This window comes from Heptranchias perlo, chromosome 5 (genome assembly GCF_035084215.1).
Source record: "Heptranchias perlo isolate sHepPer1 chromosome 5, sHepPer1.hap1, whole genome shotgun sequence".
NCBI lineage: Eukaryota > Metazoa > Chordata > Chondrichthyes > Hexanchiformes > Hexanchidae > Heptranchias > Heptranchias perlo.
This window is the reverse complement of record NC_090329.1, coordinates 59833617-59977795: the sequence shown is the minus strand read 5'-3', so window position 1 is coordinate 59977795 and position 144179 is coordinate 59833617. Positions and strand designations below refer to the sequence as shown.

Sequence of the window (144179 nt, the reverse complement as noted above, 5' to 3'; positions counted from 1 at the left end):
TTCAAAAAGGCGGCTCACCACCACCTTCTCGAGGGCAATTAGGGATGGGCAATAAATGCTGGCCTCACCAGCGACGCCCACATCCCATGAATGAATTAAAAAAAAGTTAGTGAGGGAAGTGAGACAAGTCAGATCCTTAAGGGTCTAGTGACAAATTAGCATTCAATCTCTAAACAATGATTTGTATCTATTTTTTGTACTAACAATTTGTGGAAGAAAATTGATTGCTGTTCTCCATTGAGGTACAATGTATGATATTTTAGCTTTATTCTCCGAGTGTACACTAACATCAGTCTGTTTACATTACTGCAGCTGAATGGCAGCCAATGTGTGAGTGGGCAGGGCTGTATTCTCCACTTTCTATTGCATGAGCTGTAGGGGTGGTGGTACAGAGCATTGCTGTTCATGAGTAGTAGCCAAAACATTCTGTGTTTTCCACATTACAGCTTAATTTAGAACGATAAGGTTTCATAGCTACACAAGGCATTTGCTAGTTCAGATAAAAGATATCTACGTTTACAACACTGACATTATATTTTGTTTGTGTGCTTCGATAGACTAGTTATTTTTATCTAGGAAAGATCAACGATAAGGAAATTAATACAATTTGGTTTTCTGCCTTATGAAAGTCCCCAGTAATGGATTTATGTGGACTCTCATATCAGATTGAAGATAGATTGAATAGCTGAAGGTCAGAGACAGTGCGCACATAATTCAGTATTGCTATTCAGTAACACCAGTGAATCATCCCATCATTCCTGACAAATCCGGAGCAATATTTACCTCAACAAAACAACCAACCATTGCTAAATAATTGCCAATGATGTCAGCAGTGGTTCACTGGAGTCATATGCTTCAGGATAAACTATTGCTATAAATGGAACAGAATGGTACATTACGTGTGGGCCTACATAACTGACGACTTAAAAATCAATACATACATAAGTAACAGACGCAAATATACATACGTTTAACATCCAGGCTCCAGCTAATAATATCAACACCCATACAGACTGTTTAATATGTCACAATATGTGACACTTTGGGCTGATAATGCCCACTATCTAGTGCTGAAGCCTGAGGCCTGCTAGGCTCCTAATGCACACTTTGTGGTACAATACGGTGGGGAAGGACCTGAGGCACTCGGGATCAGTGCACCAGGTGTGTACAAGTCTCATTAAAGCTCCCAAAAATATGTAATAAGGTCACGGCCCCATAATGCAGTCAGCACCTGAACAGCACTGCTAGAGCTTAGCGCCCATTTAAAATGGGCACTGTACATTTGTCCCGTTCAGCCATGTTGGTTTCTTTCCTTAAAAGGGAATCTGCTAAGTAGTAACAAAAGTATCTGCATATTGGCTCATGGATTTCATCTTTTATATCATGCTGTCATTGGGTTTCCTTACTGCAGCTACTCATACCTTCTTCAAGCATGGGATGCATGTACATTTAGAAAGTAGGTGAATCGGCAGCAGCTCCAGAGTAAACGTACCAGATTTGCTTAGGCTGATAGTCAGAAAAAAAATCAGTTGTCCCAGCAGCCAGCATTGGTAAATCAGGCAAGTTTACTCTGGAGTTGTAAGCGGCTGCCTGAGATCTATATATCGGGAGTCGGCAACCGTATCACCCCACTAAGTGTAATGTAAAAGCAGCTTTTGTCTAAGTCAGAAGGTGCAGGGTTCGAACATTGCTCCACACAGTCCAGCAAGTGGAGATCCCAGGTCCAACTCTGAATTTTGGGTTAACATCCAGCTGGGACAATTGCATCTGGTGGGTGTGGGTATCGGTGCCCCCTCCCCCCCCAATCTTATGGGTTGTATAGAACTAACTACCCTACCGGCTGTAGAGTATGAAGATATGGAAAGAAATCATTAAAGTAGTATGTGAGTAAAACACTGCAATTTAATCTCTGAATTCATAAAATGTCCATTAACTACCGGAGATTTGCCTTTATGATTTTTGCTGTTACCTGAATCCTTAGAGAAAAATAACCTTCATATTACACACTCACAGCCAAACGAGAACTCTGTTCTTCAAAGAGCAGATTTCACAAAATAAACTGACAGTAATGGAACATAAAAACTGTATTAATTTTAAATGCCATCAGATCACAGCTGTGTGTGTGTCAAATTGATGAGTACTCTGACAACAGATTTGTTTTCAGTTTTTTTTTAGCATTATGTTGCTTTTCCTACATAATAAATTTATGTTCAAATTTTTGTTTATTATTTTATTGCTGTTCTGAATGTATAATACAACCTACGAGGAACCTATGGAAAGCACAATTGCTCTGTTTCTCTTCCAATCATGATTAAATTATACAGAGAACATTATGCTACTTTTCCTGTAGATGCTCCTGACCATGATGAGTCAGCATAGCTTTAATTTAACATTCAGATCTCATTCCAAGAACATCACTTCCTACTGCCAGCTGTATCTTACTGTCAAATGAAAACAACCAGTTGTTACACAAGATTCGGGCTCATGGGATTGGGAGTAATATATTGAGGATTGGTTAATGGACAGAAAACAGAGAGTAGGAATAAACGGGTCATTTTTGGGTTGGCAGGTTGTAACTAGTGGAGTGCCTCAAGGATCAATGCTTGGGCCTCAGCTGTTTACAATCTATATCAATGACTTAGATGAGGGGACCAAATGTAATGATTCCAAGTTTGCTGATGATACAAAGCTAGGTGGGAATGTAAGCTGTGAGAGGGACGCAAAGAGATATAGACAGGTTGAGTGAGAAGGTGGCAGATGGTGTATAATGTGGGGAAATGTGAAATTATGCACTTTGGTAGGAAGAATAGAAAAGCAGAATATTTTTTAAAAGGTGAGACACTAAGAAATGTTGTTATTCAGAGGGATTTGGGCGTGCTTGTGCACGAATCACAGAATGTTAATGTGCTGGTACAACAAGCAATTAAGAAGGCAAATGGTATGTTAGCCTTTATTGCAAGGGAGTTGGAATATAAGAGTAAGGAGGTCTTGCTACAATTATATAGGGCTCTGGTGAGACCACACCTGGATTACTGTGTACAGTTTTGGTCTCCTTACCTAAGGAAGGATATACTTGCATTTAAAGGGGGTGCAACGAAGGTTCACTAGATTGACTCCTGGTATGAGAGGGTTGTCTTATGAGAAGAGATTGAGTAGAATGGGCCTATATTCTCTGGAGTTTAGAAGAATGAGAGGTGATCTCATTGAAATGTATAAAATTCTTAGAGGTCTTTACAGGCTAAACAAAATTTACAATCAAAATGGAAAAAGTAAAATAAAAACTACCAACTAGGAAGTATGATTCTGCATGAACATTCTGTGGAGCAAACTTCCAGCATGTTTCAGAATGATTGTCTACAAGCGATCTCTCCAGTACTTGAAGTATAAAGAAAGAGAGGCTATAGCAATGGTTGTAAATTTGTTTCTCCTAAAGATTCGAAAACAAGGTAAGGTATGAACTTTGGAAATTTTTTACATGCAAAGAGACAAAAACAGAGTCAAACGGATAGGGGTTGCACCCATAATGACTTTCAACTCAGGAAAATGGGTTGGGATTACAGTGGGATTGGAGGGACAGATGGAAATTCTGCCTCACCGTTACGACGACACTACAGGAAAAATCCAGCTCATGTTTTTTATTCGTTCATGGGATGTGAGTGTCGCTGGCAAGGCCAGCATTTATTGCCCATTCCTAATTGCCCTTGAGAAGGTGGTGGTGAGCCGCCTTCTTGAACCGCTGCAGTCCGTGTGGTGAAGGTTCTCCCACAGTGCTGTTAGGAAGGGAGTTCCAGGATTTTGACCCAGCGACGATTAAGGAATGGCGATATATTTCCAAGTTGTGATGGGGTGTGACTTGGAGGGGAATGTGTAGGTGGTGTTGTTCCCATGTGCCTGCTGCCCTTGTCCTTCTAGGTGGTAGAGGTCGCGGGTTTGGGAGGTGCTGTCGAAGAAGCCTTGAAGAGTTGCTGCAGTGCATCCTGTAGATGGTACACGCTGCAGCCACGGTGGGCCGGTGGTGAAGGGAGTGAATGTTTAGGGTGGTGGATGGGGTGCCAAACAAGCGGGCTGCTTTGTCCTGGATGGTGTTGAGCTTCTTGAGTGTTGTTGGAACTGCACTCATCCAGGCAAGTGGAGGGTATTGCACCACATTTCTGACTTGTGCCTTGTAGATGGTGGAAAGGCTTTGGGGAGTCAGGAGCTGAGTCACTCGCCACAGAATACCCAGCCTCTGACCTGCACTTGCAGCCACAGTATTTATGTGGCTGGTCCAGTTAAGTTTCTAGTCAATGGTGACCCCCCAGGACGTTGACGGCGGGGGATTTGGCGATGGTAATGCCGTTGAATGTCAAAGGGAGGTGGTTAGACCCTCTCTTGTTGGAGATGGTCATTGCTTGGCACTTGTCTGGCGCGCATTTTACTTACCACTTACGAGCCCAAGCCTGGATGTTGTCCAGGTCTTGCTGCATGCGAGCACGGACTGCTTCATTATCTGAGGGGTTGCGAATGGGACTGAACAGTGTGCAATCATCAGTGAACATCCCCATTTCTGACCTTATGATGGAGGGAAGGTCATTGATGAAGCAGCTGAAGACGGTTGGGCCTAGGACACTGCCCTGAGGAACTCCTGCAGCAATGTCCTGGGGCTGAGATGATTGCCTCCAACAATCACTACCATCTTCCTTTGTTCTAGGTATGACCCCAGCCACTGGAGAGTTTTCCCTCTGATTCCCATTGACATCAATTTTACTAGGACTCCTTGGTGCCACACTCCGTCAAATGCTGCCTTGATGTCAAGGGCAGTCACTCTCCCCTCACCTCTGGAATTCAGCTCTTTCGTCCATGTTTGGACCAAGGCTGTAACGAGGTCTGGAGCCGAGTGGTCCTGGCGGAACCCAAACTGAGCATCGGTGAGCAGGTTATTGGTGAGTAGGTGCCGCTTGATAGCACTGTCGACGACACCTTCCATCACTTTGCTGTTGATTGAGAGTAGACTGATGGGGTGGTAATTGGCTGGATTGGAATTGTCCTGCTTTTTGTGGACAGGACATACCTGGGCAATTTTCCACATTGTTGGGTAGATGCCAGTGTTATAGCTGTACTGGAACAGTTTGGCTAGAGGCGCGGCTAGTTCTGCAGCATAAGTCTTCAGCACTACAGCCAGGATGTTGTCGGGGCCCATTGCTTTTGTTGTATAATTAGATTTAGCTGACAGCAGAAATGCCTGTAACAGAATAAGGAAATCTACATTTGAAAGTCTCTAACTGCTTTGCTAACAATTCACAATTCATACTACATTAAGAGAGCCTTCAAACTAAGTGTAAATGTAGAGGGAAGAATCTCCCACTGGAAATAACTGAGATACCGAGACTCTTGCAATGTAAAATATCAGATACCAGGCGGTGAGTTCAAAGTAGAAATACAATCCTGGGCGTATTTACTCACATGATGTTTGACGTTGTTGCATATTACACTTAAAACAGACAAAATTGCTATCGAAGTGTGAAAAATGTCATCTGACAGACAAGTTTTGACATTGTAGAATGATCAGCTAAATTCCAAAACACCACATCCACTTTAATCCAGACAGGAGAGAGAAAAAAAAAAGGTTTACAGAGAAATATTTTACAGCTTGTCAGCTACCTTCACATTAAGTTTAAAAGTATATTTCTCAAGATGTAGGTCATGTTCTTCCTCTCCAGAATATGAAATAGGCTGTTTAGCAGCTTAAAACTCCAGTAAGAGCATTAGTTTACAAAACAGACTGGAAACCTAACATTATACTCATAATACAGCACTCCTTTATTCATATAATGCAAACCATGTCAGTTTTATTATAACCTGTCGCATTCCATAACAAAATCTTCTTTGCACAATGTACAGTTATTGCAATATAATTGTGAAACATTACAATCCACCACATGCCACTGACATGTGAGTGAAGGACCCACAGGATGAAAGCAGGCCATATGGGTCAGATGATTTCAGAAGTGCTTCAATAACCACAACCAGATTGCACTGCCAACTTGGGACTCATCTGTAACTTTTGGGTAAAACATGAATTAAAAGCAGGCAAGGCCAAGACAAAGAAACCGATACAAAAACATTCTTCCCAATTGCACAGAAAGCCTGTGGTAAGTTTTTTAAAAAATCATCTTATATACTGATTAAAAGTTAGATGAAGTTGCATTCACTGCCTAACTTTTAATCATGACACATATAAATATATAATAGTTTTTGGGTGCTGTAAAATGCTTTAAGGTGCTAAAGCCATTCAACATATAGTAGTGTACCATTAATCTTTGAAAATATGAGCTGTATAACATTAATTTTTGGAGGTAGAGCGCTAATATACGAAAATTCTCTTTAAATCAAACAGTTTACATCTGATTTTTCTATAGATATTACACATCACTATCTATAAAGCTTTGGAAGGAACCCTCAATGGAACTACCCTCCACAGCATGGAGGGTAGTAATGGCCATAGTGCACCAAGTGCTGTCCTATCAGTTACCCTTACCATGTCATTCAGGACACTCTGGGGGATTGTATGGTGACACCTTAGTAAAGAGGACTGGAGGAGTCTCACCAGTGTACATATTTCATTAGCCAAACTTACGACAATGTGGAAAAAACTGACCGTATACTATTGTAAAATGTTTTGCAAGGTACTTATGTCTTTAAACAAGCGGGTATACTCAAATTCCAGTGTCCACAAACGTGTCTAACCTCTAACATATGAAACTAAGTTCTCTTTCCTATGTACTCTGGGACTGCAGGGGAAGAGATGAAGGAACACCACCTGTTCACTCTGGTTGATATGTTAATCTGACCTGTACATTGGGGCCGATAAATCTGCTGTATCCCCAGGGGTAGGTGGGGTTTTGTCTTCACCACCTGGCTGGTGATCTGGTGAAGCAGACCGTCCACATGTTATAGAACCTGCCTGATATCAATGGAATGAAGATGTGTTCTATAACAGGCGGGCGATCTGCTCCCCTAGATTACCGCCTGGTGGTGTAGATGAAAATCTACCCCATGGTATTTATCCCACATGGAGAGACTAGAGAGGAAATTTGCGACGCACTCACAATCATTCTGACTCACTAGACGTTGGAGAAGTACAGGCAAATGTGGTGCCTATATTCAAAATCTGACAAAACAGACACATAACTACATTAGTTTTACTTCAATTCCAGATAAAATAATGGACGATTATCAGGTGTAAACTAGAGGATGATCTATAAAACAATACCTAGTAAACAACAGTTAACAAGGCTTTAGAAAAAAAAAAGATCCTGCCAGACCAACCTCCTAGACTTCTCTGAGAAAGTGACGGCCCAAGTGGACTGTGAGAAACTCTACGACTGGTGTACCACGACTTACAAACGGCATTTGACAAAGTTCCGCAAGAACGGCTACTAGGTACGTTCAAAGCAGTAGGGATTTAGGGTAAATCTTGGGAATGGATAAGAAACTGACTGAAGGGTGCTTGCAGAGGAGTTATGTCAAGGTGGGGGAAAGTATTAAGTGAGGTGCCCCAGGGAAGGGTACTCGGGTTATTATTGTTTCTAATTTACATCAATGACTTGGACTCAGAAACTCAATACGAATTAGTCAAATTAGCAGATGATACCAAATTAGACAGGCAGTGGAATCGAAGGAAGCGGCTCAAAAGTTACAGAATGAATCAGACAAAATATGTAAGTGGGTGGAGCAATGTCAGAAGAAATTTAATGCCGACAAGTCTAAAGTATTGAACTAAAAATAGGCAACTTCTGCATTCCTGGAATGGTATTGAAATAGCTAAGGAGGAAGTTGAAAGAGACCTAAGAGTCTTAGTAGACTTGGTGCTCAACATGTTCAGCCAATGCAAAGCAGCAATCAATAAAGCCAATAGAATGTTGAACTACATAGACAAACTAGCAGAATATAAGTCAGATGACATCATGACCAAACTGTACAGTGCTCTAGTCAAACCACACTTTGAGTATTATGTTCAGTTTTGATCACTAAGGAACAAAAGATACATTCAAACGTTGTAGGCAGTGCAAAAAAGAGACACAAGTTGATCCCTAGTGTCAGAGCACTGAGTTATGAGGAAAGACAAAAAACTTGGGCTTTTCCACCAGGAAAGGTGTCCTTTTAGGCATATATAAGATAGTTAAGGAATGGAAAAGGTAAATCTGGAATATTAATTTAAATTAAATTGCAAGGGAACACAGGTTCAAACTAATAAAATTAAGACTGATGTCAGGAAGCAATTTTTCACAAAAGTGATAAACACGTGGAGTGGATTTCCCGATAGAGTAGTGGAGGCAAAACCCCTGGAACTATTTAAGGAAAGGACTCGCATTTATATGGCACCTTTCATGACCTCAGGACATCCCAAAGCACGTTAAAAACAAAAGTACTTAATTGGTAGTAAGTGTAGACACTGTTGTAGTAGGAAACATGGCAGCCAATTTGTGCACAGCAAGGTTCCACAAAAAGCAATGACATTCATGACCAGGTAATCTGTTTTTTTTAAGTGATGGTTGATTTAATTTATGAAATAATTAGCTTCTGAAATTGGAAGACTGTAAGGTCTTTCTGTGTGGATGTATTAAGATGGGTCGAATGGCTTCCTCATCCATATTATCTTGTAATAGATGTCAGAAAACTACTTTAACTCTCTTCAAAAACAAAATGTTTTCAATCATGCTGTTTTAGTCAAATTAGGTATGCAGAACTCTCCATTACCAACTAGTATGTGTTTACGTTAACAACTTTTAGAAGACACGCAAAACAATTATTTGCAATTTAAATATTTTGAACCTGTGGTGCCCCTGTTTAAAATATTTTCATCGATGTATATCATATGACACTACTACGGAATCGGCCAATTAGCAGTTAGTCGGATTGATTAATTTTTAATATTGTGTAAATGATAAAAAGGTTAATTTGATATGCCCAGAAACCCTCATCACTAACAATATATTTAATTATTGCATAAGCAGCAGTTATTTGCACAGGCCAGTATCCGTATCTGTGAAGTGCAGTGCGCTGGCGATATACTGCTAAATGCGCATCTATCCAGGTCGTAATATGCCACAAAGACAAACTGCACATGCTCGCTTGGATACATGCTCGCTTGGCTTCCCAGGCTGCTAATTTTTAATGTCAAGACAGTGCAGGTGGTAGTGTTTGCTCTTGTCACAACATTAAAAACACTTCAAAGTTTTAAAATTCCTAGGTGGTCCAATGAACACTTTTAAAATGCAACTTCACACTGGCCTGGAGTTTTACCATAGCCAATGCAAACTCAAATTCATGTAAGATGGTCTCCTGGTGAGGGTCTCATACTAGCTGGTTTTAGAGCACTCGGATGTTAGATTAGAAAGAAAGAAAGATTTGCATTTATATAGCGCCTTTCACAACCTCAGGAGTCCCAGAGTGCTTTACAACCTATTAAGTACTTTTTAAAGTGTTGTCACTGTTGTAATGTAGGAAACGCGGCAACCAATTTGCACACAGCAAGCTCCCACAAATAGCAATGAGATAATGATCAGATAATCTGTTTTTAGTGATGTTGGTTGAGGGATAAATATTGGCCAGGACACCAGGAGAACTCTCCTGCTCTTCTTTGAAATAGTTCATGGGATCTTTTACATCCACCTGAGAGGGCAGACAGGGTCTCAGTTTAACCTCTCATCCGAAAGATGGCACCTCCCGACAGTGCAGCACTCCCTCAGTATTGCACTGAAGTGTCAGTCTGGATTATATGCTCAAGAGTGGGGTTTGGATCTGATGCTCCCGTTACACTTCCACTTTCATGGGGTTCCTGAAAACATTTTAGTTTAGATTTTCCACTGGCCCCTGCACGATTCTGTGATTCTGATCAGGCAGGTGCCAGTAGGGAATGGGACAGGATCCACAGCATCAGTAAGTCTGCTGTCATTTCTGGCACCACTGGGAAGTGCCCACCCATTTCTGGATGGACACATACAGACGAGGCGGAAATGAAGGTTTTCTACAATGTGCGGCCGAAATTCTGATACGTGCCACTGGCGGGTGAAGTTCCCCTGCTAGCCCACTGAATTCATGTAAAAGGTCAAGTTTCAGTTCATAGAAGGCTCTGGCTTGTCTATAGACACTGACTTTCCAACGAGCACAAGTACAGAATATTGAGAAGTAGCCTGAATCATCATAACCATGGGATCAGGTTTCTGCTTTGAGAAATTGCGCAATCCCCAGCCTGTGATTTTCAGTCCATTATGGTGGAGCTGGGAACTCACTGGAGGAAAACTTTCCCTCATATCATAGGGACATAGGAACAGGAGTAGGCCATTCAGCCTCTTGAGCCTGATCCTCACCATGAATTCACACAGGACAATTCTGACAAATTGGATTTGATCTTTGAACTGATGGACTAATGAACATCAATAAAGAAGAAACTATTTCATTTAATCTTTCACTATATTTGAAATACATTTGGTCATAAATTCTTAGTTAAATTCTTCAGAAAGAAAATGGTTATTTAATATACTGAGTCTTTCAGATTATAGACTGTAATCATGGTTAAATGAATTAAAGCTATTTAAAGTCAGACAAGAAAAAGATTATATGCCCTGAAATTTAATTCTGTGGGAGTTCTACCAGTCTCCCAATGTAACTTTGGGGACACCCTCAGGGAAACGGTGTAAATGGCTGTTTACACCATTTCCTGTTGGAGTTCTGGTGGGGACCAGCGGAGCCCCCAGGGAATTTCAACCCCAATGATTTCAGGAGGGCAAAATTTGGGCTATGAAAAGATTTTTAAGCACAACTGAATGACAAGTGGAACTAGAAAATGAAAATACAGAAGGATAATGGAACTTTTAAAAGGACTATTTCAAGGGATGTTGAAAAGATGTACACACCATGGGGGAAAATTTAGGAACACTACCAAAGTGGCTTAATAAAGAAGCCAAAAAAGCCATTCTGTGTAGGCAAGTGGTATACCTGCATCTTAGAGAGGCTACAACTGGAGCAAATCTGTATTATCCGGAATAGCCATTGTTGACACCATTCAGACTTTGGATTTTAGTGCTTATTCCTACTCCTGGTAAATCTTTATCCATAGTGCACTGGTACTAGATCTTTATAAAATTACAGTACAGACTTAAAACAATGTAAGTCCCATGGTGAGATCAAAAAGAAAAATTTAACGTGAGAAATCAGAAATAAAGAGAGAAAATGCAGCTTAGTCAACATTTGAAAGAGAAAGATGGGTTAAAGGTTCAGGTGGGACCCTTCCCCAGGCCCGGCATGGTCAGGTAGTAGAAGCTTCTTTATACCACTGGCCAAAATAAAATGAAATAGGGAGAAAAACAGGTAGAGGTCAAAAGATAGATTTCTGCCCCGTGCAGACTTCAGGGAGCCAGCGGGCAGACCACTCCTGCTGACTGCTCAATAGTCCTACTGGGAAGCCCGGTCTGTTTTGAGGGCTGGGCCTCATCGGCATTTGGCCAGTGATCTGCAGGCACATAATCAGCACCTTGGACAGCCCGCTGGGTCTGGGCCGCTGCAATATTGGGCAGCCCAGCCTGGCCCGGAGAGGGGAGGGTCCAATCTAGAGGAGAGGGTTTGCTTGGAAGGGCAGCAGTCGAGATTGGTTTCATGGAACCCGGAGGAGCACTCCTGATACGCCCAGCCACACAAAAATTATGAGGGGCCACCCAGATAGAGTAGACAGGAAGTACCTGTTTCCCCTAGCGGAGAGTTCAAGAACTAGAGGACATAGATTTAAGCTGATTGGCGGAAGGATTAGAGGGGACATGAGGAAAAACTTTTTTACCCAGAGGGTGGTGGGTGTATGGAATTCACTGCCCAAATTGGTGGTAGAGGCAGGGACCCTCAACTCTTTTTAAAAAGTACCTGGACCTGCACCTAAAGTGCTGTAAGCTGTAGGGCTACGGACCGGGTGCTGGAAGGTGGGATTAGAATGGGCACCTGGTTGTTCATCAAGCCAGCGCGGACACGATGGGCCAAATGGCCCCCTTCTGTACTGTATCTTTTCTATGGTTCTACAGTCAAACTTACCCGTGGTCTCCTCGTCGGCTGGACTGCCAGCTGATACCAGCGATCGAGCTGCCAGCCATCTCACAGCTTCTTGCCATTGGGCTTGCACTAAGAAGCAGTACTAGAATTGGAAGTCGAGCACAGCATACGCCAACTATTAGGAAGGGCAAGCACTATGGTGGCAGGCAGTAGGAACGGAGACGCTACTTTATCTTTTTATTAACAAATTTTTGGCTGGTAGGTTCCTTGGAGCTGCTCCTGCTCCGGTCCCCATAACTTCACCAGAATTGTGGCAGATGTGAAGGGGACGTTGTTGTTTTTCCTTGTCTGCCTCCAAATAAGCCACATTGCTAAAATGGTGGGGCGAGGTGTGGGTGCACAATACTGAAGATTGCCTCAATCACTAAGGGCTCAATTTTCGCACCCGCAATCGGGTGCGTTCGTGGCGGGGGAGGGGCTGCGAAAATCGGGGATTCCCGGGGCGGGTCTGGAGTCCGGCTCCAACCCGCCCACTTCTGGGTTTCCCCACTGACACGTTGACATGCGCGTGCAGCCCCCGCATGTGGGACTCCCGCCGGCAATTAAAGCTGGTGGGGTGCCACTTAAAGTACTTGAACAGGTACTTCAGGTTGTTTACAGACCTGATTTACCTGGGGTTTTTTTTAGCAGGGATCGGATTTTGCAACTGACTGAGACTGTTTCCCATACTGGGGGAAGCACTCCCAGTTCAAATGTACGTGTTGCAGCCATCAGCCTGTGGCAGCTGCAAAGGTCCATTTGACAGGTGGCGGGGGTGGGGGGTGGGGGGTGGGGGGGTGGGAGACCCTCACTCATTGCAGGAGGCCGCTCTGTCACTTTGGACAAAGTTTGGCCTCCACCACCCTGCTCCTAACAACAAAATTCACCAACTTGCACACTTACCCCGAGGTCCAGACACATGTACCTACCTTGCGGACCCCCTCAGATGTACATCTTGTGGATGGGGGCCGCCGTAGCTGCAGTCATGACCTCCTCGGAGGGCAAACAGCATCACCAGCCTCGCCGGCCACACCGTCCACCTCTGACACGTGGAGCTCCACAACACAGTGCTGTGACACATCCACCTGCACAGCAGAAGGGAGGGCAACCGCAGAGAGAGATGCGTCGCAGAGGGCACTACCCTCGCCACAGGGTCCACAGACAGAGGCTCAGCTTCCTGGACCTCTCTGAGCAGCAGTGCACATGGAGGCTCAGAGTCACTCGACATGTAGCCGTGGACATCTGTAGCCTCCTTCATGCCGAGCTGCTCCCAACTGGCCCGAGCACCATCTTCTTACCTGTCGCTGTCAAAGTCACCACTGCCCTCAACAACTTCTCCTCTGCATCCTTTCAGGGTGCTACCGGGGACATCACCGACGTCTCTGTCGTCTGCACAAAAGAGCCCTGCAAATACACCTACACCCACTCTGCAGTGACACAATGGGTGGCATCAGTTGTGGGTCTTCATTGTGATCCTCAGGAAAGGGCATTATTGCACAAACCAGACAAGATTCGCAAAGACGTGGCATTAGTGGTGCCAATATAATATGTAATGTGAGTTGGTCAGAAATTCAATATAAGCAACAACCATGACAAACCCTCAAACACCCTTGTGCATCCCCTTCGTGCTCATGACACGTTTGCCTTACGCTGCCTACTGCACATATGTGATGCATGCCCTGTGGCTGCAGCACAGGTAATGGCAGGTTGAGTGAGGCTGACCGTGAAAGAGATGCACGAGAGGGTGAGTATGAGAGAGCCATGAGATTGTATGAGGATTGGGTTGAGTGGTAGTGGCGGGATGAGTACTGGCGAGGTGAGTAGGTGCAGGTAAGATGAGGATGAGGTTTGAGTGGGTATGAGGGGTGATGTGACAGAGTAGTTTTGGCAGTGCAGAAGATGTAGGGTGGGGGGCGGTGATGTGGCAGACGGAGTGTAGGGGAAAGAGTAAGTGTACTCACTTTGGCAGACCTACTGAGGTCATTGGAGCGCCTCCTGCACTGTATGCAGGTGGGCGATATGTTGGTGGTGCAGGTGACCTCCTCTGCCACCTCGAGCCAGGCCTTCCTGGTGGCAGAGGCAGGCCGCTTCCTCCCGCCCGCCGGGGGGAAGATCTCTGTCCTCCCCCTCCTCCTCACCCCATGTATTGATACCTGGAGTGAGGCATCATTAAACTGGGAGCAGCCTTCCCCCTGGGCTGCTCCATGCTGTAATTTTTGCTATTTGTTGCAGCATCTGTCAGTGGAGGACTGCCCCTTTAAATAGAGCGCCTCCAGCTGACAGATCTTACTGCGCATGCGCAGCCCGCCCGACGCGCAGATCAGCAGCGGGGAACCCGGAGGACAAGGTAAGTGGATCCAATTGGGCTACGATCGCGCGGGTGGCAGACTGATTTCACCGGGCGTGTTACCCACGCGCCCGACAGCCCCCCCGCCGAGAACCCGCAGCCCTGGTAACATCGGGCCCTTCATGTCCAAAGTGCCCAAATAGTAGCCCAAGAAGCGGTAGTGCCTGTTTTTGTTTACAGGGGCAGTGTTTTCCTGATCTGTACCTGCCGCTTTCAGAAGGAAATGTGTGTGTGGAGACATCAATTTAAACATAATTTACATAGTTGGACCCTTTTCAGGCTCATTTAGGGGCAGACACCAGGAAGGCCATAGAAGTGGTTCTTGGACGCTATTTGGGAGAAGGACAAAGGAAAAACCTACCCTACTGTTTCATAAGGAAGTATGCCCTATCATGTTATCTCCTTCAACTTTCTTTGTGTCCCCTTCCTATAAAGTTCAACTCTGAGGATATATTTATATTTTGTTATTAGATCTCTCCTTTAACCATAGACTTCCCTGTATTTTACATATTGGATGTAGGAAGGCTGAATCAACTGATTTTGGAGCTCCTTTGTAGTTCCAAAATGGACACAGTCTGTTTCCAGAATTTATAATGCTGGCACTGCTGCCAAAACAGAATCAATCTGCTTGGCAAAAAGCTGGGGGAGTGGGGGGAGATGGGGAGGGAAGAATAGCTGCACCTCAAGCTAGTTAAGAGATCTATGTGTTGAAACATGTGACAGTTTAACCACATGGAGCACATACACGGTAAATGTACTCTGTACGAGTACAGGGAAATCTTGACACATATAATCCGAAGTATCAGTCTTACGATCTCCAATACTAACCACATCGAGAATTTGATTTCCTATTTTATTGATGTGTATGTGGGGAAGGGGTGGGAAGTGGGAAGTGGGAGGGGGGAGGGAAGGGGGTGGACGGAGAGTCAGATTTAGAAGTAGAAGAAAAAAAAATGAACTTGCATTTATATACCATCTTATCATATCCTCAGGACATTCCAAAGCAGTTCAGAGCCAAGGCATTACTTATTTAAGTGCAGTCACCATTATGTGGGTAAACACAGCAGACAATTTTGTACACAGTGAGATCTCATGAACATAGAAACATAGAAAATAGGAGGAGTAGGCTATTCGGCCCTTTGAGCCTGCTCCGCCATTCAATATGATCATGGCTGATCCTCTATCTCAATACCATATTCCTGCTCTCTCCCCATACCTCTTGATCCCTTATGTGTCTAGAAATCTATCTATCTCCTTCTTTAATATATTCAGTGACTTGGCCTCCACAGCCTTCTGTGGTAGAGAATTCCACAGGTTCACCATCCTCTGAGTGAAGAAATTTCTCCTCATCTCAGTCCTAAATGTCCTACCCTGTATCCAGAGACTGTGACCACTCGTTCTGGACCCCCCCAGCCAGGGGAAACATCCTCCCTTCATCCAGTCTGTCTAGCCCTGTCAGAATTTTATACGTTTCAATGAGATCCCCTCTCATTCTTCTAAACTCGAGTGAATACAAGCCTGGTCGACCCAATCTCTCCTCATAGGATAGTCCTGCCATCCCAGGAATCAGTCTGGTGAACCTTTGCTGCACTCCCTCTTTGGCAAGTATATCCTTTCTTAGGTAAGGAGACCAAAACTGCACACAATACCCAAGGTGTGGTCTCACCAAGGCCCTGTATAACTGCAGTAAGACATCCTTGCTCCTGTACTCAAATCCTCTTGCAATGAAGGCCAACATACCATTTACCTTCCTAACTGCTTGCTGCACCTGCATGTTTGCTTTCAGTGACTGATGTACAAGGACATCCAGGTCCCTTTGTACATCAACATTTCCCAATCTATCACCATTTAAATAATACTCTGCCTTTCTGTTTTTCCTTTCGAAGTAGATAACTTCACATTTACCCACGTTAAACTGCATCTGCCATGTATTTGCCCACTCTCTCAATTTGTCTAAATCACCTTGAAGCCTCTCTGCATCCTCCTCACAACTCACAATCCCACCTAGTTTTGTGTCGTCAGCAAACTTGGAAATATTACATTTGGTTTCCTCATCCAAATCATTGATATATATTGTGAATAGCTGGGGCCCAAGCTATCCCTGCAGTACCCCACTAGTCACTGCCTGCCACCCCGAAAAAGACCCATTTATTCCTACTCTCTGTTTCCTGTCTGTTAACCAATTTTCAATCCATGCCAGTATATTACCCCCAATCCCATGTGCTTTAATTTTGCACACTAACCTCTTATGCGGGACTTTATCAAAGGCCTTCTCAAAATCCAAATACACCACATCCACTAGTTCTCCCTTATCTATTCTACCAGTTACATCCTCAAAACTCCAGTAGGTTTGTCAAACACCATTTCCCTTTCATAGATCCATGTTGACTTTGTCTAATCCCGTTGATATTTTCTGAGTGTCCTGTTATCACATCCTTTATAATAGACTCTAGTATTTTCCCTACTACTGATGTTAGGCTAACCGGTCTGTAGTTCCCTGTTTTCTCTCCTTTTTTAAATAGTGGGGTTACATTTGCCACCCTCCAATCTACAGGAACTGTTCCACAATCTGTAGAATTTTGGAAGATGACAACTAATGCATCCACTATTTCCATGGCTACCTCTTTTAGTACTCTGGGATGCAGATTATCAGGCCCTGGGGATTTATCAGCTTTCAGTCCCATTAATTTCTCCAGCTTAAAAACAAAAAGGGGGCAAGCACTTTGATGGGAGTGTACTATAGGCCCCCAAACAGTCAGGGGGAGATAGAGGAACAGATATGTAGGCAAATCTCAGAAAATTGCGCAAATAATAGGGTAATAATAGTGGGGGATTTCAACTTCCCCAATATTAACTGGGATACTCAGAGTGTAAAAGGCTTAGAGGGTACAAAATTCTTAACGTGCATCCAGGAGAGCTTTTTGAGCCAGCATGTAGAAAGTCCTACAAGAGAGGGGGCGGTACTGGACCTAATTCTAGGGAATGTGGCCGGCCAAGTGGAAGAAGTGCTAGTAGGTGAGCACTTTGGTGACAGTGACCATAATTTGGTGAGATTTAAGGTGGTCATGGAAAAGGACAGGGAGGGGCCGGAAATAAAGGTTCTAAATTGGGGGAAGGCCGATTTTAATAGGATAAGGCAGGATCTGGCCAAAATGGACTGGGATCAGCTGCTTGTAGGAAAATCCGCATCGGAGCAATGGGAGTCTTTCAGAAGGGAGATTGAGACCATACAATGGCAACATGTTCCCGTAAAGGTCAAGGGTGGTTCCAAGAACTCCAGGGAACCTTGGATGTCAGGGGATATACGAGAATGGATTAGGAAAAAAAGGAGGGCTTTTGGCAGATACAAAAGGTTAAAGACGGAGGAAGCCCTAGAGGAGTACAAAAAGTGCAGGGGGATACTTAAAAAAGAAATTAGGAGATCAAGGAGGGGCCATGAAATAACACTGGCGAGCAAAATAAAGGAAAATCCTAAGATGTTCTATAAGTATATTAAGGGTAAGAGGATGACTAGGGAAAAAATAGGGCCCATTAGGGACAAAAATGGCAATGTGTGTGTGGAGCCGGCAGATGTAGGAGGGGTTCTAAATGAATTTTTTGCATCTGTTTTCACTATGGAGAAGGACGATGTAGACATAGAAATACGGCAGGGGGACTGTGATATACTCGAACATATTAACATCGAGCGGGAGGAGGTATTGGCGGTTTTAGCAGGCCTAAAAATGGATAAATCCCCAGGCCCGGACGAAATGTATCCCAGGCTAATGTGTGAGGCAAAGGAGGAGATTGCGGGGGCTCTGACACATATATTCAGAACCTTTCTGGCCATAGGGGATGTGCCAGAGGACTGGAGAACCGCTAATGTAATACCATTATTCAAGAAGGGGAGTAGGGAAAAACCGGGGAACTACAGGCCAGTGAGCCTAACATCAGTGGTAGGAAAATTATTGGAAAAAATTCTGAAGGACAAAATTAGTCTCCACTTGGAGAAGCAAGGATTAATCAGGGATAGTCAACATGGCTTTGTCAAGGGAAGATCATGTCTGACTAATTTGATTGAATTTTTTGAGGGGGTGACTAGGCGTGTGGATGAGGGTAACGCAGTGGATGTGGTATACATGGATTTCAGTAAGGCCTTCGATAAAGTCCCCCACAGGAGACTGGTCAAGAAGGTACGAGCCCATGGAATCCAGGGTGCCTTGGCACTTTGGATACAAAACTGGCTTAGTGGCAGAAGGCAGAGGGTGATGGTCGAAGGTTGTTTTTGTGACTGGAAGCCTGTGGCCAGTGGGGTACCACAGGGATCGGTGCTGGGTCCCTTGCTGTTTGTGGTCTACATTAATGACTTGGATATGAATGTAAAAGGTATGATCAGTAAGTTCGCTGATGATACAAAAATTGGTAGGGTGGTAAATAGCGAGGAGGATAGCCTCAGTCTGCAGGACGATATAGATGGGTTGGTCAGATGGGCGGAACAGTGGCAAATGGAATTTAACCCGGAAAAGTGCGAGGTGATGCACTTTGGAGGGACTAACAAGGCAAGGGAATACACAATGAATGGGAGGACCCTAGGCAAGACAGAGGGTCAGAGGGATCTTGGTGTGCAAGTTCACAGATCCCTGAAGGCGGCGGAACAGGTAGATAAGGTGGTAAAGAAGGCATATGGGATACTTGCCTTTATTAGCCGAGGCATAGAATATAAGAGCAAGGAGGTTATGATGGAGCTGTATAAAACACTGGTTAGGCCACAGCTGGAGTACTGTGTGCAGTTCTGGTCGCCACACTACAGGAAGGATGTGATCGCTTTGGAGAGGGTGCAGAGGAGATTCACCAGGATGTTACCAGGGCTGGAGCGCTTCAGCTATGAAGAGAGACTGGGAAGATTGGGTTTGTTTTCCTTGGAGCAGAGGAGGCTGAGGGGGGACATGATTGAGGTGTACAAAATTATGAGGGGCACAGATAGGATGGATACTAAGGAGCTATTTCCCTTCGTTGAGGGTTCTATAACAAGGGGACATAGATTCAAGGTAAAAGGCGGGAGGTTTAGAGGGGATTTGAGAAAGAACTTTTTCACCCAGAGGGTGGTTGGAGTCTGGAACTCACTGCCTGAAAGGGTTGTGGAGGCAGGAACCCTCACAACATTCAAGAAGCATTTGGATGAGCACTTGAAATGCCATAGCATACAAGGCTACGGACCAAATGCTGGAATATGGGATTAGAGTAGACAGGGCTGATGGCCGGCGCGGACACGATGGGCCGAAGGGCCTCTATCCGTGCTGTATGACTCTATGACTATTTTTTTACTAATACTAATTTCCTTTAATTCCTCCTTCTCACCAGACCCTTGGTTCCCTAGCATTTCTGGGAAGTTATTTGTATCCTCTTCTGCGAAAACAGAACCAAAGTATTTGTTTAATTGCTCTGCTATTTCCTTGTTCCCCATCATAAAGTCTCCTGTTTCTGTCTGTAAGGGACCTACATTTGTCTTCACTAATCTTTTTCTTTTTACATACTTGTAGAAGCAATGAGAAACAGCAATGAGATGAATGAACAGTTAACTGTATCTGGGCATTTTGGTTGAGGAAGGAATGTTGGCTGGGCACCAGGAGAATTCCCTGATCATATTCAAATAGTAATGGGATCTCTAACGTCCATCTGAACAGGCAGACAGGGCCAAATGGGACCTTGGAGTGACAGTTTGCAATCTGAGACACAAAGTTGCATTTATTTTTCAGTGCTGTATGCACCAACATTTTAAACTATATAATATATATAATAAATGAATGTTTGTCACTCTTAACAAGGGAGATCTCAGGCCTGATTGACTGGATATCATCAATATGCTTGGGAAAAAAATTGCAAAAGAGCTCAGTTGCCATCTACCAGTAATTTGGTGCTACTACAACATGTAGTAAATAAAATAAATTGCCTTTAAAGCCAAGAACCTTCCCTGTACTGGCTAACAAAAAGAGCGCACTAGAGGCTACAATACGACTAATTGGAAGAAATACTTTGGATGACCTTCACAAGGATCAATTCAAAAAAACCATATTTAAAAAGCAAAACTGTGACAGTGATTACTTCAGTTAGTATAATTTGAAGAGTTAAGAGAAGAGAGTGATTAGAAGAGATCGCAGACGTGATGGACGATGTTATGGTCAAGTACCTGATTGTAGGGAAGGCAGTCTTGCTTTTCTTGAAAATAGCTGTACTTAGGCTATGCAGTTGGCTCCTCTTCTGGGGCGAGATGAATAACCCATATTCTTCTCCCATGTGATCAGTGGAGTGTGGGTGAATTATTCCAAATAAAGGCATTAAATAAGTGTACAGGGAAAAATTTAGTTAGCTAGTGCAATGGAATTTGAAATGTTCTTGATAGGTGAAGAGGATATCAATATTAAATTAAAAATATTATGTTAGATCTGCCAGTGGGTTAGCAAGACTATTGAATGAATAGCTGAGCCACAACAGACCAAAAAATCCCAGATTTAATTCTCAATCAGTGGTGAGATTGCTGATCTCAGTGGCATTATAATTGGCCTCAGGCCCTTACGTTAGGGAGGGGAAAACTCAATCAAGAATCCTCCTCCTGATTGCCATCTAGTGACTCTTGCTGGAAGTGCGCGTATATGGATTTTGGATGAGGTCATGGTCTGGCTGGGTTACAATGGAACTCATGATTGAATAGTCAGCTGCCACATAAATAAAGGGCATTTCTTTACTGAGTCGGTATTTTTTACCTTTCAAAAACACAAAATCATGGAACAAGATAGCACCATTATGTACCAGTTCAAAATTGGGTATTGAGGCCAGACAGGAAAAGGCTGAGGCTGTCTGACTGTGACTGTAACAAGTTTATATGAGCCAGTAATTGGCAGATGGAGCCTGACCTGGTTGGGATTGAGAAACACTGGAGTCTGGCTTGTGGGAAATGGTGGACGTAAAAAATCCCAGGGGACTATTCGAAGACGAGCAGGGGAGTTCCCCTCCAGAGCCCTGGCCAATATATTTATCCCTCAACCAACAGCACTAAAACAAATTATCTGGTCATTATCTCATTGCTGTTTGTGGGACCTTGCTGTGTGCAAAGTTAGCTGTCGTGTTTACAACAGTGACTACACTTAAAAAAAGTGCTTAATTGGTTGTAAAGAGCTTTGGGATATCCTGAGGCTGTGAAAGGCGCTATATCAATGCAAATTCTTTCTTTCTTTCTTTCTTTCTTAACAGCTCTCCCAGACTACCATGCACCCCACCCTACAGGCTGACTTTATTTCATGGCTCACTTCGGCATTGCGGAAAACGCTGATAAATACTTCATCACAACTCACCTGTTCCTGCAGCCCATCCTGCTTGTTCACCTGGCTGCCAGCACCTCCGTCTGGCCGCCTCTCCTATGGGGCAGCTCACCCTCCTACCACCACCCCCCGCCTCCATGCTCAATTGAGTGACCTCCCAGGATGAGCCCCCAAAATGGTCTGCAAGTTAGGCATGGGCAGACACTGGCAGCGGCCCAGAATGGACCCTGAAAGCGAGCCTCAAGACCAGTGAGGGTAGGTGGCCAACAAGGAGCAGCAGCAAACAGGTTGTAAGACTGGCGAGCGCATGAGATTAGGCGGTGAGAAGCAGTATTAATAAAATTGCCCGGCGAAAAGTGACAATGGCCCAGTGAACCCAGCTGGGTGGGGAAAGGGAATGAGTGGAGCTGAAAACATCGTGGGAAAAGAAAGTCAGTGGGGTGGGGGAGAGGAGAAATACAGAAGTGCTGTAAATATTTTTTTTAACTCTTACATTTACTTTTAAAAATACCTCCTTCACTTACCTACGCCAACATGGCTGCTGGCTGAGAAAGATAGGCTGCTCCACAGCAACACTCAGTGGCCAGAGATTGGACATGCCTGCACACTCGACCAGTTTTTAAAAAATTTAATACCTCACAGTATATTATATAACTGATATTGTTCTAGCAGTTAACATTACATCTCATTTAACAGGTAGAGGGGGTACTGGATGGGCTAAAAATTGATAGGAAAGGCTGGCTGTACTTAAAGTAGATAAGTCCAGATGGGATGCATCTTAGGTTGCTGAGGGAAGTAAGGGTGGAAATTGCAGAGGTACTCGCCATAATCTTACAAACATCCTTAGATACGGGGGTGGTGCCAGAGGACTGGAGAATTGCAAATATTACACCCTTGTTCAAAAACGGGTGTAAGGATAAACCAAGCAACTATAGGCTAGTCAGTTTAACCTTGGTGGTGGGGAAACTTTTAGAAACAATAATCTGGGACAAAATTAACAGTCACTTGGACAAGTGTGGATTAATTAAGGAAAACCAGCACGGATTTGTTAAAGGCAAATCGTCTTTAACTAACCTGATAGAGTTTTTTGATGAGGTAACAGAGAGGGTTGATGACAGCAATGCGGTTGATGTGGTGTATATCGACTTTCAAAAGGCAGTTGATAAAGTGCCACATAATGGACTTGTCAGCTAATTTGTAGCCCATGGAATAAAAGGGGCAGTGGCAACATGGATACAAAATTGGCTGTGACAGGAAACAGGGAGTAGTGGTGAACGGTTGTTTTTCGGACTGGAGGAAGGTGTACAGTGGTGTTCCCCGGGGGTCAGTACTAGGACCACTGCTTTTCTTGATATGTGTTAATGACTTGGGTGTACAGGGCACAATTTCAAAATTTGCAGATGACACAAAACCTGGAAGTGTAGTGAACAGTTAGGAAGATAGTGATAGACTTCAAGAGGACATAGATAGGCTGGAGGAATGGACGGACACGTGGCAGATGAAATTTAATGCAGAGAAGTGCGAAGTGATACATTTTGATAGGAAGAATGAGGAGAGGTGATGTCAACTGAAGGGTACAATTCTAAAGGGGGTGCAGGAACAGACAGACCTGGAGGTATATGTGCACAAATCACTGAAGGTGGCAGGGCAGGTTGAGAAAGCGGTTAAAAAAGCATATGGGATCCTGGGCCTTATAAATAGAGGCATAGAGTACAAAAGCAAGGAAGTTATGATGAACCTTCATAAAACACTGGTTCGGCCACAACTGGAGTATTGTGTCTAATTCAGGGCACCGCACTTTCGGAAGGATGTGAAGGCCTTAGAGAAGGTGCAGAAAAGATTTACTAGAATGGTTCCAGGATGAGGGACATCAGTTATGTGGATAGACTGGAGAAGCTGGGGTTGTTCTTAGGGCAGAGAAGGTTGAGAGGAGATTTGATAGAGGTGTTAAAAATCATGAGGGGTCTAGACAGAGTAGAGAGAAATTGTTCCTATTGGCAGAAGGATTGAGAACCAGAGGACACAGATTTAACGTGATTGGCAAAAGAACCAAAGGCGACATGAGGAAAAACTTTTTTTACGCAGCGAGTGGTTATGATCTGGAATGCACTGCCTGAGGGGATGGTGGAGGTGGATTCAATCATGGCTTTCAAAAGGGAATTGGATATGTACTTAAAGGGAAAAAAATTTGCAGGGCTATGGAGAAAAGGCAGGGGAATGGGACTAGCTGGATTGCTCTTGCAGCAAGCCGGCACGGGCTCAATGGGCCGAATGGACTCCTTCTGTCCTTTAACCATTCTATGATTCTGTCTCTAATGTTGAAAAGTCCTTATCACATCGCCACCTACAGGCATAACAGGTACTGCAGGTAAAGGTTGACACTCATAGATTTTGGCATATATGGAGCCTGACATAGAAGCTTTTAATGCATTTTGAACTCAATGTTGCATCCGCTTGGCATTTTTACATATAATGGATATACACATAAATTTGTTATCTCAAATTAACAAATTAAATTTACTGAAACTTCAATAAATGAGTTTTGTGAAAGACAGGGGTAAATCATTCTAATGAGAGATTTTAAACACACCTGATTGATATCTTGGCATACTGTAACAAAAATAAAACACTGCAGATGCTGGAAATCTGAAATAAAGACAGAAAATGCTGGAAAACACTCATCTTTGGAGAGAGAAACTGCGTTCTGATGAAAGGTCATCAGCCTGAAACATTAACTCTGTTTCTCTCTCCACAGATGCTACCTGACCTGCTGAGTGTTTTCCAGTATTTTCTGTTTTTATCTCTTCACACTGTATTCTCTTCAGAATTTTCCTACAACAGTGTCAGCACTTTAAAAAGTACCTCATTGGCTGTAAAGTGCTTTGGGACTTCCTGAGGTCATGAAAGGCACTATATAAGTGCTGGTTCATTCTTTACTTGTAGAAAGTACAGTGGGGGTGTATATGTTCCCCAAATAAAACTATCAGTAGTACTTTGATATTTATAATGTTGGTATCTCTGATCATGAATTTAGATAGTTATCATAATAATCTAACAAATGTGTAATTGAGTTGCAGATGGAGAGATTGAATCAACTCCCTCTACCTATTGCACCATCTTCCTCAAACACACCCCTCTCTTTACCCAGAAAGAAGCAGCAGCTTCGAGCATGCGCACACGCGACAATTTCGCACTGACCATGCGCAGTCGCATCGTTCCTTCCACGTCTAACATTAATTTCGATTTTGAGGCCCACGAAATGGAGATCCCAAACTTGTTGAATGCGAAAATCTGCAAACCAGCGTATTTCCACTAAACCCATTTTAGTCGACAAAAAAATCGGGGTGTGCCTTTTCTTTCCGGACCCCACCGGCCTGTATCGCGGAGTTAGTTTAGGACCCCCGGCATGGCGATGCTGGCGGAGCGTGAGTATAAACCGGGCACGTGCGGCTGGTGTAGAACGTCCCCGGAGCGCGAGTATAAACCGGGCACGTGCGGCTGGTGTAGAACGTCCCCGGAGCGCGAGGTGTCGGCAAGTTCGCCGCTCGCTCATAGAAGTTTGCGGCGATGCACTGCACTGCACTTCTGAAGGCCATTCATTAAAACGTTTCAGACATCTCTGTTGTAAATGAATCTTAATCATTGGTACAGGTGAAACCTTTAACCGTATTATCACGACGTGTCCTAATGATTAAGTCGAAGGTGCTGTACGGTTTGAGCTATCCTTGGGAGTGTTGCACTATGCTAAATCATCGGAGGTACGTTGGATCCCCCAAGTGATTGTGAGCCATTCACTAAAACACTTCACTAAGGGATTACACGTTACATATGTTTTATGTTAAAGTAACTTCCTCCGCCATCCCCCCCCATGGAAATGCTATCAAAAGAAAAGTGGGTACGGCCTAAACTAATAACTATAAATGGGCTTGTCATGATAAAAGTTAAAACTTGCGTGTGGAGTGAAGTGCCCAAAGTGTTTTCCGCAGTTTCCACCGGTTGCTGAAACCTTTCAATGGGTTTCTATGTATTGGTTGAGGTGTAAGTATAAAATCATTCCAGTTTAGTAACTGCAATCTTTATAGTGCGGTTCATTTATTGACCTTTATGGTTCAATTGCACCACGTTTTTAAACGTGCAGTTTCTGCATCAGTTTGCACTATCTCGGGAGTGAAGTTGTAAAACCGACTGCATTGAAGTGGCACAAGACCAGACCAAGGAGGCAGTCTTGCACTGCTTTGGGATTATGTTGATCTGCAACTGTTGCTGGTGTGGTCAACTTCTTAAACTTCCATTTTTAAACTTAATGTGCCAAATCTTGCTGGAACGGGGCATCTTTTTCCTGCACCCTTCCTTCAGCTCAAACATAATTTGTGCATAACTTGTTGGAAGTGCGAGCTTATAACTGGCAACAGGACATCAGCGACCTTAGTGAACGACTGGACCAACAGCGTATCTCCCACTTCCAACTCCATAACATCGCCTGTCTCCACCCCTACCTCAGCTCATCTGTTGCTGAAACCCACATCCATGCCTTTTGTTACCTCTAGACTTGACTATTCCAATGCTCTCCTGGCTGGCCTCCCATCTTCAATGCTTCATAAACTTAAGCTCATCCAAAACTCTGCTGCCCGTTTCCTAACTCGCACCAAGTCCCATTCACCCATCACCACTGTGCTCGCTGACCTACTTTGGCTCCCTGTCCGGCAACACCTCGATTTTAAAATTCTCATCCTTGTTTTTATATCCCTGCATTGCTTCGCCCCTCCCTATCTCTGTAACCTCTTCCAGTCCTACAACCCTCTGAGATCTCTGCATTCCTCTAATTCTTGCCTCTTGCGCATCCCCAATTTTAATCGCTCCACTATTGGCAGCTCTGCCTTCAGCTGCCTAGGCCCTAAGCTCTGGAATTCCCTCCCTAAACCTCTCTGCCTCGCTCTTCTTTAAGATGCTCCATAAAACCTACCTCTTTGACCAAGCTTTTAGTCACCTCTCCTAATATCTCCTTATGTAGTTCGGGGTCAAATTTTGTTTGATCGTTCCTGTGAAGTGCCTTGGGATGTTTTACTACGTTAAAGGCACTATGTAGATGCAAGTTGTTGTTGATGATTTAATGATTGAGAGAGAAACAGGAACGACGGAGAAGGAAGTTGAATTAGAATTGGTGAATTAGTCAAATCAGGTACAGAAAGAGAAATAAAGAGAGGGAAAGAAAGATTGGATTAAGAGAGAGGAAAAACACAGGGAAAAAGAAGAAAAAATGTTGAATCAAAATTTGAAATTTTTAAAATATCTAAATTTACTACATGCATGAATGCAACTCACCCGTTTAAATTGTTCCCTTTCTTGTCTGGAGAGATTGATTGGCATTGTATTAACAATTATCACATAGTTAAAAGGTACTTATGCTGTTAATTATGAGCCCTTACTTTCTGCAGTGAGTTTAATGGACAATTAAAGTGCAAATTATGCAAGTTCTTAAAAATAACTGGAAGGCTAAGGGCGAGATGCAGTTTGTGCGAAGCAAAGGGCGGAGTGGCGTAATTCGACCAGCAAGTTCTGGATATTAGCAATTCGTGATGTATCTCCTCTTCCCCTGAACTTGCTGGCCGATTTGCGCATTAATAATGGTGTGCGTCGTGAACTCACCGTTATTTTTCCAGGAAGATTTGGCCCATAATGTTAGTAAAGAACTAAGCTCTTTACAAACATTAAATACTTAACTGGCATTTCGATATCAGCGAGCAGAGCTCTGCCTATCTGCCCAGAGAGTGTTGCAGAACCACCTGTATAAGTCTCTGCTGCCAATTCTGTAACACTGTTCATTCTTTCACTGTTCAGTACAGCTGAGATAAAAGAAGAAATATGAAATAAAAACAGAAAATACTGGAAACCTACAACAGGCCTGTCAACATTTGAAGAGAGAAATGTACATTGAGATGTGCAAAATAATTTGCCACTGCTATCCTCTTCTTTCTAACCTCTGTCTCCTCTTCCTCTTTCTAACCTCTGTCTTTCTGCTTTTCTCTCTCTTCTCTTCTCCCCACTTCCCTGTCTGTGTCCACTGATACCCTGCTTGACTTGCAGTTGGTCTTGACTCCCTGTATGCAATGCCACAGGGGGAGGACTAGTGTCTCTGATGTAAGTCTGTATGCATTTGCCATCACTTGTGTGTGAAATAATGCGTCTAGAGCATATCAGCTATTTATTAAGAGGGTAGCAGCAGGGAATATAGAAAATAGGAGCAGGAGTTAGGCCATTCGGCCCTTCGAGCCTGCTCCGCCATTCAATATGATCATGGCTGATCCTCTATCTCAATACCATATTCCTGCTCTCTCCCCATACCCCTTGAATATGATTCAACATACCAGATGATTTTGTTAATTGTTTTCTTGGTAGCTCGTAGAAAGCAGAAGTGGTCTGTGGATCCAAGGAACAACACCTGGAGCAAGGATGAATCCAAATTTGGGCAGAAGATGTTGGAAAAAATGGGGTGGTCAAAAGGAAAGGTGAATATTTTACAGCTAACAGAGATTGAGATATTGTCTGAATTATTGATGAGTAACTTGTCTGATTTTAATTACTGTAGATAAAAAAAATTGGGTTGTAATTTTCCTCCATCTCAGATACACACCACAAAGGCCCCAGTTGCGATTCCTGGCCTGTGCTGAGTTAGCTGATCTTAGCTCGGGCAGTGGTATGGGTGCTGCGTTGTCCAGGAGTTAGGGAGGGGAAAATCAGCCAACTTATGTTCTCCTGATCACTATTTAGCAACTGTTGCTAGAAATGCATATGTTAAGTGGGAACAACAATAAGCTCGATTGTTTGTTGTTGGTGGTTGGGAGAAGGGGGAAGGGGGGGGAAGGGGGAAGGGGGGGAAAGAGTTGTGGAAGCAGTGAAAATGCTAGCGATGTCGAATATTAAACTATTGCTAAAATAACCTTCCCTGAAGTGTACTTTGGTTCCAGTGGACCTAAATTTTATTCTATTCTAATCATTTCCTATGAGAGGCCATCAACTGTTAGTTGGAATGTGGGGCGACTGCACCACCACCTGTGCCATAAGTCTGACAAGAAAAATCACGGCTATGGTTACAGCTTTGTTCACTGCCCACAGTGACTGCATTTCAAAAATAATCCATTGATTGTACTTTGGGACGTCTGAGGACATGATATGGTTCTACATAAATGCCAGTTCGTTACTTTTTTATTCTTACTTTCTTCCTCCTAACTAAGTGGTTTACAGACCATTAGTGTGTCAGGATTGTCAGAAGCTGCTGTGTCAGTGAGAAATGAAATGTTGGCCAAATGGCCACCATTATATGTGTAACATCTTGTCAATGTATGCACCTACTAGATTGTATGACCAGACAACATGATAGTCCTTTTTTCAAATGACTGAAATATAGGGATTCTTTGTTTACACCTTTTTAAAAAAAAAATTGTTTTTCATTTTTAAATTATTAAAATAATTAACCTTGATGAAAATCATAAGGACAAAAAAATATATGCTTCATTTTCTGGGAGAAAATGGGAGTAAACAGTGCAAATAAACTGTTCTTCTTACTGGCTATAGTTGTAAAGAAAAAAAAATCTAGTTTTATTTAGATTTTAAAATAAGTTTGCATTTTTGGATGGTGAATTAGAGAACAAAATATCACATATCACACCTTTGTGTTCATTTAATACACAAAACTAAATCGGTCAACCCTGAAAAATCACTTTGTAGTGAAAGCCAGTTAAAAATTGAATGGCAACAATTTTAAAATTTGATAATTTATTGTAAAAATTTGTTAAAACTGAAAATGAATAAAATACTGTACACAAAAAACTAAGGGCATCAACATTGGAATTTTGTATTACAAGATTTTAAAAATTGTTTTTGAGAGTAATTAAATAATTTTGCAGATGTTTGAAGTCATTCTAGCACTCTGAAAACCTCACTTATCTGAAGTGTATAGAACACTTCGATTGCTGTGTATTTCAGCTATGGTGATATAATCTTGTGACAAATTAATGTTGGGTGTGAATAATATTTACTTGTTTCAGTTGTGTAAGCTAAATAAAATGATAATTAATTGGTGCTGGAAATAGTAGGAGAATGCTTTTTGTGTTGGAGTCTGGTGTTCTTGACTTGCTAATTTAGGAAGAAGGCAAAATTTAAAAACTACCAAGAGATAGATGTTTTACTGGGGGAAATATCTTAAATCTTATTAGCAAATTTATATCTCCATTACCAGTTGAAATATTTCATGTATCTAATGTAAGGTAATACCAAAGGCAGACGAGTACAGCCAGATACGGGCTTTTGATAGATTTGTGTCCCTAACTTACACAAAACATTGATTTTTTTTTCCTAGGGTCTTGGGGCTCGTGAGCAGGGGTCAACAGAAAACATTAAAGTCCAGATGAAGAATAACACAGTGGGTCTGGGAGCAGCCAAGAATCATGAGGTAAGTTCTGTAGCAGTATACAAATTACTAAGTATGGACCTTAAATGCATGAAATTTATGGTTGCCATGATTCTAGTATGTTGGACTATTTAAAACCCATAATGGTCTTGAATGTATTCCATTATTTGATGCACTTTATCTCCCAGGACCATCCAAAATTTAAAAAAATTGGAATTCTGTAGCTTTCAGCAGCTGATGCTACTGACGGGGCTTGCTGACAAATCGAATCCCAGTTTTGTACAAGGCTTCAGCATAAGAACTTGAATTTTTAAATGCTTGCAATTACTTCAACTTATTTAAACTTTTTAAGTTGCAACTTTTAAGTGGTTAGTTATTTCCATGTACTTTTTCAGTTTTTTGGTATGGAATAGTGATGGTGCTTTCAGTATTTGTTGTGGAATATGACCGTGGGATAAGATTGGTCCATGATAACCATGTGAATGATAACAAGGTTTGCACAGAAAGCAAGAAGACTACACTCATAGACTCATATAGGCAGAAAAATGTCACTATGTATATGACCATGCATTTCTCAAACTTGTCCAAGTGGCTGCTGGTGTTGGAGGTGCATTAGATCAACCAGGGGGAGTGGCCCTCGGTTTCTTGACTTCACTTGGTTTCTGCCCACTGGCACAATTGAGTTGGATAGAGCAAAGCTGTGGTACTTTTATTTTATTCAGATGTGAAATTTTCCTGATAATTTTGGGGAAACTAAGAAAATGAAGGCTATAGTTATGCAGTGTTCAGGGTGGATCTGATTTTAAAATGTACATTCTAGAAGTGGAGTGGAGAAATTAATTTTCCGGCTCTATTGAAACAAAATAGTTTAACATTTCAGAAAAAAATGACCGGATTTCAGGTCCAAATTCTGATTCTTGAACTATTGTCTGTTTTCATTAAAAATTACAACTTGGGAACTGTTGTGTATTTGGGAAGTACTCTGTCTACAGGGAAGTGTCCATTGAAGTAGTTTTCTTTCTCTTCCCCCCCCCCCCCCCCCACCAATAGTACATTCGAACATGCTGTAATTCAGCATGTGAGTTGCAATGCAAAGAGAAATACATTTTTATGCAAATAGAACTTCTGTCATAAGCATCAAAATTTAAAGTTGTACATGAACTGAGTCAAAAAACGCCAGAGAATAAAAAACAAAAAACGCTGGAAATAAATAATCAGCATCTGAAAGAAAAAGAATGATTAAGGTTTCAGCTTTTGATCCAGGTTTTGATGATATATCCCATCTGAAATGTTAACCATCTTTTCCCTTTCGGGTGATGATTAAGCTGCTTTGAACTTCCAGTGCGTTTTTTTTGTTTCAGACTCTTACTATTGTTTATATGTACTTCTACCAGTAAAAGTCTTACTGTTTAACTGGTGACCTGTTGTTTTTTTTTGATTAGGACAACTGGATTGCACATCAAGATGAGTTTAACCAACTTTTATCTAAACTGAATAACTGCCACGGACAGAATGGCAAGTACAGTAGTATTGAGTTTGGTAACAACATTTTTCCTTTCTGTTCAATCTGCTGGCATTTGTAGAAGTTGAAGAGCAGGAGAAATTAAACAGAGTTGCTGCATATGGTAGCCTGTATGGCAATTATGCAATTTGTATGTCAGCATCCAAGTACAAATCTCTCCAACAACCACCAGGCTCAGTTTCAGGAAGCACCTGTCCTTATCATTCCCTGTTATACCACCTAATATACTACCAAGTAAAAGTCATTGGGTAACATTATTGCTACAGTGAGGTACAGAGATCACCATTCTGGGCTCGTGAGTAACACTGATTGAGGCAAAGGTTTGTATATCTGGTCATACTGGGTACTCAGAATAGATATCTGTCTTGTGGCTTTTGAACGGAGCTGTTGACAAAAGTGCCTCGACAGTACTCAGCCTTTGTTGCCACAGAAACAGATGATAGTTTTTATCCTGGAATGGAAAATTGGTTTATCCCAAATAACACTAAAGAAATGTAAAGGTACAGTGCTATTCCACTATCCAAAATTCAACATGTTGCATGTTGTTTATTATTTTCATTATCCTTTAAATTAAATTTGTGCAAGTTCTCAAATTCACACATTTATCTTTCTGTAACCCCTGCAAACCATGCATCCAAACCCCAATACTCTGCTCCGAATTATCCGAGACTCCTGGGTCACCCTCCCACTCCCCAGTACTGCTACACACAATTCTGACAGCCTACCTTCTATCTACCTGCAACCTGGAATGTTTTCCCTACTATTTTCCTCTGTATCCTGAGCTTTAAGAAAAAATAACTCATGTCCTTTAGGGAAGGAAAGCTGCCGTCCTTACCTGGTCTGGCCTACATGTGACTCCAGTCCCACACCAATGTGGTTGCCTCATAACTGCCCTCTGAATTGGCCTCTCAGTTGTCTCAAACAGCTACAAAGAATAACTTGCAGCGGTTCAAGAAAAAGGCCCACCACCACCACCGTCTCAGGGCAAATAGGGATGGGCAATAAATGCCAGCTTTGCCAACAATGCCCACATCACAAGAATGAATTTTAAAAAAATAAAATTAACCACATAGTTAGATGAACATTTAATAGTAATGAAGGCCACAGATTTACAGTTTCCCTGCAAGTTTGCACTTAATCATAGAATTCGCGCCCAAGAGTATCAGTAACTCACCTACAATACTCCAATAACACAATTTGGCTTACTCAATCACCATAAATCAGCGGCCCTGATATATTGTGTTACATGATGCAAAAGTGTTTCCTGCTATGGGATATATATTTTGTGATTTGAGTGTTTTTCTGTTGTTTGATCAGGTCCACCTGTTGTATAAAACGAATGTACAAATGACCCGGAATTACGTGTTTTATGATGTTATCCAGGTGTTACTGGTTTTGATTTTACAAGTGTTACTGATTTTGATTTTACAAAGTGCCAATTTGGATTATGTTCTCCATGTAGAAAAACCTTATTTAATTTTTTAAGTTGAAGAATTGGTGAATCAGTTTCCTAGCCTTTGTCTAGTCATTCTCCAGGTCACATAGAATGGAAGTTGAGGACTTGTGCCAAAATTGGGAGAGCTGTCCCACAGACTAGTCAAGCAACAGCCTGACATAGCCATACTCACAGAATCATACCTTTCAGCCAACATCCCAGACTCTTCCATCACCATCCCTGGGTATATCCTGTCCCACCGGCAGGACAGACCCACCAGAGGTGGCGGTACAGTGATATACAGTCAGGAGGGAGTGGCCCTGGAAGTCCTCAACATTGACTCTGGACCCCATGAAATCTCATGGCATCAGATCAAACATGGGCAAGGAAACCTCCTGCTGATTACCACTTACCACCTTCCCTCAGCTGATGAATCAGTCCTCCTCCATGTTGAGCACCACTTGGAGGAAGCACTGAGGGTAGCAAGGGCACAGAATGTACTCTGGGTGGGGGACTTCGATGTCTATCACCAAGAGTGGCTCGGTAGCACCACTACTAGCCGAGCCCTGAAGGACATAGCTGCCGGACTGGGCCTGCGGCAGGTGGTGAGCGAACCAACATGAGGGAAAAACCTACTTGACCTCGTCCTCACCAATCTACCTGTCGCAGATGCATCTGTCCATGACAATATTTTTAGGAGTGACCACTGCACAGTCCTCGTGGAGACGAAATCCCGTCTTCGTACTGAGGACACCATCCAACATATTGTGTGGCACTATCACCGTGCTAATTGGGATTGATTCAGAACAGATCTAGCAGCTCAAAACTGGGCATCCATGAGGCGCTGTTGGACATCAGCAGCAGCAGAATTGTATTCCAGCACAATCTGTAACCTCATGGCCCGGCATATTCCTCACTCTACCATTACCAACAAGCCAAGGGAGTGTAGAAGAGCATGCCAGGAGCAGCACCAGGTGTACCTAAAAATGAGATGCCAACTCAGGACTACATGCATGTTAAACAGCGGAAGCAACATGCTATAGACAGAGCTAAGCAATTCCACAACCAACAGATCAGATCAAAGCTCTGCAGTCCTGCCACATCCAGTCGTGAATGGTGATGGAAAATTAAACAACTAACGGGAGGAGGAGGCTCTGTAAACATCCCCATCCTCAATGATGGCAGAGTCCAGCACGTGAGTGCAAAAGGCAAGGCTGAAGCGTTTGCAACCATCTTCAGCCAGAAGTGCCGAGTGGATGATGCATTTCGGCCTCCTCCCGATATCCCCACCATCACAGAAGCCAGTTTTCAGCCAATTCGATTCACTCCACGTGATATCAAGAAATGGCTGAGTGCACTGGATACGGCAAAGGCTATGGGCCCGACAACATCGCGGCAGTAGCGCTGAAGACTTGTCCTCCAGAACGAGCCATGCCTCTAGCCAAACTGTTCCAGTTCAGCTACAACACTAGCATCTACCCGACAATGTGGAAAATTGCCCAGATATGTCCTGTCCACAAAAAGCAGGACAAATCCAATCCGACCAATTACTGCCCCATCAGTCTACTCTCAATCATCAGCAAAGTGATGGAAGGTGTCATCGACAGTGCTATCAAGCGGCACTTACTCACCAATAACCTGCTCACAGATGCTCAGTTTGGGTTCCGCCAGGACCACTCGGCTCCAGACCTCATTACAGCCTTGGTCCAAACATGGACAAAACAGCTGAATTCCAGAGGTGAGATGAGAGTGACTGCTCTTGACATCAAGGCAGCATTTGACCGAGTGTGGCACCAAGGAGTCCTAGTAAAATTGAAGTCAATGGGAATCAGGGGGAAAACTCTTCAATGGCTGGAGTCATACCTAGCACAAAGGAAGATGGTAGTGATTGTTGGAGGCCAATTATCTCAGCCCCAGGACATTGCTGCAAGAGTTCCTCAGGGCAGTATCCTAGGCCCAACCATCTTCAGCTGCTTCATCAATGACCTTCCCTCCATCATAAGGTCAGAAATGGGGATGTTCGCTGATGATTTCACAGTGTTCAGTTCCATTCGCAACCCATCAGATAATGAAGCAGCCCGTACCCGCATGCAGCAAGACCTGGACAAAATCCAGTCCTGGGCTGATAAGTGGCAAGCAACATTCGCGCCAGGCAATGACCATCTCCAACAAGAGAGAGTCTAACCACCTCCCCGTGACATTCAACGGCATTACCATCGCTGAATCCCCCACCATCAACATCCTGGGGGGTCACCATTGACCAGAAACTTAACTGGACCAGCCATATAAATACTGTGGCTACAAGAGCAGGTCAGAGGCTGGGTATTCTGCGGCAAGTGACTCACTTCCTGACTCACCAAAACCTTTCCACCATCTACAAGGCACAAGTCAGGAGTGTGATGGAATACTCTCCACTTGCCTGGATGAGTGCAGCTCCAACACTCAAGAAGCTTGACACCATCCAGGACAAAGCAGCCCACTTGATTGGCACCCCATCCACCACCCTAAATGTTCACTCCCTTCATCACCGGCCTACTGTGGCTGCAATGTGTACCATCCACAGGATGCAGTGCAGCAACTCGCCAAGGCTTCTTCGACAGCACTTCCCAAACCCACGACCTCTACCACCTAGAAGGACGAGAGCAGCAGGCATGTGGGAACAACACCACCTGCACATTCCCCTCCAAGTCACACACCATATTGCCATTCCTTCATCGTCGCTGGGTCAAAATCCTGGAACTCCCTTCCTAACAGCACTGTGGGTGAACCTTCACCACATGGACTGCAGCGGTTCAAGAAGGCGGCTCACCACCATCTTCTCAAGGGCAATTAGGGATGGGCAATAAATGCTGGCCTCGCCAGCGACGCCCACATCCCATGAGCGAATAATAAAAAAATAGAATGACAGATGCAATAATAAGTTCCTCATGTTTACAATGTACCACAGTTTATTGGGGAAGTGGAGCTAAAGTGCAGGGGGATGAGATTATGAACCAATCCCAATTCACTCTGCCTGTTCTTCAGACTCTAGCCTACTATGTGTCCCTCCCTCTCTCAGCTCCACTACTGAACACAAACTTCATCCATCATCACATCTCTGGGACTCCCTTCCCAAACTTCTTCCGTTACCCACACCTCTCCCCACTTTCCATAGCCTCCTCAAAACCTGCCTTCTCGACTACGTGTTTAGTCATTTCCATTAGCCTACTTTCAAAGTGCCTTGTCACCTTTCATTAAGTTAAAGGTGCTATATAAATGTAAGCTGTTAAGTTACTGTAAATTGATTAGTAATGATTACTGGGGGGAGAAAATATTGTCTTTATTCCATTCATTTAGCAGGTTGTCGGTTCAACTGTAGCATTAAGTATAAGCATTGCCAAATTAAGCTTCTTCGTAGTGATTTTTAAAAATCTATTTAAAGTTAAATGTTCACAAAATTTAATGATGAAAGTGAAAGCATCTACGTATTTCTGAATTCTGTAGCTTCAAATATGTGCATTACGATTGCTGCACAGCAGTGACTACCTCGCCACTGATTGGTATAAGGTACTTGTCACTAGAGGGTACTGTCGTCTAACTTTTTATTGCTTTCAGTGAATAAACGAACCACAGTTTTTAGAATGTTTGAGAAAGTGGGGACTGTGTAGGATTGTGATACTTCAGGTTAAGCAGTTTTATTATACCTAGTCCTTGTAGTGAGACTTTTTAATTTTATGAGGTTGCAGGTGAAGTGCTATTTGTGCATTTTTGTTGCTGTAATGCCCCAAAATTAAATGTAATGACAGTCACTCCTATTGTACACAAAGATGATTTAAATGTAATTTATTTTGGTTTGTTACTTTTTATTTTTAGGGTTTAACTGCTAGTATTTCTTCGCCTTCACTAAGCTTCCTTTGTTCACCAAAAATACATCTACCTGGAAGTAAGATTTTTTTTGTTTGCTGAGAGCCTGGCCTCCTGCAGGTTAATGAATTAAAATGCTACTTAGTATTTTCAATGTAACTTACTTTTGACATTTCATTCAGAAAAATGAGTAAGTGATGAAAAGCTTGTCTCATTTGGCTAAGATGGTGCCACAGATTCAAGCAATTCTGGTGTTTTCAGAAACCCGCAGCTCCACGTTAAATAGAGGTAGTGAGTCGGCTTGTCACACGGGTACATTTTTGTTAACTTGTTGGTTTGTGCAGTTTTATAAGCAATACAGTTTTGGGACATTTATGACTCTTAGCATCTAGCTTTGACCCGAAAGGACAGCATTGTGTAATTTTTGCCCACTTGCTCTTGCTCTGGTGAAGGGAGTTTCGTGCACAATATAGCCTTGCCGTAATCACGTCAATCAATATTTAAATTGTAATGTACTGTATATGCTGACAGTTGCCTAATCCTGTTGCAACACAATAACTGAAAATGTGCGAATGCCCAGCAGGGTCAGCATGAAGAAACGTAGTGTAAAGAATCCACCTCCTCTTTTCCCCCCCTCCCCTTTCCTTCACCAGTGCCATCTATGGCATATGCTAAAGAATTAGTATTAATTTTAGAAATATTAAAACAACCTCTCCTGAGAGTAAGGGCCAGAAAAATGCTGTTATAATGAAGTGTGATTCACCTGAGGGAGTGACCCAGTGCCGAGACACTTAAGGAGTGTCGTTATTTTGCAATTCACAACTACACCACATATATTTTATTACCATAATTTCTATGAATGAGTTTCTCTTTTATAGATATAATGTTTAATTAACCTATTCTGAAACTCCATATTATTCTGTCATATAAACTAGAATTGAAACCAGAATGTAGAGAAGCAAATAGTATGTTAGTTTCCAGTACTCTGTATAAAGGGATATAATAACAACCACTTGCATTTATATAGCGCCTTTAATGAACACAGGTGTGATGGGTGAACATGTTGGAAGGAAAAATGGGCAACACATGTACTCCAAGATTGGAGTTGAATTAGCTAACAATGATGTTGACAAAAATCTATGAGTCTTTGTAGATTCAACATGTAACATACAACTAACTTAAAAGAATGTTGAATTATATAGTCAAAACAGTAGGATACAAGTCAGAGGAAGTTATGATCAAACCGTATAGTTCTCGTCACCTAGACAAGGGTGATGCCCGGTGTTAGAGGTGTGAGTTATGAGGAAAGACTGGAGAAATTTGGTCTTTTCGTTCTTGAAAGGAGAGATGATCTTATGGAGGTATATAAGAATCCAGAAAATTAATTGCGAGAGTAGGACAAAGACCACAGGTTCAAACTAGTAGAAGGAAAATTAGGATTGATATTGGGAAGTACTTAGCACAAAGAGTGATCAGTAAGCGGAACGATATATGGAATGCCTTCTGGATAGAGCAGTGGAGGCAAATCCTCTGGAATCATTTAAGAACCAATTGGACGCTGCAGTGGGGCATTTTAAGGTCATTTTGTAATTGGATGAACTAAGATGGGCAGAATGGCCTTCCTCATTGATAATTATCTGATAACAGTGTCTTTTTATTTGGATTGAACATGGGCTTTCTCATCCTTAGTTATCTGATATTCCCCCTCTATAGCGGTGTCTACTTTTTGGCCAGTGTCACTGCGCACTTTTTAAATGAGGGCTGTGTGCAGCTGCTTCAATGAGAAGTCGCTCCCAGTTGTACCAAGATTGTCTTGCCTGATCCCAATTGAACTTTAGATCTTGTTACTGGTAGATGTGTAGTACCTTACTGCTTGAGAATTTCCAATTTGGCTGATCATATGGCCAAGATATGGCCTTGGTGTTTTACATTGATTTCAAGATATAAGGTGAGTTTGCTTGGATGGAAACCAGCTGGTGGTCAGATGTGCCTATTGGTGTTTTCTAAATGTATTTTGGTGACTGGGAGAGTCTGTCAGTGTTGTCAAGTGCACATTATTTCAGATAACAAACCATCTGGGTGAGGCTATCGATGACTTGGAGTGTATAGGATTTGTTTTCTCCAAGCTAGTCATTGTGATGCCACTTTAGGTTGATCAGAAGAATAGTGCACGTAGGGGTAGTTAATCAAGTCCTGTTGACAGTATCGGATAGCTGGGCAAAATTGAATCCTTAATAGCTATGAACTATAGACTGTTACGATCGTGACCTTGGGGCAGGGCGGGGCACGCTACAAATGCCTGTTCACGTGGTCTCATGGACCATGTGCAATTGGTGCTGGGATCTCATTAATAATGATTCAGGTATACAGCCAGTGCTACCTGCACTGTTCATTTGCTGCAGACCCAGGCTACTGATGAACATACACCAGGAAATGCTCAGTGCACTGGGCAGCCTACCTGCGAGCTGGCGTGCATTGGCTCAGAGCCATTGGAGGAGTCCTGCTCCAACTTGTGTTTGGTCTCCATGCCCTGCACGAAGCCCCTTCAGTCCAATATGAGCCAAGTGGTCAGCTCCATGAACACAACAGTGGTGCCCACCATGATGGAGCCTCTGGTGACAAATCTGATAGCTTCCACAACAGCGCACACTGTTGTCATGGAAGCCCAGAAGGCTGCCAAATTGTATAGGACACTTATTTAAAGGTGCGTGTCCTGGACGCCTATAGAAGCCCTATTCAATATGCTGAGCGAAGCACCTACCGGCGCAGGACAGGCAGTGCACGTGCCCCCACCACTTTGGATGCCTGTAAAACCGATGCGGCGCCACCAAATTTCTAGTCCCCTTTCTCTCCCTGACAACTAGAAGTCAAAAAGACTTCAAAGATCCTTGGTTCACAGTTTTGCCCGCAGCTGGCTGCCAACATTTACTTGGAATAAAGGGCGAATCGACTACGCACCCCATCATTCTCTTGAATAGAAGTCCTAGCTGGGCCCGCTAATGAAGATTCATAGACAACTTGTTAATTGATACTGTTTCAACTACAGCAAAAGATTGAGTTGGGTCAAAGGGCAAAAATATTTGTGTAATGTAAACTTATTATCCATATGCACAAACAGATGTTAGTTGCCAACAGACATAGCCACCCATGGCTTAAGCCACATCCTGGATTAGGTACCGTGGATGGGTTGGACCTAGTCCAATTACATTCAGAATTGATCCTGTTCCTTTACAACTGGTTATGCTGGAAATCACACGTTTGTGTCCATAAACAAACTATCCACTGGGAACTGGAACAGCCTTAGGAAATGTACTACAAAGCTGTACAGGATCCTAGTAATTAAATGGTACGTTCAAAAAAAAGAAGTTACTTCAGAAGACAGGAAAACGTCTGGTTTGTCAGTGTTCTCGTTATTCTTGAGGAATAAACCGGTTTCTGTCTTTAGAAGTCATCTTTTTTAGTAGACCCTTTCAGCACTTGCCATGCTCCAATACACATCGTTCGACATCGTTCACCTGAGGAAGGAGGAAGCCTCCGAAAGCTTGTGAATTTAAAATAAAATTGCTGGACTATAACTTGGTGTTGTAAAATTGTTTACAATTGTCAACCCCAGTCCATCACCGGCATCTCCACACCAATACACATGGGAATTCCTGGATGTCTTCACTGTCTGGAAGCATTAAAGAATACTTAGAGTGTAACATCTTGTTTGTGTTCTGTCTTCCATTTTCAGTGATGTGGAGATGTCGGTGATGGACTGGGGTTGACAATTGTAAACAATTTTACAACACCAAGTTATAGTCCAACGATTTTATTTTTAATCCCACAAGCTTTCGGGGGCTTTCCCCTCTCCGATACTGTCAACAGGACTTGATTAACTACCCCTACGTGCACTATTCTTCTGATCAACCTAAAGTGGCATCACAATGACTAGCTTGGAGAAAACAAATCCTATACACTCCAAGTCATCGATAGCCTCACCCAGATGGTTTGTTATCTGAAATAATGTGCACTTGACAACACTGACAGACTCTCCCAGTCACCAAAATACATTTAGAAAACACCAATAGGCACATCTGACCACCAGCTGGTTTCCATCCAAGCAACCTCACCTTATATCTTGAAATCAATGTAAAACACCAAGGCCATATCTTGGCCATATGATCAGCCAAATTGGAAATTCTCAAGCAGTAAGGTACTACACATCTACCAGTAACAAGATCTAAAGTTCAATTGGGATCAGGCAAGACAATCTTGGTACAACTGGGAGCGACTTCTCATTTACAATTCCATTTTCAGTAGCACAGAACACTTGGGATAAGTTTCTTATTGACGTTTGGATTCATGCCATCTGTACTGCATCCAAACTTAAACTTTGGATGCAGTGGGAAAATGAGCTGACACTGTTTATTAGAGGGGTCTGACGTGTCCTTGGGTTAGAATGAGTTTTTCTTCATGCTGACTGAAACACAAGATCCTAGGGAAATGTATTATGATTTTTCTAGGAGGAAGTGGAACGCAAAGTGGAAATGGAAATATCTCCTATAGATTTCATATTGCAGCCAGTTTGAGGTCAACATGAGTGATGTTACCCTTAGAGTGGAATGTCGGCAGGTGGATTCTAGGAAGTGAATGACAATATGCTTGTATTATTTGGTTTTTAACATCTCACACCAGTCAGCAAAGTCAACAGTACCCATGGCATAATTGTACAGTACGCTGTGTTTATTTGTAAAAAGGCAGAAAAGTGTTAATGAAGTTTACAACATAATGAACTGTAGGTGCGTGGGACCTTAACTTTTATCATCCAATGTTAGTATTGCCATCTCTCCACTGCACTTGGCTTTCACCAGCCTTTTTTTGTTATCTATGCCAGTTCTGTAATGCAGCTTAGGTCAATGCGACATAACTCCGGAGTGAATTTAGCTACATCATGTTATGGCAAGTGGTGTGACGTAGCTCGAAGATGCTCCCGTACTTCTTTGGCATTGCACCGGATGAAACAACAACAACTTGCATTTATGTAGCGCCTTTAGCATAGTAAAACATCTCAAGGTGCTTCACAGGAGCCTTATCGAACAAAACGTGACAAAATTTAACAAAAAGATGCAGTATAACTACAACCAGTGAAAAGCAAACTAAAAAGTTGATTGGTTCACTGGAGAACTTTTCAAACTTCCATTTGTAAACTGTTGAATGGAGGCTGTCCCATCAACATTACTAATTAGCTGGCATTTGGGCACTTGGCTGAAATTGGTACACATAGTATAACCGCACCATAAGTTTTATATTGGTTACTTCTTTGGGTAAACCTCGGAATGCAGTTTCCAATTCTCTAGTGAGTCTCTAACAATTGAAATAGATGGGCACTGTGCAATAAATATTGCCCTAATCTGAAGCTTTTCAAACAGGACAAATAGGCTGATTCTCAATGATTAATCCAGGCATGTTGTTCTTTCTTGTAAGTGGGATTAAATGTCATCTGAATCACATAGATACAATAAATCTAGACTGCAAATTTGAAATGCTTGGGCTTTGTAGATGAAATTAGTTGCTTCCTCCAAAGGATAAAATCATCTTTGTAAAGTTCCTGTCCTGGCACATGTACAGACTGAAATTTTGTAGTCAGCATTTCTACCTGGATTTTAGTGCTTTTTTTAAGAAAGCATAACATTTTTTAAATCCTGTATTGCTTTCTCATTTGACTCGATTCTAAAACCCTTTTTAGAATCGAGTCAAGACACTAAGAACCAGCTACCACCAACCCCCCCCCCCCCCCATAATTACTGTTAAATTGGTAAAAGTAATATCTTCATTTTTGTTTTGTGGCCGTTTTCTATTATGTACCGCAGGTTTAAAAACAATTGTTTGAGTTACTTTAGTGTTACTGTGCCTCAGCACTTTAGTCAAATCTCTTGAGGTGCAACCATCGTTCATGAACTACCACTGAGGTGCTGAGGTGCTTGTTTGCAAAGTTTTTCATTGACTATCTTCCACTTGTTTTCCAGTTTTAGTATCCAGTGAGTGTAGGCTGTAACCTTTAGTATCTAATTTTGAATTTGGAAATATTCCAGACTTCAAAATACAACCAGGTTTTACTCAATCACCTTTCCTATTAAGATCTTCTGAATATCCATTTATTATTTGTTTAAGTTAACTTTAGTACAATTTTAGTAGTCAGTATGTGTATCCAATGAAGTTGGGTGCTATGGATTATGTCTTTTTTTAACCCTTACAAAAGACTTGTAAACAGTTGCAAATCTGATGAGCTATCTCACCTTTGACATTGAAAGGGTCCTTAATTTGTTTTTTTAAAAAAAACTCAAGTTTAAATTGGAGAATGGAAATTTATGATTGGTAACGAAGAATGGGCATTGGAAAGCAAGAATAGTTTAAAAAAGGATGAAAGATGGCACAGAGGGACTTCTAATGAACTGAACAGAAAATCAACATCAAAAAATCCAGTGCGATTATTGTCCATTTTTGAGATTTTTTTCACAGCTTACAAAAGCCTTGCTTGGGTATCTCGCTCTTACTAAGGTTAAAGATTAAATATTAAGTCTGTATTCCTCATTTTATTTTATTATTAACAAGTATGGATAGTACCATTGCACTTTTTCTACACTGATGATTAGAATGCCGATGAAGAGGAAAATGACATCGGATGCTGAACCGAGGACTGACTGAAAGTAAAATTATATTAATAATGTACAAAAGAACTGCCTACTGGGAGGGTAGCATTCTGTTGCAAAACCGTTTTAATTAGGCTTAGTGGTTGGCTTGGGACTGAAGTAAGGAGGTAGTTGGACTTAGTAACTCACACTATTTGCGTATCACCCTGTGTCTTTCCAACCACCATAGCTGGATAATTGATTCACAAGTAGGAATTCTCTGAGCCTTCCCTTTAGTATTCCTTCAATGAATTAGTACAGTTTTGGTATCAATCAACTCTAGTAATAGACAATCTTATTACTGACTAAATGTTATGGGCTTTTGTTTTTAACAGTCTCACCAGTGGCTGAGGATAAAGCTACATTTAGCCTGGAAGAGAAATCTAAATCTTCCAAGAAAAGAGTCCACTACCAGAAATTCACCAAAGGTGAGGTCTACTACTTAGAATAGGGAACAGAATGCAGTTCTGTATAATTAATTTAAATATTTGTAAAAATTTTGACAATTGATATTTAAACTTTGATATCTATAAAGTACTTATGTATTATACTCATACAGTAATATTTTCTAATTAAGCAGAGGATTTGTAGCTTGTGTGTAGTGTGATTATGTATCAGTGCAACATGTGGAAATGTTATGGTTATTTGCATTTGCTGTAGGAAATATGTTTAATATGGCAACAGGTAGTAGTTATTAATTACAGAATACTTAGGAAAACCTCTTTGTAGAGCTCCTCGCCCCTTGTGCCTAATCATCATTGAAAGGGTGCAACTTTATGGAGATTTTGTTGAATATTTTACAGGTGACTTGGAGAGCCCTCTGTGATTTCAAAATTAAAGGAACACTTCAGGATAAGGCTTTAAAATAACAAATTTTGCTAACAAAGGTTAATTAACAATTTAATTTTTGAAAAAATTGCTTTTCCATATTGGGTAGATGGCAATTACAGCAAATGGCAAAAAATACAAGACAAATTTATACCTAACTGTAAATGTTTACATTATTTGGAATTTTAGTTTTATGAATCTAGTTTTTAGTTAAATCCTGTGTAGAAAAATTATTTTATTCATCATAGACCCCTCCCCCTGCCAAAAGTCATGTTCTTGAAAGGTGGATGTTATATTGTCAGTCTTGCAACAGATTTGAATTCCCAGGAAATATGAAACATTAGAAGCTCTTCTGCTAAAGATATTTTTCTGGAACAATTAATTTTCTTCAGAAGTGTATAGTATGATTCTTTAGTTTACAGGAGGAAGCAAATAAATTGAAATTTATTTCAACACACGATGGATTAAATAAATATACGATTTGGTATGAGAATGGTTGATGTAGTTTTGGAAGAAGCTACTGTGTTATTTCTGCTTCTTGAGATCTTGGTTAAATTTTTACCTTTCAGACTACCTTTGGTCTCAGCTCACTGTTGTGTGCTCATATGTGATCTCAATGAGAAAAAGGGAATGAATTTAGCAAAGTTGTTCATTCAGCCCAGAAAAGAAGTTAAAGCTTCATAGTACGGCTATATAGATGGGGAGCCATATCTCCAGCGTCCCTTAAGGGATCTTATTCAACAATGGCTGAGTCAGCGCTAGAAAAATTAACTTGAAGCTGGAGCGTGCCTACAGTGCACTCGGTAATATAACTAGATTGATGTAACATTAGTTTTCCACTGCTCCACACAAGTTAGGTTAAGATGAAGAAGATGCTTCGGCCTTCTTGATCTCATTGATCCACAATAGTCGCTCTATGTACTATGTAGGTGTTTTTTAAATGAGTCCATTGTCCTGGTTGTTTGCTAACTCTGTTTAAGCTAATGCAGCCCATAGTGAAAACATTTTTAGAATTAGGCATAACTGAGCCAGAGTCCTTTTTTTTGCCTAATGTCCGCACGTACGCCCTTTCAAGCTGTGGTCATTGTATAAACGATCATGAGTAGGAAGCTTGGCTGACTTGCCTCCCCTCTCCTCATCCCTTTTTTTCTAACCTGTGAGCACCAAGACTAATTATAACACCAACAGTGCTGCCCTAGCTGGGATCAAACATTGGACCATTTTGGCCTTAACTATACTGGGTATGTACTTTTCCCCTGAGCAATCAAGGGATCCCTTCGAAAAATACATCTTGATTGGAAGAAAATAATTGACTAGTTTTGTTGTCACACAAACTGGCAAGGATATATATTCCAGTACTCACTCCATTTCAAGTAGATTTTTTTCCCCTCCTTTCAGGTGAGACAGTAACTGGATAAACAACATGTACTTCGTGTTAGCTAAACAGTTGATAGGTGGCAGTTTAAAAAAAAATCCAATATTTAAAAAAAACAATATTTAACAACTTCCTCATACCACATGATCAATTTTAAGTTTATTCTGACTGTACTAGATATCTAGTAATAAGTTATTTAGGTTTGTGGTGACTATTCTGATAAGAAAGATGGTCAAGTAACTGCTGACAGAGGATTCCTAATACTGTGTGCATTATAACTGACAGGTATTATGGGACTGATCTAGAGGTTGTGAGTGCATGATGCACTATGCCAGGTTGTGAAATCGAAATCAATAAATCTATTTATTTGTGCACTGACATCAGAAAAAAATTGACTGGAAGTTGTTGGATTGTTTTAAAAAAAGACAACTGATTCATTAATGTCTGTCAGGGAAGGGAACCTGTCTCTCCTACAATATGTGGTTAACTCTTGATGCCCTCTGAAGTGGCCCAGTGACCACAAGTGGTTCAAGAAGAAGACCACCATCACCCTCTTGGGGCCACTAGGGATTGGCAATAAAAGCTAGCTTGCCAGTGTTGCCCACATCGAAAGCACAAAATTTTAAAAAGTTATTGTGTAGTATTTTTCAGCATGTAAAATTCAGTTGCAACTTTTTTAAATTTCCCATTAATAAGGCACTGTACACTTCTGTTTGCTTGATTACACAGCTCTTTAAATTGTATCACAAAATATGCAGGTTGATTGTAGTGTGCAGTTAGTAAATGATGCATCTGTAGTAAACGGGCACTATTTCAAAGCATTAATTAGCTTACTCTTATGTGGCAGTGTTTTCTACAAAGGTATTGCTGTGATTGATAAAATGATGGGAGATGGGATATCTGAGCAAGTTTTTGAACTTTTGTAGAAAACCCTCAGGATTCCTTTTGTTTTTCTTTCTGACATAGATGAGTCCTTAACTTTCACATATAATATCACTATAGCAGTGATCTCCAGCTTCTTCAGTTTAGGAATAAAAGGGGACTGTTGTCCTTTGTTACTTTTGCTAGGACACTATCAGTTGGTCTTCTTTGTTGCCCCTCAATCTGAGAGAAAAATCACAAAAGATGATCATCTGGAATGTTATGCTGTTCAGCATGAGGTGGTCATATATGGTCAAAGGAGGATTTAAAAAAGTTTTAATTGCAGTGTATTTTATTTTTGCAATTTTATTTATTTACTGCCTTTTGGTGCCTTTATACTGTCCGTGAGCTGTGATTGTATTGGCTGCACTGCACATCTCCATCACTGATATAAATAGCGCTTATCCAGAAATGCTTGTTTTGGGATGAAATCCCTTTCCTTTTCCCAAGTTGCTTCATTCAGCAGCTTGTCAAGAAGCAGTGAAACTCACTTGCAGAAGATGGCCTGGTTTTGTGATAGTCAAGAGTAGCATTGGAATTCTGATGCTTTTGAATGCAAGTACAACACTATCTCTTTGACTGTTTACTATTAATAGTTAGAAACGTTTATACCTCATAGTGACGACAGCAAGAGTTTATAGATCTAGTGTATTTTTGTCTGTCTTTTGCCACACTGCTAAGCTCCCTGTCGTTGATGAGCTTGCTCCCATATCAATGCTTTGTGCAACCCTTTAGGAGATACAGCACAGTGGCCTTCTAATCATCTCCTCTCCCCACCCCATTAGCAGGAACAGGAACTCCATATCATGGAGAAAATTGTGTCTTGTTGCCATGCATTGGCGATCCAGCACATCGTGTTGCATGTTAGGCGTATGGTGCGGCCTTTTATAACTTGTTGTATAATTTCATAACTCCGATATGCAACAAGAATTTCCAAATGGTTAACTTAACCAAATGTAGAAATGATTATTTTTGTAGCTAAGCATTTGACAATTAAGTGTGTTGAATGAAGCCCATATGTTGTTTAAATCTAGGATTATGTTTGAACCTAACATGGTCAGATGGAATGATGACTATTGTCTGACTCAGAAGTATCCTGGCTTGATATGAGTTTGAGCAGCTTATGTATAATTCCTAGTGAGCATTGACACTTTATAAATACTTATATTACAATTGGATTATAGGAAAGGACCTCTCTTCTCGAAGTGCTGCTGACCTTGCTTGCATTTTTGGAAAACGTAGCGAACGGGTCAAAGAATCCAGAGATAACAAAGAGCAAGCGGAGGTAAGATGTTTTACTTTGTTATATTCATTGATGTACTAACAGTATATTTGTTTACTTCCCTTTCTCCATCACTTTTTATTTACATCTATATATGTTATTGAGGGAGCTCTTTACTTGCTGAAAAAAAAACATCCGTCTTGAAGTGCATGTTGTGGAATGACCTCACAGTTCTTCTCCTTCCACCCTTTATCTAGAGACATGACTAAGAACAAATTAAACTCCCCTCTAAAAGATAATCTGGTTTGTATGATGTTCACACTAGTATTGGAATTCAGGTACTTTTGATTGACAGTCCCAATATGATTACGACTGTATATCCCGTAAATAAAAACTGGTCTTTGATTATACTTTAAAAAAGGCACAATCTTATATTTTAATCGGGTAGTATTTTTAACACCCTTTTTCTGTGCATTATACACAAAGTGTGGGGCTGGCTGTCAGTGTATCCTGTGGATTTTGTAGTTCTAGATGTCTTTGCTACTTAGAGCTAGATGTCTTCGTGTCAGATAACAAGCAAATGTGGGTTTTTTTTTCATCTATCTTTTTTAAAGTTAAGTCATTCCACCAACTTCGTAGTTCACTTCGTAGTTCACTCTGTGCATTTTTTATTTAGTTCTTCTCCTTCAGCAGAATCTTGAAAGTGACCTGTTGTTGAGTGCAGAATATTTGGTGGAAGATGTAATAAAATATGGCAGATGCAAAGACATATTTAGAATTGTTATTCCTTTAAATTCAATTTAGACATTTAAAAAAAAATAGTTTTAGAACTATCATTTAATACATTTTATTAGATCAAATGTTTTATTCACTTTCTCTCATGGTAGTTCATAACCAGAATTCACATCTCTCAATGTTGACAAGAAGCTAAAGGGAATTTTCATTATTATGTGACTTAATTACAGTAGTACCTAGGCAGAATATTTAAGAGGGTGAGTAAATGTGATATTCTAAGATGACAGTTTTCATTTGTAAGTTGTTTTACAGTGTTATATATGATCTCATTGGAATTAGTTTCCTTTCTACCACTCAACTGAAGCTTCATCCACTAGAGGTCATTTTTTTAGTTACCCCAAGAATAACATTGTGACTTCTGCCTTCACCCATACAGCTTTTTGCAGTTCAGAATCCCCTACATATGTATAATTACAGTATGCAGAATCCTCATTATTAACCATTTTAATATTTGATAATTGAGCTCTGAAAGGTTTAGTGTTATCATTGAACAGTAACTCCCCTCTAAAATACATTTTTTCCAAAAATTTTTGAATATTAGCAATTATAACATGATAGTCAAACACCACTGAAAATAAATTGAAGCTGGTTCATTTTACTTTGAGGAGCATTAAATTATCCATACTAAAATAAAATGAAGAAACCTCTAATATTTAAATTTTCCAACCCAAATTGAATGCTCAGTACGCAACTCTGGAATGTGACCAAAAAAAACTGCTGAACTCCAGAATGGTGAAAGGAATAGAAGAATATGTGCATGAAACAAGATTAGGACCCCTACAAGTCTAACTCATCACCAACTACAAGAAATAAAAACACTGATGACAACGAGTAAATTGGTTATTACTATTTACACATGACCGCTTAGCTATTTGTGCAATGAGCATTGTGTCTTATAAGCGTGCCTATGGTGCAAAGGAACAATCTGGGATTAGGACTGAACGTCCCTAAGTCAGAATCCACCCTGAACAGCAAGATATCCTAGTGCTGTGGATCACTAGTTTGCTTGGGATAGACAATTATGATCAATGTGGAGTATTGTTTCTGTTGGGTTTGGGGTATGGACTGACGGCACCTTTCTCATTAACACACTGAAAAATCGTGGCGGAATTGGTACTAAATCCTTTGTAAATGCACTGATTTTATGTTAACCTTGCTAGATGTGGGAGTTTCTGAATGGTTGGGGCATCTAGAGCAAACACACCAGGAAGTGTCTCCAACTGCGTTCATTCAAGCTCAAAGTTACTGGGCTTGAGGGGCAGCAGGAGACTCTCCAATAAGCACAGGAAGTGGAGGAGCCTTTGGAACACATGTTCCAAGAAGTGGTTACCCCACAGGCAGACAGAGTAGGTGGATATTGGAATTGTAGAACCACGAGAGGTTTGTGTAGAACAGTTAGTGAAGGTTATTTTTTTAAAGAAAAATGATACTAAAGAAATTACTTCATTGTAATACTGAGAGAGTGCTTCATTGTGAAAATTGCCGCCTTACAGATGAGGCTTTAAACCGAAGCCCTGTTTGCCTGTTCAGGTGAACATATAAGATCATGCGGTGCTATTCAAAGGAAAGAAGGGAGCTGTCACCGTGTACTGGCCGTCATTCCTTACTCCACCAATGCCACTGCAAATACGTTATCTAATCATGTTTGTAGGACCATACTGTGTTTCAAATTGACTGTCACGTTTACACACATAAGTGACTGCACTTCAGATGTGATCTGTTAATTGTAAGGTGTTTTGCGATATTATGAGGATGTAATACCGCACTTTATAAATCCAAGCATTTCATTTTTTGTCACTTTCATAGAATCATAGAAGTTACAACATGGAAACAGGCCCTTCGGCCCAACATGTCCATGTCGCCCAGTTTATACCACTAAGCTAGTCCCAATTGCCTGCACTTGGCCCATATCCCTCGATACCCATCTTCCCCATGTAACTGTCCAAATGCTTTTTAAAAGACAAAATTGTACCCGCCTCTACTACTGCCTCTGGCAGCTCGTTCCAGACACTCACCACCCTTTGAGTGAAAAAATTGCCCCTCTGGATCCTTTTGTATCTCTCCCCTCTCACCTTAAATCTGTGCCCCCTCGTTATAGACTCCCCTACCTTTGGGAAAAGATTTTGACTATCGACCTTATCTATGCCCCTCATTATTTTATAGACTTCTATAAGATCACCCCTTAACCTCCTACTCTCCAGGGAATAAAGTCCCAGTCTGTCTAACCTCTCCCTGTAAGTCAAACCATCAAGTCCCGGTAGCATCCTAGTAAATCTTTTCTGCACTCTTTCTAGTTTAATAATATCCTTTCTATAATAGGGTGACCAGAACTGTACACAGTACTCCAAGTGTGGCCTCACCAATGCCCTGTACAACTTCAACAAGACATCCCAACTCCTGCATTCAATGTTCTGACCAATGAAACCAAGCATGCTGAATGCCTTCTTCACCACCCTATCCACCTGTGACTCCACTTTCAAGGAGCTATGAATCTGTACTCCTAGATCTCTTTGTTCTATAACTCTCCCCAACGCCCTACCATTAACGGAGTAGGTCCTGGCCCGATTCGATCTACCAAAATGCATCACCTCACATTTATCTAAATTAAACTCCATCTGCCATTCATCGGCCCACTGGCCCAATTTATCAAGATCCCGTTGCAATCCTAGATAACCTTCTTCACTGTCCACAATGCCACCAATCTTGGTGTCATCTGCAAACTTACTAACCATGCCTCCTAAATTCTCATCCAAATCATTAAGGTGAACAAATCACTGGAGCCTGATGGTTTACACCTGAGGATCCTGAAAACTAAGAAATAAATAGCAAAGGGTTTCACTATAATTTCCTAACATTATGTGGAAAGGAAAATTGTGTTGGGGGACTGGAGGGTAGCAAATATGGCAACCATCTTCAAAAAGGGAGACAAATATAAGCCAGGAATATACACTACTTAATCTGACTTTAGTTGGTAAATTACTAGAGTTTATAATATGGGCTGGCATTACTAAACAGTTAGAGAAACATGAGTTAATTAAGGCCAGTCAGCTCAGAATAAAGAAAGAAAATGCACTGTCTGTGGTAAGATTTTAAGTGGAGTAGAGGGAGCAGGGGGACCATGGTGTGCAGATATGCAGCTCATTAAAGGTGGACGTAGATAAGGCCATAAAAAAGGCAAATAGAATCCTTGGTTTTGCATTTAGAGGTAAAGAATACAAAAGCAAAGAGTTAATGTTGAAATTGAACAAGAATTTTGTTGGGCACAATTGGAGTATTGTGTGCTGTTTTGGGCACTTCATTGTAGGGAGGATATTAAAGCAAATGGAAAAAGTGCAGCCTAGATTCATTAGTGTTACCAGGGGTGGGGGGTCACAGTTATGAAGTGACTTTAGAAGTTGGAGTTTTTCTCACTGGAGCTCAGAAGATTAAGCGATGACCTGATTGAGGTTTTCAAGATTTATAAAGAGTTATGATCAGGTAAATTGGGTATTCTGTGGGGAGTGACTCACCTCCTGACTCCCCAAAGCCTTTCCACCATCTACAAGGCACAAGTCAGGAGTGTGATGTAATACTCTCCACTTGCCTGCGTGAGTGCAGCTCCAACAACACTTAAGAAGCTCGACATGATCCAGGACAAAGCAGCCCACTTGATTGGCACCCCATACACCACCCTAAATATTCACTCCTTTCACCACCGGCACACTGTGTCTGCAGTGTGTACCATCCACAGAATGCACTGAAGCAACTCGCCAAGGCTTCTTCGACAGCACTTCCCAAACCCGCGACCTCTACCACCTAGAAGGACAAGGGCAGCAGGCACATGGGAACAACACCACCTGCACCCCTCCAAGTCACACACCATCCCGAGTTGGAAATATATCGCCATCGTCGCTGGGTCAAAATCCTGGAACTCCCTTCCTAACAGCACTGTGGGAGAACCTTCACCACACGGACTGCAGCGGCTCAAGAAGGCGGCAATTAGGGATGAGCAATAAATGCTGGCCTTGCCAGCGACGCCCACATCCCATGAACGAATGAAAATAAAATTGTGATAGATTGTTTCCACTGGTTGGCAAGATAATAACGAAAGGACACAAATTTAAGATAATAAAAAGAATTAAAGGGCAATTTAGAAGAAAAAATATATTTGCAGGGAGGATGGTTAAGATGTGGAATTCTGTTACAAAATGTTGCATTAATTCTGTTAGAGAATTAGATTGTTGCTTGAGAGAGCAATATTAAAGGGTAAGGGGAGCAAGAAAAGTGTGGAATTAGACTAGCCGGCTTATGTGGAGGAAAAACACTTATGCAGACTCGATGGGCTGAATGGCCTGTTTCTGTGCTGTGCTGTAACATTCAGTGGACAATGTGCTATTTTCCTTTTTAGAAAATGTAACTGTTATTTTATGGAAGTAATCTTGGTGCTCATCTAAGCAAAGCATATTTTTATTTGTACTGAAGATAAATAGGATCTGTGTAGTTTAAATAAGCTTCACAACTGCATCAATTGATTCATTAAATCAAAAATGGAAGCATTTGCAATTTTCTCAAAGCCGATAAAAAGATCGAAAATATTGAATTGAAATTACACTCGTGCCTCCTGAGACACGCAATGTCTGGATCTGTGTGCAATTTTCCAGGTTTTTATTTTTTGCTTGCTGCTCACATATTCGAATAGAATGAGAAAATACAAAGTACAGCTTCCATCGGTTCCTATCAAACCGAACTTCCTGAAACCCATAGTTTTTTTTCCTCTTGGTTCAGACACCATTTCCTTCCTCTTCCAGCTGTGTTTCCTGATGTGGCCTTATCACTGGAGAAAATGATGTAGGGTAGACAGGAGTTTGGCATTGACCAGTCACAAGCTTTATAACTAAACAATATGTCCCTGAAAGAAAATTGAGACTGGGGAGGGAATCTCCTGTCGGATTTAGGTACACTGAGTCCTTACAATTCAAAATATTTCTCTGTGATGTCTTGGTGTAACTTAAGACATACAGTGCATCTTATCGCGCTGGACCATATGACATTTTGAGGAATTCAACCAACCTTATTTAATGCTCAGCTGAGAAAAGCTTAAAAAAACAAACAGGAGCGTAATAATTCCGCCTTTATCTGGTTCCGTTGTTTTGCTGCAATGGCACAGTTATTGTTGAAATGAAACACTGTTAGTAGTGGATATTTGTGCACTAATTGCATTTTAACTAACAATTAGATCTAGCTGCATAACACAGGGGAGCGGAACGAGCTGGATTGCTCTTGCAGAGAGCTGGTGCAGGCTTGATGGGCCGAATGGTGGCCTCCTGTGCCGTAACCATTCTATGAGTGACAAAGTGGTATGTTAGCTCTGGCCAGCTGTTAAAGTATGGTGTCATACTAGGACCTACGTTGTATTCCGTTTATACATTACCCAACGTGGTTAGAATTTCAACAACCAAGTAAGATCACCTTGTGGCAGAGGAGAAAATTATGATCCAGTGTAAAAGATTCCAAAGGGCTACATTTATTCTAGGGTTTTCTCCATATATTATGTAATGGCACTGTAGGTTTTATTTTGCCCTCCTCCATGATCATTCATAAATCTGTGTAATCATGAAAAAGGGGCTTAACTGGAAAAGTAGTTTATTTAGATAAAATATAAAAATTTGTATTTGAATGCTTCTGGTTTTAGGCATAGGGTACAGTAGCATAGTGGTTATGTTACTGGACTAGTAATCCAGAGGCCTGGACTAATAATCCGGAGTCATGAGTTCAAATCCCGCCACGGCAGCTGGGGAATTTAAATTCAATTAATTAAATTCAATTAAATAAAATCTGGAATAAAAAAAACTAGTATCAGTAATGGTGGCCATGAAACTACTGGATTGTCGTAAAAACCCATCTGGTTCACTAATGTCCTTTAGGGAAGGAAACCTGCTGTCCTTACCCAGTCTGGCCTATATGTGACTCCAGACCCACAGCAATGTGATTGATTCTTAATCAACCTCTGAAATGGCCTAGCAAGCCACTCAGTTCAAGAAGGCGGCTTACCACCACCTTCTCAACGGCAGTTAGGGATGGGCAATAAATGCTGGCCTTGCCAGCGACGCCCACATCCCATGAACGAATAAAAAAAAATTCTTTCTCTAATATGATATGCGAAAGTATGATTCAACAGGTGCTAACGTAGGGTTCATCAGGTGCTAGGGGCCTTGTCCAAGGAGCTACTCAACATTTGTGAGTTTGAAGAATTGGCACGCTGTTCACTTGTGGAAGCATCACAGCTGAGTGTAAACCTGTCCTCACCTGAACAACATGTGTACATACTTTCTCACAAAAGTCATCAGATAGAAATCGGAATGTTTTTTTTTCTTTCCATCTGTTCCCTTCCTCCTTTGTCACCCAGACTATGATTAGCTAACTGAACACCGATCAGAAATGAAATTAATGGTGGGAAACATGGAGATGGCAAAAATGCTGAACAAATATTTTGTTTCAGTCTTTACAGTAGAGGACACTAAGAATATCCCAACACTGGACAAACAGGGGACTCTCGGGGGGGAGGAGCTAAATACGATTAAAATCACTCAGGAGATGGTACTCAGTAAAATAATGGGACTCAAGGCGGATAAATCCCCTGGACCTGATGGCTTCCATCCTAGGGTCTTGAGGGAAGTGGCAGTAGGGATTGTGGATGCTTTGGTGATAGTTTTCCAAAATTCCCTGGACTCAGGAGAGGTCCCGGCAGATTGGAAAACTGCTAATGTAACACCGTTATTTAAAAAGGGTAGTAGGCAGAAGGCTGGAAATTATAGGCCAGTTAGCTTAACATCTGTGGTGGGTAAAATTTTGGAGTCTATTATTAAGGAGACAGTAACGGAACATTTAGATAAGCATAATTTAATAGGACAAAGTCAGCATGGCTTCATGAAGGGGAAGTCATGTCTGACAAATTTGCTTGAGTTCTTCGAGGATATAACGTATAGGGTGGATAAAGGGGAACCAGTGGACGTAGTGTATTTAGACTTCCAGAAGGCATTCGACAAGGTGCCACATGAAAGATTATTACTTAAGATAAAAAATCACGGGATTGGGGGTAATATTCTGGCATGGGTGGAGGATTGGTTATCAAACAGGAAGCAGAGAGTTGGGATAAATGGTTCATTTTCGGACTGGCAACCAGTAACCAGTGGTGTTCCACAGGGGTCGGTGCTGGGTCCCCAACTCTTTACAATCTATATTAACGATTTGGAGGAGGGGACCGAGTGCAACATATCAAAATTTGCAGATGATACAAAGATGGGAGGGAAAGTAGAGAGTGAGGAGGACATAAAAAACCTGCAAGGGGATATAGACAGGCTGGGTGAGTGGGCGGAGATTTGGCAGATGCAATATAATATTGGAAAATGTGAGGTTATGCACTTTGGCAGGAAAAATCAGAGAGCAAGTTATTTTCTTAATGGCGAGAGACTGGAAAGTACTGCAGTACAAAGGGATCTGGGGGTCCTAGTGCAAGAAAATCAAAAAGTTGGTATGCAGGTGCAGCAGGTGATCAAGAAAGCCAACGGAATGTTGGCTTTTATTGCTAGGGGGATAGAATATAAAAACAGGGAGGTATTGCTGCAGTTATATAAGGTATTGGTGAGACCGCACCTGGAATACTGCATACAGTTTTGGTCTCCATACTTAAGAAAAGACATACTTGCTCTCGAGGCAGTACAAAGAAGGTTCACTCGGTTAATCCCGGGGATGAGGGGGCGCACATATGAGGAGAGGTTGAGTAGATTGGGACTCTACTCATTGGAGTTCAGAAGAATGAGAGGCGATCTTATTGAAACATATAAGATTGTGAAGGGTCTTGATCGGGTGGATGCAGTAAGGATGTTCCCAAAGATGGGTGAAACTAGAACTAGGGGGCATAATCTTAGAATAAGGGGCTGCTCTTTCAAAACTGAGATGAGGAGAAACTTCTTCACTCAGAGGGTGGTAGGTCTGTGGAATTTGCTGCCCCAGGAAGCTGTGGAAGCTACATCATTAGATAAATTTAAAACAGAAATAGACAGTTTCCTAGAAGTAAAGGGAATTAGGGGTTATGGGGAGTGGGCAGGAAATTGGACATGAAGCTGAGTTCGGATCGGTCAATGCCCTGTGGGTGGCGGAGAGGGCCCAGGGGCTGTGTGGCCGGGTCCTGCTCCGACTTCTTGTGTTCTTTAGATTTGTGGTTGGGATCAGATCAGCCATGATCTTATTGAATGGCGGAGCAGGCTCGAGGGGCCGATTGGCCTACTCCTGCTCCAATTTCTTATGTTCTTATGAAACATGGAACCTTCATTTATTTTTTATTCGTTCATGGGATGTGGGTGTCGCTGGCAAGGCCAGCATATATTGCCCATCCCAAATTGCCCTTGAGAAGTTGGTGGTGAGCCGCCTTCTTGAATTGCTGCAGCCCGTGTGGTGAAGGTTCTCCCACAGTGCTGTTAGGAAGGGAGTTCCAGGATTTTGACCCAGTGACGATGAAGGAACAGCAATATATTTCCAAGTCGGGATGGTGTGTGACTTGGAAGGGAACTACACTACCCTAGTTTTAGGCTAATCAAAACAACTTTCACTTCTCTTTATTGGACTTCAGGTGTTTGAATCTTGAATTGCAAAATTTCCTAATTTTTCCAATGATTGTTCTTTTGGTACATTATTTAATTGTTGCTCACAATACTCTGCTCACTTGTGCAGGCTATAGGGCTGCTGCAACATAATTGGTCCTGGTAAGAATTATGGGTATGTGATGTTTTTGTGGTTGTCTTATTTTTATATAATTTGGAAGCTACCATTTGTTGGCTAATAGAGGAAAGCGTGCCAATATTTTTGTGTCTAAAGATTTTTAAAAAATCTACAATTTAAATACTGGCCTTGCTTTGTTTTAGTAGTAGGTTTCCCCTGCTTGTTACCCTCACCACTGCACTACTTCTTTCAGCTGAGTGGGTCCGACTTAATTAGTCGTGGACTTGCTTCCAGCGTTACAATCAATTTTACTCTGTCAGTAATGGGCAGGATGAACGTAAATACCCTATCAACCTGAGTGCTCAATCTAGCAGCTCACCTGAAAACTGATGGAAGTAATCCAGGGAGTTCAAATAACCATTGGCTCATGACCCTCCAGTTGAGGGTAAAAAAAGTCTGGCAGGTTGAAAAAAATATGAGTATTCGCACATGCTCTGAAACTCTTGGCTTAGGATTTACGGTGACCCAGTTTTAGTCCTGCTTGTGTTTAATAGCTGATGCTTTGCTGTGCCAAGTTTCTAAAGAATATAATTAGTACTGCTAATTAGCAGTAAAATTCTTTAGATGTATACTACTTGAATATAAATAAAATGCTCTGGTTAGTTCAGACTCTATGGGCTCGATGTTACCAGGCCTGCGGGTTTCCGGCGGGTTGGGTTTCGGGAGCGTGGTCAACACGCTCGGTGAAATTAGTGGGTTGCCCGCGCGATCGTAGCAGGCAACACACTAATAGGAATCAATTACCTGCTCCTCCGGGGTCCGCGCTGCTGGTCTGCGCGTCGGGCGGGCTGCGCATGCGCAGTACGATCTGTCAGCTGGAGGCGCTCTATTTAAAGGGGCAGTCCTCCACTGACAGATGCTGCAACCAATGGAACAAATTACAGCATGGAGCAGCCCAGGGGGAAGGCTGCTCCCAGTTTAATGATGCCTCACCCCAGGTATCATCAGATGGGGTGAGGAGGAGGGCGAAGACAGAGATCTTCCACCCGGCGGGCGGGAGGAAGCGGCCAGCCTCTGCCACCAAGAAGGCCTGGCTCGAGGTGGCAGAGGGGGTCACCTGCGCAACCAACATATCGCCCACCTGCATACAGTGCAGGAGGCGCTGCAATGACCTCAGTAGGTCAGCCACAGTGAGAACACGAAGTCTTTCCCCTACACTCCATCTGCCACAACACTGCCCCAACCCCACATCTCCTTCGGCACCGCCAACACTACTCTGTCACATCACCCCTCATACCCACTCAAACCCCATCCTCATCTTACCTCCACCTACTCACCTCGCCAGTACTCATCCTGCCACTAACACGCGACCCAATCCTCATACAATCTCATGGCTCCATCCCATACTCACCCTCTCGTGCATCTCCCTCACGGCCAGCCTCACTCAGCCTGCCACTACCTGTGCTGCAGCCACAGGGCATGCATCACATATGTGCAGTAGGCAGCGTAAGGCAAATGTTTCGTGAGCATGAAGGGGGTGCACAAGGGTGTCGGAGGGTTTGCCATGGGTGTTACCTATATTGAATTTCAGAGCAACAAACAGCGCACATTATATTGGCACCACCACTGCCATGTCTCCGCGAATCCTGTCTGTTGTGTCCAATAATGCCCGCTCCTGGGTATCACTATGAGGACCCACCACTGATGCCACCCATCGTGTTACTGCAGAGTAGGTGCAGGTGTATTTGCAGGGCTCTTCCGCGCAGACGACTGAGAGACATCGGCGGTGTAGCCGGCTGCTCCCTGGAAGGATGCGGAGGAGAAGTTGTGGAGGGCAGTGGTGACTTTGACAGCGACAGGTAAGCAGTTGGTCCTGGGGCCAGCCAGGAGCAGCTCGGCATGAAAGAGCCTGCAGATCTCCACGACTACATGTCGAGCGAATCTGCGCCTCCGTGTGCACTGCTGCTCGGAGAGGTCCGGGGAGCTGCGCCTCGATCTGTGGACCCTGTGGCGAGGGTAGTGCCCTCTGCGATGCGTCTCTCTCTGCGGTAGCCCTCCCTCCTGTGCAGGTGGGCGTGCAACAACACCGTGTTGGGGGGCTCCACGTCTCTGCGGCGGACCGCGTGGACTGCGAGGCTGCTGGGGCTGGTCATGCTGTTCGTCCTCCGAGGGTGTCCACGCACCACCCATCTGGCAGGTGTTGGTCTGAGGGGTTGTGCAGGGTAGGTGGGTGGTTCCTCGGACTGGGGCTGCGGTTTCGTGTCGGTCTGTCCTCTGGCTTGGCGGGGGGTGGTGGGGGGCAGGGGTTGCCCTATGTGACGCGGTGGCCTCCTGCGTGGGTGAGGGCTCTCCCCCGTGGAGTGCACCTTGGCACCTGCCACAGGCTGCTGGCTGCAACACGCCTGGTTGGAGAGAGACTGTTTCCCCCAGTGTGTGAAACACTCTGCGATGCAGGTAAAATCCCACACTTCCTCTTTTGACAGCTGATTCAGCTCATTAAATGACCTCAACAAGCAAGGTAAGTACTCTCAAGTGGAACCCCGCTGGCTTTAATTGCCTGCGGGATTCCCACCAGTGGGGGCCACGCACGCAGCCCTGCACGTCATCGGGGAACCCGGAAGTGGTCGGGATCGCGGCACGATCCGGTCACGTGACCGCATATCGGGATTTTCGGGGCCCCCCCTGCAGGAAACCCGACCCTAAAATCGAGCCCTATGAATTAATGATTGGTTTGAAAAATTATTAATTTGGAGATCCCATGTTACTGGAGAAATCAGGAAATCTGATCTGCAGTGTACTTCAACTTTATTTGACAGAGTTATTGATAAAGAGCAGCAACAGGACATATTTTAAGGCATTAGGTCAAGGTTTACAAACGTTGCAATTAAAAGTGGAGCATCCTTGAACCGCTGCAGAATCTTCCAGCCCTGTCATCAGCTTGTATTGAAATATTTGCAGAATAAGAGTTCATTTCCTTTAGTCTGAAATGTTCAGTTATTTAATCTGTCAGTTTTCATATGCAAGTATTGAAATGTTGTAGTTAATGGTATAGTGATGGTTTCAATGTATTGCAGTCACTGGTTTTAGATCTAACATTGATCTGAAATGAACTAGTATGTTTTTGCAATGTGAAGGTGCCCCTATCTATGGTAAGCTGCACTGTAAACCTTGTTTCGGTAGCTTTCAGAAAATATTTTTTTTCCTGCCAATTCTTTCCTCTCCTGAAGATTTTGAGTGCTTGCTGGACATTGGTTTCACAGGAGCTGGTTGCTCTCCAGTGCCTTGCCCAAGTGGCGGCTGGTAATTGACATGGTTTGCATGTGAGTCGGCAGACTATTTATCTAAGGGGCTGGGGGAAGCCAAACATGATTTCTGTCTCTGCCTAACTTTTTTGTTTCTCCCCTCTCTAATCAGGGGCATTGAGGGTAATTACAGCCCCTCCCCCACTGCTGCCCATGTGAGATCAGTAAACTTAGCTGAGCCTTCAGGCAAACAAAGATTCTTTACGAATGCCCATTTTAAACAAAAAACAACCTAGGTTTGCATGATACTTTGTCATTCAGCTTATGTAGCCGATGTGAGATGTTCAGTGAAACCATGGCTATAAAAAAAATTACAGTAGGCTGTTAAAAGTGTACCTTAGTGGCAAAGGAAATGTCCACTTTAGCTATTATTGTTAATGAAGCAAGTTGTAAAATATGTGGGTAATAAATCTATGCCTTATTTAAACTGGCATTCCCTTGAAATGATTGTATATGATGTCCTTGTATAGCTATTTTCAAATTCAATAACAAGTATGACTGAAACAAAAGGAAAGAAGGAAGCAATGAGTTATGGTTATGAAGTGTTATGATTTTTTATTTTAAATTTCTATACAAGATCTATTCACACCAAATGTGAGACATTCAGCTGTGTATTCTTTCTTACAATAAATAGGAAGTCAGTTTTTATGGGAAAATGGACAAAACTATACGATACCCAAAATATTGGAAAATCTCATGTAATAAAAATAGAATTTGACTTATCCAGGCACTTATACAACAGCCTCAATTATTACCTTTTTAAAATTCTTTCATTCCCTCTATTTTACTCCTATTTTTCTTATATTTTTGCAACTGCACAAGCAAGCTCGGGAACTTTAAAAACTGTGAACGTAAACATTTCAGTAGTTTCTGTACATTTCACTGTTGGATCATTATGCTAACTGACTTGATTTATAAGAAACTAAGACGCATGTTCCTTCTCTTTCCCCCCCCCCCCCCCCCAATCTTTCTGGAACCAATTCATCGCAAGATTTTATGGAACAGCAGCCTTACATGAGCTGCAGGTACTTAACTCAAGTCTCCATCTTTATACTAGCAATGCAAACGTTGCTACCTCAACATTTTGCATTAGTTTAAAACATTCACACACTGCTTCTCTTGCCTGTGAAACTTTCCCAGACTTTGTTGTCACATGGAAGCCTTGCATGAATAAGTTATTTGCTACATCAGGGCTACTGGGGCATGCAGTTGGCAATGAGCAGTCAGTTGCCTATTAAGCTTCCAGGAAACAGGGTGAAGTTTGTGAAACTTCTACATTTCTTCTAAATGTTTCTGGGAGTACCTTATGTTTGATCTAATTTATAAAATTAAAAGGGTGCATTATTGTCTTTTTCTTTCTCTCTCTCTCTCTCTCTCTCTCTCTCTCTGCTTCTTTCTCCCTGAATTATTCTCCCCTTTTCTCCCTTTCCTGTGTTTTCCTTCTTACTTTCCTTATTACTTTTCAGACTGGTTTAGCTCCCATTGGGAACCCGTTGAATATGCAGTTGCAGCTGAGTTTGCCATTCCAATTCATGGCATGGTGCTTTAATACGCCAGTGCAATTTTACTGGAATGCATATCCAACTTGTACCTTATTTCAGCTTGTTAAATCTGCAGCACCTCACTAGTTGATGACTAATTATTTCTGACATATAGGAGGAATTCAAAGCATGTAAGTCCTCTAGTTTTGTTCACACCTTTCACTGTAAGATATTAGTGCTTTCACAAACTGAAAGTTTCATTAGTATGCTGTTAGGAACATGTCTAACTGACTTCAGGCATTCAGCTCTGGGTTCCTTTAAATCACAGATCCAGAACTTGGAGCAAACCATACAAAAGTATGCTCCAAAGCTCTGCTGTAAAAACTTGAATATTATCTTCATAATGAGTGAAGGCAGAAGCATTTTTATATATTTTTGAAGCTACAGTGCTCAGTTACTGCAAAGTAAAACAAGAAAAGAAATCAGGACACTGATGTGGGTTAAGCGTTCTTTAGGGAGTTACAGTTGAATTTTGGCATGACTGGCTTCAAATTGGTACCACCTGGTGTACCATGCATCTGATTTACATTCTTAGTCGCTGCTACCAATATCACAGGTGCAAGTGGACAATAAATAATTAGCTCACACCTGTGAAGTTGCAAATAGTAATCTTAAATATTGACGGTCTTGCAGCTTTAAAATACATCACTTATATACGATTAACTTTCACATCAATTGCAAATTTATAGTGCTAGTAGTAGAATTAAAGATCCTGTAGAAGCATAGATCATAATACTTCTGAACAAAATAAAAACTAGAAATGCTGCAAGAGTCACCAAAGGGTTAATAAACCACCATCCACAGGACTAAGTGTCTACCCATTCAGTTTCTAGACAAAACTCAAAACTGACTCTTGACTCTGGGCAATGTCCTATAGTGACCTTGTTTTCATGTTCCCTGGTCTAATCACCTTATTAAAATACTGAAGCACAATGGTGCGGCATATCACTAAATCTGCATATAGTATGTGCAATTACTGCCATTATAATGGATTGCCTTCCCATTATGATGGCATTCACGTCTATCCACCTGACATGAACAAAGTTATTTGTGTTTTTGTTGCTAATCAAATTTTTGTTTTACAATATCCTCTTGTGGAAGTTTTTTCCTCTTTAATGTTCAGTTTTCTGTTGCAGTGAGTGTTTAATCAAGCTGAGTTATACTAATTTACATAACAGTTAGATACTCGGAATGATCAGAAGGCAGTAGTCTTATTGAGTAGCAAAACTAGCTGTCCATGTCTATCATCTCAGCCCTGAGATCAGATTACTGCTTTGAAATCGCTTCCATGTGATAGTGGAATTAATGTGGGCAGTTTTAATGTTTTCTTAGCTGGAGCAGAGCATGTAGTTGACATGTGATGGTCTCCTCGCTGAAGGATTAATAGTTTTGACACAGTTATTGGAAGTTTAACAAGTGATAATCTATAGTTAAATTTTTAAAAAGAGAGTCTGGCTTAAACATATTAGCAACTTTTAGGCTAAGTAGACTGCAGTTCTTGATAAGCTAGAGGCGTGTTTATTAGGATTCTGAATAAATATATTTGAGTGCCCAACTTTTTGCCATAGCGGTTTTATTTGCAATTTATTGGCTTTGGCAGGTCACTCCTGTTTTATCCAAGTTTGATGAAGAGCGTCTTTCTTATCCTGGCCTTTCGTCTTACCAGGATTCCATTGTAAATTGCATCATTCTACTGTTTGCTCTTTACTTCTAGTCTTGTACAGAATTGGTTGAATACATATTAAGTGGACAGTGCAAGGGCTGCATTGTATTTAGCTACAGATCGATGAACTGAGCTGTTGGAGTAATATTTGGCTGGGGTTAGATAGTTTATGGGAAACCATGTGAGAACGATATGGAGGACAGCATGATGGCAGAGTGCATTGGACTGTTAGTTGGCAGCTCAGAGCAACATCGAAGGAGGACTAGGAGCAAGCACTTTAGACACAAGTGGCCCTTGGCTTGGAGAATCCAAAGGAAGTAGGATGCAAATAAGAGATTTTATTCTCTTCCAAAAAAAAATCTAATATTTGACAAATTGCTATGTCAGTTTTGTGGCCCATGTGAAGAGTAAAATAACACCAGTAATCCTTTCACCATTGTGTGTTATGTTTTTCATTCTTTGGTTATGAAGTAAATAAACTGAGTTTGTGTATTTTTGCAGAAGGGAAAAGAGAGAGACCGAAGTGCTTGTTTGATGATGCAAAGAAAATAGTAGGTGTGTTGGTTATGGCATGCAATCCAAATGGACTTACCAGTATTATTTGTAGATTGATGCTTCTTTGTGGTAGTTTTAAACAAAAACTACCACAGTGTGTTGCACTCTGGATTATGGAATTCCCATGTTTAACAAAAAATTTGGAACTCATTCATATGTCAGAAAATAGTAAGCCCCATGTGCCTATAGCATTTTGTACCATCATTTTTCTAACCCATTTTTAAAAATGACTGCCATATGAAAACCCCCAAAAAGTGGCTGTTGGGTTGGATGCGCTGGTAGCTGGGCGAACCAGGCGTTGCATTGCAGCCCACAGGAGGTCTTAACTTCCTTTTGTCTTAAAAAAAAATGGATTTGAAAAACACTGAACATCTTCTGCAGAAAATACAGGGAGGGAATTGCAGTACACAGATTATGTTGTGGGAGCACTGCCTGTAATCTTTGATTTCGCCTTACTGTACATTTGGAAAGATTAATTTTATTTGTGTCGTAGCATATTGGCTTGTGACCAGCAGAGGGAGCCATTTCCTCAAGCCAAGGGTTTAACTAGCAGATAGAAGATGGATGACTTGTGGCATCCTTTAATTTAAAAGCACAGAACTCATCTCTTCTTTATTACAGCCATTCTGTGAATATTTTGGGAAGTTATACTTGCAGTGTATATGGCTTTCAGTGGGAACATTTCATCTTTCATGTGATTAATTACTCATGAATGATGAGTCTGTAGGTTTGTCAGAAGCAAAACCAAGCTTTGAAACCAACAACAATGTACATTTATATAGTGCCTTTAACATAGTAAAACGACACAAGATGCTTGACGAGTGTAATCAGACAAAAATTGACACTGAGCCAAAGAGATAGGTTTTTAAGGAATAGAGAGAGGCTGAGAGGTTTAGGAAGGGAATTCGAGACCTTAGGGCCTAGACAGCTGAAGGCACGGCCGCCAATGCTCAGGTGAAGGACGTGGGTGATGGACAAGAGGCCAGAGTTAGAGGAATACAGAGTTCTCGGGTGTGGGGGGTGTTATAGGGCTGGAGGAGGTTAGAAATGGGGAGGAGAGGAACTTGAACGCAAGGATGAGAATTTTAAAACTGAGGTATTTGAAGACAGTAGCCAATGTAGGTCAGTGAGCACAGGGGTGATGGGTGAACGAGACTTGCTGCGAGTTAGGATACGGGCAGCAGAGTTTTAGATGAGCTTAAGCTTATGAAGGGTGCAAGATGGGACCAGCGCAGTTGTGGTTTAAAAACCCAGATACAACTTCCCAAATGGATCCTCAAGTTTATCCATGGAGTGTCGCAGCTATGCAGACCAGGAGGGTCCCATAGTTGATCTCCAATCTATGCCTTTAGCTGAACTCCACTTGGATAGCAATAGGCATGCTGCAATTGGCCTCAGTGCCCCTGGGTTAGGTGAAAAAAATTGGCCAGGGTTCCTGCTCCTGAGTGTTATCCAATGGTCCCTGCTAGAGGTGAATGTGTGTCAACATCCAGTGAGGACAGAATCAGCTATGAGGTTTCCTTTAGCCTGCCGATACTCATGTCAAGGTTCTCATGTATAATGGTGAGATTTCGGAGGCACTCATAGAACTGTATTCCAGCAAGGCATAAACACCTTCAGGAGAGGAGGAGAAAATTGGTACGGGAGGGGAAGGAAAAAACAAAACAGATGCGTACCCACCATCCTGTTTATTATCAGATTCCATTTACTGATCTGTAAGTAAATGTCAACTACTGTTGAATACTTCCTAAAAAAAAATTGTCAACTTACAACTGCAGAACTAAATGATTTTTAGAGTTTACAATTGGACCAGCGGTTGGCCTAACTGGAATTGATCAGAACGTTTATGAATAGGATCACAGAGGACATAGTTTAAAATGTTACTGTCAGCAGTACAAGTGAGAATTAGGGGTTGGGGTGAGGGATTATTGACTGCGATCTGCTCGATGTCATTGATACTGCTTTCATAATGTAACTGGCTAATATCAGCAATAAACAGAAACTATAGATGAAACATCCTGTATTGATGAAAACTTGAAGATACACGCACAGTGCAGATGACCACTCTAAGCAGGCAACCAGCATGTTCATCTAATTGACATAAATAACTAGCTATAGGAATCCTCTTGCCTGATGAATGCAGCCTGTGATCCTGCCTACAAGAGCCATTTAGCCCCTTGGTATCTTAGAATTTATACATTTATTGCTTTATTAGCCTTTCAGTTGGTATATAAAACTGTAGATTTAAGTACACTGCCTTCATGGTGATATTAATCTTGGTTCAAGTTTTTGTAGCGTTGTTAATTTACTGGGGGAAGGTATGATCCATTCTGTTATATGTAGCATTGTTTCTGGCATGTGAGCCCAGTGAAGACTTAATGAAAAGTTAAGCAGATGGGGGGAGAAAAAGATCTGCGAGCAGTGAAATAACAGCCAGAACAACAATGGCGAACAAGCTTTTCAGTAAGAACTACAGCACAGTAAGCCAAATAAACTGACTAAACAGCCACCAAAACCTTTCATCTCCTGCCGATATGTTGGATTTATACCCAGCTCCCCAGATACGAAGAGCTCGGGGTTTTTTACCTCATTGCACCAACTAATTCTGTTTCTACCTGTGTTTTATCTGAGCTTTTCACTCTTACTGGTCTTTGCTGCTGCTCGTGACTTGGTGCAGTTACCAGCTCAAATGTCTCATTGAATCAGTGACATTAACCCCCTCTCACATTTTGCTGAGCTGGTCAGCAGCATTTCTATCAGCAAAATGTAGTGGGCAAATAGTTTGAAATGATTCGCTCCATTTGTGTTAATGGCGACAGGAGCCATACCTGGACTTTTTCCTGGTTTCTACTCTTTATAGTAACTATTATTCACAGTGGATGACTGATTCACATCTGAAAACCTAGGAAACACCACTTTTAATCGGACAGTTGTGGCAGTTTTTTGGCGGAGACTTGGCCCAGGTTGTTTGCTCCTTGGGGCTTTGTTAAGCTCCACTGCAGAGCTGAAGGGAGAGGCTTTGATTTATCGGCAGCCCTTTGTTCCGTCAGTTTATCCGACCAGAAAGCAGAGTTGGCTGTAACGTGTCGCCATTAGAGACTGAACATTAGCTGAAATAAACCATACTGCTCCCTGTGAAAAATGTCCTGTGATTGGTTAATTAATCAGTCAAAGGGGAATGACATGGCGCTTGACTTGAGGGACTAGGCTGCAGAGGTAAACCAGCCTATTGATAAATGGTTTGTTCCAGAATTCATATATCACAAACACTTCGTAATTTTTTACCTGAGTTTGCGTGAAGGCAGATTGCAGACGATGCTTTCTCCTTTTTGCTGCGGTTATTAAACTGCTGCTGTATTGCACTGTAGTTACAGCGGTAACTGACGTCACATCACTTCCATTGAACTAGTTTTCAAACCTTGTATAACTATTATAATGTCATTTTCTTTTGGATAATGCAGCATTAAGGTCAAAATACAGTTAATTTGCAAATGCATTCTCCATTTACCAATAATGTGTTAGTGGTTGTGCAGATGAGGCAGTAATTTAAAGTTATAATTTCAGGGATTACACTATCCATCCATTGGACTGTCTGGGCTGGTCAAAACTGCTGTGGATAAGCATGAATCTGCTGTTATCTGAGCCAGGTCAAATATGTGACATCTACAAATATTAAACCATGAATTTACTAAAAGGAGTATTCACGAGTTCAACTGATTTGGGAAGAAACTTATCCTATTGTGATTATCTGATTGTCTATACATTACATCATTTCAGCTGCATCTGAGGCAGATAGAAAATAGTTGAGGCCTGTGGTTGTCTTATGGTATTTCACCCAAGAACAAAGAAGGGAATTATAGACCAGTTAGCCTAACATCAGTAGTGGGGAAAATGCTAGAGTCTATTATAAAAGATGTGATAACAGAACACTTGGAAGGCATTAATGGAATTGGACAAAGTCAGCATGGGTTTATGAAAGGGAAATCATGCTTAACAAATCTACTGGAGTTTTTTGAGGATGTAAGTAGTAGAATAGATAGGGGAGAACCAGTGGATGTGGTGTGTTTGGATTTTCAGAAGGCTTTTGATAAGGTCCCACACAAGAGGTTAGTGTGCAAAATTAAAGCACATGGGATGGGGGAATATACTGGCATGGATTGAGAATTGGTTGACAGACAGGAAACAGAGAGCAGGAATAAACGGGTCTTTTTCCGGGTGGCAGTCAGTGACTAGTGGGGTACCGCAGGGATCAGTGCACGGGCCCCAGCTATTCACAATATATATCAATGATTTGGATGAGGGAACTAAATGTAACATTTCCAAGTTTGCAGACGACACAAAGCTGGGGTGGAATGTGAGCTATGAGGAGGATGCAAAGAGGCTCCAATGTGATTTAGATAAGTTGGGTGAGTGGGCAAGAACATGGCAGATGCAGTATAACGTGGACAAATGTGAGGTTATCCACTTTGGTTGTAAAAACAGAAAGGCAGATTATTATCTGAATGGTGATAGATTGAGAAAAGGGGAGGTGCAACGAGACCTGGGTGTCCTTGTACTCCAGTCGCTGAAAGCGAGAATTCAGATGCAGCAAGCAGTTAGGAAGGCGAATGGTATGTTGGCATTCACTGCAAGAGGATTTGAGTACAGGAGCAAGAATGTCTTACTACAGTTATACAGGGCCTTGGTGAGACCACATCTGGAGTATTGTGTGCAGTTTTGGTCTCCTTATCTGAGGAAGGATGTCCTTGCCATGGAGGGAGTGCAACAAAGGTTTACCAGACTGATTCCTGGGATGGCAGGACTGACGTAGGAGGAGAGATTGGGTCGACTAGGCCTATATTGACTAGAGTTTAAAAGAATGAGAGGTGATCTCATCGAAACATAAAATTCTAACAGGACTAGACAGACTAGATGCAGGGAGGATGTTCCCGATGGCTGGGGAGTCCAGAACCAAGGGTCACGGTCTCAGGGTACGGGGTATGCCATTTAGAACCGAGATGAGGAGAAACTTTTTCACTCAGAGGGTGGTGAACCTGTGGAATTCTCTACCACAGAAGGCAGTGGAGGCCAAGTCATTAGATGTATTCAAGAAGGAGATAGATATATTTCTTAATGCTAAAGGGATCAAGGGATATGGGGAAAAAACGGGAACAGGTTACTGAGTTAGACGATCAGCCATGATCATTTTGAATGGCGGAGCAGGCCCGAAGGGCCGAACGGCCTACTCTTGCTCCTATTTTCTATGTTTCTATGTAAATGTAGTTTTCAAAATTATTTTAATCTGACTTGACATTGGTTTCTGGTTCCTGGTTCCTGCCAACATTATCATATATTTTTATAAGTCGAATGAATTTCTAATTTAATTTGCTTTAATTTTTTTATTCATTCATGGGATGTGGGTGTCTCTGGCAAGGCCGGTATTTATTGCCCATCCCTAATTGCCCTTCAGACAGTGGTGGTGAGCCGCCTTCTTGAACCGCTGCAGTCCGTGTGGTGAAGGTTCTCCCACAGCTGGGTGTTAGGTAGGGAGTTCCAGGATTTTGATCCAGCAGCAATGAAGGAACGGCGATATATTTCCAAGTCGGGATGGTGTGTGACTTGGAGGGGAACGTGCAGGTGGTGTTGTTCCCATGTGCCTGCTGCCCTTGTCCTTCTCGGTGGTAGAGGTCGCGGGTTTGGGAGGTGCTGTCAAAGAAGCCTCGGCGAGTTGCTGCAGTGCATCCTGTGGATGGGTACACACTGCAGCCACGATGCACCGGTGGTGAAGGGAGTGAATGTTTAGGGTGGTGGATGGGGTGCCAATCAAGCGGGCTGCTTTGTCCTGGATGGTGTCGAGCTTCTTGAGTGTTGTTGGTGCTGCACTCATCCAGGCAAGTGGAAAGTATTCCATCACACTCCTGACTTGTGCCTTGGGGAGTCAGGAGATGAGTCACTCGCCGCAGAATACCCAGCATCTGACCTGCTCTTGCAGCCACAGTATTTGTATGGCTGGTCCATTTAAGTTTCTGGTCAATGGTGACCCCCAGGTGGTTGTTGATGGGGAATTTGGCGATGGTAATACCGTTGAATGTCAAGGGGAGGTGGTTAGATTCTATCTTGCTGGAGATGGTCATTGCCTGGAACTTGTGTGGCGCAAATGTTACTTGCCACTTATCAGCCCAAGCTTGAATGTTGTCCAGGTCTTGTTGCACGCGGGCATTGACTGCTACATTAACTGAGGGGTTGCGAATGGAACTGAACACTGTGCAGTCATCAGCGAACATCCTCACTTCTGACCTTATGATGGAGGGAAGGTCATTGATGAAGCAGCTAATGATTGTTGGACCTGGGACACTGCCCTGAGGAACTCCTGCAGCGATGTCCTGGAGCTGAGATGATTGGCCTCCAACAACCACTACCATCTTCCTTTGTGCTAGGTATGACTCCAGCCACTGGAGAGTTTTTCCCCTGATTCCCAATGACTTAAATTTTGCTAGGGCTCCTTGATGCCACACTCGGTCAAATGCTGCCTTAATGTCAAGGGCAGTCACTCTTACCTCACCTCTGGAATTCAGCTCTTTTGTCCATGTTTGAACCAAGGCTGTAATGAGGTCTGGAGCCGAGTGGTCCTGGCGGAACCCAAACTGAGCATCGGTGAGCAGGTCATTGGTGAATAAGTGCTGCTCGATAGCACTGTCGACGACACCTTCCATCACTTTGCTGATGATTGAGAGTAGACTGATGGGATCATAATTGGCCGGATTGGATTTGTCCTGCTTTTTGTGGACAGGACATATCTGGGCAATTTTCCACATTGTCTGGTAGATGCCAGTGTTGTAGCTGTACTGGAACAGCTTGGCCAGAGGCGTGGCTAGTTCTAGAGCACAAGTCTTCAGCACTACAGCCGGGATGTTGTCGGGGCCCATAGCCTTTGCTTTATCCAGTGCACTCGGCCATTTCTTGATATCACGTGGAGTGAATCGAATTGGCTGAAGACTGGCTTCTGTGATGGTGGGGTTCTTTGAAGGAGGCCGAGGTGGACCATCCACTCAGCACTTCTGGCTGAAGATGGTTGCAAACGCTTCAGCCTTGTCTTTTGCACTCAGGTGCTGGGTTCTGCCATCATTGAGGATGGGAATGTTCACAGAGCCTCCTCCTCCCGTTAGTTGTTTAAATGTCCACCACCATTCACGACTGCAAAGCTTTGATCTGATCCATTGGTTGTGGGATTGCTTAGCTCTGCCTACAGCATACTGCGTCCACTGTTTAGCATGCATGTAGTCCTGTGTTGTAGCTTCATCAGGTTGACACCTCATTTTTAGGTACGCCTGGTGCTGCTCTTGGCATGCTCTTCTGCACTCCTATTTGAACCCCTGGCTAGATGGTAGGGATATGCCAGGCCATGAGGTTACAGATTGTGGTGGAATACAATTCTGCTGCTGCTGATGACCTACAGCACCTCATGGATGTCTAGTTTTGATCAGCTAGATCTGTTCTGAATCTATCCCATTTAGCACAGTGGTGGTGCCACACAACACGGTGGATGGTGTCCTCAGTGTGAAGACGGGACTTTGCCTCCACAATTAGGTAAACTCGCACTTTTAAGTAGTTGTGTTTTAGAGTAATGTATTCACAACATGTTTGAATAGCATTTTTAGTAGATGTATTTTTGATAGATTTGCTGCACCTTACAGACGTTATAAGTTTGCAGAGGAATGTTGGGGAGAATGTGGGGTTTTTTTCATTGCTGGAATTTTTTTTTATTCGTCCATGGGATGTGGGCGTCGCTGGCGAGGCCGGCATTTATTGCCCATCCCTAATTGCCCTCGAGAAGGTGGTGGTGAGCCGCCTTCTTGAACTGCTGCAGTCCGTGTGGTGACGGTTCTCCCACAGTGCTGTTAGGAAGGGAGTTCCAGGATTTTGACCCAGCGACGATGAAGGAACGGCGATATATTTCCAAGTCGGGATGGTGTGTGACTTGGAGGGGAACATGCAGGTGGTGTTGTTCCCATGTGCCTGCTGCTCTTGTCCTTCTAGGTGGCAGAGGTCGCGGGTTTGGGAGGTGCTGTCGAAGAAGCCTTGGCGAGTTGCTGCAGTGCATCCTGTGGATGGTACACACTGCAGCCACAGTGCGCCGGTGGTGAAGGGTGTGAATGTTTCGGGTGGTGGATGGGGTGCCAATCAAGCGGGCTGCTTTATCTTGGATAAATAAAAATGCTATGTAATATAAATTATGGATCGAAAAATTACAGTAAAACTAATTGACCATATGTGCAAACACAGGGAATCAAAATGGATTGATGAATGCGTTGGGAGATGGGGCTGAATTAGTAAGGTCTTGAACTGCTAATATAAAATGTGCTTCCCGCCAGGCCGGTAAGAACTTCCTTCCTTTCAAACAGTAGCAAAAGTAAAATTTTAACCTGTATTTTAAAAAAAACTTTTGTTTTAGAACTGAAAGATTGCAAGCTGCATGTGTTCTATTTGTGGCCTAGATAGTAGCTTCTGTGGGTGAGTGTGTGGGGAGAACGGGGATGAGGAAGACGGCAAAAGCTTTGGTAATGGGGACTGAGGGCCTTGATCATTGCTTCAGTGCCTGGAGCTAAATAATTATGAACTCAACATGTACAGCTAAGCAAATTTATTTAAACTTATTTATATTTTAAGTTTCCATCAAACTAATTGGTCAAAAGCAATGGTGCCTGGAAGCTGGTTTGAAAACAACTGTAAAATGGCATGTATTGTTTTTTTAAAAAAAAGTTTGTGTTTACAATGGTTTGAGCGGTTGTGCCACTTATTCCTGAGCACACTTTTTCAGCACTGTTAATATTAGTAGAAAATAAAGTGATTTTCAGCCACTGTGTGTAGTATAATGTGAAATAATAAGTGGTAGCAGTGTAAGTTATCGAATGTACTGTAGATAGAAAGGTCAAACTGACATTTGTTAGGATTGTGTTTACAAAACTGCAATAATAAGACCTTGTGACGTGAAATTGCGCTTTGCAATAATGGTACTTATGGAATTCCCCTGTCCTGTATTTCAATGAAGGTGTTAGCATTTGTAAAATAAATAAGTTAACCATAAAGGGCAGAGGAAATATTGGGCGCCCATTGTTTTGGCGCTGCACAGCCTCTCTGACATCCAAGATGGCGTCTTGGATGCGCATGCACGTTTCCAGCATGACATGCGCCAGACGCCATCTTGGTATAGGAGTTAGCGCAGGCGCAGATAACGAACGCTAGAATCATGTAAAGTAGGGAGAAAATGGCTTCCATCAGTGTGCAACGCTGATTTAAAGTGATAGATACATTTTGGCACTTAACGCTCAACTCAATGCACAGTCTTAACCCTGAACATCTGAACGTGTCATAGAGTGCCTGGAGGACACCCCCCACACCAGCGCTATTTAAAGGGGCCATGCAGGATTTACAGGGTAGTTGCTGGATTATTGCTTCTGGCTGCCGAGACATTTGTAACTGTTTTTGGAGGTCTCCTAGACTTGAATACTAGTACGCGGGGACATAGCCTAACATTTAGAGCCAGGACATGCAGGAGTGAAGTTAGGAAATGCTTCTACACTCAAAGGGTGAGAGACGTTTGGAACGCTCTTCTGCAGTCGGCAGTTGATGCTAGCTCACTTGTGAATGTTAAATCTGAGATTGATAGATTTCTGTGACCCAAGGGTAGTAAGGGATATGGGGCTAAGGCGGGTATATGGAGTTAGGTCATAAGCCCACCGTGATCTCATTGAATGGTGGAACAGGCTCGACGGGCTAAATGCCAATGCCACTTGCTGCCTCTTGATATGCGCCACCTTCTCCTGCAAGAAAGCAGGACATGTGTCTGTCATGGTTGAATAGCTCCAGTGTGTGTGGCCTGTGAGTTATGGGTGGGCGGCTTGAAACAGTGGTAATGTGTAAGGGTGAGAGGAAGCATCTGATTGGCAGAGTTGAGTACTGATGGAAAGAGTTTATTGGTATGTGGGGAATGGGGGGTGTAGTGCATGGTGCAGTTGGTAGGAGACATCACTTGACAGTTGACCTCACTCACCTTGACCACTCATGTCAAAGCATTGAACTTTTTCCCGCACTGCATCCATGTTCATGATGCTGTGCGCCTGGCATTGACTTCGTCCCCTGTTGCCTCCCACTGCCTTTTGATTATATGTCAGGAGGCCCTTTTGCCCCCCCCCCCTCCACAGATATAGGATGTCCCTCCTTCTGTCCACCTCTTCCGCCCAAGGTCTCTAGTGCATCAGCAGAGAACCTTGGTGCACGCACACTCACAGGCCTGATACCCACTCAGATCGGCAGATTGGTGAGGTCTGGGGTGCAGATTGGAGAATGTGGGATTTAGTAGTGCGCAACCTTTATTCAATGTTTTAACATAACTCATCAGTGTGTAAACATAGGGATGGGACCTGCATCTGTGTTTTACGTGTGCAACGTCTGATCTCCGTACAGACTCAGTGCAGACAGTAGACTGTTATTTTCAGCAAATAACTGGTATCAGCTACCTTTTAGAGATTTCGAAGAAACATCTTCCCTTTAAGACATTGAGCTCCCTCTGGTGGTGGATATAGCAAATTGCATTGATTCCACATGCAAGGCCTGGAAAGGAACGCTGATTGCAGGTAAGTGCTCGGGTGGGTCGAAACTTGCGTGCTGCCTGCGCAGGGGCCATTGGGCGTCGGTTAATAGCACATCATGCTACCCGCGCCCAAAAATGGCCCCTACACGAATTTTCCCCCCACTATATGTAGTATGCAATTTCACCCCATTAGTGAGCAGAATTAAACTTCATAGTGAGCATTTGATATATATTCAAGATAATAACATTTTCCATCATCCTGGGAACTTTGGAGAAAAAGTAGTGGTTGAGTTGAACTGATTTTTAAAAAACATTTTTCTTTCTTGAAGGGCTATATTTCAATTGGCTATATGTCACGTCCCTTTCTATTTGTGCTTCCACCAAAATGAGATTCATTGTTAGAAACTTGCATTACCTATACATGACATTTTGTTTATTTATATTTCATAGACTAATTAACACTGATTAATTTCCATTGCAAATATTTAAAGGAACTGTTTTGTTTAACTTGCCAAATAAAAGAAGTCCACACAGTTTAAAAACTGTAAAGGAAATTGAATACTCAAGGTGAAAAGTAAAAAAGATGCCTGTGGTATAACTCTTATTTCCTGATAGAAAGGACATTGCACAAAATGTGCATTCAAGGACCGGTGATAAATTGCTCACATTTCTAAACCTTGCCATTGAATAAGTTGGAGCGTTTTACCATGGACTGCGGTTTGTTCTTGGAGGTGTGAGGAACTCATGGACTTCTTTTGTCACTAAAGTTGACAGCATCCATTCAGCTGGCTCTGCACCTTCCTCTTGCTCACCAAGCCAAACTTCCCCTCACGCCTCCCCTCTGCTCTGGTGCTGAACCCACATTACTGTCTAGTTTCTTTTTCCTCACTCCACCAATGGCAGCTGTGCCTTCACTGCCTGGGCCCTACTCTCTGTAATTCGTTCTCTGAACCCCTCTCCTCTTTCAGCATCCTCCTTAGAACCCACCTCTTTGACCAAGCTTTTGGTTACCTCTCCTGGTATCTGCTCCTTTGCCTTGGTGTCCATTTTTTTTTATTATGCCGTTGTGAAGCACCTTGGGATGTTCTTCTATGTTAAGGGAGCTGTATAAATGCAAGAGGTTGTCAAATTATTTGGATTGAAACTTATGAAGTTTATTTTTAAATGGCAGTATGTCAATTTCCTATCTAGAATCTGCCATTCTTGAAGTGTAAATTTTTGCATTTTACCCTGTCAGTTTTATTAGCTACATTTATTTTTTTGCAAACAAAGTGATATTTTAAGAACATTGAACATTACAGATATAACATTTTCGATCATTTTTTCATTAAAAGGACACAATTATAAGAAAGAAACAACTTGCATTTGTATAGTGCTTTTCATGTCCTCTGAACTGTGGGACAACGCTTTGCAGCCATTGAATTACTTTTGAAGTGTAGTCATTATTATGAAGGCTAACACAGCAGCCAATTTTCTGATACAGCAAGGTCCCATAAACAACAATGAGATAAACAACCTGTACATATTAATTATTTAACATTGTGTAAATCCTTTAATTGATGAGCTCCAAAAACCAAAATCTTATCTGGAAACTTGTATGTATGCTCTGATCATAATAGTTATGGTAAATGCTGATGTATGTAGTAACATGCTTTTTGTGTCACAGGAATAATTCGTACAAATTCTTGGCAGATGACTCAGTTTTTACTCAACCTGATGGAATGTAATTACTCAACTGAAAGGCGTTACTTAAGTTGAGGTGCGATGGGCAGCGGGACTGCAATTTTAATTATTTTTGACAGCCAAATAGATATATTTGCTAATAAAAAAAAATCCTGCCCTTATGATCTCACTGAATGCAGAAATTTCAGGCTTTTACTTGTTGGGTTGGGTTAGTCCCCAGATTCAAACAACTTGGGGCAGAGTAAGGTGTGGCCCATCCAAAAGAAGCTAAATTTACCAGACTAATGGAATTTTACAGCACACACTCTATGTCCTTATCCAGGCCTCAGAGCCTGTCGTTATGCATAAAGAACCTCCAGGACCTGAGTACATAATCTAGGGTGACATTTCAGTGCAGTATTGAGGAGTGCTAAGGCATCAAGAGGTGCTGTCTGTTGGATGATGACTTAAACCAAAGCGACATCTGCTTGATCCATTTGTTCAGGTGAATGTTAACGATCCCTGGCACTGTTCAGAGGTTTTCCCTGTGTCCTGCCCAGCATTTCTCCCTTAACTAATACCAGGGAGGGGAACAAAAACTTGTCATTCAACACTGCACTTCAAAGTAATCCATTGTATATTTTTATATTCATGATCTTCCAAAAAAAATGTTGAGGAACTTTCTATATACCTTGGACTCAAAATAAAAAAAAGCTCTGAATTGCTTTCCCTTTCGCACTGAGCAAAAGCCTGATGTTGTATGCATAGGTGGCAATGGGGAACTTTCATATCACTGGATGTCTTGACCATTTTTCCAAAGAAAGGAGTTAGGGAAAAAATAAAATGAGCATTCTCGTGAGTTTTAAGAAAGAGGCACCTAGACAAAAAGTGGTTGTTATGCTAATCAGAAGTTGCTGCTCCCGGAGACTAAACATTAATCGATTTGTTAGTTTATCTGGATATTCAGAAAGACGCCTCTCACCATTATGTTGGAAAACCATTTTATCTCTCGGTATGTGAGAAGGATAGGCTTTTTCACAGAGACCGTGAGAGGCTTTTAAGAACAGAACACAGCCACCAAGGAAGGCAGTGAGGCTTTTGGAAACTGGATGCTGCACAGGAGGCAGCAAAAAGACTGGGAACTGCAGGGTGAGTGGTTCTGTCCCAGGTTGTATTACAGGATGCAGAGGAATTATTCACTTTAAGAAAGATGATCCACTCGTGGGGTAGTGAAGAATGCACATATGAATCATCATGCGCGTGCAAGTTGTTGTGATTGCACTAAGCAACTCTGGTCATAGCTATTACTCTACATTTCACCATACTATAGAGTAAAGCAGCTCATAATTCACCTTATCTAGTATTAACTCAGTCCACTGTCCGAGATATTGAAGAGTTACACGTGCAAATCGCACACATATCCAGTCCAAATCGCATAGGATGCTATTGTTGCATCCCTGGGTTACGCCATCATTCAATTAAGTATAGGGCAGTATGAGTCAGCTCCCATAAAGATACTTAAGACTGATGCCAATGAACCTGAGAAGGTTTCTACTGCAAGTCCAAATTTGTAGCTGGAAGAATAATACTTGGTGTTTTTTTCCTGTTCTATATCTTCAGTTTATCAGCAACCTTCAAGACCTGTAGGGTTCTTTGATATTGGTTGTCTCATGATTGTGGAGTATGAGAACTTAGAGATATATGGCCATTTATTTAGTCTTCTTGACAGTGATTTCTACATAACATAAGAAATATGAGCAGGAGAAGACCATACGGCCCCTTGAGCCTGCTCCGTATTCAATCAGATCATGGCTGATCTTCAACCTCAACTCCACTTTCCTGCCCTATCTCCATATCCCTTGATTCCCCTAGAATCCAAAAATCTATCCACCTCAGCTTTGACTATATTCAATGACTCAACATCCACAGCCATCTGGGGTAGAGAATTCCAAAGATTCACAACCCTCTGAGTGAAGACATTCCTCATTTCAGTTTTGAATGGCCGACCCCATATCCTGCGATTATGCCCCCTAGTTCTAGACTCTCTAGCCAAGGGAGACAATCTCTCAGCATTAATATAGATTGTAAATGGCATGTTTCTGTGTTGTAACTTCTGTGTATTATCTATGTATTACCTATTGTAGGAAAGGGTGTCATTTTTAAATTTTATTTTCTTATCTTTGCTATAAATCTGAACTTCTAACACAACCTCTGATTTTATTTTTTGACCTTGGAGGAGAATCTGTTTTTTTTAAGTTGACTCTTCCAGAAATGCCCTGTTAATTTTGCTGCTTCTCCTTTCTGCTACCACATTTGTACTTTTTGTTTTAGCTGAAGAAAATGTTTCCCAAAGTCCACTGTTGCATTATGCAGTTGGCATTTGTGCAGCTTAGACTGCCACGTGGTCTTATGTTGAACAAAGTCCTGATTAACATTGGGCCAAATCTTGCTGGAGCGGGGCATCTCGCAGCGTTAGTTAGACTTTTTCCTGCACCCGACAGCTCATAATTTGCTGGAAGTGCCAGCTGATAACGTCACGGTGAAGACAGTGGGGCATCTGGGACCTTAGTCAACGACGGGACCGACAGTGTATCTCCTTAACCAGTGAGATTAAGGGTTGAGAAAGAAACAGAGGAACAATGGAGAAGAAGGGTGAATTAGAGTCAAATCAGGTACAGAAAGAGAAATAAAGAGAAGGAAAGAAAGACTGGATTAAGAGAGAGAGAAAAAAGAGACAAAGGAAAACTAAGAAAAAAAATTAAAAATTTGACGTTTTTAAAATCTGTAACAACAATTTACTACGTTCAGGAATTGAGTTGGCATTGTATTAACAAATATAATGTCGTTAATAAGGTACTTAGGCTGTTAATTATGAGTCCTAACTTTCTGTGGTGAGTTTAATTGGCAATTAATGTTCCAATCCAGCACGTTCTTAAAAATAACAGGGAGGCTAAGGGCGAGATGCCATTTGCACGAGGCAAATAGCGGAGAGGTGTAAATCGACCAACAAATTCTGGAGTTTTGCAACTCACGTCTTATCTCTTCTTCCCCTGAACTTGCTGGCCGATTTGCGCATTAATAACAAGGTATGTCTTGAACTCGCAGTTATTTTTCCAGGAAGAACTGGCCCATTATATTTTAGGATACATAGCTTAGGTATTGGGTACTACTTATAAACTTGCATTAATTTGGATTCTTGACAACTCTGGGTTTATCAGTGTTAGCTAGTCAGGAAATGGTTTTGAAAAAAAGTCTCAGCTAAATACCCTTAGCACCAAGACCACTGATTTGCATCTTTCTTGGAAAATGGTCAGAATCATGAAATTTAATCCCCAAAACACTAAAGAATGGAATTTGACTTAATTCAGTCGCCAAGAAATAGTGACCCTGATTCTCACCTGCTTTTGCCATTTGAGGGTATAATACTTTGTGGATAGTATGCCCTTGTATTGTAGCCAATTATCCAAGCTTTCTTGACCAGTGAAATACTGATCGTTTGTCACATTCTTTGACCTACAAGCAGAGCAGAGGAATGATGAGAGAGAACTCGACTTGAGTTATCAGTTGAGAGAAACCGGCATTTCAGTGTAAAACTAGTGAAATTTTGTGCTCAAAGGAGCTTTGACAAGCACACACTGGATTGGTAGAAGGGTTAGTAGCTCAAATGGTAAAGTGCCACTTAATGTAGAATTTATATCCGATATACTGGAAAAAGTTTGCTTGTCATATTCCATGACAAAATGTTTTAGAAATCTTTGAGGGGAAGCTGAAACTAAATGTTTTGCCAGCTAGTAACAGATTAAAGTTTCTCCCTCATTTAAGTAATTTAAACCTTTCAGATTGAATATTAAAACTATCAATAATTAGCTTAGACAGTAGATGAGTTGGTGATTCATCAGTTCTCCTTGCTTCCTGATGGGCATTGATTTGTCAGTGTTTTGAATGTCATAAGTAGTGACTGTCATTTAAAAGAGTTTAATTCATGGTGTTGAAAGAGTTAGAACTGAAATATGTTAACATTAATATAGCAAATGTGGAAGATCTAAGTGAATCATATTTTGTTGTAGAGGCTCCAATGTAGTAATAAATATAGTTTCAGAATAGTTAAATGACTGCATTTTCTTACACCATCTTGAAATCCAGAATGCAACAATATATTACATTAGTGAATAGTTTGGAAATTTAACCAGAATTTTCTTGCTATGCTCCCCATGGTTCAGTAAGTTTATTTAGTGAGCTACTGAGTCAAACAGACTGCGAAGTTACTGTCTCGATCCCCAGTCTGTGCTGTGTTATCTGATGATCTCAATTGTTGACAAGGGTGCTACAATTGGGCATAAATGGAACCTGCATTGCCAAAGCTGTCTCCAGGAAGCTTGGTTTCCTCTTTTATGTCAGTGTATGTATGTTATATATTTGAGCGATCCAGTGATAAATGGGTACTTTTTTTTCCCTTCCAGTTTTCTCCCCTCCTTTAGTTGTTGACGCGTGCTGGTCACAGCCTGGCACCTCTTCCAAGTAACCACTGAGCCTAGACACCGAGTGTCAATAGTCTATCACATCACATCATGGCCAAAAAGAATACTGTCCTGTCCTCCCATCCACACACTTGTCAGCCTTCAGTAAAGGCTATTTTCTAGCAATCAACAGCAGGAACCCTACCATATTTTTCCTCCCTCCATTGGCTAGAGCCAATGTGGCCAATTGTAGTGGCCCTATTGCTGCCCCAGTTGAGATCAGTTAACTCAGTTGAGACCAGGGACTGAGCCTGTAACCCACATGCTTCCTTTACCCTGCTATGAATGGAAATAGTGATGTACATTGAAACAGATTCTGAGCTGGGATTGTTCTCGTTGGAGTTGACATCAAGTGGCTTCTTTTGTGTAATTTTGCAGTAGAAAATATTTTTGCAAGTAATTAGTTTTTGAGGAAATGGTTTTTTGTAATTAGTATTTGAAGGTATGTGTAGAGGGGAGAGAAGATATTCATCAGGAAAGCTCATTTTGAATAAGGTGTTTGTGGTATGCCATTACAGATCAAAGAGTTGACTGTTTTCTTGGAAACTCGAGCAGTGTATGACGCGACCAGACAGTTGACAAGCTTTGAAAATGTATTTTCCGTGCTTGGCGGGTACTGATTTAAGCATGTTGTGTATGGAGCATGGAGATATTTCTGAGGATTGAAAAGTAATCAACTTAATTGTTATAAAACAAATCACGACAAAGCTGAAAATGGTAGACCAGTAAGTTCAACATCTGCCTTTGAAACGATTATGGCAAATCTAGTAGGTGAAAGCTCGGGAAAACATAATCAGCAGATTCAGGGAATACAGGTCATGTTTAACTTAACCACCGGCAGTTTTTTGAATATATTACTGACCTGGAGGACAGTAGGTAATGCAGTTGGTATTATATACATGGATTTTCAGAAAGCTTCTGAAAAGGTTTTTACATCTGTTATTAGCTAAGATAAAGTTAATATATGTAATAGGAGGTGAGGTATGGCACTGGTCAGAAAACTGGCTTAAAAACAGGAAGTGGTTTTCAAAAGTGAATTGGTTAAATTCTTGAAAAGGAAAAAATTGCAGGGCTATGAGGAAAGAGCAGGGGAGTGGGACTAATCGGATAGCTCGTTCAAAGAACCGGCACAGGCGCAATGGGACGAATGGCCTCTTTCTGTGCTGTAGGATTCTACGATTCTATGTCAAAGATTTCTTTTCTACTCAGCAAGTCGTAATTCTATAAATTTCAAATCCAACCAAGGCTAGAATATCACTTCCTTATTTATTCTCTGCCTCTACTTCTTCCTATCCCTCGATCCATCTTGCACACTCTCCTTCCTCTCTATATCCCTACTATATTGAAAGTCAAATTCATTGCAGTCTCCTCCTGTGACTCGTTCTTTAAAAGTCTCTACGTCTCTCATTCTTTCCTTTTAGTTTTGAAGCTTTTAAAATTCAAGCTTTGTGTCGCCTGACCTATACATCCCGGCTCGCTCCCATCTTCTCTAACTTCTTCAGTCTTGCACTTATGGCTGTTGGCCACAATGGCATCCAAGTTAATTCCAGGCATTTAAGGGCCAGCTTTATGAAATTGCACTCCTGCTAGATAGCATATTTCTCGTGACTTTCTGTCGCCTAATTTTAATGGCCAGAGAGTTATGGGGAGGGTGCATACGATTTCCCAATTACACATTCCCACTGACCAAGGCTCACCACCGCACATTCATAGAATTGGCCATCACATCTACATTTTAGAGATGGTGATTAGAAATATTTGCTTTCTTCTCTTGCCAATAATTGTTGTTAGTTATTGGTTAGCAAGGATTAGACAATTTGTATAAACAGATGAAGTGGAATTATAAAATGTTATAATGGCAGTTGAAGTGCTCCAGGATAAAGTGTGTGACTTCCATGTTCCTCCAGCTCAACCGCTCTACTGAAATCAGTGTAGCATCTTGGCTGCAGATGGAAATTCCCTCTTATTTTTTGCTGATTTGTACTCCATGTTCTACCACTTGCATCCCAGTATACTTAGGTGGGGAGTATAAATTGAGGAAAAAAAGTAATGGAGGGAATTATTATCTCGGGGAATTCCTAAAAAGTCCATGAAACCATTTCTTTGAAAATACAGATATAAACTTTAATGGGATTGGTCCTGTGCCACTATAATTGCTGCATACTAAGATAAAGGTTGAAAAGAGATTAATTTTAATTCTTGTGATCGCACTAGGACTGTCTTTCATTTAGCAGCTTTTTACTAGTGAATAAAAACAGTAGCTTGAAGATATCTGTTAGTAGTGGAAGCTTGACCAGAGCCAGCATATTTGTCAATACTAAAATCTGGAAATTAACTGATGAAATTGTTGTAGAGTAACATATTCTAAACCTCTAAACAAAAAAGGTAAAATTGATGTCTGAATGGAGTGGATCCTACAGTATCTTGTATACCAGAAAGTATTTAGTATCATGGTGAAAATTCATAATAACTTGGTAGAAAACATTTCTGAGAGCCTTTAATACAGTAACCCAATATTGTAACACTCGTGCAACATAATATCTGATCGACGCGCTCATGGTTTTACAGTTAATAAAACAGATGTTCAACACGTTCTTCAGGACCTGATGGAATTTTGAATTCGACATACCCTTGGTGGTAGGGGAAGAATAAAAGTTAAGCTTGATGAATTATGTCTATACTTTATATAATTTTTAAATAACTTTTGTGTGTAAGTTTGAACTCGTGAATATTTTGATGACTGTCTCATTAATTGTTTAACTATAGGTTGTTACATTGCTCTGTATTTTGCATTTTGACTTTTAAATCTGAGACGGAGCCTTGCACAGGTTACTGCAGGTTTTAGGCCAAATAACTATCACATGTAATGGACTGTTCATTTATACTAACATTCACATTTTTAGCGCTAGACTGTTGAAGCAAAACTTGGTATGTGTGTGGGGAGAGGGTGTGATTGGAGTTTATTCTGATCAAAACTATCGTTTGGCTCTCTAGTCAAGGAAACCTGTAAGTTCTGCTTCAATCCAATTTGGTTAGACCCAAGCCATAATTGGAACAATTAACTGTTTAATTTGCTTTTCTTGAGCCAGCATTTCATCCATACCCAATGTTAGGGAAACAAATTTCTACAATTGATTCCATAACTGAGGTCCAAGGAAACACTAAGATGTTGTGTTTTTTTCTGGACTTATTTTGTATTTGGACGATTTCCTCAGTATATTTGTTTATTCTTGATCCAAAACAGTTGCTGCCAGATTCCATATAGTCATCATTAGCCTTGCCACAAAAATTATAATTACAGAAAGCTGCATCAGTCAAGATGACAGTTAGCTGTGGTAGCTGAACAAAATATAAAACTATTACATTTTTTACCTTTTTATTTAAAGCCTCATTTGTGTTCCATCGAAGCAACACTTGCATTTGATTTTAAAAATTCAATCATGAGGGTTTTAAAAAAAAGTTGCTGCCTCATACAGAATATTAGGCTGCCCAAACGGAATTGCTCAGGCTAATTTTACACTATATTGTAGTCACTTTTAAACTTTTTAGCTGTATTTGAGCTCAATATAAGGAATTTTATGAATGGGAGGGTGAGAAAAATGTATTTAATTGTTGGGAAAATGTGACCCTTTAGTTCCCGCAGGATTTATTTACCCATGGCTCTGACTTTATGAATCTTCTTGGCTGCCATTTCTGGAGGGCTACGGGGATAGGGTGGGTGAGTGGGACTAGCTGGATTGCTCTTGCATGGAGCCGGCACGGACTTGATGGGCCGAATGGCCTCCTTCCGTGCTGTAACTTTTCTATGATTCTATGAGGTGCAGAACTTTGGGATATTTCTTGTCTCTGTTTTCCTATGAATCCATTGGTTTGCCATGCCTTCAGCCAGCTATCCTCACCCTTATGGCTTTTCCATTCTGCTTAGCGCTCACTGCTTTTTCTTCGTAATATAAAGTGGAGTGAGAAGCCTTGCTGCACGTGAGAGGCGCTATAGAAATACAAATTGGTATATTACAAACGTCCACAAACACCTGAAGTTTTCATCTAAAACTTCCCCCCAAAAATGTTAGCAGCTGTTTAACAGCATGGTGTGAAGGTACTTACAGCTGTCCAAAGAGATTTATATTAAAAAAAAACTGTTGGACTATCCAATTTAGCTGCATTATTCGTCTCCTGAGGCCAGTGTCCAAACATTCTTGCGTGGATTGAGGAGTTAACTCACTGGTGTGTAGCAGTCCCTACCTCGATCTAGGATCCATGATCTTTTAATCACCAGACTGTTTTCTCAGCAGTCTGTTTTTTTAAAAAAAGTAATCTAATTCACTGCAACTAATTACAGGTTTATGGTAAAGAAACCACTAATTGGATTTTCAAAGCAATAATTTGTAATTAATAAAACAGTTTAACCAATGATGAAGTGGCTGCCTTCATGTTGGAGTAAATTGTGTGGAATACTTGGATCTCTGTCATTGCCGTTGGTGAACGGGCACCTGGAAACGAGAACCGTTTTTGACAACCAATACTTCACATGTTAATTGGGCTGCAAACTTTCTGACGCATATTGATTACTCTGGACCTCCACTGCTCAGCTTCTGTAAGCTGTAATCACTGTTTGATTGGTGTATCTTGGTTACAGAATTCAGAAGGAATGCTCAGCAACCGCTGTTGCCAAGGGTCACTGCTGACGTTACTTCATTTTCTGGCAGTCGTGTCAGAACTACCTATTCATGCACAGGGCGCATTTTAAAGAGACAGAGTCCACTTTGTGTATATCTTCAATGTTTGAATTCAAAAAGAATCTCACTTTAGTTATTAACATTATCACTGACCAGTTTTCCTAAAGTTTTTTTTAAGAGTTCTTAATTTGCTTGTCCTTTTATCCAAAATTTTAAATTGATTTCTGTATACCTGCTATATTCTGTTTGCTGTCATTCTGATGTTAAGAGCTTGGACGTTGCCGCCAAAGATGTCAGTTAGTTCGACTCAGTTAGTAGTACTCAGAAGGTTGAGGGTTTGGGTCCCACCCTAAGCCTCAAGCACATAATCTGGTCTAATGCTTCAGTACAATACTGAGGGAGTGCTGCGTTGGATGAGTATTAATGGGATGCTCCGTTTGCCTGCTCAGGTGGATGTAAACGATTCCATGGCACTATGTGAAAAGTAGAGAGTTTTCTTGGCCAGCACTCTTCCTTCAGCCAACACTAACAAAAACTGATTTATCTCATTTACTATTCGAGGGATCTCTGTGTGCAAATGACTTCGACATTTTCCTTCCCAACACCAGTGTATGCACTTCAAAAGGGCTTTGAAGTGCTTCTAGATGTGATAAGATGCTAGATAAATGCAAATTCTTTCTTTAACAAAATAATTAGTGCAATCAAACAGAAAGTTCAATCTCTTTTAACGTAAATCTCCTTGGACTGCTGTAGGTAATTTCTTGCTATTAAAGATGAGCTGAGTCGGACTAAAAATTACCCTCCAAAAAATGGAAATTCTAGATGAAAACTTCAGAAGTTTCTGGGGATTTTTGCTAAAACCTGCAGGACATTTTCCTAATACTCATAATGGATTTCCCTACATTCTCGCACATAAAATCCCTACAGCTAGCTCAACTATAGTAAGTCATTACACTAGGCACTAGTCATAGCAAGTTAGTACACTAGGAAAGATCTTGGGCATGATTTTGCAGGGTTCCAAAGGGACAATTCATCAAATTTGAATGTATATTTAGGACAGATAATTGCACATCATGCCTGTGGGAGGATCAAAACCAGAGGAAATTGCACCCATATCTCGTTGAAGTGAGACGAGCTTATGGTATTCATAGAAATCTCAATGGAATAGAGCTGTGAATTGAACTCCTCCTCAAATCTAAAAGGACTCCAATCTTGATGCATGCCTGGAAACTTTGTGCATGGAAAGGAAAAGGCAGATTTGGAGATAAAAAAAAAAGAATGCTTTCCATTTAAGAACATGAAGAATTTAAATTAAGTTGCCCTCAAGCTGCAAAAGTTATAATTCTTGCTACCTACACCAGCCTTCTAACACAGAGGGAATGATTGCCAGAGGTGAGCAGGTAAACAGAAACTATGAAACAGCAGCATAAAGCTCATTGCCAGACCAGCATGACTGTACCAAAATTAGATAAAGTTTATAAAAATGTCAGAGTATTTAATAGGCACGGCCACTCTGCTGACAAATTTCATTTGTATTATTGGGTTTTATGAAATATTTCATTGGCTTTGAAATCCAAAATAATTGATCAGATTATATCAAATAATTTAGGATGAATTATAATTTTCACAAAAGAATGGAGAAATCTTGGAAGACCCGCAGGGAGGGGCAGATCAGTCAGGACGTCTCATTCCTTAAAGAATAGCAGAGATGTACTGTACTAGCCCTGCGCTAATTTAATTAAAAAGGGTGCGTCCATCATTACAACATGAAACTCACTGACATGAGCACAGTCTTAAAAGAAAATTGCTGATTCACTTCTATGAGCGCATGGATAAACTGAACCATCTATTGGCATACATCCTAAGGAAGCAGCAGGATAGTGAAGCCAGTCTGGCAGTCCACTCTGGGAGTGGCCAAGATATCATTAGTATCTAATATATTTAACTCCAAGCTGTATCAATTTTACTCTGGCCTGTACAAGTCAGAGGTAAGTGCATACCCAGGTACTATTCTGGTACCTTCACCCTCTGCTCCCTAATAGACCTAGATAAAAATAGACTGTGTTGCTGTGGATGTGCCCATCATACTGGCATTCCAAGCCAAGAGCTCTACTCGGGTTGACTTTTTAACCTAGGTGGTTTCACCACCGACATTTACAAATGATGGCTCCTGAATTGGCTCCCCCACTGAGAGGTTTTATGAAATTTGTAATCCTAGTTCCACCTCCCAGACACAACGACTTCAATCTCTTATACCTTTTTTAAAAAAAGTAAAAGAACCCAACTGACCATGCCTAACAGCCTATTAAATACTCAAATCTTTACAAACTTTTATCTAATTTTGGATACAGCCATGTTGGCCTGGCAAGGAGCTTTATGCTTTTCTTCACATTCACTTTTCTCCATTTATGATTGTGAGGTGTGTCTCTCTCTCTCTTTCATTATGTACCTGTTTGTTATTACGCTGAGAAACAGTTGCACATGTGCGCTGACGACACCCAGCTCTACCTTTCTATCACCTCTCTTGACCCCTCCACTGCTTGTCCAACATTCAGCCTTGAATGACCCACACTTTCCTCCAGTTAAATTGAGAAGACCAAAGCCATTTTTTTTGCTTCCTGCCACAACTCCAAATCCTTACCACTGATTCCATCCCTCTTCCCAGCTATTGTTTTAGGCAGTACCAGACTGTTTACAACCTCTGCACGTATTCAACCCCGAGATGAACTTCCGACCCTATATCCGTCCATTACTATTTCCACCTCCATAAAGTCACCTGCCTCCTCCACTACTTCTGCCCATCTGCTGCTGAAACCCTAATCCATGCTTTTGTCACCTCCAGACTTGAATATTCCATTGCTTCCCTGGCCAGCTTCCCAACCTCCACCCTCTGTAAGTTTCAGCTCATCCAAAACTCTGCTCTCCTTATCCTATCCTGTGCCAAATCCTGCTTACCCATCATTTCTGTCATAGCTGACCTACATTTTTTCCTGTTCCCCCAATGCCTCATCATGTGTTTAAATCCCTTTACCTCTCCCTATTTCTGTAACCTCCTCCAGCCCTTCAAACTGTCCCCCCATTACACTTGCTTTTTGTTTAGATGTTTCTCCCTTCAAGCAGTAATGAATTAAAATTGACCATGAAGTTTTCAATGTGCAGTACTATTCCTGATGTGTTTACATCCAAATTAATTATTCACCATACAGCTCACTGTTGCTTTTGGGTTCCTCTTGAGTTAAATGCTTGTCCTCGTTGATCTCCACTTGCTCTGTCATATAAAACCATAGAAATTTAAACCACAGGAGGACGCCATTTGGCTTATCATATCTGTGTTGGCTCTTCGCTAGCGCAATACAAAACTAATTCCACTGCTCTGCTCTGTTCCCATAACCGTGTGTTTTCCTCTGTTTTAAATATTTATCAGATTTTCCCTTGGATACAACGGTCTCTGCCTCAACCACTCTTTGTGGCAAAAAAATTCCATGTTCCAGCAATTGACTGAGACATGTCTCCTAACCTCACACCTCGCTCTCTTAGTGAGCACGTAATCTAGGCTGACTTTTCAGTGCAGTACTGGGGCAGTGCTGCATTGTCTGAGGTCCCGTCTTTCAGATGAGACATTAAACCGATTGACTTAAAGCACTAAAACACCTCGTATCTCATTTCATTCAATGGCAATCAGCTACGAACAATGCAGTAATAGTAATACTGCAACCATGAATTGTAGTCTACAAATGCTACCCTCTATTCCTTTTCTGATAGCTGTCTTTGCTTAGCACCGAGCCATTTGACCAAGACTGTCCTAATACTTTTTTCTTTTTAATCATGTGCCTGCTTCCAAGTGATATTTTGATAGTTAACCAGGACTCTAGAAATTTAAGGTGCTTTCTTCCAAGTTTTAGAATATAAATAATATTTTTATATATGCTTGTGACCTCCATTAACTTTCTTGGGACAGTATTGTGACACCTCTGTGTACCTCTTATCTGTTCTGATATCATTCCTTTCACAGATTATTAAGGTAAACAGTGTGCATGAACAAAGGAGATGTGCCAGAACACACATTATTTTGAGAAATGTATCTATAGTCTTTAATAAATATTTTTATTAGGCATAGGATTCTATACTGTTATACTAATAAATAAGAGTGTTGCTGCAATCCACAATTCTAGAACTACAAATGTTTCATTTTATTTTTCTTGTTAGGAGATTCAGAATTTTTTTTTAATAAAACAATATTACTTGAGACGAAAGGGTGACCTGCCAGCAATACACATGGTGTTGTGAAAATGCTCTGACATTTTCCATAAAATGTAAAGTCCTTTCTAAAGATAGTCGATAAATCCATTTTATTTTTGCATAGCGTTAAATGGGAGAACAGCAATTCCTGGACGTTTCTGGCGCTGTGCTGTGTTTTAATTATGTAATCTGATTATCAAAATAAGAGGGGATAATACTGGGAAATTGATTTTTTTCCCCCCCTCCTATCTTAGATCTGCAGCACTCCTTTACCAGGTATACCATTGGTTTACATGTAAGCCAGGGTGCCTCCTCCTGTGTTTCTTTATTGTTCCTGATTGTGAAACACAATTCCAGGTTCTAGGGAATTCTGCACACTTTTTAATTCTCTATTTGCCTGTTGTCTTCAAAGTAACATGTCAGGTAGTCCTGTTTTTATGCTGCCGAACGTGACTTCTCATTCTTGTGATCCTCACATAATTTGTTCTCTGGTCTTTTTTTATTCGTTCATGGGATGTGGGCGTCACTGGCGAGGCCGGCATTTATTGCCCATCCCTAATTGCCCTTGAGAAGGTGGTGGTGAGCCGCCTTCTTGAACCGCTGCAGTCTGTGTGATGACGGTTCTCCCACAGTGCTGTTAGGAAGGGAGTTCCAGGATTTTGACCCAGCGACGATGAAGGAACGGCGATATATTTCCAATTCGGGATGGTGTGTGACTTGGAGGGGAACGTGCAGGTGGTGTTCCCATGTGCCTGCTGCTCTTGTCCTTCTCGGTGGTAGAGGTCGCAGGTTTGGGAGGTGCTGTCTAAGAAGCCTTGGCGAGTTGCTGCAGTGCATCCTGTGGATGGTACACACTGCAGCCACAGTGCGCCGGTGGTGAAGGGAGTGAATGTTTAGGGTGGTGAATGGGGTGCCAATCAAGCGGGCTGCTTTGATTGAGAGTAGACTGATGGGGCGGTAATTGGCCGATTGGATTTGTCCTGCTTTTTGTGGACAGGACATACCTGGGCAATTTTCCACATTGTCGGGTAGATGCCAGTGTTGTAGCTGTACTGGAACAGCTTGGCTAGAGGTGCAGCTAGTTCTGGAGCACAAGTCTTCGGCACTACAGCCGGGATGTTGTCGGGGCCCATAGCCTTTGCTGTATCCAGAGCACTCAGCCGTTTCTTGATATCATGTGGAGTGAATCGAATTGGCTGAAGACCGGCTTCTGTGATGGTGGGGATATTGGGAGGAAGCCGAGATGGATCATCCACTCGGCACTTCTGGCTGAAGATGGTTGCAAACGCTTCAGCCTTGTCTTTTGCACTCACGTGCTGGACTCCGCCATCATTGAGGATGGGGATGTTTGCGGAGCCTTCTCCTCCCGTTAGTTGTTTAATTGTCCACCACCATTCACGACTGGATGTGGCAGGACTGCAGAGCTTTGATGAATCGCTTAGCTCTGTCTATAGCATGTTGCTTCCGCTGTTTAGCATGCATGTAGTCCTGAGTTGTAGCTTCACCAGGTTGGTACCTCATTTTGAGGTACACCTGGTGCTGCTCCTGGTATGCTCTTCTACACTCCTCATTGAACCAGGGTTGATCCCCTGGCTTGTTCACCACATCATATAACTTTTCACCACATCATATAACTTAGCAGATTGTTAGAATCACTAATACTTGGTACTCTATTCTATCAATAACAAATTCTGCTTGAGGCATATTGTGCCTTTAACAGGACAAAATTCAGAAGCATTTAAAATATAGCACGTGCTGTGCAAAGTAAACTCTACCAAGTGTTCAGAGAAGTATTCAAGCAAATATAGTAAAATAAACAACTTATATAATTTTTTTGCTGATTTACTTCTATAATTATATTTTACTCCATATGTTCTGAAAGATGAAGCAGAACCATAATACCTCTTAAAATTGCTGCGAGCCTTCAAACTTCACTTTTATTTAATTTCGCCAATTTGTTTCCAGTGTTGATTGCAGTTCACTCAAGGTGAGAATTCTACTATGAACCCTGTTATGTATTGGCCTTTGCCTACATCGTGGTTTACTGGTTAGGTTGATAGCTTTTAATATCAAATACTTTGTAATTGGGTTTCTGTTTGGTTGGGGGTGGGGGGAAGCTGTGAAAGGTAGAGCACTAGGGAACAGGAAGCTTTTGCTACGTACCGACTGAAACAGCGATCTTTACAAGTTTAAACCTCACAATAGCCCCCCCAGTTGGAAGCCCTTTGATGACATACGCCGAAATAACATAATTATTTCAGGAGCAGTTCTTAATTCTCATCGGGACCCACTGCTCTGCTGTCATACCCAGAGCAAAAGCAACAGTTTTGTGATGTCGTGTTCATTCAGTTGAACCAGTGATGGCTGATAATTCCAGCTCCATTGATAGAATTCTGTGCAGGACACTTAGTGAGACTTGGCTGATTCACATGAGATGATCATTACAGGCATGTGGATTTATTAATCTTTAGGTACCCTAATAAGATGAAAGGCTCCCCTCCAATAGCTAGCCATCAGCAGTCCAAAGAAAACTGACTTTGAGCAGCCTCAGCTAGGTTTGTAATGGGTTTGAATCCACTGCACGTACCTCATAATTCGGCACCATATTGTCAGTTTTGATCTAAATTTAATGAAATGACATAATGTGTTGATTCTTAGTTTTTCAATGTGTTTAATTTTATCATGGCTTTGCAACAATGTAACAAAATACAATTGCAAATAATTGAGATAAAAAGAAAAACTCAAAGTGCAAGAAATCTGAGCCAGAAACAGAAAATATTGGAAATGTACAGCAGGTCAGTCAATATCCGAAGGAGAAATGACAGGTTAAGGTTTCTGACGGGTCTCTTCATCAGTCCAAAGGTCCTATCCAAAACATTAACTGCTTTCAGAGGCTGACTGACGTGCTGTCTAATTTTAGCATTTTCTACTTTTGTTCTTTTGACCAATGACTATGGCTTTTCTACCAGTAGGAATATAATCATAGTCTTGACAACAGAAAGAGCCATGGATAATGTTGCTTTCTTTGAAGCTTGCAACAGTTTACATGGGTAATATAATAAGGTCCTCTAGAAAATCATCATAATGTTTAGATGTTGCTTCAATATCAGTGTTCCCCACTCCTGCCTACACTTTTGTAAACTGGAAAGCTTCCAAAAGATTAATCATATTCAAAACCAACTGAAGTGACCTTTCAAATGCATTCTGTCATTGGAGAGTTTACTTAATTAATCCTACAGAGGAAGGGATCATTTTTCATTTTTTGTTTGCTGGTAAGAGATAAGCTCTTTTTTAAAAATGAGCATCAACTTTATCAGGCTTTCCTCCCTTCAAGTGAAGGTCCAGCAGGACCTGCAAAAGCTAATTGAATGCTGATGTGATCTTGCATTTCCCCCCCTGATTTTCTGAAAACTAATAAGAGGCGGCGGAACACATACAACAAAAAGAAATCAAACTCCGTTACTACAGACCTGAAAACAAAGCAAGACTTTGAATTGGGCAGTTGTCTTGGAGCTGTATAATAAAAAAAAATTGTTTTGTTTTTAGAAGAGTTTACTGAAACACTGTTCTGTAGCCCAGAAGAAGACTCAAATGCACATTAGATGATTGTGGAATTAGTATGGATGGTGTTTTTTTTTGAAGAATATCAATTTTGCAGCTCTGCTCATTGCTGATCAGACTGTCACCATAGGGTCTCGGACACTTGGTGATCATACATTAAACTTACTTACGTCCATGTGCTTCTTGCACTCCTTAAAGTCCAATAAGACTGCAAAATATATATTCAGAAATTTTAATTCGTTATTGAGAAATGTAATTAACAGTACTGTAGTTTCACTTGTTTATCATAGGTATCCTTTTAGTGTTTTTTTTAGTGTTTATTTTTGAAAATACTATACAATTTTTTAATAATTGTTCAGCTTAGAGGTGTGTAGATCATGCACTAAACTGAATGCAATGGGGACAGGGAATGTAGTTCACTTCAGCATGCTATTAATGTGCCAGATATGCTGCACGTTTGGTGTGTTTTTTTTGTGCATCACTGATGCAAAACATGTGGACAAATACTGCTGATATCACAGAAATTGGCAGCTTGAGGTCAGTAGCAAGACCACCTGAAAAATGTAATCCTGCACAGTTAGAGTTCTGTATCAGCTGAAATATAACTGTAGCAGGTGCAGCTTTTTGAACTTAAGGTTTGGTCTGTGAAGAAGGCGCAGGTTTTCACAGGACTCAAACTACCATCCCTTCCTCCATATCTTCCTTCGTATCTTGCAATCAAATCAGGGTACAGGCAAGATCAATGCAGAATTTGTGACGAAACCATCTTGTCTTCACCATTGATTACGAACTTGACCCTGGTTGAGGGCAGTCGCCTAATTTGCTGAGGGTTCATGCAGCAGTTATTGCCGCCTACTACCAGTCATTAGTAGGAAATTCAGTTGAACATCTAGTATTCATGATGCGTGCCTGGAGCATCAAACTGTGTGAAGAGTCAATCGCACCTACCGAAAAATTAAACCTTGTTTGCTCAGCGTTATGTTCAAGCTGTTCAAACCAAGGGCTTCTTATCACCTCATATTGCTTGTTTCTTGGACTGTTACTCTAAGCGTGTTGTTTTCAGCTCATAGGGATAGTGAGATTAATGGGTTTATGACTGGTGACCCTATTTAGCTTGGTATGCAGACATAATTGGCATAAGATTCAGAAATTTATTCCAAACATTATTTAAACTTTGGTTATTTAAGATTATTATGCTGTGTTTTTTTCTGCCATTCTGCACTATTTCTCCTGGTTGGACCTATTCCTAGAGGTTTGGTCACATGACATTCAGTGCAGTCTGCAAGTGTTATTGCATTTACTTATTGGCTTGATATTGGCCTCAAACTCAGAACATTACAGTTTTCTCATACAAGTCTATTAGTGTTGGAAATTCTAAATAAAGCAGTTTGGTGCTGTGCATTCATCAGTGCTGGGGTTATACCAAGATAGTAACAGCCAAATAAGTTACTACCCCACTGCTGATGAATGCAAGCATTAGACTGCTTTACATAGAATTACATAGAATTTTACAGTACATTAACAGGCCATTTGGCCCAACAGGTCTGTGCGGGTATTTATGCTCCACACGAACTTGCTCCCACCTTACTTCATCTCACCCTATCAAATATCCTTTTTGTTTCTCCCTTGTGTACTTATCTAACTTCCCCTTAAATGTATCTATGCTAATCGCTTCAACCACTCCATGTGGTAGTGAGTTCCACATTCTCACCGGTCCCTGAGTAAAGATGTATCTCCTGAATTCCTTATTGGATTTATTAGTGACTATCTTATATTTATGGCCACTAGTTTTTGACTTCCCCCACAAGTGGATACATCTTTATTTAGAATTATTTTAACACTTAACCAGTTATCAGTGATCACAAGATCTAATCTCCTTTACTTGACCCTAGACATTTCTTAAATTCCGATTTTCCAAACTTCAAAAAAAGTAAATCACAGAACAGCAAACCACCAACCTCTCTGGGCTGGGGACCCCAGCAATCTCCATCACCAGGAATAAAGAGGCATCAAACACTGAAGTTTCTAATCTTAATTAAGCAATAAACTTACCACACTTGGAGTACTGTCCACAGTTCTAGTCTCCATATTAAAAGGATATAGAGGCATTGGAGAAGGTGCAAAAAAGATTCACAAGGATAATACCAGAACTGTGAGGATTTACTTATTAGGAAAGTCTGAACAGGTTGGGGCTCTTTTCTCTAGAAAAGAGAAGACTGAGGGGTGACCTGATAGTGGTCTTTAAGATAATGAAAGCGTTTGATAGCGTAGATGTAGAGAAAATGTTTCCACTTGTGGAGGAGTCCAAAACTAAAGGTCATAAATATAAGATAGTCATTAATAAATCCAATAGGGAATTCAGGAGAAACTTCTTCACCCAAAGAGTGGTAAGAATGTGGAACCACAAGGAGTAGTTGAGGCAAATAGCAGAGTTGCATTTAAGGGGAAGCTGGATAAGCACATGAGGGAGAAAGGAATAGAAGGGTATCCTGATGGGGTTAGATGAAATGGGGTGGGAGGAGGCTCATGTGGAGCATAAACTCCGGCATAGACCAGTTGGGCTGAATGGCCTGTTTCTGTGCTGTACACTCGATGTAAACTTTGGAACTGTACACTGCATAAAGTAGGAAATGCACTAAAGAGCTCGTGCAAGGTGATAAACATTGAGGATAAGAATGTTTTTTTTTTTAAAAAAGCCCGTATATTTCCAAACTCTGATCACTCATACAACTAACAAAACACCCTGATTGGGAAGAATAGTTATGGAACTCAACCTGGCTAGAAGACAGGAGGAGAGTTTCTCTATTGAAATCCAGCAAGCAAGGCAGGTTGCTGCAGGCACAGCAAATTTCATCGTGGATAGTCCCACTCCACCGCCCTAACTTCACAGGAAGTGCAGTAAGCTGTGTCTTTGGCGGCCTTGAGGGCTCTGGGGGTGGGGCCAGCGGTCAGCCACGAGGGATAGGAATTGCTCAATCCGGCTCCACGGAGGCAGGTAGGATGGTGTGGCGGGGGAGTCGACATTCTCTCAGGCCCTTGGAAGCGCGCAAGCGCAAGTCTGAACACTGAAGTACTTTTCTTCCGGGTTGCCAGCAGCAGCACCCAGGAGATGGATCACCCTTTCCAGGAGAGTCCCAGGGAATCCAGGAGAGTTGGCAATCCTACTCCTGAAAGCATAATTTTAATAATACCAGTGGAGCCTTGTTGCTCTACATAGATTGAAAGACAAGCTTAGTTTTATGTAAATGAGGAATTTGATTATTAAAACTGTTTATTGCTTATAATGCAGATATAATGCAGTTTTATAGATGGCTATAGATCTTGTGGAAGGGTTATTTGCTGCTTGTTTGAAATCTAAAATAAATGTTCATTTTAAAGTGCGTTCAAATTCCTCTTCTTCCTACCCCTCACATTTTTGCCTAATAGCCATTTAGCTTCTGACATGTTCTCTGAAGGGTAAGCAGACTGCAAGCGTACTCATGTACTTTGTAGCTCTGAGCAAGGTGTGTTCATTGTGGTGCAGGATTGACTGAACAGTCCCCTTAGCTCTGGGTGATTGTGTTTCTTGCTTCAGCATTCCTGAGGTATGGTGCTGCAACATTCAGGCTTCAATTTATAAAGGCAGAGGCATGAAGTAAGTGCATAAATGATTATGCTAAGGGGTCACTTGCATCCATAAACAAGGTGGTGAGATTAGTGATGATTGTAATTTCATTTGGAATGTATAGGTTTATAATAGTCCACCCCTGTCCTTTCTTGATTGTTTTGATTCATGATTAACATTCACAGCTGCCATTTTGGATTATTTCACATGTCTTGCCCTGATATGGAATGATAATTTACCAAAGATCTTAGCACTCCTTGCCTGCCAGCTATTTTCAGTATATTAAAATGTTTTTAAATTGGTTTTATTATAGTATTTCTGCATTTAGCCATGCAACAGGTTTTATAAAAACGGCTGACATTTACATTTCATTTGAGTTGTGTGACAAAGAAATGTAAATGCCAAATGTCGCACGATCTTCAATCCCATCTGACATTGTATGATGCAGGCTGGCAAGTGTATTTGTTTATGCGGTGTCGGTCCTGACCTATTAGCCAGCTGGGAATCATTCTTAATGGAGTCGAGCAGCAACAAGGGATATTTGGGATTTGGTACAGATTATTCCAAGCATGAGCTGTTAACCTCCTGTAGAAAACATTTGGAATTGAGCAACACTTGAAGGACTGAAGACGAGGAAGAATATGTTGGTAATGGTATACCAGTGATTCCAATTTCCATATACCTTTCAAATATAATTTTCTCCTAGATGCAACATTCTTCTGATGGGTAGCCTGAGTTGCCACCATGAGGGTTGGCTAATAAACCAAAAAAGAAGATTGTTACGGGCCTGATATGCTCTCTGGGAGTTATTCGTTCACCCAGTTCAAGCACTATCCAAGTAGATATAATATATCAATGAAATGCCTTTTGGCACATCTGGCTACCGTTTAGTCTATATCCAAGCAGACTTCTGTTGCTTTGAAAGGAATAGTTCCGTTCGGCTTGATTATATAGCATGACCAATTGGAACAGTCTATGGTAGGAGGCTACCACCACAGATTGCCATTCCATTTGCTAATGAAGATATCTAGCCTTCACCTGACCTTAGACCAAGAAGAATCCCGTTCAGTGCTGGATAACAACACATCCTGTCTAGGCAGTTAGGCATTGAATTGACTTCCAGCTGATCTATTATTAAATGAATGCTGCAGCATTAACTGAAGATGGAAATGCTGCATTAGATGGACAAGATTTCAGAAGGACAAGCAAAGTTGTCCCGTATGGAAAAATTAAATCACATCCCAAGGGTGAAATTAGTTCCAAACTAAATTGAGCTACAGTGACTGTAGAAAGGTAGTTGGATCTTTTTTCCTAACACTGGGCGTAGCCTTATTGGCATGAGGGTATAGTCACATTCTGCATCTTTGTGGACAAAACTGTGTTGCTTTGTTCCATTTTGTTAAAAAAAAGTTGTTCGTAATTCAAGATCAGGAACCAAAGTGTAGCTACCTAATTATTCAAATCGAGATCAGGCAAAAGAAGTTTGAGAGTGTCGGGAAAGTGTGGAGCAGCATGGGAGCGGCCCCAAGTATTTAACCAGCAGCGTGGCAGAGCAGGGAATATAAACTGAGAAAAATTTCAAAAGTGACATCAGTCGATGTAGCGGAGGAGCCCGTGAAAGCGAAGATAAGTCAATTTAGTATACGTTCTATAATAATTGCAGTTGGTTATCATTGAGAAATAACTATCTTAAAAAGGGTAATTAAATAAATAAATAGACGTTAAAGAAGCACTAAGATAAAATCTATAAATAACATAAGAGACAAAGATATACAATATAAGTAGTCCTTAAATCGAATGGAGGGACAGCTGAAACCCAATGCCTGCAATTCCTGTGCCATGTGGGAACTCCAGGACACTTCAGGTATTCTGGGTGACAATGTGCGCAGGAAATGCCTCCAGTTGCTCGAGCTTGAGTTCAGAGTTTCTGAGCTTGAGGTGCCCCTGCGGGGCATATGGGAGGCTGAGAATTTCCTGGATCATACATTCCAAGAGGTGGTCACCCCACAGCCATCCGGCAGGGTAGGAGGAGGCAGGCAGTGCAGGAATCCTCCGGGAGTGTGTCGCTCACTAACCAGTTTTCAGTATTGAATAGCGGTGAGGGTGACGACACCGCGAAAGAGTGCAGTCCGGACCATGACACCGTGGGGCAAAGGCCTGCACGGGGGCACAGCGAAGTGTAGGAATGAGATGTTACAGATGATTCGATAGTCAGGGGGACAGACAGGCGTATCTGCAACTGCTGATGTGAGTCCCGCATGGTGTGTTGCCTCCCTGGTGCCAGGGTAAAGGGCATCAGTGAGTGGGGCAGAACATTTTGAAGACGGCCAGAAGTCATGGTTCATGTGGGAACCAATGACATAAGAAGGAAAAGGGTTGAGGTCCTACAGTCACAGTTTCAGGAGCTAGGGAGGAATGTAAAAAAAGTGGGACCTCCAAGCTAGTAATCTCTGGACTACATGCATGAGTGAGTATATGAATAGTAGGATAAGACAGGTTAATGCGTGGCTGGTGAAATGGTGCAGGAGGGAGGGCTTCAGATTCCGGGCCCTTGGGACCAGTTCTGGGGCATGAGGGATCTGTTCAAGATGGACAGGTTGTACCTCAACAGAGCTGGGACCAACGTCCTCGCGGGGAGGTTAACTAGTGCTATGGGGAGGGGTTTAAGTTAATTTGGCAGGGGGATAGGCACCAGGATGAAACATTAGGGCGGAGAAACAAGGTGCACAGAGGACTGGGAGAGACAAATAACTTTAGAGTAAATAATAGTTCAGAAATGGGAGGGATCAGACGGGGCAAATGCGATTTAGCCGAAGATGAGTTTGGAGTGCATGTGGGTAAATGCACGTAGCCTGGTAAATAAGGTTGCTGAGCTGCAGGCTCAAGTCGCTGCATGGGACTATGATATAGAGGCAAATACAGAAACCTGGCTCAAAGAAGGGGAGGATTGGGAACTTAATATTCCTGGCTACAAGGTATTCAGGAAAGATAGGGAAGGAAAGAAAGGAGTGGGGGGGGGGGGGGGTGTGGCAATATTGATCAAAGAAACAATTGTAGCACTTGAAAGGGATGATGTAGTTGATGGGTCAAAGACAGAATCCATTTGGTTGGAATTAAGGAACAATAGAGGAGTTACTATGCTACTGGGTGTATACTATAGGCCACCAAATAGTGGGAAAGAGATAGAGGAGCAAATTTGCAGACAAATTGCAGAAAGATGCAAGAACTATAGTGTAGTGATAATGGGGGACTTCAATTACCCCAATATAGACTGGGACAGTAACATTGTAAAGGGTAAAGAGGGGGAGGAATTCATGAAATGTGTTTCCAGACCAACCAGGAAAGTAGCAGTGCTGGATCTAATTCTGGGGAATGAAGAGGTGCAAGTGGAGTGTGTTTCAGTGGGAGAGCATTTGGGGAACAGTGATCATAATATCATTAGATTTCGAATAGGTTATCAAAAAGGACAAGGAACAATTAAACGTAAAATACATGACTGGAGGAGGGCTAATTTCAATGAATTAAAAAGGGATCTTGCTCAGGTGGATTGGAATCAAAAATTGGTAGGCGCAACAGCAATTGGATAAGGGAGACCTTCAGGAGGAGATGGTTCAGGTACAGAGCAGACACATTCCCACGAGTGGGAAAGGAAGGGCATCCAAAGCTAGAACTCCATGGATGACTAAAGATATAGAGATTAAAATGAAACAGAAAAAGGAGGCTTAATGACAAATATGAGGTTCATAATACAGTAGAGAACCGACCTGAATACAGAAAGTACAGAGGAGATCTAAAGAAAGGAAATAAGAGGGACAAAGAGAGAGTATGAGAATAGATTAGCGATTAACATAAAAGGGAACCCCAAAAGTCTTTTTAAAAACATAAATAGTAAAAACGTAGTCAAAAGAAGGGTGGGACCGATTATGGAGAAAATGGAGATTTTCGTGTGGAAGCAGAGGGTATGGCAGCGGTACTAAATGAATACTTTGCATTGGTCTTCACTAGAGAAGCGGATGCTGCCATTCTAGCAGTAAATCAGGAGGTAGTAGCAATATTAGCTAAGATAAAAATAGATAAAGAGGAGGTACTTCAAAGATTGGTAGTACTCAAAGTAGATCTAGAATGCACTGCTTGAAAGGGTGGTGGAAGCAGATTCACTAATAACTTTCAAAGGGAATTGGCTTCCTTTTGTGCTGTAACATTCTATAAGATGATGAAAGTTATTGCAATTTGTTTTTGGTCTTGCACATCTTGTCCAGTGATCAGACTCTGCAACTTAACATTGGGGTAGAAATCACTCGGAGCAGTGAACCAACACTACTCGCCGCTCTATACATTTATACTAGCTCACTATCTTTTGGTCGGGCATTTCCTCGAATAGGAAGCGGAGAAGAGCCCAGCATCAGTTTAAGTGAAGCTAGGACCCTGGGCGAAGTGAGAGGATTGATCACTCCCCTCGACCAATCAGATTGCAACATTTTTGACAAGTGCAAAACACACTCTGCAGGCTTGGTACATTAAACCAGGAAGTAAAAGGAACAACATTAAAATCAATATAAAAACAGTTATAGACAGTGAAAAAAGAGAGAGTAAGAAGTTTATGAATTAAATAAAAGACAGAAGGGAAAAGTTTTTAAAAAAATTTTAATTTTCTAAAAAAAATTTTTTAGTGACCATAAACTATTAAGGAGTAATGAGACTGCACATTTTTAAAAGTTAATTTTTAGATGTTTGACAATCATTAAGACTTACCGCGCTGTTAAAACTTAGTTTAGACCTGGTATTTTTAAACGTACCTGTTTTGTGGCGTAATTAGTTACTTTCCATCTGGGCAGTTGAGCAAGTTGGCGCTTTTTCAATGATTTCACTGATTGCAGCCAGCGATATCCCTTTAATTTGAAACTGTCATATCGCTTGCGAACCAGGAGGAGTAAGTTCCATATTTCCGCGTTTCACCGCCTGTGTGAACGCCGGAACTTGCTCCTCCATTTCGCCGCTAACAACGTTGAGCGCTGTTGTGCTCACGTTATTTCGCGGGCGACTACAGTCCCATTATCTTTTATATTCATCTTAATTCAAATTTGCCAAATGTAATACATTTAAAAAAATATTGTGTAAACATCTGGCATGAGCTATTCTTATAGTTTTCACAAACTTACTTTCTTATGCTTATTAGATTTTGCTTGTAGATTTGTGTATTTTTTTAAAAGTTACCCAATGTATTACCAACAATGGAAAAATCTCTTTAGTTGAGAGCGGAACTAAAATGCAGTGAGTAATTTGCTGGAGATGAACAACTTTGGAATTTGCAATAAACATTATAAGTGAAATACTGTGGATTAGTACACCGTTGAAGCACTTTAGGGTGTGGGTTTGAATCCAGCCCAAGCTGGTGAAATGAAGATCTCTCTTTGTCAGACTGCTGTAGTTCTAAGTGAAAGTGAGGCTGTGGAGCCTCCACTCAGTTTAGTGCGCACAAAACCAAAACACAAGAAACTGCCCAAATCTGACAACAGTTGGTGCTGAACTAGCAATCTTACTAGAGGTCAAGGGATGGCTGGTGTGAGAAATGGAAAGGCCTGGCTGGTAAAGGGGGCGATCTTATGAAGTTAGGATGATTGCGTTGTTCTGTCAGAGCAGAGAGTGTTTTAGCCTGATGTTAACGTGTGCTCTAACTGGAAGTATTTAGTGATGACACTGAGTGGGGAAAAAGCAGGTAAAAAAGTCTTAATTTCCGAGCAATGTCCTCCCTTTTCCGATTGAGCACAAATTTCACCAGAAAACCTTAAGCACTAAACATTTTATATCAGCCTCAATGACTATTTATTACACATTGATTAATTAAATATTTTTCATTTTCTGCTTTCTAATATAGTAAAAAAATAAATCATGTGAAAGTGGCAGGAAATTAATGTTCTATTGCCAAATGAAAATAGGAGGGAAAATGGAATGTTGCAAAAAAAACACTCAGCATTAAACTTGACCTATTTCTTTTATTGATACATAGCATTGGATCAAAAAAATTCAAGAAACAATTGGTTAAATATCTAGCGAAAAATGAGAGAAGAACATAAGAGGTATCATAGGATGTGATATTTTCCTAGACATCGGTCTTTACTGGACCTGTACTTTACTACGTTCTTATACAATATTTAAAACAGTGTGCCCTGTCGTCATTCTATTCAATGTCCGGTCATATTTTTAAATAAATCCAACCTGGCCAATTACTGCCCTATCAGCCAACTCCCAGTCATCAGCAAAAATGATGGAAGGAGTCATCAACTGGTGCTCTCAATTGGCAATTATTCACCAATAACCTGCTCACCAATGTTCAGTGTAGATTCTGCCAGGACCACTTTGCTGCAGACCTCATTACAACCTTGGTCCAAACATGGCCACAAGAGCTGAATCCCAGAGATGAGGTGAGAGTGATGGCCCTTAACATCAAGACAGCATTCGGCTGAGCGTGGCATCAAGGAGCCCTAGTAAAATTGAAGTCAATGTGAATCAAGGGGAAAACTCTCCAGAGGCTGGAGTCATACCTGGCACAAATGAAGACGGTTGTGGTTGTTGGAGGCCAATCATCTCAGTCCCAGGACATAGCTGCAGAAGTTTTTTGTGCCATTTTATTTTCTAGTAACTAATTAATCCATTTATTGGAAACAAATAAACACCAGTTCCACCATAGAGTATCCCAAAGCCATCTCTCTGGCACTCGTGTCCAGTGGACGCAATGTGTTGACCACATTTCCTTGCTGGTTCAGCTCGTGTCCTCCTACCAAAGCATAACCTCGGCCATGCCTAAGCAAACTGCTACCTAACTACATGTCTGTTTCTAAATCTGACCTTATATGCATCATTATTTTCCCAGATATGCAAGTTTCAAAGATGACAATAGTGTTTAACAAGTTATTTTTAAAAAATAGCTCATTTTGAATGCTTGGGCTGAAGTGTGAGATCACGTTATTAAACTACCTTGCATCTAAGCTTAAGAGTTTGCATGGTGCACGCTCCAAATCTCACATGGGCACATAGTGTCATTGTTCCGACTAAGAGTAATACTGCACCGCTATACCATGAAGATCAAAACAGTTTAGTTAATAAGCGGTTACTCTGCACTGCACCACAGAAATGTTAGGATCAAATTGTTCTTCGTGGCTACTTTTTCTCAGAATTCAACTACAAACCACTACTAATGAAAGCAGTATAAAAATGATTCAAGTTTAATCATCTTACATTAGAATGACTTCACTTCATACAGTGCACCCCACAAAACAAAGTTTTGTAACTATCTTTTCAGGGATAAGAAACAGGAAGAACTTTAAAAAACCCATTACCAGTGATTTGTGTGCCACACCCCATAATGCTTGCATGATACAGAAACAGCACAAAAGCCAAAAAAGCTCTTTGGCATTAGTTACACAACAGTAGTCGTTTTGATCTCTGAAACCGTAACTCCAGTAGTATATACCTGAATTTATGGGAATGCTGGGTTCATGCTCCACTAAGCACAGAGCTACCAGGGCATGGAGACAGCTAGGTGGATGCCTCCCTCTAGTCAAACAAAAAACTGACAGATGAGTATGGGATTTTTAAAGCGACCAGGGAACAGTCGGGAGCAAAAGCAGGTCATTGAAAAATACAATTATTGTAAATTGAATACATTATTATGGTACAAAATGGAATATTTGAACAACTATGACATTAGGAGATTTTCCGCAATCATGGAGGATTTTCAAAGCTTGACTTCCTTAAGAAACCTCAATCCACTTTTTTTTGTTGTGCCTCAGTGAAGCGGCTTGGGGTGTATTTTTACCTTAAAAGCGCCATATAAATGCATGTTATTGTCTTAGCTCTTCATAAACTGCGTACTATGAAGTGTGGACTGAAACATCTAGAAGAAATAAAGTTTCACAGCACCGAAGACAATTCAAACAAACAGCAACAACTGTAACTCAAAACATAACTCACTCTGCACTGTTATTGCATTTACAAAACCTAGATGGGTTGAAATTGCACTGTGCAAGTAACAAATAAATTTGTATGAAAGTCTTCTGTCCACGATTAAAACAAACTGGTTTAAAACAGCATGCCAAGAAATTTCACATCAAACCACTAATTACCAATATCACCCACTTCAATCTTAATCCAAGATAGACAAAAATTAAATATATGCTACTTTCTTGGTCAACTGAGGCGTTTTTAAAGAAAAACATAATACACTTTTTAAAACAACAAGTGGTAACAGCAGTAGCGGCAGAATAACCGAAGGCACTGCTACCAAACGTGAAGTGGGAGCAGAATGCCAGGCAGGAAGGTGAATAGTGTGCAGGCTGAAGCATAGGGCTGGAAGAGGCTGCAGAAGCAGAGCAAGGCCATGGAGGGATTTGCAGACAAGGACTATGAAATCAATGCACTGGGGGGCAGTAAGGTTTTAGAGATCAGTGAGGACGGAGGCGATGACTCTAAAGTGACACCCCTTCCCCACAGCAAGAGACTGGGTGTGCAAATTCTACATTTCCTGCATCAAAGCCTCTCCTTATTCCCTAAATTAATTTTTGCAATTTCGTCCACCTCTTTTTAAATGGGAGCAAGGAATAAATTATTTTGCAAATACAATATTAAGAGATTCAACACGATTTACATGACAAAATATTCTTTAAAAGTCTAATTGCAATGGCAACAAATTCTATTGGTAGAAATACATTTTTCTTCAAAAGGTATCATTGTAGAGACCAGGAAGGTCCAGGCTAAATTAGTCAGCTTTAATCAATGTAGCTGTGGCGACACTACTGGTCTCAATGTCCCTGCCACAGCAGAAAATAAAATAGCCCTCCTCCTGATCACTATCCAGTAACCCTTGTTGGAAGGGCGAATATATGCAAGCTGAATAAAAAGCAGTGTCTGGCTGAGCTGTGACAATTCCCACGGTCAAACTGATGATGCTCACTGCCTAAACACAACACAATTTACAATGCCAAACAATCAGAGGATCACTGCTACCTGTAACCCTGCATTAGCCATAACCTTCAATAGAAGATGGTCAAAAGGAAGAGACTATAAGGAAAAACAATCCCGAATTTAACATAAAAGCATATAAATCCTGTACTTATTTGTATTCTTTTCACTTTAATATTGCTAGCAGTTATATGAAATATGACAATTTATGCCCAAGTAACTGTACACTCTGATACAACAGCCCAGAGATAAAAATCAAATTGTTCATTAGAATTCACTCTACCACTGACTTTTGTCGCCCAAGTCAAACACCATACACTGAGCAAAAATAAAATGTTTTTGAAAACCAGGTAGGCACCAGTCTTCTAAAAATTAGTAATCCCATTAATATGTTGTACATCTCAAGCTAGTAGACTACTTCTGAGTTTCAGCTCTTGCACTGTATCATATGATCTGTCCATATAACAGTTACTGCACTTCAAGAGTACTTATGTGTGTAAAGAGCTTTCAGATGTGAGTGCAAGTGTACTACTTATCGCACAAACATCTCTCAGGCACTTATCAAGAACATTTTCACTGATTAGGAAAATTCCTGGTCAAAATTCAGCAACTACACTCAACTGTGGTAGAAACATTCTTGATTTCAAGTTACTACTGGTGGCTGTGGCATAATTAGCATTAACTTATAACATTTTTAGGGCTTATAAATACTTCGATCATATATACATGTAAGCAAGGCTAAATGTTGAACACTTCAGTGATGAGCAAATCATGCAAATATTTGCAAATAGCTGCTAGTTCATAAGCTAGTTGGATTGAAAACTGTTGAAGGAACACAGTGAAAAAGGTAGTGATAAATGGGAAAAAAACCGAGGGGCAGTGACTAGTGGACATCACATGGGTTATTTCTGGGTCCCCTCTTGTTTGCACTATTCATGATGTGAGGGAAAGTACCTCTAGTACTATATTATAAAATTTACTGATGATACCAATATACACGTCCAAGTAACCAGAGTAAAATAGATGGTATTCAATCAGCTAAGGATGTTTATGCAACCAGTCCTCATAATTTGACCCTTTAAGCCCTGGTATCATTCTGGCGAATCTGCGCTGTACCCCTTTCATGGCCAATATATCTTTCCTGAGATTCGGTGCCTAAAACTGAACACACTGCTCCAGATGTGGTCTGACTAAGGCTCTGTACAACTGAAGCATCACTTCCTCACTTTTGTATTCCAACTCCCTTGAGATAGAGGGTAACATTCCATTAGTCTTTTTGATTACTTTTTGTACCTTTGCACTGGCTTTTAGTGATTTTTATACATGGACACCTAAACTCTTATGCTTTTCCACAGCTCTTAGTCTCTCCCATTTAAGAAAATATTCCGATTTAGGTTTCTCAGATCAAGTGGATAACCTCACACTTCCCCACATTGAACTTCATCTGATATAGTTTTGCCCACTCAATTGGTCTGTGTTTCTTTGTAACATCCTGCTCCCATCCACACAACCTACTTGCCTCTTAACTTAAGTGTCATCTGTAAACTTCGATACACAACTCTACTTTTTCATCCAAGTCATTAATATATATGGTGAAAAGCTGAAGCCCATGTACAGATTCCTGGGGAACATCACTTGTCATATCCTGCCAATCGGAGAATAAAACTTTTACCCCTACTCTCTTCTACCTTCCAACCAATCATCGACCCATGTCACAAGGTTACCACCAATTCCGTGCACTCTCGTTTTTGCTAATAATCTCTTGCGCGGAACCTTATCAAATCCCTTTTCAAAGACCATATGGGCATCCAGAGACATTCCCTATTCACTATGCTAATGATCTCCTCAAAAAATTCAACTAGATTGGTCAGACATGACCTACCCGTCACAAATCCACACCAACTCTCTCTGATCAGCTGATACTCTGTCTCTGATGACAGATTCCTGTAACTTCCCCACAACTGATGTTAAACTGACAGGTCTGTAGTTACCTGGTTTCTCACTCCTTCCCTTCTTAAATAACGGAATGACATTTGCAATTTTCCAATTCAAAGGCACAATTTCTGAATCTAGAGACCTTTGGAAAATTATGATCAATGCATCTGTAATTTCCTCACCTATTTCTTTTAATACCCTGGGTGTCAATCTTAAGTCCCATTATTTTCTCCATTACCATTTTAAAAAACTTATATCCAATCACTGAGTTCCGCCCATTGTGTTATTTTTAGGTTTCCTTGTACCGCAGGTATTTTGTCCTCTTCCTATGTTGTGAAGATGGATACGAAGTACTCATTTAACAAGTCTACTTTTTCCTTATTATCTGTTATAGTTTTGCCTGCATCCATCTTTAATAGACTCACATTCCCCTTTACCACTTTCTTTCTTTGAAATAGAAATCTCAAATAAGATGGTCACTGAAGGACTGAGGAAATTAGACAAGGCACCGGGCCTGAACGGACTTCATAAAAAGTACTTACAGAAGTGGCTAGTGAAATTGGTCATGTCCTTGTCACCATCTTTAGGGAATCATCAGAAGCAGTGGCTGAGGAGTGGAAAGTAGCTAATTTAACACCCAGCTTTAAAAAGGGAAATAAACACAGCTGAATTTGCCTATCAGTATTAGAAAGCATTCTATGAAGAAGGCATAATGAAACAGCTAGATAAGTAGTTATAGTAAAAGGGAGTCAATATGGAGTTAAGGAAGGTCTTGCCTAACAAATTTACTAGAACTCTTTGAGGAAATGATAGATCTTGTTGACAGCAGAAATTCTGTGGATGCAATATATTCAGATTTCAGCAAAGCTTCTAATATTATGCCACACGAGCAGTTATTCCATAAGACAGAAAGGCATGAAATAGGAAGCAGATTTCTAAGATGGACTGAAAATTGGCTAAACCAGAGAAGATTGCTTGTGAATGGAGCTGCTTTGACATAGCGTGGGATCACTAGCGAGGTGCCACATACTGAGGCCACTGCTTTTATGAAGCTGGGGACATCAGCATTTTGTGATATTTTACGTTTGGCGCAAGTTACGACGAGAGATTGGGAGAGCTGCGAAAATTCTACTCTCATTAGCACCCAAACTGGAAGCATTATCTCTCACTCCAATTATGCTTACACTCGATGAAGTATTTTTATATAATTTTAGTATGCTAGTGTAATGTGAATTTTGCCATGAAGAAAAATCACTTGTTTTGTTTGGAATATCTTTTAATAATTGCTATTGGTAATAATTATTTAGAAAGTAGCTTTTGTTTTCAGATTTCATTTTGTGAGCGACAAGTGTCTGATTTGATATCTGTTATAGTCCAGCAATTTTATTTGAAATTTACAAGCTTTCGGAGGCTTCCTCCTTCCTCAGGTGAATGTTGTGGAAATGAAATCCTCGAACCTTTCGCATTTATAAATCACAGAACAATACTTGGTGATTACAGACAGTCCTTTCAACTGCCCGTTGCCAAGGCAATCAGTGTGCAGACAGACAGGTGTTACCTACAAGGTCTTCTAATATACAAACTACCAAAAAAACCCACAGAGATAGAGAGGCAGAAACATAGAAAAGACAGCAAATGACCCGTTATGTTAAAAACAGATAACATTTGTTCGCTGGTGGGGTAACGTGTAGCGTGACATGAACCCAAGATCCCTGTTGAGGCCGTCCTCATGGGTGCAGAACTTGGCTATCAATTTCTGCTCGACGATTTTGCATTGTCGTGTGTCTCGAAGGCCGCCTTGGAGTACGCTTACCTGAAGGTCGGTGGCTGAATGTCCTTGACTGCTGAAGTGTTCCCCGACTGGGAGGGAACCCTCCTGTCTGGCGATTGTTGTGCGGTGTCCGTTCATCCGTTGTCGCAGTGTCTGCATGGTCTCGCCAATGTACCATGCTCTGGGGTATCCTTTCCTGCAACGTATGAGGTAAACAACGTTGGCCGAGTCACAGGAGTATGAACCATGCACCTGGTGGGTGGTGTCCTCTCGTGTGATGGTGGTATCTGTGTCGATGATCTGGCATGTCTTGCAGAGGTTACCGTGGCAGGGTTGTGTGGTGTCGTGGACGCTGTTCTCCTGAAAGCTAGGTAATTTGCTGCGAACGATGGTCTGTTTGAGGTTGGGTGGCTGTTTAAAGGCGAGTAGTGGAGGTGTGGGGATGGCCATAGCGAGGTGTTCGTCGTCATTGATGACATGTTGAAGGCTGCGGAGAACATGGCGTAGTTTCTCCGCTCCGGGGAAGTACTGGACGACAAAGGGTACTCTGTTGGTTGCGTCCCGTGTTAGTCTCCTGAGGAGGTCTATGCGATTTTTCGCTGTGGCCCGTCGGAACTGTCGATCGATGAGTCGAGCGTCATATCCCGTTTTTACTAGGGCGTCTTTCAGCGTCTGTAGGTGTCCATCGCGTTCCTCCTCGTCTGAGCAGACCCTGTGTATTCGCAGGGCCTGTCCATAGGGGATGGCCTCTTTGACGTGGTTAGGGTGGAAGCTGGAAAAGTGGAGCATTGTGAGATTGTCCGTGGGCTTGCGGTAGAGTGAGGTGCTGAGTTGCCCGTCTTTGATGGAGATTCATGTGTCCAAGAAAGAAACTGATTCTGAGGAGTAGTCCATGGTGAGCTTGATGGTGGGATGGAAGTTGTTGATGTTATCGTGTAGTCTCTTTAGTGATTCCTCGCCGTGGGTCCATAGAAAGAAAATGTCGTCGATGTATCTGGTGTATAGTGTTGGTTGGAGGTCCCGTGCAGTGAAGAAGTCCTGCTCGAACTTGTGCATGAAAATGTTGGCGTATTGGGGTGCGAATTTGGTCCCCATGGCTGTTCCGTGTGTTTGGGTAAAGAACTGGTTATCGAAGGTGAAGACATTGTGATCCAGGATGAAGCGGATGAGTTGTAGGATGGCGTCTGGAGATTGGCTGTTGTTGGTGTTGAGTATTGATGCTGTCGCAGCGATGCCGTCATCATGGGGATACTGGTGTAGAGTGCCGAGACGTCCATCGTGGTGAGAAGTGTTCCTGGTTCAACTGGTCCGTGGGTACTGAGTTTTTGTAGGAAGTCTGTAGTGTCGCGACAGAAGCTGTGGGTTCCCTGTACGATGGGTTTCAGGATGCCCTCGATGTATCCAGAGAGGTTCTCACACAGGGTTCCGTTGCCTGATACGATAGGACGTCCGGGTGTGTTGGCTTTGTGTATCTTTGGGAGGCAGTAGAAGTCTCCCACGCGGGGAGTACGTGGGATGAGAGTGCGTAGGATGCTTTGAAGGTCTGGATCGAAGGTCTTGATCAGTTTGTTGAGCTGGTGGGTGTGTTCTTTGGTCGGATCTGCGGGTAACCGTCTGTAGTGTTCCTGGTTGTCCAGTTGTCGGTATGCTTCTTTGCAATAGTCCGTTCTGTTCTGTATGACGATGGCTCCTCCTTTGTCCACTGGTTTGATGACGATGTTGCGGTTGGTCTTGAGAGCATTGATGGCGTTGCGTTGTGCTCGGGTGACATTCTGGACTGTCTTCTGAGTGCGGCTGATGAATCTGGCATTGGCGCATTTCCTGACAGCTTGAGCATACATGTCAAGCTGAGGGCAGCGACCCTCCGGAGGAGTCCAGTGTGACTCTTTCCTCTTCGGTTGCTGTACCGCGGATCCCTCTGTCTGCTGTTCCGGATCGTTGATTGTGTCATTGGGTTCGCTGCTGAAATCTTGGGCTTTGTGGAAGTATTCCCGGAGCCTCATTCTCCTGATGAATTCCTCTGTGTCCGCCGCGAGACTAGTGGGGTCCATTTTGGTGGTGGGGCAGAAATTGAGCCCTCGGCTGAGAGCTTCGATTTCGTCTGGTTGAAGGGTGTGGTCGGACAAATTGACGATAGACTTCCCTGTGTTTGCAATCGTGGTACCAGGGGAAGCTTGGTCGATGCTGGTGGTGATGCCAAGTTTCTCAAGCTTCCTGCTCTTGGTTTTCATGTAGGCAGCGTAGTTCCGTTGCCTCGTCTGTTTGGCGGTATCTCGTAGCTGGTCTGCTGTGTCCTGAGTACAGGTTGAGAGTATGGACTCTATCTTAGTTTCGAGGTTGCGGCGTCTGCTGTAGAGTTGGTGTACGAGATGGTTGCAGAGTGTGCGAGAGGTACGACGGCAGAGTCTCTCAGCGTAATCAGAGTTGTATGTGGACTTCAGTGGGTTCGTGATCTGTAGTCCTTTCGGGATCTTGTCTGCTTTCTTGCAGCTCTGTAAAAACTGGATGTCTGTGTCTATATGCGCGATCTTCTTGGATATCCTTTCCACTGTGAGCCGGCAGTTTGTGGTGTCGATGGTAGCCATGATGTGGAGATGCTGGTGATGGACTGGGGTTGACAATTGTAAACAATTTTACAACACCAAGTTATAGTCCAGCAATTTTATTTGAAATTTACAAGCTTTCGGAGGCTTCCTCCTTCCTCAGGTGAATGTTGTGGAAATGAAATCCTCGAACCTTTCGCATTTATAAATTACAGAACAATACTTGGTGATTACAGACAGTCCTTTCAACTGCCCGTTGCCGAGGCAATCAGTGTGCAGACAGACAGGTGTTACCTACAAGGTCTCCGAATATACAAACCACCAAAAAAAACCCACAGAGATAGAGAGGCAGAAACATAGAAAAGACAGCAAATGACCCGTTATGTTAAAAACAGATAACATTTGTTCGCTGGTGGGGTAACGTGTAGCGTGCCATGAACCCAAGATCCCTGTTGAGGCCGTCCTCATGGGTGCGGAACTTGGCTATCAATTTCTGCTCGACGATTTTGCGTGGTCGTGTGTCTCCAAGGCGGCCTTCGAGACACATGACAATGCAAAATCTATAAACTTGAGATCCCTTTATAGGTTTTGCAACAAGACAATGAATGACCATTTATAATGACCCAATGTTTATATTCTCTGAAGAAGTCGCTTATCAATTCAATGGACTGCCAGACGTGACACAAAAGGTTAACTTCTCAACAGGACTGGGATGTCAGTTTATGAAATTAACTAGAAAACTTGAGAACTATTATTCTGACTTAGCACTGGGCACAGAGAGAATCTCCCTCTTTCTGGCCATAATGACAATCACAAGTGTGCCATTTTGCTTTGAAGCTAAACAAATAACCAAAATGACTTCGAAGAGTTTTGTTGTAATTGCAGTACAGATAATTTTCAATGGTTACTGATCCCCTCTTTTGATAGGACACGATGGGCACTGCACGGCCTCCTGAAGTGCCAAGATGGCGTCTTGGCTGCGCATGCCAGGCGCCACCTTGGTATAGGTATTAGCGCATGCTGATTTAAAGTGATAGACACCATTTTGGGACTTAACGCTCAACTGATTGCACAGTCTTAACCACGACCATCTGAACATGTCTTAGATTACCTGGAGGACCCCGCCCCCCACCAGTGCTGTTTAAAGGGACCGTGCAGGATTTACAGGTTAGTGGCTGGATTATTGCTTCTGGCTGCTGATGCATTTGCAACTGTGTTTGGAGGTCTCCTAGACTTGAATACTAGGACGCAGGGACATAGCTTAACATTTAGAACCAGAACCTGCAAGAGTGAAGTTAGGAAATGCTTCTACACTCAAAGAGTGGGAGAAGTTTGGGATGTTTTTCTGCAAACGGCAGTGAATTCTAAATCTGAGATTGATAGATTTCTGTGAACCAAGGGTATTAAGGGATATGAGGCTACAGCGGGTATATGGAGTTATGTCACAGATCAACCATGATCTCATTGAATGGCCGAACTGGCTTGAGGGGCTAAATGTTGCTGCCACTTGCTGTCTCCTGTTATGCGCCACCTTCTCCTGCAAGAAAGCGGGATGTGTGTCTGGGTGATGTACCATAGAAGTTACAACATGGAAACAGGCCCTTCGGCCCAACATGTCCATGTCGCCCAGTTTATACCACTAAGCTAGTCCCAATTGCCTGCACTTGGCCCATATCCCTCGATACCCATCTTCCCCATGTAACTGTCCAAATGCTTTTTAAAAGACAAAATTGTACCCGCCTCTACTACTGCCTCTGGCAGCTCGTTCCAGACACTCACCACCCTTTGAGTGAAAAAATTGCCCCTCTGGATCCTTTTGTATCTCTCCCCTCTCACCTTAAATCTGTGCCCCCTCGTTATAGACTCCCCTACCTTTGGGAAAAGATTTTGACTATCGACCTTATCTATGCCCCTCATTATTTTATAGACTTCTATAAGATCACCCCTTAACCTCCTACTCTCCAGGGAATAAAGTCCCAGTCTGTCTAACCTCTCCCTGTAAGTCAAACCATCAAGTCCCGGTAGCATCCTAGTAAATCTTTTCTGCACTCTTTCTAGTTTAATAATATCCTTTCTATAATAGGGTGACCAGAACTGTACACAGTACTCCAAGTGTGGCCTCACCAATGCCCTGTACAACTTCAACAAGACATCCCAACTCCTGCATTCAATGTTCTGACCAATGAAACCAAGCATGCTGAATGCCTTCTTCACCACCCTATCCACCTGTGACTCGACTTTCAAGGAGCTATGAATCTGTACTCCTAGATCTCTTTGTTCTATAACTCTCCCCAACGCCCTACCATTAACGGAGTAGGTCCTGGCCCGATTCGATCTACCAAAATGCATCACCTCACATTTATCTAAATTAAACTCCATCTGCCATTCATCGGCCCACTGGCCCAATTTATCAAGATCCCGTTGCAATCCTAGATAACCTTCTTCACTGTCCACAATGCCACCAATCTTGGTGTCATCTGCAAACTTACTAACCATGCCTCCTAAATTCTCATCCAAATCATTAATATAAATAACAAATAACAGCGGACCCAGCACCGATCCCTGAGGCACACCGCTGGACACAGGCATCCAGTTTGAAAAACAACCCTCGACAACCACCCTCTGTCTTCTGTCGTCAAGCCAATTTTGTATCCAATTGGCTACCTCACCTTGGATCCCATGAGATTTAACCTTATGTAACAACCTACCATGCGGTACCTTGTCAAATGCTTTGCTGAAGTCCATGTAGACCACGTCTACTGCACAGCCCTCATCTATCTTCTTGGTTACCCCTTCAAAAAACTCAATCAAATTCGTGAGACATGATTTTCCTCTCACAAAACCATGCTGACTGTTCCTAATTAGTCCCTGCCTCTCCAAATGCCTGTAGATTCTGTCCCTCAGAATACCCTCTAACAACTTACCCACTACAGATGTCAGGCTCACTGGTCTGTAGTTCCCAGGCTTTTCCCTGCCGCCCTTCTTAAACAAAGGCACAACATTTGCTACCCTCCAATCTTCAGGCACCTCACCTGTAGAGGTGGATGATTCAAATATCTCTGCTAGGGGACCCGCAATTTCCTCCCTAACCTCCCATAACGTCCTGGGATACATTTCATCAGGTCCCGGAGATTTATCTACCTTGATGCGCGTTAAGACTTCCAGCACCTCCCTCTCTGTAATATGTACACTCCTCAAGACATCACTATTTATTTCCCCAAGTTCCCTAACATCCATGCCTTTCTCAACCGTAAATACCGATGTGAAATATTCATTCAGGATCTCACCCATCTCTTGTGGTTCCGCACATAGATGACCTTGTTGATCCTTAAGAGGCCCTACTCTCTCCCTAGTTACCCTTTTTCCCTTTATGTATTTGTAGAAGCTCTTTGGATTCACCTTTGCCTGATCTGCCAAAGCAATCTCATATCCCCTTTTTGCCCTCCTGATTTCTCTCTTAACTCTACTCCGGCAATCTCTATACTCTTCAAGGGATCCACTTGATCCCAGCTGCCTATGCATGTCATATGCCTCCTTCTTATTTTTGACTAGTGCCTCAATCTCCCGAGTCATCCAAGGTTCCCTACTTCTACCAGCCTTGCCCTTCACTTTATAAGGAATGTGCTTACACTGAACCCTGGTTAACACACTTTTGAAAGCCTCCCACTTACCAGACGTCCCTTTGCCTGCCAACAGACTCTCCCAATCAACTTCTGAAAGTTCCTGTCTAATACCATCAAAATTGGCCTTTCCCCAATTTAGAATTTTAACTTTTGGGCCAGACCTATCCTTCTCCATAGCTATCTTAAAACTAATGGAATTATGATCACTGGTCCCAAAGTGATCCCTCACTAACACTTCTGTCACCTGCCCTTCCTTATTTCCCAAGAGGAGGTCAAGTTTTGCCCCCTCTCTAGTCGGGCCATCCACATACTGAATGAGAAATTCCTCCTGAATACACTCAACAAATTTCTCTCCATCCAAGCCCCTAATGCTATGGCTGTCCCAGTCAATGTTGGGAAAGTTAAAGTCCCCTACTATTACCACCCTATTTTTCTTGCAGCTGTCTGTAATCTCCTTACATATTTGCTCCTCAATTTCCCGTTGACTATTTGGGGGTCTGTAGTACAATCCTATCAAAATGATCTCTCCCTTCTTATTTTTCAGTTCTACCCATATAGACTCAGTGGGCGAACCCTCGGATATATCCCCTCTCACTCCTGCCGTGATGTTCTCCCTAATCAAGAACGCAACTCCCCCTCCTCTCTTACCTCCTGCTCTATCTTTCCTATAGCATCTGTACCCTGGAACATTGAGCTGCCAGTCCTGCCCCTCCCTTATCCATGTTTCAGTAATAGCTATAACATCCCAGTCCCATGTACCCATCCATGCCCTGAGTTCATCTGCCTTGCCCATCAGACTTCTTGCATTGAAATAAATGCAGTTTAATCTAGTCTTCCCTTGGTCTTTGCCCTGCTTTCTCAGACCATCTGTCCGGTCATGTTCTGTACACTCTCCCTTACTGCCTTTTGTTTCTGTCACCACTTTATTTCCCACTGACTTCCTGCATCGGTTCCCATCCCCCTGCCACATTAGTTTAAACCCTCCCCAACAGCACTAGCAAACACTCCCCCTAAGACATTGGTTCCAGTCCTGCCCAGATGCAGACCGTCCAATTTGTACTGGTCCCACCTCCCCCAGAACCGGTTCCAATGGCCCAGGAATTTGAATCCCTCCCTCTTGCACCATCTCTCAAGCCACGTATTCATCTTAGCTATCCTGTCATTCCTACTCTGACTAGCCCGTGGCACTGGTAGCAATCCTGAGATTACTACCTTTGAGGTCCTACTCTTTAGTTTAACTCCTAACTCCCTAAATTCAGCTTGTAGGACCTCATCCTGTTTTTTACCTATATCGTTGGTGCCTATATGCACCACGACAACTGGCTGTTCACCCTCCCCCTCCAGAATGTCCTGCAGCCGCTCCGAGACATCCTTGACCCTTGCACCAGGGAGGCAACATACCATCCTGGAGTCTCGGTTGCGTCCGCAGAAACGCCTGTCTATTCCCCTTACAATCGAGTCCCCTATCACTATAGCTCTGCCACTCTTTTTCCTGCCCTCCTGTGCAGCAGAGCCAGCCACGGTGCCATGAACCTGGCCACTGCCACCTTCCCCTGGTGAGCCATCTCCGCCAACAGTATCCAAAACGGTATACCTGTTTTGGAGGGAGATGACCGCAGGGGACCCCTGCACTGCCTTCCTACTCTTCCTCTGTCTGTTGGTCACCCATTCACTATCTCCCTCAGTAATTTTTATCTGCGGTGTGACCAACTCACTGAACGTGCTATCCACGACTTTCTCAGCATCGCGGATGCTCCAAAGTGAGTCCATCCGCAGCTCCAGAGCCGTCAAGCGGTCAAACAATAGCTGCAGCTGGACACACTTCCCGCAGGTGAAGGAATCAGGGATACAGGAAGGAGCCCTGAATTCCCACATCCCACAAGAGGAACATGACACGGCGCTGGGATCTCCTGCCATGACTTAACCCTTAAATTAGCTTAAGAACAACTACAATGTCAAGAGAAAAAAAAAGGAAAGAAAAACTACTTACCACTCCCTTTAAGGAGTTTACTCCTTTAAATTGTTCTCAATTTAGAGAATGTTAACTACACTAGGGACCTTGATTCACTAAAAAATAAACGCTACTTCCTATAAGACCTGCAGACCTTCCCTTTCTTTTCACTTCAGTTCCTGTCGATCAGTAGAAATACTCACCTGAACCTACTCACCAATCAGGTGCCTCCCCTGTGTCGCGTCCCGATCTGATTTCTGACGTCACTTCGAACTCGGTCGCAGCTCCGGTCGGCTCCTCTCAGCTGTTCTCAGCGCTCTGAAATCCCGCCTTTTATCGGACGCTCCCTCCGCTCGGCTCGGCTCCTCTCAGCTGTTCTCAGCGCTCTGAAATCCCGCCTTTTATCGGACGCTCCCTCCGCTCGGCTCGGCTCCTCTCAGCTGTTCTCAGCGCTCTGAAATCCCGCCTTTTATCGGACGCTCCCTCCGCTCGGCTCGGCTCCTCTGATGTGCCTGTCATGGTTGAATAGCTGCCAGTGTGTGGCCTGTGAGTTGTGGATGGGCAGCTTGCAACAGTGGTAATGTATAAGGATGAGAGGAAGCATCTGATTGACAGAGTTGAGTACTGTTTGAGAGAGTTTGTTGGTATGTCAGTGATAGGGGGTGTAGTGTGTGGAGCAGTGGATGCGGCTAGTGGTGCAGTTGGTAGAAGACGCCACTTGACAGTTGACCTCACCCAGCTTGACCACTCGTGTCAAAGCATTGAACTTTTTCCTGCACTGCCTGGCATTGACTTCGCCCCTCGTTGCCCCTCCCACTGCCTTTTGGGCATATGTCTGGAGGGCCTCTTGCCCCCCGCACCCCCCTCCCCCCCCCCCCCCCCCCCCCTCAAAATGCAGATATAGGATGTTCCTCCTTCCATCCACCTTTTGCACCAAGGCCTCTAGTGCATCAGCTGAGAACCTTGGTGCATGCACTCTCGCAGGCATGGTACAAACTCAGATAGTCAGATTGTTGAGATTTGGCATGCAGATTGGAGGACATCAGGCACGCGTTAATAGCGGATCATGTTTATCCAATTTTTCCCCCGATGTTTGCTGTTTTCCATTCAAGTGGAACTATATACTGCAGAACACCAAAAGGTAAAATGGAAGCCAATTAGTAGTTAATTCCTCAAATAGGGTTCTAAGAAAACAAGTGCTTATGCCAGTAGGGGCACTATCTTTTCTGGAATACAGCTTTTAAGAACTAATATCATAACACAGAAGGAGGCCATTCGGCCCATCGTACCTTTGCCGGCTCTTTGAAAAAGCTATCCAGTTAGTCCCAATCCCCTATTCTTTCCTCATAGCCCTGTAAATTTTTTCCCTTCAAGTATTTATCCAATTCCCTTTTGAAAGTTACTATTGAATCTGTTTCCACCACCCTTTCAGGCAGTGTATTCCAGATCATTATAATTCAGTGTCCTCTGGTTACCAGCCCTTCTGCCACTGGAAACAGTTTCTCCTTATTTACTTTATCAAAACTCTTCATGATTTTGAACACCTCAATGAAATCTCCTCTTAACCTTCTCTGTTCAAAGGAGAACAACCCCAGCTTCTCCAGTTTCTCCATATAACTGAAGTCCCTCATTCCTGGTGCCATTCTAGTAAATCTCTTCTGCACCTTTTCTAAGGCCTTGGCATCCTACCTAAAGTGTGGTGTCCAGAATTGAACACAATACTCCAACAGAAGCCTGACCAGTGCTTATAAAGCTTTAGCATAACTTCCTTGCTTTTGTACTCTATGCATCTATTAATAAAGCCTGCCACCTTCAAAGATTTGTGTACATACATCCCCTGATCTCTGTTCCTGCACCCCCTTTTTAACTTGTACCATTTAGTTTATATTGCCTCTCCTCATTCTTCCTACCAAAATGTATCACTTCACACTTCTCTGCATTAAATTTCATCTGCCATGTGTCTGTCCATTTCACTAAGTCTATGTCCTCCTGAAGTCTGTTACTATCTCCCACATTGTTTACTACATTTCAGAGTTTTGTGTCATCTGCAAAATTTGAAATTATGCCCAAGTCCAGGTCATTAATACATATCAACAAGAGCAGTGGTCCTAATATGGACCCCTGGGGTACACCACTGTTTGAAAATGTGCCAACATTTTCTGCCCTTCTCAGTGATATCCTTTACCCTGGTACCAGGGAGGCAACACACTATGCAGGACTCACATCTGCAGTTGCTGAAATGCCTGTCTATCCCCCTGACTAACAAATCCCCTATAGCAACTGCATTTCTACACTTGTGCCCCCCTGTGCAGCCGAGTCTCCCACACTGCCATGGTTTTGCTCCAGACTGCACTCGTCCAAGGTGTCATCACCCTTACTGGTATTCAACACTGAATACCGGTTTGTGAGTGTCACGGTCCCACGGGATTCCTGCACTGCCTGGCCACCCACTCCCTCTCCTCCTGAATTCTCTTTAGCTGCGGGGTTACCACCTCCTGAAACGTGCTAGCCACGTCTGCAGTTTTTGGTTTATTTTTCCTGGCACATCCCTCACTCCTTGATCACCATCAAGCCAGAAGTCCAACCCTGGTTCAGTGTGGAGTGTAGAAGGACGTGCCAGGAACAGCACCAGACAGATCTTAGAATGAGACATCAACTGAGTGAAACTACTACACGGAGCTACCTGCATGCTAAAGACCCAACTCAGCAGGCTATAGACAGAGCTAAGCAGTCCCACAATCAATGGATCAGATCAAAGCTTTGTAGCCCCACCATATGCAGCCAAGAATAGTGGTGGACAACCAGGTAACTAACGGGAGGAAGGAACTCCATGAATATCCCGATCCTTGAACATGGTGGAGCTCATCATGTGAGCACAAGAGATGAGGCTGAAGTGTTTGCACGTGTCTTCAGCCAGAAATGCCGAGTGGATGCTCCTACTTGGCCTCCCCTGAGGTTACCACCATCGTAGTTGCACGGTATCGAATTTGATTCACTCCACATGACATTAAGAAACAGCTAAGTGCATTGGCATAGCAAAGGCTATGGGCCCTGGCAACATTCTGGCTTTAATGCTGAACACCTGTGCATCAGATCTAGCTGCATACCACTGCAGGAGTTCCTCGGGGAAGCGTCCTTGATCGAAACATCAATGACATTCCTCCATTATAGGGTCAGGAGCAAGGCTGTTCGTTGATGATTCCACAATGCTCCGCTCTATTCTCAGCTCCGCTGATAATGAAGCAGCCAATGAGAGCCAACAGCTGGGCCTGGATAACATCCAAGCTTGGGCTGACAAATGGCAGGTAACATTCGCACCACATAAGTGGCAGGCAATGACTGTCTTTATCTTGTTCAAGACGGTCATCTCCCCTTTACTTTAAATGGTACCACCACTACCGAGTCCTCCACCATCAGCATCTTAAGAGTGAGGAGGGTTGAGGGTGGGGGCCTCACCACTGACCAGAAGCTGAACTGAACCAGCCATATTAACACTGCCTACAAGAGCAGAGCAGAAGTTGGGTGCTTTGTGACTTACGGCTCAACTCATGATCCCTCAAAGCCTCTTCATCATCTACAAGGCTCAGTCAGGAGCGTGATGGAATACTCACTACTCACTCAATTGGTGCAGCCGCAACAACACTCAAGAAGCTCATCCAGGACAGAGTTCATGTAATTGGTGCCCCTGCCATGGGACTCGGTATTCACCCCCCTCCTGCAGCAACTCACCAAGGTTACTTCAACAGCATTCCCCTCCCCTGCATCTGCTGCCACCGAAAAGGAAGAGAGGAGCAATGTTGTGGGAATGCTGTCACCTCCAAATGGCACACCATCCTGACTTGGACATATATCCCTATTGTTCCTTCAACGTCACTGGGTCAGTATCCTGGAATTCCTTACCTATTACCATTGTGGGAGTACCATCACTGCAATGGCTGAAGAACAAGGCCCACCACCACCACCCCATGGCAACTAGGGATGGGCAATAAATGAGGCCTTGCCAGCAGTGTCCACACCCAAGAACAAATTTTGTTAAGTGAAGGCCAGGGATCAGTTGTTTTCACTATTCCTAAACTTAATGTGAACTGACCCAAAATGAATGCTACTTACTTGTGATCACGTTTTACTCTTAAAAACCTAGTTAAAGTTTTACATAAAATGGCAGAACAGTTTTTCAAATGAAAATTGAAATTGCCATTTAGAAACATAGGTCGTACAGGACCAGTAAAGACCACTGCAGTCCATCTAGTTCGTTCCTGTGTCTAGAAAATATCATACCCCACAATGCCTCTATCAAATTGCCAGGTACTTAATTCAATTCAATCTTGAATTTGTTGATATAATCAGCCCCCACTACCTCACTTGGCAGTTTATTCCTTACGTCCACTGCATGCTATGTAAAGTAGTTAAATCTAAACCGCTTTTCGCCCTCCTAAATCGAAGAATATGCCCTCTTGTAGAATTACCACCATTAATAAAATATAACTCTTTAAATATCAAAAATCCTTTGCAATTTTCAAAAATGTACTTGCCATGTTCTAAGTTTTCTAAATACTGAGCAAAGTAAATCTGCAGAAGTAGATGTTACTTCTTCATTATTCTACTTCCTTTTAAAAGCTACTATGGATTCTGTTTCCACCACTGTTTTTGAAAGAAAAGAAAGAATTTACATTTATTTATTTACCTTTCATGTATCCCAAAATGCTTCACAGCCAACAAAGTATTTTTGAATTGTAGTCACTATTGTAATGTTACCATGCACGATAGTAAACTATTCTAAAGCAACTACTCTAAAAACTGAAGAAGATAGTTTGTACCCCCAATTGTAACTTGGTATTTTTAATAGTTATTCAAAAGTTTATTGGCATGGGAAAGTTCTGTTCTATAAACATTGCAAAGTACTAAAAGCATAAAATGAAACCGACAACTCTTGTCTAAATTCATAATCAAAATGTAGTTTCTGTCAGTGGTTTGATTCTATTTGTCAAAGGGCTTAGTAAGTGTTTGAAGTGTTTTCAGTCCTCTAAATCCTTTTTGAATCTGTTTATGTTAATGTTATTATTTCCTTAGAAATTACAGTGCTACACACCTGCTCTAATGTGACCACAGTGTAATTTTCCAGTTGGCGTGTTGTGTGTTTTGAGCTGTTCTTAGGACTGTGCCCAATTTTGGCTACAAGAAAATAAATTTAAATTCACTTTTCTTAGCAGGCTGTGTTTTTCAAATTTTAATTTCTTGGCCACTGGGCCTTTGTAGATGTGAAAGCTTCCAAAATAGCTTTTTAAAAAAAAATGCTGTTTTCTTTCTGCTAATTCAAATTCCTTTACATACCATTGGTTTAGTTTAAAATGCGACACATCATTGCGCTGTATTTGCATCAGCGATTGCACATTTTACCTGTGGTTCCTACAAGCTTTCAAAGCCTGGATCATTACTTCTGAAACTGTAGTTGTAGGAAACAGACTGTATAAGAAAATAATAGGAAATGAGTGACTTTCCTATGGCTTAGTACATTTATCGGGTGGGGGGGAGGAACCTACTTCCAGTAATGGATGTCGTTTGCTGCAACCCCTATCCACTCTACAGGACTGCAGTGTGACACCATCTGCTCTCTTCCAAGGTCCTGGATTTGAAAAAGATTCCTCTGGCTTCTTTATCAGTGAATTTGAGTGATGGGTATTCGTCTCTGAAATAGGCAGTGAAGAGCTTGAGTCTAGTCAGAATTTACTGCAATCAGACATTATTGTACTATAATATAAAACCCAAAGAGAAATAAAGATGGCTAGCAGTTTCGTTTTACCTTGTAATATTTTTAACAGTCAGTGAAGTTTATCACATTGAAAGCAAGAAGAATCTTTGTCGTATGCAATAGACTGGGAGGGACGCAAAGTTCTTTTTAAGGGGGGGTGTTGGGAAAAGAGGAGAAATTACATAGTTGCGGCTCCTTTGTAACATCTCTTTAATGTCACTATTCGTCAATAATCTTGTGCCATATATAAACCAATTCTTGGCGCACAACATTTAATTTTGTTAGCCTGACAGGATTGAATATATCCTACCAACTTTGAGAAGCTTGGATTATAACTATGTGTGTGTATATCTATATATGTGTGTATATCTATATTGTTTTAATCTGTTGCTGGTTTGATAGTTTTAAAGATTGGATCATTGGTTCATATGTTCTGGGTTTGGTAGAAGTTATTGACCCAAATTTTCCCTTTGTCATTCATTTTGGTCATTGTGCATCTCCTTTGAATTTATTCTGCATGTCCTTTTATGCCCGAGCCAATTTGCTAATGTTCCTGATATGTACCACCGTGCAATTTGTGAATAATTTGTACTTCAGTCCCCTAATATTTATGTTTGATACTCCCAGTAACCGTTTTTTGCTATGTAGATAGATTACGGTGCAGAATTATAGATGAATGCTGGCAATTGAATGAATGAAAAGCTGAGGTTTAGGTCACTTTTTTAGCAATCCTATCCAAAACCTTGTTTACCCCAGTTATCTCTATCTTGTTAAGATAGACCAAAGCTTTTGAAGCCACTGTGGCCTATTCTTTGAGGGTAGCCATGCATTAGGCCAACAACAGCAAAGCTTTCTGATTAGATTTCTTTATTTATTTATTGTTTTCAGCCTGATGTGGGCAATTAGCATTTTTTAGCATGTGCCTCATGCAGTGCACAGTGCCCTTCTGAGATACTCATCTTTGCGAACCAGTGCTAGTTGGCATTACTTGCAGGTACAACTAAAGAAGGTAAGTAAAGTGCGCATGGTTTAGAGACACATGTGATCTGATACTTTTTTTTTAACACTAACACTTTCACCATCCCAAAGGTGTGTGTTTTCAACAGATTGCTTGCTATATAGCATTAATCTACATTTATGTTTGCATACTTAGCTTTATTTTTAAGCTTGAACAGTAACATTGCACACCTGCATGATTCTTTATGAAGAAGTAGGTTAAACTCAAGGAATTTAAACCTGATTGCAATAGTTGTTATTCATCAACCAGGGGGAAGCAACCATCAGAGATAGCGGCCCCGATATTTGCGGGGAGGGAGTGGGGGCGTGTGTTTGCAGGAGGGTGGGGGGGTGGTGCCAGGAAATGCCGGGAACACGAAGGTCTTGCTGAATTTAACGGCAGGACCTCATTATTGTTTGGTTCTACTCCGTTTCCCGCCCGGCACCCGGCCACATTGACAGGCTGGCCAGTGTTAGAATGTCGCAGTTGGGGACGGTCCCCAGCAACCTGGAAACATCGTGGGCTGATTGGTGGGGTGGGCAGGGATAGACCGGCAATCGTGGGGGGGGGGGGGCGGGGGCGACCAGGGGACATTGCGGGTTTGGAGGGGGGGCGTCGGCCGATCACGGCAGAAAATTTGCTTGGGGGGGACCGGGGCTGGGGGGTGGGGTGGGGAGCACTCCTGCTGCTAGCCAATAAAGAGCACTTACTTCCTGGATCCTGCTGCTCCTGCCTCCGTTTAGCTGCTGGATTTCCCGAGCCCTGGGAAACCCAACTGGCCAGTGTTAGATTTAAATGGCTGCTAAAATATCAGGAACAGAGCCACATTTATACATTATAATGACTGACCCACCTTTCCAGAGCGGGTTACTTGGACGCCCCCAAACCCACCGTTAAACGGGCTTGTTCGCGGCAGGTTGGAGTCGGGTTTCGCATATTTGGCGATTTAACCCCTCCCAACCCTCTCCTGCCCGTCGTGGGGGGGGGGAGGAGCGGGTTAAAATTGCCCCCAATGTCTCAATAATCAGAAGCACCATATGGAGCCCCTGCATACCAGTGAGTTTGTGAAAGCATTGAAGGAAGTTAAGATTGAAATTGTATATTAATGCATTAAGCTCGACTTCTGGGGGCCGTCCTTTCTTGTACACGTGTGAAGTTTTAATTTTTCCACACTTGCCATGCAGTGTTCTGTGCTGTATGATCATGGCCACTAGCAACTCAGGTGAATCTGCCCGAGCGCATTTCACTTGGGGCTGTTGCACCTACCAGAAAATGGCAATTTTTCTCACAGCAGCTGCATTCAGATTCTAGTGGTGAGAGAAAGATGTTATACCTCACTGTCACCCAGCCCCACCGCAAATGAACCGTAAATAAAAGTTGACCGTTGAATTGTGCATAAGCCCCATTCACAGTACATAATAAGGTTGAATTTATAGTTGTTTTGAATCATCTCCATGCTTATTCGAACTGTGAAGTACTTCAAAAGACAAAAAGCGTGTGACTATTATTGTATAACAAAAATGTTTTACAATTTGGTAGTACGTATCAGGCCCTGTATCATTATTATGTTAGTTAGCTCTGTTCTGAATGTCAACTTGTACATTTAAAAACTGGACTTGTCTACCATTACAAATTTACATAAGTATAAATAACAGACTAGTATCGGAGCCAAAAGTTTTTACACGTGCCAGTGGTGGAACCTGTAGTGATATCCTAGAGGTTGCTGTAAGAGCATTAAATCGTGTGGAAGTTATAACTTGCCTCCAGTAATCTTTTCATGAAACTGCTGCTTGGATATGAAGAAACTGAGGCAGCAATTTGTATTCAGCACAAGTGTGTTTTATGGTGCGTGTTTTGTGTTTTTCAGGACAGTGCCTGTGTAGCGACTCTTGCGAACCCAAAGGCCACCAGTGCATCGGAGCCCGAAGTTGAAATAAATACTATGACCAGTTCTCTTACGATGCAGGAGTACTTTGCCAGTAGGATGGCAATACTCAAAAAACGTAAAGCGGTGCATGAGCCCCATCAAGCCAGCGCTGCTCAGGAACTTGCAGGAAATGACTTGCAGTCCTTCGATGAGATGAAAATTAAATCCAAAAAGCAGAAAAAATACAGCTCAAGAAACACTGAAGGGATTTGTAACTATGATCAACCGTCCATACCCACAAAACAATCCAAAAATGAAGGAGGTGTAGTGGTAAATAATGGTCTGACAGAAGACAATCCAGTTGAGGAAAATGATCAGACCAAAAAGAAGTCAAAAAAAAGCAAAGCGAAAGATTCAGTGTCACTTGATCAGAAGGTTTGTCCTTTGGGAGAAGTTGAATCAGAGGAGATTCAGGTTGAACAGTACCCAGCTGTAAATGGGTCAACAGAGAAACCCAATGAGCAGAATTGGGAAACGGATAAGAAGAAACGGAAGAAGATTAAGAGAAAGAAGGCATCTGTAGGTGAAGATGAGGTTTCTGAATCCTGTCACGATTCAATAGAAAGGAGGAGGAAGAAGAAAGAGAAGAAATAGAAAGAAGATTTGGGGCTTGCAGAAACTGTTCTCAACATTTCTTATTGGAAACCATCTAAATGAAATGTTTTATTACTAATTACAAAGCAAACTGAACTTAATATATATAAAAATGTTGAGAAACTGTTCAAAGGTGTAGTTGTCTTAATATAAGTGCTGTTGTAATCAAACTTAAGCAGCGTGATTGGTAATGGAGGAGGGAATAGTAAAGTGAATAAAAGCATGTTATGATCATTTTCTTTTAAATGCACAAAATAAAACGATGAGTAAATACAATTTCACGGGTATTAAAAACTGAACATACACTAAATATTTACTTACATTTTAATATTTCAGAACCAATTGATATTTCTAACTATTGTTCTATATGTTTTCAGACTATTTTTTCTTATTTAGACAGAGATTAAGAACAAAATATTTTTTGGAACACGAGGTGGTCATTCGGTCCAACAAGCCTCTCCCTTTTTAATTGATTTTAAACCCTGCCCAGCTACATTCTTACTATATCCCTTAATCTCTTCTTTTCCAGAAACCCACACATTTTTGCTCATAAGTACTAAAGGTGTTGTACTATTCAACGTCGAGCTCCCACCAGGGAGCCTTGCCTGCCAGGAATACATAGTAGAAATTCAAGTGCATGCTGCACACAATTTTCTGACCATCACTTTAGATGGTATTTAAATTTACGATTTGTGTTCCTGGAAGGTGAGGCTCCCTGCTGGGAGCGCGAAGTTGGAAAATTATCTGTTAGGTTTATTCTATTCACTTCAATGGCCTTCCCTGATAACTTATCCTAGGTCACACTATTTATTTCTCCAGCTTGTAAAAAAAAACTTTTTTACTCCTGGCTTTCTCATTTTAAACACACCTTGGTAGTTGAAGTCCACAACATTGAACCATTTGGTCATATCAGCTCTCAGTCCCCTTCATAATCTTGAAATGTTTGAGGTATGGGTCACCTTAAAATCACTTTTCCAAAGAAATAGGCCCAACTTCTTTAACCATTTTAGGATAACTGTCCTGTTATCTGTTTCTATCTCAAGATATTGGAATGAATGTAGTATTGGCTGTAGTTGAAGTGGAAACCCAATCTGCTAGTGGTGATAGTAGTACAATAATTAATTTTTACTTGTGGGCATTTCGTAATAAAACATACGGCAGTTTGGGAAACAGGGAAGTAGAGTTGGTTGGAGCTCGGGAGTTTCTCTAGAGTACGGGCTGAGGACCTAGGAGAGGTAATACTGAGGCACAACAGTGCCACACTGGTGGAAGAGCATAATTACAGTGTGACATGTTTGCACAGACAGTTTATATTATAAATGTGGACATAGAAATTTCTAATGGAAAAGATTGACGCAAAGATGTGAAAAAAAAACATGGCAACAGGCAGTAAGATGTTGTGGACAGGAAGTGCGTACAGATGTAAGAATTTTTAATATAGATATATTTAAGAAAGTTAAGGCCATTCCTTTCAGTAGATCGTGTACAGTCTATGCTGCTTTTGCTGTCCCTAATTTATATTATCTGAGGGAGATGAATAACCACAGCTAAAACCTCTGAAAAGATGATGCAAATATCTATTTTGGCGGGCTGCCCCCAGGCAATTTGATGCTTAAATGCACAGCCAAGTCTGATATTGATCCAATGCAAAGCAGGTACATCCAGATTCAATCCCTGGTATGTACTGAGGTAGCTGATCTCATCTCAGATGATTCATCCAGGAACTCGGGAGCACAGAAACCACATAATTTTATGACATATTTGATCATATCAGTCCACCTTCACTTTTGTAACCTTTGTCCTGCTCTTAAACATATTTCCCTAGCTCTTAAAAAGAGACTTAACTGATATAACGTGAATTACTTTGGAGAAAACAATATTTTCTAACTTTGGCCTTGCTTGAGACTTCCAGGTTTAGTACGTTGCTCATGTCTGAACATGAAGGTAAGAACTAGCTTTCTGTCTTTTTCATAGAGGCTTTTTATTTGTTAATCTATCATTTTTTGACCGCTTACAAAACATGTAAATGGTCATTCCCATAAATAAGTAGGTATACCTAAAAAAAAGTTAATTTATTGAGTCAGCCAAAAATATCAACAGGTTAAAAAAAGACTTCAGTTTGTCCAAAAACCAAAATGTACCATTGGATAGGCAACAATACAGATGCCACAGTGAAAGTTAAACGTTTCAGTTCATTGAATGTTGCTTTCAAGTTATATCCCTACTTTTCTTTGCCCTCTAGAGTGTTATTGTCCATCGAGCAATTGTAACAATTATGGATGTCTTCTGAATTGGACCCTTTTAGTTACTGGGATGTAGAACAACTTGGCAAATTGTATTGTGTGCCAACATGTCACAGGTTTCCCATGCCCTAATGCAGCAAGTGATGGTTCACTCTGCAAAATATAGACTTTCAAGTGACAACAGTATCTGGGAGAGAGTTCCAAAGACAAAGAGACGTGGTCTTTGATGCTTTGCTGCTGATATTCTGTGCAAACGTTTGGAATTAATCAAGGACCATGAGATACAACAGCTCTCTTATGTAAATATGGGGATCTAGCTTAAGCACCAGTATAATTATTGGTGCGACAGATTTTACACAAGCCTTTCTTCCCTCATGCAGCTCCTCTAGCAGTTTTGCATCTTTCCAGCCATCCCATAGAGTTCCAGCAGCTTCCAGATTCCATCATCCAGAGTTTTTGTTTGTAACACCAATAAATGGGTTACCATCAGCAATGCAATTGGAAAATCCAGGGCCATCTCCATACTGAACCTGTGAATCACATCCTCAAATTATTTTAATACTTCCAATGTCAAGCATAGCAATTACATGCAGAAACAATGAATCTGAGGGTTGAAGAGTTGACCAAGAGCTGGAATATATGGATGCTGGTGCCATTCTTTCTGAATCGATGGTTATTACCATCGTAGTGATTAAAGAGCTGCATGTGGAAAGAAAGAAGTGGGATGACAATAAAAGCTTCCAAAAATCAAAGATTATTTGTTAGTATGATGAACAGCACAGAAAGATTGAAGAAAGTTGACATTTATGGTAAGTAGGTAGAAGTGTGGATGGGTTTATACACTGGAGAAGATGCATGTTTGGTAAAAGAGTTGCAAGAAAGAGTCAAAGTGGCGCATTGTTTTAGATGAAATATTTTTTATATTGAAATTTCTTGACGACACAAAAGTAGGTTGTTTGACAAACTGAGGAGGACTTAAAGACTGCTCAGTAGAATGAGCAGACAGGTGGCAGATGCTGTTTAATGTGGATAAGTGTGAGGTAATGCATTTTGGGAGAAAAACCAAGAAATTGAAGTAGCCACTTAATGGAAAGAGACTTAGAGGCTCAAATACATAATTCTCAAAGGTAGATGAAGCAATAACAAAGACTAGTTTTATAAATGGGAGCAGAAAGTACAACAGTAAAGAAGTAATGATGAATTTATATAAAGTATTGGCACAATTGGAATACTGTGTGCAGTTTTGGGCATCCCATTATAGAAAAAATATTAAAGCCACAAAGAGCGTACAGTAGATTCGGCAGGATGATGTCAGAGGTGGGAAACTGCAACCATGAGGAGAGATCTTGACTCCTGGTAAACATACAAACATAGAAAATAGGAGCAGGAGTAGGCCATTTGGCCCTTCGAGCCTGCTCCGCCATTTAATATGACCACAGCCGATCCTCTATCTCAACACCATATTCCCGCTCTCTCCACATTCCCCTTGATGCCTTCTGAGTCTAGAAATCTATCTATCTCTTTCTTAAATATATTCAGTGACTTGTCCTCCACCGCCTTCTGTGGTAGAGAATTCCACAGGTCCACCTCCCTCTGAGTGAAGAAATTCTTCCTCATCTCAGTCCTAAATGTCCTACCCCGCATCCTGAGACTGACCCCTCGTTCTAGAACCCCTAGTCAGGGGAAACATCCTCCCTGCATCCATTCTGTCTAGCCCTTTTTTGTCATCAGGAAATTTCAAAATATTATGTCCTGTACCGAAGTCCAAATCACCCATACACACCAAGAACAAAAGTGGACCCAGCACTGACCACTTCCAAGTCTTCTCCAAAATGGGCAACATCCATTTACCATAACTCTTTCCTGTCCATTAGCCAACTTTTTCTCTGTGCTGCTACATTTCCTCTTGTAACAAATGGCTGACTTTCCATTGTTTCCACTGGATCAGTGAAGGCTAAGAGAAGACTTAATAAAGGTTTTTAAAATTATGATTGAGCGAATAGGGAAAGACTATTTCATTTGGTTGCAGAATTTATGACGAGATATCAATTTAAAATTGTCACTGAGAGTGAAGAGAGATTAGGAGAAATGTCTTTATGCAGAGGGTTGTTGGAATGTGTTGCCACAAGGAGTAGTTGGGGCAGGCACCATTGCGTCTTTTATGGGGAAATTAGATAAATATTAGAAGCAGAGAAAGGTAGAAGGCTATGGGAGAACACTGGTCAGTGGGATTAGTTTTGGATTGCTCTAATAGAGAGCAGGTACGGACATGATCGGCGGAATGTCACCTGTGCTGTAAATATCTGGTTCTTTCAGGTGGCCAGCTAACCATACGAGAGAGTTGGATAGCTCTTTCAAAGAGCCAGTGCTGGCACAATTGGCTGAATGGCCTCGTCCTGTGCTGTATGATTCTATGAAGTGGATTTAAACGTGGATCTTAAAGAAAGAGGGAGATGGGGAGTCAGGAAGGCACACAACAGAGACTGAATCAGGGACTTCCCTACTCTGTATGGTTCAGTATCACTTGTGTTTTTGCCCAATGAGTCATCATGGAGCTCAGGGTCAATTTTATCACAGAAATAACCTCTGGTTGTCTTGACATGTTTTCTTTCTCTTGTTTTGCTTTCCCTGGCTTAATCTTTGTTCTTAAAAAAAAATTGTACTTATAAAAATCCTGAACAAAACAAAGCAACATAACCGTTGTCTTAACTACATGCAGATAAGAGTTTCTTCAAGGCATTTAAAGGATATTTCTCTGTAACTCCATGAAAAACTGACTGCTTATAAACTGCTGAAAAATATACTTACCACCTCACCCCAATTCCAACTGCTAAGAAGCTTGTGATGTGGATTGATCTGGTGACTATTGTGACTTAACAGATTTTGATTAGGTTCATTAGTGTGTGCTTGCAACCTATCATTCTGACTGGCCTTGAAACGCGAAATGCTGTAGCAATTGAGTTAATGGCTTATTTTACTGGCAATGCAAGATCTAAGACATCTTTGAAATCCATCTGGCCTTTGTATATGAAAAACAAAAGGTGGTTAGGTCAGTCTAACTTCTGGTGGAATGGGTTCTAAGTTTATAGGTTTCTCCTATCATATTTACCCTCCGATACAGAAGTGGGAATTTATCCACATATCCAATTTGTAAATCTCACCTCACTGACATAAATTCATTTTAGGATTTTCACCAGCCTTAAGTATGCAAGAAATCAAGGAATGAGAAACAACCGTGAATACTTAAGAACATAAAGCATGGAATGTAAAATGGCCATTGGACCCATCAAGACAGTTAACTTCCACAGACCATATACAATTAGTCATATCATGGACTCTGAGCAAAACTCTAGAATAAGTATCTGACCTTACAACCTACATCATTCAACACTGGCCAAGTGTCTTTAGCCAAGGAAACCGTTTTGTAGGGTGTGCGGTTATCTGTTTACTTTTATCCTTACAACTGCCCATCCTGTTCCAGACCAGATATTTATTCAATCACTGTAAACAGTCTGTTTCTATTTGCTTTGTCTCATCCCGTCATAATTTTAAACCACCTCTATAAAATTACTCAGTAATCTCTTCTAATGTAAACAGCCCCTATTTTTTGTCTTTCTTTGTATTTTTATGCCCCCATGCACACCCTCTGCTCCTTTAATACTGGGCTTATCCTGCCTGACCATTGATGGCTGCTCATTTAATCACTACGTTCCTGCCCTCTGTCACTCCTTCCCAGTTCGCTGACCTTGTCGCCACCTTCCCTGTTTTCAAAAACCTCAAGACTCTTTGACTGTTCCTTTGGTCACTAACCCTAATACTTTACATTATCTCTTTTCTCTCCTGCTTGTCATTCACTATTTTGTTCTCCTTAATGTAAGGTGCATTGTGGTATCCTCCTGCATGAGTCAAGCACTATGAAAATGCAAGATGATGTTTGTGAGAGGTGGAAAAAGTGCAACCGACAAACACTTTGCTGTAAGCAGTGCTACATTTTTTTAAAAATTGAACTTTTTTGTGTGTGTGAACTTCCTTCTCTTAACACTTGTATATCAATGCTTTTTAGGGGAATTCTTGAGTCTTGGGCCTGGACTTGCCTCTTCAGGGTGCAGTTTCATTGGGGTGGCTTTCCCCTCTCTGTCCATCTCAGCCCAGACCCATTTTCCTGAGTTGGGACTCACATTAAAGATACACAATTCCTTCCATCAAGAGGGAGCCTGCAAGTGTCAGCAAGAAAACTCTGGTCAGCCTGCAGCAGGGACGTGGCTGCAGTACCAGAAGATCTGGTGAGGGACATAAAGTGCCCCAAAGATCAGAACAAGGCCCCCAATATATTCCTCTGATTGAAACCGAGGCCTTCAGCAGTTAATCCAGTACGGTAGCGTTAGTGGTTATGTTACTGGACTAGTAATCCAGAGGCCTGGACTAATAATCTACAGTCATGAGTTCAAATCCCGCCATGGCAGCTGGGGAATTTAAATTCAATTATTAAATTTTTAAAAATCTGGAATTAAAATACTAGTATTAGTAATGGTGGCCATGAAACTACCGGATTGTTGTAAAAACCCATCTGGTTCACTAATGTCCTTTAGGGAAGGAAACCTGCTGTCCTTACCTGGTCTGGCCTATATGTGACTCCAGACCCACAGCAATGTGGTTGATTCTTAATTGCCCTCTGAAATGGCCGAGCAAGCCACTCAGTTGGAAAATCTCGCTACGAAAAGTCATAATAAGAATAAAACCGGACGGACCACGAGGCACCGGACACGACAACGGCAAACCAAGCCCAGTCAACCATACTCACAGAATCATACCTTTCAGCCAATGTCCCAGACTCTTCCATCACCATCCCTGGGTATGTCCTGTCCCACCGGCAGGACAGTCCCACCAGAGGTGGCGGTACAGTGATATACAGTCAGGAGGGAGTGGCCCTGGGAGTCCTCAACAGTGACTCCGGACCCCATGAAATCTCATGGCACCAGGTCAAACATGGGCAAGGAAACCTCCTGCTGATTACCACCTACCGTCCTCCCTCAGCTGATGAATCAGTCCTCCTCCATGTTGAGCACCACTTGGAGGAAGCACTGAGGGTAGCTAGGGCACAAAATGTACTCTGGGTGGGGGACTTCAATGTCCATCACCAAGAGTGGCTCGGTAGCACCACTACTGACCGAGGTGGCCGAGTCCTGAAGGACATAGCTGCCAGACTGGGCCTGCGGCAGGTGGTGAGCGAACCAACACGAGGGAAAAACTTACTTGACGTCGTCCTCACCAATCGACCTGTCACAAATGCATCTGTCATGACAGTATTGGTAGGAGTGACCACCGCACAGTCCTCGTGGAGACGAAGTCCTGTCTTCGCACTGAGGACACAATTTAACGTGTTGTGTGGCACTACCACCGTGCTAAATGGGATAGATTCAGAACAGATCGAGCAGCTCAAAACTGGGCATCCATGAGGCGCTGTGGGCCATCAGCAACAGCAGAATTGTATTCCAGCACAATCTGTAACCTCATGGCTCGGCATATTCCTCACTACTATTACCAACAAGCCAGGGGATCAACCTGATTCAATGAGGAGTGTAGAAGAGCATGCCAGGAGCAGCACCAGGCGTACCTCAAAATGAGGTGCCAACCTGGTGAAGCTACAACTCAGGACTGCATGCATGCTAAACAGCGGAAGCAACATGCTCTCGACAGAGCTATGCGATTCCACAACCAACGGATCAGATCAAAGCTCTGCAGTCCTGCCACATCCAGTCGTGAATGGTGATGGACAATTAAACAACTAACGGGAGAAAGAGGCTCTGCAAACATCTCCATCAATGATGGCGGAGTCCAGCAGGTGAGTGCAAAAGACAAGGCTGAAGCGTTTGCAACCATCTTCAGCCAGAAGGGCAGAGTGGATGATCCATCTCAGCCTCCTCCCGATATCCCCACCATCACAGAAGCCAGTCTTCAGCCAATTCGATTCACTCCACGTGATATCAAGAAACGGCTGAGTGCACTGGATAGAGCAAAGGCTATGGGCCCCGCCAACATCCCAGCTGTAGTGCTGAAGACTTGTGCTCCACAACTAGCTGCACCTCTAGCCAAGCTGTTCCAGTACAGCTACAACACTGGCATCTACGCGATAATTTTTTTTAAAATCGTTCACGGGATGTTGGCGTCGCTGGCAAGGCCGGCATTTATTGCCCATCCCTAATTGCCCTTGAGAAGGTGGTGGTGAGCCGCCTTCTTGAACCGCTGCAGTCCGTGTGGTGACGGTTCTCCCACAGTGCTGTTAGGAAGGGAGTTCCAGGATTTTGACCCAGCGACAATGAAGGAACGGCGATATATTTCTAAGTCGGGATGGTGTGAGACTTGGAGGGGAACGTGCAGGTGGTGTTGTTCCCATGCGCCTGCTGCCCTTGTCCTTCTAGGTGGTAGAGGTCGCGGGTTTGGGAGGTGCTGTCGAAGAAGCCTTGGCGAGTTGCTGCAGTGCATCCTGTGGATGGTGCACACTGCAGCCACAGTGCGCTGGTGGTGAAGGGAGTGAATGTTTAGGGTGGTGGATGGGGTGCCAATCAAGCGGGCTGCTTTATCTTGGATGGTGTCGAGCTTCTTGAGTGTTGTTGGAGCTGCACTCATCCAGGCAAGTGGAGAGTATTCCATCACACTCCTGACTTGTGCCTTGTAGATGGTGGAAAGGCTTTGGGGAGTCAGGAGGTGAGTCACTCGCCGCAGAATACCCAGCCTCTGACCTGCTCTCGTAGCCACAGTATTTATATGGCTGGTCCAGTTAAGTTTCTGGTCAATGGTGACCCCCAGGATGTTGATGGTGGGGGATTCGGCGATGGTAATGCCGTTGAATGTCAAGGGGAGGTGGTTAGACTCTCTCTTGTTGGAGATGGTCATTGCCTGGCACTTATCTGGCGCGAATGTTACTTGCCACTTATGAGCCCAAGCCTGGATGTTGTCCAGGTCTTGCTGCATGCGGGCTCGGACTGCTTCATTATTCGAGGGGTTGCGAATGGAACTGAACACTGTGCAGTCATCAGCGAACATCCCCATTTCTGACCTTATGATGGAGGGAAGGTCATTGATGAAGCAGCTGAAGATGGTTGGGCCTAGGACACTGCCCTGAGGAACTCCTGCAGCAATGCCCTGGGACTGAGATGCTTGGCCTCCAACAACCACTACCATCTTCCTTTGTGCTAGGTATGACTCCAGCCACTGGAGAGTTTTCCCCCTGATTCCCATTGACTTCAATTTTACTAGGGCTCCTTGGTGCCACACTCGGTCAAATGCTGCCTTGATGTCAAGGGCAGTCACTCTCACCTCAACTCTGGAATTCAGCTGTTTTGTCCATGTTTGGACCAAGGCTGTAATGAGGTCTGGAGCCGAGTGGTCCTGGCGGAACCCAAACTGAGCTTCGGTGAGCAGGTTATTGGTGAGTAAGTGCCGCTTGATAGCACTGTTGACGACACCTTCCATCACTTTGCTGATGATTGAGAGTAGACTGATGGGACGGTAATTGGCCGGATTGGATTTGTCCTGCTTTTTGTGGACAGGACATACCTGGGCAATTTTCCACATTGTCGGGTGGATGCCAGTGTTGTAGCTGTACTGGAACAGCTATGGCTAGAGGCGCAGCTAGTTCTGGAGCACAAGACTTCAGCACTACAGCTGGGATGTTGTCGGGGCCCATAGCCTTTGCTGTATCCAGTGCACTCAGCCGTTTCTTGATATCACATGGAGTGAATCGAATTGGCCGAAGACTGGCTTCCGTGATGGTGGGGATATCGGGAGGAGGCTGAGATGGATTATCCACTCGGCACTTCTGGCTGAAGATGGTTGCAAACTCTTCAGCCTTGTCTTTTGCACTCACGTGCTGGACTCCGCCATCGTTGAGAATGGGGATGTTTGCAGAGCCTCCTCCTCCCGTTAGTTGTTTAATTGTCCACCACCATTCATGACTGGATGTGGCAGGACTGCAGAGCTTTGATCTGATCCGTTGGTTGTGGAATCGCTTAGCTCTGTCTATAGCATGTTGCTTCCGCTGTTTAGCATGCATGTAGTCCTGAGTTGTAGCTTCACCAGGTTGGCACCTCATTTTGAGGTACGCCTGGTGCTGCTCCTGGCATGCTCTTCTACACTCCTCATTGAACCAGGGTTGATCCCCTGGCTTGTTGATAATGGTAGATTGAGGAATATGCCGGGCCATGAGGTTACAGATTGTGCTGGAATACAATTCTGCTGCTGCTGATGGCCCACAGCGCCTCATGGATGCCCAGTTTTGAGCTGCTAGATCTGTTCTGAATCTATCCCATTTAGCACGGTGGTAGTGCCACACAACACGTTGGATGGTGTCCTCAGTGCGAAGACGGGATTTCATCTCCACGAGGACTGTGCGGTGGTCACTCCTACCAATACTGTCATGGACAGATGCATTTGCGACAGGTAGATTGGTGAGGACGAGGTCAAGTAAGTTTTTCCCTCGTGTTGGTTCGCTCACCACCTGCCGCAGGCCCAGTCTAGCAGCTATGTCCTTCAGGACTCGGCCAGCTCGGTCAGTAGTGGTGCTACCGAGCCACTCTTGGTGATGGACATTGAAGTCCCCCACCCAGAGTACATTTTGTGCCCTTGCTACCCTCAGTGCTTCCTCCAAGTGGTGTTCAACATGGAGGAGGACTGATTCATCAGCTGAGGGAGGACGGTAGGTGGTAATCAGCAGGAGGTTTCCTTGCCCATGTTTGACCTGATGCCATGAGATTTCATGGGGTCCAGAGTCAATGTTGAGGACTCCCAGGGCCACTCCCTCCTGACTGTATATCACTGTACCGCCACCTCTGGTGGGTCTGTCCTGCCGTTGGGACAGGACATACCCACGGATGGTGATGGAAGAGTCTGGGACGTTGGCTGAAAGATATGATTCTGTGAGTATGGCTATGTCAGGCTGTTGCTTGACTAGTCTGTGGGACAGCTCTCCCAATTTTGGCACAAGTCCCCAGATGTTAGTAAGGAGGACCTTGCAGGGTCGACTGGGCTTGGTGTTTTGCCGTTGTCGTGTCCGGTGCCTAGTGGTCCGATGCCGGGTGGTCCGTCCGGTTTTATTCTTATTATGACTTTTCGTAGCGAGATTTTACAACTGAGTGGCTTGCTAGGCCATTTCAGAGGGCAATTAAGAATCAACCACATTGCTGTGGGTCTGGAGTCACATATAGGCCAGACCGGGTAAGGGCGGCAGGCTTCCTTCCCTGAAGGACATTAGTGAACCAGATGGGTTTTTACAACAATCCGGTAGTTTCATGGCCACCATTACTAATACTAGTATTTTAATTCCAGATTTTTAAAAATTTAATAATTGAATTTAAATTCCCCAGCTGCCATGGCGGGATTTTCCGTTCCCTAAGCCACCTGTCAGATGCTGAACCGTACTATTCGCAACCTTGGTGTGACCTATTTGACCCTGAGCTGAGCTTCGGACCCCAAACCCTCTCCAGCACCAAGACTGCCTACTTTCACCTCCGTAACATCGCCCATCTCTGCCACTGCCTCAGCTCACCTGCTGCTGAAACCCTCATCCATGCCTTTGTTACCTCTAGACTAGACTATTCCAATGCTCTCCTGGTCGGCCTTCCACCTTGCACCACCCATAAACATGAGCTCATCCAAAACTCTGCTGCCCATATCCTAACTCGCACCAAGTCCTGCTCACCCATCACCCCTGTGCTCACTGCCCTACATTGGCTCATGGTCCAGCAACACCTCGATTTTAAAATTCTCATCCTTGTTTTAAAATCCCTCCATGGCCTCGCCCCTCCCTAGCTCTGTAATCTTCTTCAGCTGTACAACCATCAGAGATCTCTGCGCTCCTCCAATTCTGGCCTCCTCGCATCCCCGATTTTAATTGTTCCACCATTGGTGGCCATGCCTTCAGCTGCCTAGGCCCTAAGCTCTGGAATTCCCTCCATAAACCACCTCTCTACCTCTCCTCCTTTAAGACACTTCTTAAAATCTACCTTTTTGGCCAAGCTTTTGTCAATTGTCCTAATATCTCCTTAAGTGGCTCGGTGTCAAATTTTGTTTGATAATGCTCCTATGAAGTGCCTAGGGACAACGTGAAAGGTGCTATATAAATGCAAGTTGTTATTGTAAGTCTTTGGGGCTGTCTGGATGGAGAGGAGCCCGCTACAAAGCCCTGTCCATTTGGGTATTTACCACGGTTTCCCAGGGCCTACTGCCACCTTCCGCATGGTCCCGGGAAGTGGCAGCAGGTGTGGTGAAGAGCAGGGAAATCCGCTGGGGACTTGGACCCTGCCCACCACCACAAGTAACATGCGGCAGGCGGGGAAGGAACAGGCAGCAGGAGTGGAGTTCCCAACCCTCCCAGAATAACCAGGAGTTTCCTGAAATTGAGGGCTCCTGAGTGCAGTCAGGAGAAGACTGGAGATTTGGGAATAGGGGGTCTCGGCAATTGTTGTGGGGGGGGGGGGGGGCTCTAAATGGGAGGAGGGTTCTTCAATTTTCCCTCTTCCCTGCCTCCGGATTCCCCTATTCGCCTGATCGCGGGTGGCCTAGTTCTAGGAACTTCTCGTACAACACCACACTGGCACAAAACCACAAGCAAAAATACTCAACTGCAGGGTACCCAACCTTTATAAGGTAAATGCAATAACATTTGTCGAGGTCATGTCATCAGGCATCACATGGTCAAATGTCATGTGGTCAGAATGTCACATGATCAAACCTCCAGGAATTCCTCCAACCAGATTTGGCAGCCCTGGCAAGGGGAGGGAAATCTCAATCAAGCAATGGGGCCTACAAGAATTTTTTGACATTTCTGCTGTCATCCCACCCAATTTCTGGCGGGATTATGGAGGAGAATTTCCCCCTTGCTCTCTACTTTAGTGCTGTGCTCAGTTCTCTGAATTGTCTATGAATTCTATATTTTGTAGCTTAATAGCTGTGAACGACTGTTGTAGTTACTCTGAACTAAACTGTAGATGGTGACGACACCATACAACCACTGAAGTCAATTTAATATCTTCTTGCCAGTACTTTTAATTTACTGTCTGTTCAGTACTGGGTTTGTAATTATGACCCATCTAATTTTCATTTTTAAAATCTGCCGAAAATTGATCCGACTGAGGAAATTGTCACTGTTATCAATGTTAGAGGAACCTTTGTTCATTCAGGTTATGCTTCTATTTGAAATGATTCACATTGTTTATATTAACTGTTACAATTGAAAACATGATATAAACATGAGATCTACTGCAAATCTAATCATTAAAGAAGTTTTAAAAGAATCAATTTCAGATACACCTGCCACTCACTTTTAAAACTTCTTTAATGATTAGATTTGCAGTAGATCTCATGTTTAGATCATGTTTTCGATTGTAACAGTTAACATGAACAATGTGAATTTTTTTTGTTAAATCTACACAGATTTCTGTATAGAAAGGACCTGATTCGCAGATGCAAGTACATTAGAAAGTGATCAGCACTAAATCCTTTCAAAATCAAAACCGTGATGAATCATAGGGATGAACTGTTCTGAATATTTTATCTCTCCCTTTCTTGCTGAATTTTTTTCTCTAAAATATAAATATGTGTGGAGGCGGAAGATGTGGGTATGGTTCTTAATGAATACTTTGCATCTGTCTGCACAAAAGAGAGGGATGATTCAGGGATTGAAGTTAAGGAGGAGGAGTGCGAAATATTGGATGGGATAAACATAGTGAGAGAGGAAGTATTAAGGGGATTAGCATCTTTGAAAGTGGATAAATCACCAGGGCCGGATGAAATGTATCCCAGGCTGTTAAAGGAAGCCAGGGAGGAAATAGTGGAGGCGTTAACAATCATTTTCCAAACTTCACTGGATACAGATGTGGTGCCGGAGGATTGGAGGACAATTAATGTAGCTTAAAAAGGGAGTGAAGGATAGACTGAGTAATTATAGGCCAGTCAGCCTAACCTCGGTGGTGGGCAAATTATTGGAATCAATTCTGAGAGACAAGATAAACTGTCACTTAGAAAGGCACGGAGTAATCAAGGACAGTCAGCAGGATTTGTTAAGGGGAGGTCGTGTCTGATTAACTTGACTGAATTTTTCGAGGCGGTGACTAGGAGGATCGATGAGGGTAGCGTAATTGATGTAGTCTACATGGATTATAGCAAGGCTTTTGACAAGGTCCCACATGGCAGATCGGTCAAAAAAGTAAAGGCCCATGGGATCCAAGGGAATGTGGCAAATTGGATCCAAAATTGGCTCAGTGGCAGGAAGCAAAGGGTAATGGTCAACGGGTGTTTTTGCGACTGGAAGGCTGTTTCCAGTGGGGTGCTGCAGAGTTCGGTACTAGGTCATTTGCTTTTTGTGGTATACATTCATGATTTGGACTTAAACTTAGGGGGCATGATTAAGAAATGTGCAGATGATACAAAGATAGGCCGTGTGGTTGATAGGAGGAAAGCTGTAGACTGCAGGAAGATATCAATGGACTGGTCAGATGGGCAGAAAAGTGGCAAATAGAGTTCAATCCGGAGAAGTGTGAGGTAATGCATTTGGGGAGGGCAAACAAGGCAAGGGAATACACAATAAATGGGAGGATACTGAGAGGTGTAGAGGAAGTGAGGGACCTTGGAGTGCATGTCCACAGATCCCTGAAGGTAGCAGGACAGGTAGATAAGGTGGTTAAGAAGGCATTTGGAATGCTTTCCTTTATTAGCCGAGGCATAGAATATAAATTGTAAACAATTTTACAACACCAAGTTATAGTCCAGCAATTTTATTTTAAATTCACAAGCTTTCGGAGATTTTCTCCTTCCTCAGGCAAATGTTTCAAGATCTCCTTGAAGCCTACGCATTTATACATATTGAACAATAATACATGGTGTTTACAGACTGCCCCTGCAACTGCCCGTTGCCAAGGCAATCACCGTGTTCAGACAGAGAGGTGTTACCTGCAGAACCTCCGAATACACATTCAACAAAAAAACAAACAGGGAAAAAAAACAGAGAAAAAAAAACACAGAGAGAGGCAGAAACATCCGGAAGGCAGAGAGAGCCAGCAAATGACCCATTATATTAAAAACAGATAACATTTGTTCGCTGGTGGGGTAACGTGTAGCGTGACATGAACCCAAGATCCCGGTTGAGGCCGTCCTCATGGGTGCGGAACTTGGCTATCAATTTCTGCTCGACGATTTTGCGTTGTCGTGTGTCTCGAAGGCCGCCTTGGAGTACGCTTACCCGAAGGTCGGTGGATGAATGTCCATGACTGCTGAAGTGTTCCCCGACTGGGAGGGAACCCTCCTGTTTGGCGATTGTTGCGCGGTGTCCGTTCATCCGTTGTCGCAGCGTCTGCATGGTCTCGCCAATGTACCATGCTCTGGGGCATCCTTTCCTGCAACGTATGAGGTAGACAACGTTGGCTGAGTCACAGGAGTATGAACCATGCACCTGGTGGGTGGTGTCATCTCGTGTGATGGTGGTATCTGTGTCGATGATCTGGCATGTCTTGCAGAGGTTACCGTGGCAGGGTTGTGTGGCGTCGTGGACGCTGTTCTCTTGAAAGCTAGGTAGTTTGCTGCGAACGATGGTCTGTTTGAGGTTGGGTGGCTGTTTAAAGGCGAGTAGTGGAGGTGTGGGGATGGCCATAGCGAGGTGTTTGTCCTCATTGATGACATGTTGAAGGCTGCGGAGAACATGGCGTAGTTTCTCCGCTCCGGGGAAGTACTGGACGACAAAGGGTACTCTGTTGGTTGCGTCCCGTGTTAGTCTCCTGAGGAGGTCTATGCGATTTTTTGCTGTGGCCCGTCGGAACTGTCGATCGATGAGTCGAGCGTCATATCCCGTTCTTACTAGGGCGTCTTTCAGCGTCTGTAGGTGTCCATCGCGTTCCTCCTCGTCTGAGCAGACCCTGTGTATTCGCAGGGCCTGTCCATAGGGGATGGCCTCTTTGACGTGGTTAGGGTGGAAGCTGGAAAAGTGGAGCATCGTGAGGTTGTCCGTGGGCTTGCGGTAGAGTGAGGTGCTGAGGTGCCCGTCTTTGATGGAGATTCGTGTGTCCAAGAAAGAAACTGATTCTGAGGAGTAGTCCATGGTGAGCTTGATGGTGGGATGGAACTTGTTGATGTTATCGTGTAGTCTCTTTAGTGATTCCTTGCCGTGGGTCCATAGAAAGAAAATGTCGTCGATGTATCTGGTGTATAGTGTTGGTTGGAGGTCTTGTGCAGTGAAGAAGTCCTGCTCGAACTTGTGCATGAAAATGTTGGCGTATTGGGGTGCGAATTTGGTCCCCATGGCTGTTCCGTGTGTTTGGGTAAAGAACTGGTTATCGAAGGTGAAGACATTGTGATCCAGGATGAAGCGGATGAGTTGTAGGATGGCTTCCGGAGATTGGCTGTTGTTGGTGTTGAGTATTGATGCTGTCGCAGCGATGCCGTCATCGTGGGGGATACTGGTGTATAGTGCCGAGACGTCCATCGTGGTGAGAAGTGTTCCTGGTTCAACTGGTCCGTGGGTACTGAGTTTTTGTAGGAAGTCTGTAGTGTCACGACAGAAGCTGGGGGTTCCCTGTACGATGGGTTTCAGGATGC

General features: G+C 42.4%; 1 protein-coding gene across 1 annotated transcript; it reads left to right on the top strand.

Moving 5' to 3' along the window:
• Window positions 1-24881: 24881 nt before the first annotated feature.
• On the top strand, window positions 24882-127629 carry pinx1 (PIN2 (TERF1) interacting telomerase inhibitor 1). The gene is made up of 7 exons (XM_067984460.1): window positions 24882-25124; window positions 28096-28205; window positions 30056-30148; window positions 31549-31621; window positions 43913-44005; window positions 47886-47986; window positions 126700-127629. Exons 1-7 carry the CDS (start codon window positions 25106-25108, stop codon window positions 127351-127353), a joined length of 1143 nt encoding a protein of 380 aa, XP_067840561.1. The 5' UTR covers window positions 24882-25105; the 3' UTR covers window positions 127354-127629.
• The last annotated feature ends 16550 nt before the right edge of the window (window positions 127630-144179 follow it).

What these genes read in the sequence shown, in the direction of transcription:
- pinx1 (XM_067984460.1), top strand. An exon ending in TAACTGCCACGGACAGAATG is followed by an intron (nt 31,622 to 43,912) that starts GCAAGTACAGTA and finishes TGTTTTTAACAG; the next exon opens with TCTCACCAGTGGCTGAGGAT. An exon ending in ATAACAAAGAGCAAGCGGAG is followed by an intron (nt 47,987 to 126,699) that starts GTAAGATGTTTT and finishes TGTGTTTTTCAG; the next exon opens with GACAGTGCCTGTGTAGCGAC.